At 37.2% G+C, this 144,179-nt stretch overlaps 1 protein-coding gene across 2 annotated transcripts; it reads left to right on the top strand.

Annotated features, from left to right (window-relative positions):
• The first annotated feature begins 32,538 nt into the window (after window positions 1-32,538).
• LOC114293546 (uncharacterized) lies at window positions 32,539-130,517 on the top strand. 2 transcript variants are annotated; one of them, XM_082908937.1, is made up of 2 exons: window positions 32,539-32,674; window positions 128,959-130,517. In XM_082908937.1, exon 2 carries the CDS (start codon window positions 128,983-128,985, stop codon window positions 130,246-130,248), a length of 1,266 nt encoding a protein of 421 aa, XP_082765063.1. In that variant the 5' UTR covers window positions 32,539-32,674; window positions 128,959-128,982; the 3' UTR covers window positions 130,249-130,517. The 2 variants fall into 2 exon arrangements, with proteins under 2 accessions (XP_082765063.1, XP_082765062.1); XM_082908936.1 differs by lacking the exon at window positions 32,539-32,674 and adding an exon at window positions 128,066-128,252.
• The last annotated feature ends 13,662 nt before the right edge of the window (window positions 130,518-144,179 follow it).

Genomic DNA, 144,179 nt, shown 5'->3' with positions numbered 1-144,179 from the left:
CTCGGGCCTGAAATTGTACAAGACACCTCTGAAAAGATCAAAACTATTCGGCAAAGGCTCAAAACAGCTCAAGACCGACAGAAGAGTTATGCAGATGTCCGGAGAAGACCTCTTGAGTATGAGGTCGGCGACCATGTGTTCATCCGTGTTTCTCCAATGAAAGGCCAAGTCAGGTTTGGGAAAAAGGGCAAGTTGACGCCCCGTTATATTGGGCCGTTTCAAATTTTGGAGAAACTTGGTCCAGTTGCTTATAGAGTTGCTTTGCCACCGGGATTTGAGCAAATCCACAATGTGTTTCATGTGTCAATGTTGAGGGGTTACCTCCGAGACCCGTTGCATGTGATTGATTATCACCGGATTGCTATTGACGAAAATATGGAATATGCTGAATGGCCGGAAAGAATTGTTGACCGACAAGTGAAAGAATTGAGAAACAAATCCATTCCAATGGTGAAAGTGGAATGGAAGGAACACTATGGGACAGATGCTACATGGGAAAAAGAGGAGGAAATGCGTCTACGCTATCCACATTTGTTTCCCGACGAAGGTAAGTTAAGTTTGGAGGACCAAACTTCCTAAAGGGGGGAAGACTGTGACACCCCTGTTCCGTAGTATGTTAATCAGTCCTTAACATGATGTGATTATGTATTTTGATATGATTTTGTGTTCCACTATGTGAAAATATGTGGTTTGAAATTTTATCTGTTCATCGTAGGAATATCTGTTTGAGTAGTCTGTTTTGGAAATTTAATTGAGGGCCTTATCGGCCACGGAACCCGAAATTGATTACGCCATTGTGGTTGGCATAATTTTTAGGGCCTACGGTGAAATTTAATTGAAATTTGATTCTGGTCAATTTAAACTGATTAAATTGAGAAATTAAGTACCCCATTATTTTATATTAAAATATTTGTTAGTGGGGCTTGTTGTATATTTGTATTGCACTCTCCTTTAGCTCTCTTAAAACTCAAAATCTGAGTTAGACAATTGAGAGTGAGAGAGAGGCCGGCCATGGAGAGAAAAAGGGAGAGATTTGTGTAATTTGGGCTCAAGACTTGGGAATTTGAAGATCTAGCTCAAGATTTGGCTAGGGCTTGAGTGTTGAAGCTCTTAGGTAAGTGATTTCATGAAATCTTACTTGTAATTTGTAAGTTCAAGGGTTGTTTGTGATCAAGAACATGTAATGAGTTGATTTTTGTTGAGATTGAAGTCTTAGAACTCATGCATGTAAGAAATTACTTTGAATTTGCATGTTTGAGCTTGAAACACATGATTCATGTGGAGTTTTGGGTAAAGCTCATATTGTAGTCACCATTTGTACCATCTAAGTTGAGAATGATGAGCATCTCCCACATGCATGTACAAATCATGGGAGTATAAGTCTTGAATGTTGAATTTGAGCATGTTGATGATGGGTTTGAGACAATTTGGGACATGCATGTAGATAATTCATGTAATTGAGCTTCCTAATGTTGTAATCTGCATTAGTAGCATGTTAGCATGTGTAAATGTGTAATTTGAACCATTGCATGCAAGAAATGTAGATGGAAAACTGATTTGGAGCTCAAGAACACGATCTGGGAAACCCAGATTTTTGAGGTCCGCTCGAGCGGGGTAATGGCCGCTCGAGCGGGAAAATCGTGCTCCCAGCATTTTTGCAGAGTTGGATGCCCGCTCGAGCGGGACATTTCACGCTCGAGCGTGGATTTTTGTAGACGGACCTTCAGCTCGAGCGCATCTTTTGTGCAACCAGTACCTTGCAGGCCTTAAGGGTCCGCTCGAGCGGAGAATCTTACGCTCGAGCGGGGACCCTGTTTCCTGGAATTTTGTTCATGCATTTTGTGATTCGTTTTCCGTTCTCTTTCACTTGTAAGCACTCCTAGGCATGTGTTAAGCATTGTAAATGAGTTAATGAGATAAGAACAAAGCCTAAAGAGGAATATGTGAATTAAAGAACGGATTGAACTGTTAGTGACCCTTTTGTATTCATGAAATGTGTAGGGTCAAGCTCCAGGGCGCATCCACAAGCCGATCACTGTGAGTAACATCAATATTTGAAAACTTGTCAATGTCCAATTGTTATTCCCCTATAAATATTATGAGTTGTTAATTGGGATTGTGGACAAAAGTTTGACATGAATGAATGGGCCAAAGGCCGTTTGACATGAATGAATGGGCCAAAGGCCGTTTGACATAAATGAATGGGCCAAAGGCCGTTTGACATGAATGAATGGGCCAAAGGCCGTTTGACATGAATGAATGGGCCAAAGGCCATTTGACATAAATGAATGGGCCAAAGGCCGTTTGACATGAATGAATGGGCCAAAGGCCGTTTGACATGAATGAATGGGCCAAAGGCCGTTTGACATAAATGAATGGGCCAAAGGCCGTTTGACATGAATGAATGGGCCAAAGGCCGTTTGACATAAATGAATGGGCCAAAGGCCGTTTGACATGAATGAATGGGCCAAAGGCCGTTTGACATAAATGAATGGGCCAAAGGCCGTTTGACATGAATGAATGGGCCAAAGGCCGTTTGACATGAATGAATGGGCCAAAGGCCGTTTGACATGAATGAATGGGCCAAAGGCCGTTTGACATGAATGAATGGGCCGAAGGCCGTTTTGCCATGAATGGAAACCCGGATGGGCCAAAGGCCAGAATGTTTGGAACTACAGTTACTTGACTTGCATTTCGTATAGTTATATATATATTTTGCTGTTAAACAGAAGTATGAATTGGGCCCAAGGCCGTTTGGAGCATGTTGATCTACATATTGTTATGTAACTGTTATATTTGATATTATTCACTGGGCTATCGCTCACGCTCATTCATGTATTTGTAGGTGAGCCAAGGGAAGTCCAAACCCAGCCCCAGTGAAGTCTGCTAGGAACAACAGGAGTTTTGGAAGAGTCAGCCTTGTGCCTCGCGCATGAGACCATCCTTGCCCTTGTACTATGTACCTATGTTTTGTCTTGTTGGCAAGGACCCAGTGCATGTCTGTACATAGTCTGTTATAGGTTGACTCGTTTTGGACGATCCTGTCTGTAATGAATTTTGTGAAGCTGTACTTTTGATGTGAGTTATTAACGTATCTGAGTATGGTTTGTTTGATGTGCATATAAGCACGGCTCTATGGACAAAGTTTTTAATTTTGCTTCCGTTTGGCCCCCATTAACTCTGTTAAAATACGTTTAGAACAGTTTGAGGCCGTAGGTAATCTCATGATTACTGGCCGGTTACGTCCTTAACCCACGGGGGCGGGTTTGGGTCGTGACATTTTGTGTCCACACATTTTCTAGGAAAGACGTAGTTCGGTCTGCGCCTTATTCACTACATCCATTGCATTGTACTTTGTCTTGTTGCATTCAACATTTAGGATCACCATCTTTCTCAAGAAGATCATTCCTTACTTATATCTCCCCACCCAATTACTTGCACTTTTTCTCTTTCTACAAAACATATTGTTTTGCATGTGCTCGCATCCTTTCACGTTGAAACATGGTTCTGTTATGTGTAAGCGTCTATGCTGCGCTGAGGCTAGTATTGAGGATGTAGGCACTTAGCCTGTGTCAGGCGTCGTTTGGCTGTGCCCACTTTTTTTCTGTGTTAAACGTAGTTTGTTTTGCATCTCCATCTCTTTATGGTATTCGTGTGTTTTGCACTGGTTGTGGTTTGATGATTTCATTACATTATACATCATTTTCATGATTTCGTTACATTGTATATCATTTGCATGATTTCATTGCATTGTTTATCATTTCGCATCCTACCCCTGAACTACTCTGGTTTGATTCCTCGCAATAGGATACGTAGGCAACCCTCGGGTTCAACCAACTGTATCTGCATTTTGTTTGTTTGCCCAAGTCTTACGGCCTTGTCAAAATGGGTCGTCTTCAGGCTTTGACATTCACTCACGTCATTTCATGACTTTGAACCCTATCAAAGAGGGGCAACTGTAGACATCCTATTTTTGACCGCCCTTAAGCCTTGGGCGCCACTAATTGATCACTTAATGATGAAAGTTATGCTATGCAAATGTTCGATTTCTTTAGCAAGAAGTGCTCTAAATCCCAACGTTACACCCCATTTTTGGACCAAAATTATTTTAGACCTTAAAACCCTCTCTTTCAAAAGATTTTTGAAAATGTTTCTATGATGTTCCGAGGCTCGCATTTCGTTAAATGTTGCACTTTTCGGTAAATCGAGAAAGGGAAAAGTGGAAATAAATGGAAGAGAGGTGAATCCTTTTAAAAATATTTAAATATCTTATTTAGAGGTTTGGAGTTGAAGAAAATAGGAGGAGAGGGAAGAAAACTAGTTGGGGAAGAAGTTGGGCATGAAATCGTTAAGAGAGAACTAGGCAGCCTTCACTAAATCAAGCCTATCTTTTGGTACACTGAGGCCACCACCATCGGAAAGTGGACTTCCAGGGCTTCAATTTACACTCAAGAATCTCCTAAAGCCGAGTCCGGATGAGGGAGATATGGTCGTTTGAAGTTAGGCATCAATCTAATTAAGATAAAACTGAGCAACCTTTACTAAAATAAGCATATCTCTTTGTACACCTATAATTTAGATTTGAGGATGCCACCATTGAAAACTAAACTTCCAGAGATTCAATTTAGACTCAAAAATGACTTGAAAAGGAGTCCGGATGAAAGAGATATGCCCATTTGAAATTGGGCCTTGAAGCAGATTTTTGATGGCCGGCATGTGGCCGGCAGGTAGCCGGCGAATGGCCAGCCGAACACCATTAATGGCCAACAATGCACACTTTTGGCCGGCCGACCACCTGCTGGCCACCAATGTAAAACCCAGATATTTTCTCCAGCGGTTTCCACAAAGTTCCAGCTGTCTCTTTTTAGATATTTTCAACCTAAGGCTCATGTTTTCTATATATAGAGGACCTCTCTTATTTTTTTCAAGGTTAGAAACATTTAGGAATGAGGAAATAATTTTGGAAAATATCCTCTCTCTCTACAATTCTCTCTCTCTTTTGCAACTTGCATAGCTTTTGCTCAAACACTCTAGACCAAACCTAGAGAGCTTCTTGCTGAGGTGATTTGAGCTTGAATTTGAGCTCTTGAAACACTTGAGAGTGTGAAATTGTTTGGTTTATGGCTTAAGGGTTCATTCCTCTTCAAGAGGTATACCTTCTCTTGCTTTTGTACCATCTTTGCACTACTTATTTTATATCTTTTCTTGCTGACTTTGAAGTGTTTTTCAACTGTTTTCATGGGCTAAAACTTGTAATTTAAGGCTATTTAAGATAGAGAGGTTAATCACCCTTCTTTAAACCTTGTTCTCTAAACCTTTCCACTTGTGTTTCCCATTTCTTCATTAACTTTTTTTGAGCTTTTTACCATGGATTTTCATCAGAGGCTAAAACATAGTTTTGAAGTCCCAAAAATGAAGTGGTTAGCCACTTCTCGTTTGGTTTGTTTACTTACTTAAATTGCTCTATGTTTTAGCTTATTATTTTAGCTACTTTTGTCTTCATTCCAGCACATTTTTGTATTGTTTTTAGGCTATAAAAACTCTATATTTTTGGGCTGAAACTTGGGTTCTAAGGCCATTAAAGGTTGAGGGGTGTTCCACTCTTCTTTATATCTTGTTTTGGAGGCCTTTGCTTTTTTGTTTCCCACCTTTTTACTATCTTTTTCCAAGCTTTTAAACACTAATTTTCAGAGCATTTTTAGGGGCCAAAATCATGTTTTGAAGCCCAAATTTGGAGGGGTTAGCCTCCCCTCCTTGTGTCTTGCTTACTAGCCTAGTTTGTGCCATGTTTTAGCATGTTAATCTGGCCCTTTTTAGCTCAATTCCAATATGTTTTAGGACTATATTAGACACGTTTTAGCACTGTTTTGGGCTTTTAGTTGCATTTTAACTTTGTTTTGCATGCTTATAGTGTAATTGTCCTCATGAGCTTGGTGTTTTAGGTCATAGACACCATTTCATTTGAGTTGATAGTATTTATTTATGCTTTTCTCACTTATTTTTAGCATTAATAATCTATGCAACCTCCCTCCTTTCTTGACTTTTGTTTTACATTGAGAATTGTTTCAAGCCTCTTGTTCTTTTAAGCATGAGATTGAGGTTGTCATGCTTTGTGGTTTAATCCCTTTTAGGGGTTCATTATCAACGGCATGACATCTCTTTCATCTCTTAAGTTAACTCTTGGTTTGGTACTTCACTCCATTAGAGGACTCAAATTCATTATTGGACTTAATGAATTAAAGGATGGTTGGTAATCTAAAATTGAGTAAATAAAATTGAGGCTAAAAAATGGTGCAAGATAATAATTGATTTTGTGTTCAATTAGACGTTAATTACACTAATGGAAGCTTGAGACATTTCATACTCATTGGTGATGAAATGATTCAAGTTTTCAAGGTCACTACTTCCCTTGATCTTCCATGATATGGAGGTGGTTTTGAGAGTCTCATTTCATTGCATTATTGAACTTGCAGACTTTGGTTCATGAGCCATCCTGCAATGAAATTGCTTAAGTTGATGGTTTGTGAACCAAGTTCACTACTCCTTTGCTTTGTTCATGAAAATGAGGGGTGAGTTGTGCAAACAACCCTTGAAAATATCATGTGCATGCTCTGTTTGTCCTCTGTTACAGCAAGGTGAACTGGGTAGCAGTCGCTGGCAAACCACTTTCCATGGCCGGCAGATCACCATTGATTATCGACCGGCCATCACTGGCCGGCCGGCCGTCCACTGGTGCAAGATTCAACATTAAGTTTGTAAGGCAAAGTAGAGTGAGCAGCAGTGTTGGTGTTCTATTGTGCAACAGAGGCATTCAAAAGCAAAACAGTGGCTTTTAGGGTGGAAACCGAGCATGCGCATGAACATCCTTTGTTTCCTGAGGCGAGTAGTTAGATTACTAATTACTTGTTTAGCTTACTTACTTTTTTTTAATTGCACTCGTGTTGTAAGTATTTAATTAGTTAAAGTAGTTAGCTAGTTGTGATGTTATAATAATTAATTAGCTAGAATAGTTAGTTAATTCATTTGTTGTAATACTTAGTTAAGTAATTTAGCTAATTTAATTTGTTTTGTAATAATTGTGTAATTAGCTTAGCTTAGTTAGTTAGTTAATTTATTCATTCGGACTCTCCTTCGTGAGAGCACAATGTAATAATGTTTATGTCTTCCAACCCTACATTTTTTTCCCTTTTATTTACTAGCTTATGATGGTCAGTTTAGGAACATCATGTTTTATTTCACATACTTCATGTTTGCATTCATTTGTATTGCACGCACCGAGGCTCGGTTCATCATTCTAATTGCATTTTCGTTTCATACTTCTTTGAATACGTGCTTAGACCGCATGTTATCAAATTGATCCATATGCCATATTAGTAGCTGAGCCTATTTAGATTACATATTGCATGTGCTGCATTAGTCATATTGCATAGTTAGGAATCATGTATCTTTTGGCTTGGAGTACTAGGTGAGCCTTTACTCGCTTTAGCATATTGCATGTTGATGTTGCCATGTCTAGCATGCTTGCCATGAGGCTAATTGCTTAAATGCAAAAATTGCTTGAATGCCTATGGATGAAGGCTTATTGCTTATTGCCTAAATTTTAATAATTTGAGTAATGTTCATATGCAATCACTTTTTCAAGTGGTGCATATTTGAAACAAGTTTCAAAACAAAAATGACTCGAAGTTTTCCAATTCTTGCAAGTTAGTCTATACTTGTGTGTGTGCGCATCACGTAATAATGCTAGCCTAATAAATTGGAACAAGAGCATATAATGTTGATAAGATTCATATCATGATTATTAGAAGTCGATCTTTGATCAAGCGCGCATGGGTGCTCAATTCATGACCTTCTCCTCTGTACCTAAGTTCCCGAGCCGAGACAATCTTGGTGATGACAGACATGTGGCCTTTGGCATGTGTCATGGGTTTCCTAAATTTTTTCAAAACAAAATATTTAGGTGGTGACTCTGTATCTAGCAAAGCAGTCCATTTTTAGTATTTTGATTCAAAATCAATTTTCCAAAAGATTTGTCAGATTTGGACTCTTTGGTGTTTATCAATTTCACATTGCACTTGTGAGATTATATTCAGAATCACAAGAGTCCGAGCTATAAGGCTTATTCGACTTCCGAAAGGGGGCATGAAAAAGTGGAGCTTCACATAGCTTATTGGACAAATTTTTAAGTCTGCTTTCGCATCTAGCCCCATATTATTCATTTTTAATTTATTTTTGTTTGAGGCCGTAGGTAATCTCATGATTACTGGCCGATTATGACCTTAATCTATAGGGGCGGGTTCGGGTCATAACATACATCTCGACCTCTTTGTGGATCATGTCATGTAGAATAGTGGTTGTAGCCCTTTGATAGGTAGTCCCAGCATTCTTCAGCCCAAACGACATAGCCCGATAGCAGCAGGTACCCCACGGTGTAATAAATACAATTTTCTTTCTGTCCTCGGGTGCTATCAGAATCTAGTTATACCTGAAAAACCCGTTCATGAAGGATAGCAATGCATGACAAGTCCACTAATTCATCAATGTGTGGCAGGGGAAAGTCATCCGTCGGACTGACTCTGTTCAAATCCTGGAAGTCCACACACACCCGGAATCTACCATCCTTTTTCAGCACTAGAACAATGTTGGCCAACCATGTCGAATATTCAGATACTAACAAGAAACCTGCCTCAATCTGCTTGGTGACCTCTTCTTTGATCTTCAACGCCCAATCCGGGTGGATTCTGCACATCTTCTGCTTGACAGGCTGAGCCTCGGGGTCAAGAGAGATCCGATGTTGTACAATCTCAGGATCGATTCCAGGCATGTCTTCGTAGGACCACGTCAAAACGTCTTTGAAATCTTTTCATAAAGTGACTAGGCGCTTGCGCTCCTCCGAAGACAACGTGGACTCGATCTGGACCAGACACGGATCAATTTCAATACCTACATTAATAGCAATGATCTCATCGGCACAGGGTTTTGCAAACCTCTCCTCCTCTCAATTAATCAAGTTTTTCAAACCAGAGGAATTCTTTCCTCTTCATTTTCATTAAAATTCTGAAAATCTTGGTCAATGCAATAAACAAGCGGCATAGAGAAATACTCAGAATCAGCAGCGCTCTCATTCATAAGATCCAGCTCTTCGGTTACAATCGACTGTAGACACCTCATTTTTGACCGACCTTAAGACTCAGACGTCATCGATTGAGTGCTCAGTGATTGCACATGTTGTGCTCGTTCTGAGGTTATGGAGTCTCGGCTGAGAGCCTTGTCTCCGAACTTCGGGACTCTTTTACGCTTTACGTCGATTTACGAACCAGGTTTTGTTTTCTCTTCCTGAAGGGAGGGAGAGGTCTCGTAGATCATCTCTCAGTGGCCGTAGGCTACTTTTCGTGGTCGTAGACCACTGTTCCCATTTGGAGACCAGTTTCTGATTTTCAGAGCCGTCGGTCGTGCGCCTCAATTCCGGACTGCTTAACTTTCTCCGTTTGCTCCAATTTTTGGCACACACCTTGTTTCCTCTCTCTAGAGGGACACTGTGGCTCGGGAGACCACCTTCGTGGTCGCACGCCACTTTCGATGCTTAACAGCCTATTTTCGGGACACCCGGCTGTGCGTTTTGGCCCCCGAACCCTCGTTTCACATCCGTCTTGGTTCATTTTTAGCATGGACCCTATTTTCATTGTTTGGAAGGTGGTACAAGGGTGTGAGACCACCTTTTCTCCTTAGAGACCACTTTTCCCCCGCCGGCCGGTTTCCTTGACAAGTAGTTGGTCTCCCTCACGTTTGGGCCATAATTGCTGGTCTCCCACCATACCACTAGCTTGCATTGAGTGAGGAGACCACCCTAGGAGTCTGCCGACCAAATTTTGAGACTTAACCCTTTTGAACCTGGTCGGCCGACCAGGGTAAGTGTTCAGCTGACCACTTGAACTGGTCGGCCTACTCCCCCATATCTTGTCTCTGTGAGTTGTTGCCAGCTGGAAGGCACAGAATTGATCCTCCATACACGTGTATGGAGGATCTTTAAACTTATTTTTTAGATTCTTGGAGAAGCTTTGAACACCTTTGGCTATAAGAGGGACTCTCTCCCTCATTAGCAAAGGTTCAGAAAATTGGTTAAGGCATACATATATCTATCTCTCTATTTTGTGTTAAAAAATCCCTTGTTCTTGGCCCACTGCATACCACCTCCTAGCCTAACCCCTCCACCATCACTCTAAACATCTTCGAGGCCATTTTCAGAGGTTGAAGGTTTGCTGTTTTGGTCCAGAAGCTGCTGGAGTTCTTGGCTACAAAGGTAACACACATTTTTCCCCTTTTTAGCTTTATTTTGCTTCATATCTTAGCTATATTTTCAAGCATATTTGGGATTTTTCATAAACTAAAAAAAGTCTTATTTTGAGGTCCTTAACATGTTTGTTTAAGATCATTTTTCTGTTGGGCGTCATCTACCCCCTTGCATGCTCCATTTTACTTTGTTTTGAGCCATGCCTTTGAGCCTTTGCATTAATCTTTGTTTGGCCTTCTGGCCACTAAAATCCAGTGGATTTTCAGTGGCTAGCATGCTGTTCTGAGTGTCAAAATCAGAGAGGGGTGACCCTCTCACCCCTTGTCTTGTTTACTAGCATATTTGGCCTAACAAAGGAGCCCTTATTTGCATGCTTCCAAGCCATGTTTTAGGCCATTTTTGGTGGGTTTTAGGACCTGCATAGGCTCTATCCAAAGCCCATTTTTCCATTTTGGGTGTCCATCTTGCATGTGTAGAACAACCCTTTTTATAGCCTATCAAAGGAGCCTATCATTCTTGCATGCATAGACCATGTTTCAGTGGATTTTTGGGCTTTATTTGGCATGTCATACCTCTAAATTTTGCTGGTTTGATGGCCTCTTGATTGCCTCACATGCTTGTAGTGCAAATCCTCTTTACTAGCTTACATTGCATGCTATTTTGGCCTTTGATTCTAGCACTTTTTGGCCATTTTTTAAACTGATTTTGTGCATATTTTAGACTGCCTTAGCTCTATTTTTATGCCTCATGGTCGAATGATGCTTGCTATGCATGGTTGTAGTTCAATACCCTTGCCTAGTTTTGAGTTTTGGAGCCTATTGCATGCTTATGTTGAAGTGTTTCCATGTTTTGGGGCCATTGAGCATGTCATTTCAGAGCTTACATGTATGCTATATTTCCATGTTTTCCACTCTTTAAATGCGTTTGAGAGTCGTGCTTGTATACCTCATTTATGGACCATTGCATGAGCTTCATTTCTATGCATTTCGAGCCATCATTTTAGACCATTTTCCCACTGTCTTGGACCTGCATAGGGACTATTTGGGGCTGGTTGGGTCATTTGAGTATTGCTTTGTGTACCTCTAGTGTAATGCACTTCACTAGTTTCGGTATCTGGGCCATCTAGCATGCATTGTGTGAGGTGTTCACATGATTCGGGACCATCTTGCATGTCATTTCAGAGCTAAAAAATGTGTGATTGTATGCCATATTTCATCCCTTGCCATGCTTTGGTAGAGTTGCATTTGGTGCCTTAGGTTTGGTCCCTTGCATTTGTGCATATCTGCATGTGTTTTTGTTGCCTAATTTCATCATGTTTGACCACTGATTTGAGTGTGGCTGAGGCCCATTCATTTTAGTTCAAGTCCATCTTGCATTGTGTGTGCCATGTCCATGTTGTCGCATGCTTGATCGTCGCATTGTGTATGCCTTGATTATGCCTTTGTGTATGTCCATCGTCATATGTGCGTTGTGTGTGCCATATAGCGTCATGTGCATTGAGTACGCCATTCGTAGTTCATAGCATTGCGTATGCTAGTTGCACCTTTGCATGTCATTCCTTGCATGTTTGCATGTCGTAGTTGCATTTCGTTTAGGATTCCATACTAGTTGTTGCATTGTGTTTGCATACCATGTCATTCTAGTTGTTACATAGTGTTTGGAGTAGGGTTTAGTCCAAACACGGGAAATGAGGAACGTTTCGTACTCAAAGTGACGAAACGTGCTTCGATTTCCGGTCGCCGACACTCTTGATTACCTATGATGGAGTTTAGGCCTTATTGTGTTCATTTGTGCATCTATTTCACATTGAGTCATGCAATTTGACTCCTTGGCCATCATGCATCGAGATACGTGATTGGTGTCATGAGGATCGAGGACTACACTCCCTAGAGCTTACGTAATGACGGAGAGAGTGGTCGTGCATACATATATTGAAAATACTTTGCCATGCCCCTTTCTTGCTCTCTGTTGCAGCAAACCGGAAACCAGCAGCAAAAACTGGTCGGTAGTATCCCTATAGCATGGTGGAGTTTCAGCCTTCTGGAGTTTTGTACTGTAATGCCCTCAAAATAATAACATTAAACCCATTAATAGAGACATGCATTGATATATATAAGAGTTCCACTTTCTTCTATTCATCAGAGTTCCATTACCAAAAGTATCACATGTTAACAATAAAAGCAAATGTCCTAAAGGCTTACAGCTTTCCAAGTTAACACTTGGTTACAACAAAAGAGTGCTAACTCATTTACACATTAAGCCCTTGGCTTGAATATACATGTAATACATCAAAGAAATAAAACAACAAAAGTCCGCCTGCCTTTAGTCTCCCAAGCTACGTCCTTGGAGGTGGCATGCTACCTATACCTGAAAATGATATTCCCATATAGGGTGAGCCACAACCCAGTAGAAATACACTAAGCCAAATATGAACAATGACTAAAAGATTAGCAGTTGATAGATGGCCAACACTGATACTCTCCCTTATCACACTTTACGATTTCATGACATACAAGTTCATGTTACAACCCATTTTCTAATTCCTTTCAATTCTCAATTTATAACCATGGCTCAGAACCTGGCCAAACGATTCATATGAGACAATAACTCATATTAAACACTTTCCCATTTCATAATAGATAAGCATACTAGCTATATCACACACCAACAGATAAGCATACAAGCTATATCATCATTTCCATAGATATGCATAAGAGCACTATCACACTTCCAATGACAAGCATATGAGCTCTGTCAACACATTAATAGATAAGCATATGAGCTCTATCTATGGAGTCCATCCCCTATCTCCTCCCAACAACATCCGGTTTAGAGGTCCATCCCCTATCTTCCCCTAAACCGTGGAGTACATCCCCTATCTCCTCCAACACAACACAATGCATATAAACAATAATTATACACATCATCACACAACACATAAATTTAATGTATTCTTTCAATCGTCATACTCAATGACACATTCCAGAGATTAGTTTCAGTTTGCCTAATCCTCATACGTTGTCTACAACAATCAAGACTATCCTCCACCGATAGCCCAAAGCAGTTATTTCTAGACAGAAAATAAATGCAACCATGGATATATAATCAACATTCCAACTAGGTGAGTGATAAATAATCCAACTACACCCTTTAATCCCACATCTTTCCAAATCAATTCCTCATTTCTCATAATTAATTATGCAAATTAATTAACCAATGTAATTAGGGCATTTTCCATAATTAACATTACAACCCTTAGGTTCCATTCTCATTAATGTTTCAACATTAGTCTCACATTTTCATGCCAAACATGTATCTAGGTTTTATATAGTTAAAACCCCAACTTTTTGTAAATTTACACAAAAGCCCCAAACTTTCACAAAATTACCAAACCAACCCCAACATCTCAGAACACTAAAATTTAAAGACAAAGCTCATAAGAAGGAGTAAGTTATCCCTACCTCAAAGTTAGAGCTCGGATGGAGAAGAGACCAAAACCAAAGTGCTCCAAAGACCAAGATTCTCGGATCAAAATGAGGCCCTCGACGATCAACACAACTATTACAAAGGTCGAAGAGAAGGAGGACACTCTAACTAGATCAAACCCTAGAGAGAAGGGAGTTTCTAGAGAGAGAGGCTCTCAAAAATGGTTTTTAGAAAAAGTAGGAGAGAGAAAGAAAAGCAAAACGTGATTTAAAATCACCCAGCGGATAACTCATATACGTATGACCCGCTCGAGCGGAGAACACAACGCTCGAGCGCCAAGAACAAAAATCTGAAAACGCTCGAGCACAATAAGGCCCGCTCGAGCGCCAAGACACAAGAATAAAGCACTTCCGCTCGAGCGCGAAAACCAGTCCGCTCGAGTGTAGATTTCCCCCTCCCAGAACTTATATCCAGAAGGCACTGCCTGCTCGAGCGCCACCAAACCCGCTCGAGCGTCATCGCTCGAGCATAAACAAACCCGCTCGAGCGTAAAAATCACATCTGTAGAAGTTTTACAGGAACACGAAATACTGGAGGAGTGCAATCTCCACTCGAGCGCAAGGAGACCCGCTCGAGCGGATCGCCTAAAAACTGAACAACAAGAAATTGAAACCAAGGCCTAACCAACCTGTAACAACCCTGCTCAAAACATCCTAAAACTCAATCAAGTGGAATTAAAGGACGACAACAAGATAGATACCACTATCAACTTCACGGAACCAAGTCCGGAATATAACAGAACAGTAAAGGGACAACCGGGATCGCTATATGTACAGTGTTCTGGGACAAGTTGCAAACAGAGGCAAATCAGGGCATTGCGATGGATTTTCCGACAAGGCAACTCGAGCATGCATGCATCCCTATCATTCAAGACCGAGCCGAGGCAGTCCATTTCATATGTTTTGCATGCTAGCTTATTTATTTTAGTTAATTTGTTAATTAATTAGAGTTGTGTAATAATTAGCTGTAATTCGTTATTCATTCAGTTTTGTATTATTTATTCGGACCCTCCGAGAAGGGCAATGTTGTAATAAGTGTGCGTGTGTGTGATGTATGTCTTCCAACCCCACGTCTTTCTCCCTTTTATTTACCAGCTTATGATGGTTAGTTTTAGTGCACGTTTCAATTAGCATCCTTATGCTCGTATTTTTACATCCATTTATCTGTTTTGAATGCACCGGGCTCGGCGCATCATGCTACCTACATTGTATTTCAATTCCAATTTGAATACATGTATCGATTGTTGCATATCATATGCCATCTTAGAATAGCCGAGCCTATTGTAGTTACATTTTCGCATGTGTTACATTAGGCATTCTTAGCATAGTTAGGATTCATGCATGTTTTCTATTTAGCTTCTTTCTTTGGCTCAGAGTACTCGATAAGTGTTTATGCTTTAGCATCCTTGCATGCGTGTGAGTGACTGCCATGATAGCATGCTTACCATGAGGCTATGTGCTTATCTGATATAACTGTCTGAATGCCTATGGGTGAAGGTTGGGTTGCTTGAATTGGAATAATTCGTCGAAACCCGTGTTTTAGCCTACTTGCGAGTAGCAAACTTCAATCCATTTTCAAAACAAACGGATATGCGATGCTTTGTTCTAACTTAGGCAATCTAGTCTATACTTGTATGCTGTGCGCATCACATAGTAATTCTAGGTTAATAACCGGAATAAGAGCACATGCGTTTTCAAAAACAAGATATCATGCTTAGTAGTAGCCAATCTTTGATCCGGTGGGCGGGGGTGCTCATGAAATGACCTTCCCCAATCGTACCTAAGTTCCCGAGCCGAGGCAACTTTGGTGCTGACGGACACGTGGCCTTAGGCACGAGTTAGGGTTTCCTAAATTCTCCCAAAATAAAATATTTAGGTGGTGACTCTATATCTGGCAAAGTAGTCCATGTTTGACACTTCTTTCTAAAAATCAATTTTTCAAATGGTTTGCCGGATTTGGACTCTTTGGTGATTTATCGATCTTGCATTGCACTTTGCGAGATTAGATTCAGAACCGTGACATCGAGTCCGAACTATAGTGAGCCTAATGAACAAAACGGGATTTCTCCCAAGACGTTCGGGGACGTCTACACCGACTCAAAAGCAAAAGAAAAAGAGGACCTGGACAAGACTTTGGCATCTGGGTCATCACCCCTAGGAATACCAGACTCGAACTCAGAAGAACCTAATTCTGATTCCGATTCCACTAACTCTTTGGAATCAGATTCTAGCTCATCACCCAACTCAGAACTAGATAGGTAGCCCTCCTCCTGCTGCCATACAAGATATGGTGCTTCAAATGCATCCAAAATGCCGCTGGATGGGTTCACACCCGGTTAGCCCCCGATCATGGAGATGGTAAGGTTATCTCCCAAGTTCTCTGAGTCAGCCAAAGGATTTATAAGGAGACATGCCAGTGCTGCTCCTACTCCAAGCTCGCTGTTGTCCGAGTCACTTTCCATGCTCCTTTCAGCTTCAGCACTTAGTTCAGCCTTTTCCTTGGCATCACTATCTTGCAACTGTAGATCGAAGAAGATCTCAAAGCAAGAAACATACTGCTTCGCAGAATTCATCCAGGGCTCAAGAAAGCCGCAAAAGAGGAAGTCTTCACCCTTCCGAACAAAGTGGCCATTCAGCGTTCCCTGGATTGGCCTGTGAACGAGCTCATAATGCTTCCCGGCCTTCTTTGCTCTAGCTCTACTTGTCATCTCTTCTCTTTTCCTAACCCAATCCTTTTTGGTGGGTGCATATTCCAGACCAAAGGTATACAGATTATGTGGCACATCGGCCAATGCCGTGACACCTTTCTGGCCATTTCTTCCAAGCCCCATTCCTGGCACATGTTATAGTTTATTCATGACATAGATTCATTGGACGCAAACATACATGCCCTCATCAACGGCCAAGATGGTTTGCACTACCCGAGCATCATCCAGTGTAAACCCTGAGAGGAATACATCCTCCTCGCCATGAATGATCTCCAGCACTAGTGTAGTTACCTTTGGCGGGGGATTGATAGATAAATTCCCGAAAACAATCGTCACTCCTTTTCCATAAGGGTATTTCAGCATTTGGTGGAGAGTAGAAGATACTGCTTTCACCAGATGTAACCAAGGTCTCCCTAGCAGTAAGTTGAAAGTGGTCGGGACATCCAGGACATGGAATTCGACATCCTGCTGAGCTGGGCCTACCTGAACTCTAATTTGTATTGTGTCCATAAGCTCTCTGCTAGTATTATCATATGCTCGAATCACTTCGGCTGTAGGCACAAAGTCTGTCGGTCTAAGGCAGATGGCATAAGCTGTGCGAGAAGAACAGATATTGATAGCTGAACCGGTGTCTATCAGTACAATCAGTATCCACTTTTCTCTACACTCAACAGATATGTATAGGGGTTTGTTGTGAGCTGAGCCTTCCGGCGGTAGTTCTTTATCAGAAAAGGTTAGTGTTGGCTCGGCACCACCTGTGAAAACCAATCCCACAAACTGTTCAGGGGTAGTGTCAATGGACAACTTAGCTTTGTCCATTGCTGATAATACAGCCTGTTAATGCACCCGAGAGGCTATAAGAAGACCCCAGATTGAGATGTCGGCTTGGATTTTCTTCAGTTGCTTCAAAACTGCTTCTTTCTCCAGCTGCTTCTCTTTCTGTTTCTCAACCTCTCTATCTTTTCTAGAGGCCTCAGCTTGGTCTAAGTGCGGTGGCTTGAAATATCGCCCACTTCTTGTCATGTGGTCAATCTCCTCAGCGTACCACGTGTTGTCTAGAGGCACTCACCCCAGTCTTCGTTGGTGTGAGCTAGAAGTAGATCATCGTCCTCCCACCATACACCTCCGGCAGCCGACAAACAGTTATCCGGCTCTATTTGGATCACTCTCACATCACAAGCATCCCCCGCAGGGTGTTGGGCCATTACAACTTCCTGGTTTTCTTTAATCCTCTCTTGTGCAAACTGCTTTAGCGCAGCTTCCTATTCTGTATCCACAGTACTCATAGTGCCCAGTTTCTGAGCTGAATTATTCACGCTGGTGTTCTCTGGCAGTTTCCCCTTTTTATCCGCCATTCTGGCCATTGCGGCAATTCTTACTTTCTTTTCCTCCAATTTTGTTTCAATTCCTTCTTCTTTGTTGGTTCATCACTCTTCTACCCAGAGCTGTCCATTGATCCATTTAAATTGAACCAGTTAATCTACACACCCCCTTGATCTTGTTTGTTGAAGAACTACAAATTGTCTAAGTCCTCCTCAAGTTCCGCCAAATCATCTAACCTTTGACTCGGGCCATCCTCCCTAACCACATTGACCTCCACTATAGTTAGCAATACCACTTCTAGCTTGACTTGATCAATCGGCACAATGTAGCAGCTTGAATCATATTCCTCTTTAGATAAGTCCTTAGAGCACTCAAGTAACGAACTCGTACTCTCTTCTAAGGCCAGCCTCCCTTCTTCTGCCACTGTCACCACCACAGGTTTTGGTTAAAGTGTAGGCATATCCATCATGCACAAATCTATGCTTTCAAAAATGAACATTGTCGGTCTGGGTAAGTGGGAAGAGGTAATATATACGCTGGGGTCGTAGAGGATGGCCAGTGTATGGATTAGGTTTAGATTGTGAGGTGGGGGAACTTGATTGTGGGCCGGGAGAGGAATTATAGTAACATTTATTTTCTAGGGTGGTACAATCACCTTATTGTCACTGAGGTCTTGAATTTCATGACGCAGCCTGAAGCATTGGTCAGTGTCGTGACCGTGCTGCTGGCAAAACGCACAGTACTTGGCTGGGTTGTGTTTCGATAGGAGAGGATCAGGTAGTGGGCGTGGCTCTAATGGTTTAAGGTGCCCTTTCTTGATCAATACCTTCATGGCTTGAGACAAAGGCATATAGAGTTGGGTAAAGGTCCTTTGGGATCAGGCCAGGTTGTTTGAAGTTTGTGATGCTATATTGGCAAAGGGATTGACGGTCTTGGTTATGGTGGTGACAACACTCACATGTGACAGTCGCGCAGCTGTGCTCCCGTTGGTGGTTGCATTGGAACTGCACACAAAAGGCCTCTTGGCCTGCTCTTTCTCATCAGTAATCAACCTCTGTTTCATGGTGTCTTCAATCTGAACACCCATCTCATGGTGCTCAGTGAATGTGAATAAAGGTAAGACGATCATCTTCTGCAACAACTTCTCGTGCAGATTGCGGACTACCATCCTTATCTGATCTTTCTCGAAAGGCCATGTGGTTGTCATTGAAGCTTTGGCCCTCCACCTTGTCATGAATTCTAAGAAGCCCTCCTTTGGCTTCTGGCACGTTGCCTCGAGATCACGAGTTATGACCTCAATTTGTGTGTTATATGAGTACTGTGCAACGAAGGCCTCAGTCATTTCCTCCCAACTCTGTTTCACAAAATCCTCCAACTTTGCATACCATATGGCGGCTATACCAGACATGGTACAGCCAAAGAGTGAGAGCTTCTACAACCTGGTCAGGCCCATCGGCCGTAGGATGTCTAAAAACAACCAAAGATGAACCATGGGGTCTCTAGAGTCGTCGAATCTATCGATGTGCGGCATTTTGAACTGATCTAGCAATGTCATTGCAGAGTCGATATACCCATCTTCTATGTCAGGAATAAAGTTGACCCCATGTGCTCTCTTGAAGAGCTTCTCCAGTTTGTTGACCTTAAGCACAGTTGGGTCAACCTCAAACTCAAATGGAGCCTTGGTTTGATACACAGGTGCTTTGGAGGCTTGTGGTGGGATCGACTCTACCGGATTGCCCTGATTCTCAATACGGGCAGTGGCTCCGGGTGCTGGGATACCTGTAGGAAGTGCATGTGATGCAAAAGCCGCTGCCAGCTGTGGTTGTTGTTGTTGCAACATGTTTATTACCTCTGCCTGACGTGCTGTGACCTCGGCTTGACGAGCAGCATCTTGCTACATGGTTTCAACTATTTGCTAAAGGTGATGGATTAGGTCCTCCATGCTGACAGGGGGATATTGTGCCATCGGAATGGGTGAATGATCTCCTATTAGACTAGATGTAGAAGGCTGTCCCTGAGCCTGACTAGATGCAGGTGAAGTGAGAGGTGACTACTGTAGAAATTGAACCGGTGAATTCCGCCTTACTCTCTTTCGTCTAGTAACCGGCTGAAGCGAAGTAAACAGGGACTGTCCCCTAACAAGATCTCTGTCCTTGCAAAGCCTTCTAACATGGGTCCAGAGCACTTGGGGGATATCCGAACTGTCCGAAGCTATGGTGTTATACTACCTAGAAAAAATAAATAAAGCAAAAAGAAAACAATAATCAGAAACCGCACAGCACCTCAGCTCAGATGTTAACAACACACAAATGTAATCAAAGTTGTAGGACTGCACTCAATACTGAATTCTGCCCCCAAAACGGATACCAAACTTGCAAACTGATACGCACGTTCCAATACAGTTTCACTGTAAAGCACGTACTAGTTAAGTGAGAGCCAAAACACCCCTATAAGAGGGTAGGGTTACCCTGTCCTAGTTTTATCAGGAACTAGGGTTCACTATTCAAGCAAAGCGGCTTCACGCAATCCTGTTTTTGGGTAAGCATCATGTCCCCAACAGAGTCGCCAGAAACTATAGCTCGGTTTTTTTCTCGCCCCCTTTTGAAAGGCGAAATAAGCCTTACAGTTCGGACTCCCGCGGTTCTGAATCTAATATCGTAAGTGTAATGTGAAATTGATAAACACCAAAGAGTCCAAATTCGGCAAACCTTTTGGAAAATCAATTTTGAATCAAATTGCCAAAAATGGACTGCTTTGCTAGATACACAATCGCCACCTAAATATTTTTGGAAAATCTAGGAAACCCATGACTCATGCCGAAGGTCACATGTCCGTCATCACCAAGATTATCTTGGCTTAGGAACTTAGGTACGAGAAGGGAATGTCATGAATGAATTGAGGACCCCCGCTCGCCCGATCAAAGATCGGCCTCTACTAATCATGATATGAATCTTATTTACATTAAATGCTCTTGTTCCGGTTTATTAGGCTAGCATTACGATGTGATGCGCACACACACAAGTATAGACTAATTTGCAAGAATTGGAACATTTCGGGTCATGTTTGTTTTGAAAATTGTTTCGAAATATCTACCACTTGAAAAAGTGATCGTATATGAACATTACTCAAATTATTTCAATTTAAGTAATAAGCCTTCATCCACAGGCATTCAAACAGTTTATCAATTAAGCATTTAGCCTCATGGCAAGCATGCTAGATATGGCAACATTCACATACATGCGACATGCTAAAGTGAGTAAAGGCACACCTAGTACTCCAAGCCAAAAAGATAATAAAGTTAGAAAGATACATGATCCTAACTTATGCGATATGACTAATGCAATGCATGCGATATGTAATTAATAAGCTCGGCTACTAATATGGCATATGAGGCAATTTGATAACATACGGTCTAAGTACGTATTCAAAGAAGTATTTAAACGATAATGTAAGTTAAAATGATGAACCGAGCCCAATGTATACAAGACAAGTAGATGCAAACATGGAGTATGCTAAACAAAATGTGATATCCCTAAACTAACCATCATAAGCTAGTAAATAAAAGGAAGAAAGATGTGGGATTAGAAGACATGCACATTATTACATTGCGCTCTCATGAAGGAGAGTCCGAATGAACTAACTAGCTAACTAACTAAGCTAAGCTAATTATTACAAAACCAAATGAAATTAGCCAAACTACTTAACTAATTGTTACAAACCGAATCAATTAGCTCACTATTCTAGCTAATCAAATTACAACACTTTACAAAATTAACTAGCTACAACTAATTAATTACAACAAATATTTAATCTAAATATTTAAACTTAAACAAGCTTGGAATGCAAGGAATGCTCATGCACATACTCGATTTCTACTCGAAAAAGGCATTATTTTGCTTCCAGAGAGCCTCTATTGCATAATAAAACACTAACACCGCTACCCACTTCCAGAATAACTCTGTTTTGCCTCAAAAACACACTACTAAATTTTGCATCAGTGGCTGGCCGACCAATGATGAGGCCTGCGGGCCATAGAAAGTGGCTTGCCGGCCACTGCTGCCCAGTTCACCTTGCTGCAATAGAGAACAAACAGAGTATGCACAGGGTATTTTCAATGATTTGTTTGCGCAACTCACCCCTTCTTTTCATGATCAAAAAATCAAAGGAGTAGAAAACTTGGTCCACAAACCATTAACTCAAGCAATTTCATTGCATGATGGCTCATGAACCAAAGTGTGCAAGTTTAATAAATGCAATGAAATGAGACTCTCAAAGCCACCTCCCTATCATGGAAGATCAAGGGAAGTAGTGACGTTGGAAAGTTGAATCATTTCATCACTAGTAAGTATGAAATGGCCCAAGTTCCATGTGTTCAATTAACGTCCGATTGAACACAACACTTTTTATTATCTTGCACCTTTTTAGCCTCAATTTTATTACATCATTTTAGATTACCAACCATTCTTTAATGAATTGAGTCCAAAGGGTGAGTTTAAGTCCTCTAATGGAAAGAGGGCTCAAACCAAGAATTGTCTTTGGCATGAAAGATACATCATATCGTTGACAATGAACCCCCTAAAGGATTAAACCATTAAGCATGACACCCCAATCTCATGCTTTAAACAAAAAAAGTTGTTTGAACCACTTTCAAAGAAAAACAAAAGTCAAGAAAGGAGGGAGGTTGCAGAGATGATTAAATGTGATTACAAGTATGGAAAACCATAAATAAATGCAATCAACTCAAAGAATATGGTGTCTAAGGCCTAGAACACCAAACTCACGAGGGCTATTACACTATAAGCATGAAAAACAAAGCTCAAATTCAATTATCAACCAAAAACAGTGCTAAAACACGTCTAATACAGTCCTAAAATATGCTGGAATTGAGCTAAAAAAGGCTAGATTAATAAGCTAAAACATAGCACAAACTAGGCTAGCAAGCAAGACACAAGGAAGGGAGGCTAACCCCTCCAAATTTGGACTTCAAAACATGATTTTGGCCACTGAAAAAGCTCTAAAAATCAGTGTTTAAAATCTTAGAAAAATATAGTAAAATGATGGGAAACACAAGGGAAAAAGCCTTCGATGCAAGGTACAAAGAATGGTGAACCACCCCTCAACCTTCAATGGCCTTAAAACCCAAGTTTCAGGCCAAAAATATAGAAGTTTTACAGCCCAAAAATAGTTGGAAAATTACAAGAAAAAGAGTAGTTAAAGCAAGCAAATAGGCAAAGCCTTATACATTTTGAATGAGAAATCAATTCCAAGCAACAAAACCAAGCAAACAACACCCTCGAGCTCAAGAAAGCCTCAAAGACACCTCAGCTCAAAGATGAGAAGGTTTGGTTGAGGGTGTATAAGCAAATGTTAAGAGTGTATAGGCTAAAGTGTATGAATTTGCTAGAGAGACAGAGAATTGTAGAGAGAGAGGAAAAATTTTGCTCTAAAATTTTTCCAACCTTCAAACATGAGAGAGAGGTCTCCTATATATAGAAAACATGAATTCCCCTCAAGAATATCCTGCCCCATACATGGGGGCAGATGCATGCATCTATGCAAACAGTTGGCACAACTATCACAAAATATCTGCAAAAGAAATTGGTGTCTGGCCGGCCATCACTGGTGGCCTGCAGGCCACATCAGTGGCCGACAACCAAGAGTGATGGTCGGCAGCCCAAAAAGGTGATCCACAGGCCACCAAGGGTTGCAGGCTTGAACAACCAAGATCTGGTTCAAGAATGAAGCAAGTGGGGTGTAGGGTTTAAAAGGCTCAAAGCTGTGGCACCCTGCTGAGGACTTTGAGCACTTGACAAGCATATAAACTCATCATCAGGTGTGCATACAATGGTGTCCAAGTCGTAAGAGCAGCCAAAAATGGGATATCTACACCTGTTTGTTTTCAAAATTAGATTGGGTGTGATTGGTAATGTGGGAACTATTACTGAGGGGTGTAAGAAAAATTGTTTGTTTATAATATATTTTAGTGAGAGGAATAACTATATAAAATACCATAATATGCTTTGATGTTTTTAATATATTTTAATATTCAAAATTATATTTTAGTACTATATTATTTTATTTTCATAAATATTTTTGGTATAAATATATTATTATACTATTTTATTCCTCATGCCAAAAGAGTAAAATTGAATTTTTGTCGGTGAAAGGTCTAGGTGTTTGTTTTTATTGTCTATAAGGATAAGCTTGTGCAAAATGACGATACTGCCCCAAGTATATATATATGATATACACGTGAATTACGCTACAAATCCCACATTGATCGCCTCTCTCTGTCTTCTCTATTGTCGCCGACTGACCATCACCACCTCCGTCGTCGTCGATTAACCACCTCTCTCTCTCTCTCTATCTCCTTCTCTCTCTATGTCATATCTTTCCTCTTCTCTTCACCTTCATCGCAAAACCCTCAATCTGGCCGATGTACAATTTTGATCACCGGCATCAATTCCAGTCCAATTAAAGCCCTAATCACCATCTCAATCTCTCAAGCTTCGTCTGATACAACTATTGCTTATACATAGATGAAAACGCCATGGCTAGGGTTTCAAAGGAGATCTAGTCGGAGTGACCAGATCTGGTAGTAGAACCGACGCCAGTGACTTCATAGGCCTCTTCGTGCCGTGGCTGTGGCCTCGCACTCGTCGTTTTCAACCAACGCTTCCCTCGATTCACTTCTCTCCTTTGGAAGCATGATACTCATTCTCTCTCTCTCTCTCTCTCTCTCTCTCTCTCCCTCCCTTTAGGATTTTTTATGTATTGTTCTTTGTTGGCTCCTCTGTTTTGATTGTTTGATGGTGATTGTTTTGTAAGGAAACACAATTTTGTATTTGCATATATGGTGGGTTTGAGATTGTATCTAAAGCTCTTATTGATTTTTAGATTTGTATGTTGCACTGGTGATGGAAATTGCATTTGTCTAGTAATACTCAGATTCACTGTCGTCGTCTCCAAATCCATTCCAAAATTTTACTACCTATTCAATTTTTTTTTTTTTTTTTTTTTTTGGATTTGGCTTGTTGATGATCTGATTATTTTTTATTCTTTGTTGTTGTTGATGCTCATTACAACAGATAAAAAAAAAAGTCAAACAAATAAAAATTGCGAAGTATATTCATTTCATACCTATATAATTTTTTTCTTCTTCTTCTTGTTGATGTTGAATAACATATGTTTATATATCTGTGAGTGTGTGTATGAGAGCTTCATACAGATAGACAGCATTTTGAACAGATATAATTATAAGACCTCTCTCTCTGTCTATATATGTATGAGAATTTGAACAGATAAATTTTTTGAATAGAGAAAAAATTAAACAGATAGAGAGAGAAACCCACAGATAGATAGAATTTAAGGGGGGAAATTGAACAAATAAATAGAATTAAGGGGACAAAATTGAACAAATAGTCAAAAAATTGAACAGATACTCAATGAAAATTCATACAGATAAAAAAAAAGTCAAAGGTAAAATTGGAAACAAAATATCTTGTAGGACTTCTCACAAACTATTTTCCAAATTGTATACTTCTTACCAACAAAAAATATCCAATAGATCTAATGCTTTACACCCTTCTTAAATTGGATTTATCACCAATTTTCTATATTAAAAATTATTTTGATACTCTATGTGTCCCAAAATATTAGTCTCTTTTGGGGAATCTAACTTTTTTTGTTAGTACAATTATTACACTTCAAAAATATTAACTTTCCAAAAATATCATTTGGTAGTACATTTTTTTTTAGTATATCAATTGTCATAATTGTACTTTTTGTATTGTTAATGAATTTAAAAGAAGAGCAAAATAGGAAAATCATGTTATTTTAGTCCTTAATTTTTAAAAATAGACTAATATTTTGGGAAAATAAAAAATAGAATAAGAGAATAATATTTTAGGGCGGATGGAATATTAAATTAATATTATAAAATAAGGAATAATATAGCATTTTTGCCTCCAATCCCATGGGATTAGATATTAATACCACCTCTTCCATAAGAATGCTAGTCCCTTCCATGGACGCCTTTTGTAGTCTCATAGGACTCTTAACACTATGTTTAGGAACCCAGGAGAGAAAAGAAAAGAAAAATGATTACTTAAGTTATAAGAAAAAAGAAAAGAAAATAAATGATTGTGATTTTTCTCCTTCTTGTTTGGTTATATTTCATAAGAGAGAGAGAAAAAAAAAAACTGTTTTATGTTATATTACCAAAATAACATATTTATATTTTGTTTGGTTAGATTTCTTTTATTTTTACAGGAACAAAATTGGTATTATGAAAATATAAGAATCTATTGGTTTCTTTTCTCTCCTAATCTCTCTACTTTTGGGAAGATTGAAAATGAGGGTCATAAGATAAATAAGTTTTTCTTCGTTTCTCTCCACTTAAGTTATCCAAACAAATAAAAGAAATACATATACTTCCATTTTTTTTTCTTTTCTCTCCAAATCATTCAATCCAAACATAGTGTCCCATAGTCACTTTCCAAAACAAACATGATTTTTTGAATCTCACATCATTACTAATCCCAATCCCATCTTCCAACTCTATAAACAAACAAAGCCATTGAGTTTTGTAATCATTAAACTCATTGTAGGTATATATAAAATGTTTAAGATACTCTTTATATATATATATATATATTAATTTTAATGACTAAAATACTTTCTTTTCTTTTTTTCTTTTTTTTTTTTGTCGATTTTACTTAATGAAAATAGACAAAAAGTTTAGATTAAAAACAAATCGAAAGTTTAGGGTTTAACTTGACAAAATTAAAAAATTAGAATTTAATTTGTTATAAGGGTCAAACTCTGGAATTTATTTTTATTTTTATTTTTATTTTTTTTTGTAATTTTTTCAAATTAGATTTATATATTAAAAATTATATGCATTTATTAAAATAATTTATATATATATATATATATATATTAAGGAAAATGGGGTTATGAGAAGCATTGTGAAGCTCTAAGACCTCCAACAAATTTTGTTGATTTTTTAATTTAAAAGATATATGAAAAAAAGAACTATTGGCTATCTAATCATTAAAAAATTAATAATTATTCATTGATTTATGATTTTCAAAAAGCATAATTTTTGGCTTTTAAAAGGAAATAAATATTCATACTTAAATATCATCTTACTAACATATTATCTCCACAATCTAAAAAACCCTAGCCATAGCCATAACACGTCCCATGAAGAGCATGAAAAGTAAATGTTCATCCATTGTTGGAGTCATTTTGCTGCCTCTGACGTTTACTAAACATGTCAGGTACTTAGGTTCATAATACATTTAAACATATGTGTGTGCATATATAAATTAGACTAATATTTTATGTATGTATATTTTATTTTAAATAGACACTCTCAAGTTTTGTTTGTTGAATATAAAATACGTATTAATGTTTATTGATTTTATAAGTGGATTTTTAACAAACGATTATGTGTTTGTAGGAAGGTAAGAAAGGAACGTTAAACTTTGTAACTGTGAAATTGATATTAAAAAAATTTATTTTATAACATCAGAATCTAACATTAGTCAGGTAATTCTAAATATATATTTTTTTTAATTTTTAATTGTTGGTCTCTAATTATAGGTATATATTTGATGGATTCCACTAATTTTATTTTATTTTATTTTTTATAAAAGTTATGGTAAGGTTGGAATATATTGATCATGAACATAGTTTTGATTGTATTCTATTACATCCTAATTCGTATATGTAATATATTTCATGGATTCACTTAATCGTATAAAACCTAGTGTATTAAAAAAAATATTAAATTTCATATATATATATTGAGAATGATGTATTTGTAATAACCCGACCCTCTTAGATGCGTTACATATTTAGTTACTTGAATATTTATTTATTTAAGGTGAAATTCCATGTAGTTATGCTTACATGTGTGAATTATTTAGTTGTGGTAGTATATCTGTTGAATATTGGAAAACATCTATCAAAAATTAAGATGTCTAACTTGAGAATTTAAGCCGTAGAGGCGCGATAAACTGAAATTGAATATATGAGCATGCTAGTGGGAATTTTTAGGGCCATTTGTGGAGTTTAATTAAAAAAAAATTTCGTCTGATTCGCTAAGGCTCGTTTGGCAAGCCTGGAAGATAAGACCTATGTATGTGTTATATAAGCCCCTTTTAACTCATCTTTTTATATATATTGAGTGGAAAATTCTGGAGAACTCCAAGAAAGAGGGAAAGAAGAAGGAAGAAGAGAGGCTCATCAAGAGTGAAGCTTGAAAGAATTAAAAAAAGGTTTTGAGACTAGAGTTCAAGGTATATACAATCTAACTAGAACATCTCTCACTATTTGATTTGAAAAGAAAATCTTTACATTCATAAAAGTTAGGGTTACAACAAGAGCCTTGCTTATAGTAATTGGTTGCTTTGATAGATGATCCTTGGGTTTGGGGTTGTTTTAAGCTACGTTTCCTTAATTCTACATATTTTGAACTCACTCATGCATCTTGATGTTTATAGAGATGTATTGTAATAAACCAAGTATGGATGAAAAATAAATAATTTGGGATGAAGATACGAATGTAAGAGGAATATGGGTTCATTATGCTTATAATTCATGTTCATTGTGATGATATGCCATGATATTGAGTTAATTTTCCCTATCTTATACCTTGCAATGAGGATAGTCAATTGAATTTTTGTCAAAGTTTCGGACTGTCAAAACAGGGTACACGACCACACGTGCGGGGATCACAGCCGCACGTGTGGAAAACAGGGGAGAAGGATCGGCCTACACTGAAATAAAGGCACGTGCGACCCATACGTTCGGTGGGGACTTCCGCACATACAACTCAAACTGTAAAATTCTGAAACTTTCTTTCGCTCTTCTCGACCCTCTGAATGCGTCGTTATGTCCATTCGGTGTATGTGCTGTGTGTAGGGCATCCACAAGAGGGGACTAGCGTTCACCCGCATCACAGTGAGTGATAGTAGCGTAATATTATTCTCTATTCACGTTTTGTGTTTATATATGTTATTCGAGATCTTATTCACTTTTGTGAGTACCTTATGTTATATGCGATATATCTTATGTATGCTTGAACTTTGACACGTGGTATATGGACCCGAGGTCGTTTTATTGCTAATTTGGTGGGCCCAAGGCGGTTTTGTTAATATGATGGGCCTAAGGCCATTCTGTGTTTGTTGGGCCTATGGCCGTTTTGCTAATATAATGGGCCTAAGGCCGTTCTGTACTACGATGGGCCTAAGGCCATTCTGTATTCTATTGGGCCTAAGGCCGTTCTGTCTTATGTGGGCCCAAGGCCATTCAGAAAGGGGAAACGAGTGAGATTATGATTTGTGAATATGCACTATTAACCCATGTTCATATTTCTAATTTGTTGGTACTACTATTATTCACTGAGGCTTACTCACTCTACTTTCCTGAATGTTTTGTAGGTAACCAGCTTGCGGGTCAACCCTAGGTCAGCCCAGAAGCCTGTAACTGAACCCGTTTCGCTGAGTCACCTGAAGTGACTCTTTTGTTTTATTTGGGAAAGCCCTTTGATGGCATGTTTTGTTATAACTGGGGAAAATAGATATGTATGTAAATATTGTCAACACTAAACATTTTGGGTTGGTTCCCTTTTACATTCAGTAATATGAATGGTACATGGAATGCTATGCATGTATTGTATTGGAACATGATCTTGGTATTTAGGCACAGCTCAATGAATGCTTATTCTTCTATTGTTTTGCTTCTGTTCAGGCCCCAAAATTGAGTAACATTTAAAATAACTAAGTCAAGGCCTCGAGTCAGGCCGATCATGTCCAAACTTTTAGGGGCAAGTTTGGGTTGTGACAGTATTTGCTTTTGATTTATTTTTAAAACAAAAAATGCTCCATCTTTGTAATTTTTCTACCCTAAACTCCCACCTAATTATCTAAAAATTTTGGTGTTGGAATACATAGAAATTATCTCAAAATTATACATTTAAATTCTTTTGGATGACTTTGTACTGGACTAACTCTCAGAGGATCAATTCCACTGTCCACTAGACGGGGGGCCAATTAAATTTGAGGCAAAACACCGTATGAACTGACCCTAAGAAATAGTGTTATATATGAATATTTTTAAATAATGTTATTCATGACAAATAATCAGTAGTGTTAATTTTAAAGGTAAATTACACTTTTTATCTTTTATGTTTTACCATTTTTTCAATTTGGCCTTTAAAAATTTTGTTTTCACTTTGTTCCTTCAAGTTTTAATTTTTTTTCTCAATTTACTCATGAAATTAACTTTTGTTCAAAACTAATTAGAAAATGTCACATTAATAGTCACATACCATGAAAAATATTATTATATTTAACACACATCTCTAACTCAAACTTAAATTCAAATATAATAATATTTTTTATGTCTAATGACAACCTTCAAATGTGGTATATTCTATCTAATTTTAGACAAAAATTAACTTTAAGAGTAAATAGAGAAAAACTTGAAATGTGAATAATTAGAGTGAAAAAAAAAAGAACCCTTTAGGGATTAAAGTGAAAAAAATTATAAAACATAAATGAGATAAAATGTAATTTAGCCTAATATTAATCCTTAAGTTTTTTTTTTTTTTTTTGGTTCAGTTTACATAAATATGGTGAAGAGTACGTTTATAAAAAAAATTAAATTAAATTAAATGTTACCATATTAACGGAAGAGGCTACGGACAACATTTTTTTATTTTTATGTTTTAAATTTGATACCTGACAATATTTTCTAACAATATATATATAATAGATGCAATGACATTTTAAAACAGTAATGGTTATAAAAGTTCTTCAAATTAATTTAACAAATTAAAGGTTAAATTAGTGTATCTTAAATTTAAAATGTTTAATGAATTTTGAAATGTGATTTAATTTTCTTAAATGTATGTAATTTAAAAAATTAAAATAACCAATGTCTATATGTCATGTGTGTTTTAGATTTTAAAAATTCAAAAAACTTAAAAAAAGAGAGTTAGATAGATGAAATTTATAAAATAAAAAATTAAACCAACCAATAATATATTGACATATGTATTTTCATATATTAATAATTCAAAAAATTGAGTAAATTGTGTTGAGAGTTCTTTTAAACTTCAAACACTATTACAACGTTAAAACCGTATGATGAGATAGAAAATGCGGTATATCCTCAAACCTTAAACCCTATAAATGTGCCTACATCAGCTCCTCCTCTCAATCTCTATATCTGAACCACACACAAACCCTAACCCTAACCCTAACCCTAACCCTAAGTCAGTCTAAGCAGCAGCTGGAGACATTACCACGCATCTTCAAGTTCAAGTATTTATTTTTCTGATATCGTCTTTCTTTCTTTCTGATATGATGAATAATTTTTTCAAATTTTATTCAAAGTACTTGAGATTAGATGTTTGATATTGCTTGAAATATGTTTGAAATTACGTGATTATTGTTTATAGTTATTGTTGTTGTTTTTATTTTTATTTTTGGCTGAATTGTTAGTAAAAAAATTATTGTCTATTTGGGGGAGTTTTTGGCAGATTTGGAATTTCATTTTATTTTTCGTTTGGTTGTAGTGGCGTCCTAATTTCCTAAACAGAATGCTGAAAGATGAAAGTGTTCCTCATAGATTTTTTGATTGGTCCGAGAACCGCATTTTCATGGTTCGGTTTGGTTTATTTTCAAAATTTTCATGGTTTGGAATTTTATGAAACCGTAAGTAATGATTTGGTCTTGATTTATTTAAAAATGAATCAAACCAAACCATGCTCACCTTAATTCAAAAAAAAAAAAAAAAAAAAAATTATGCTCGCCTCTAAAAATTATGAGCATTTTATATTTTTTTTTTTGTCATAGTTTTTAATTTAAAAAAATAGTTCAGAAAAAATATTAAATCATTATTTTAAATATTTTTAATTTATATGGCATTTTAATATTAGTTTCATTTCGAAGATATCATCAGTATGTTTTTGTAATGGTACTAATTTTATAAAAATAAATTTATAACATTTTAATTATTTAACTATTTATTATAAATTATTAATTTTTTTAAAAAAATATTGTTGATATTTTTTGAATGGTTTGAAATTTAAAAAATTAAATGGGACAATTACACACACAAAAAAAAAAAAAAAAAGAAGAAGAAGAAGAAGAAAGTGGGTTCGAGTTATATAACAAAATAAATACAAAATTTTTAATTTTATCACTTTAAACCTTAAATTTTTAATTTATTTTCGATCTAAATTACTTGTCGATTTTTGTTAAGTAAAATTGATAGAAAAGGAATAGTTTAACTCATTGCAGATATATATAAAATATCTAAAGTATTATATTTTTTTGGTCGATTATATTAAATGAAAATAAGCAAAATATTTAAATAGAAAACAAATTAAAAGTTTAGAATTTAACTTGACTAAATTAAAAATTCAGATTTAGCTTGTTGAAAGGGTCATACTCTAAGTTTTTTTTTTTTTTATTTTATAGTTTTTTTCAAATTCGATTTACATATTAAAAATTATATGCATTTTATTAAATTAAATAAAATAAAAGTAAAAAGAAAAAAGAAAATGGAAAGAGAAGAGAACAAGAGAGAGTTAGAGGGAAAGTGAATGAACGCGTGAAAGGGGTTTTGCACTCTTCTCCATCTCTAACTCTTCTATATTCTATCTCCACCCGATCATCACTGCCTATATATATATATATCGACTGATCTCTCTTCTATCTGTTTATCTCTTTCTAAACCCTAAACCTTTTGCAGCCGAAATCCCTAAACCACGCAGCAACCAGATAAAAGACGAAGCAAGCAAGCTTGAGACATTACTGAAATCATACATTACGCATCTTCAAGTTCAGGTATTTATTTTTCTGAAATCGTCTTTCTTTCTTTATGATATGATGGAGAATTGTTTCCAATTTTATTCAAATTTGCTTCAGATTAGTTGTTTGATATTGCTTGAAATCTGTTTGAAATTGCGTGATTATTGTTGTTGTTGTTTTTAGTCTGTTTTTTTTTTTTTTTAAATATTCACCTTGTTCGGTTCTAATTTTTGAACTCAATTCAAAAAAAAATTTAAAAAAAAAATCCAAAATTCCAATTTCGCGAACCATTTGGGAAAAAGAAAGGTAGACCCAAAATGAACATTGTAAATTGCAGAAACTCCAATAACCAAACAATTATCACTTTCTCAAGAACAATCTTGAAAAACAAATTCTGAAAGTTAACTTAAAAAATTGGAACCAAACAAGGTGGTTATTTTCAGTTTGGGGGAGTTTTTGCTGGGAAAGGAAGAGGAAGGGAGGAAGTTGGGGATGCTGATGATCTGGCAGATTTGGCAATGCCAAAGCTTGTGCTAAATTTGGCACAAGCCTTTGGCATTGCTATAATTTGGCAGCCAATATAGGATATGCTACTAGAGACCTGTTTTTGCCAACTCTTGCCTAAATTTGGCAATGGCAGCTCCTTTGGCAGCCCACCTTGGATGCTCTTAATTCTACACGCTCCATGCGAGCAACTGTTTTTTGGTGTATTCGCTAATTTTATCTCATTTCATTTTATTTTCCATTTGGTTGCTGCGGCGTCCTAATTTCCAGAACAGAATGCCGAAAGGTAAAAGTGCTCCTCACAGATTTTTTGATCGTTCCAGAGCATCTCCATATGCTCGCAGCCCTATAAACACTGAGCAGTACGGACCCAAAAGTAGTTTGCAATCAGTTGGGGGAGATGAGAAGGAATGGGAAGAAGTTAGATGCCCCATTTGCATGGAGCATCCTCACAATGCTGTCCTCTTACTCTGTTCTTCCCACGAGAAGGGATGTCGCCCTTACATGTGCGACACCAGCCAGCGCCACTCAAACTGTTTCGACCAGTTCTGCAAATCATCAGCCACTACTCCATCATCAACAGATCTTACTGAACAAGTTCCTCTTTACACTGCAGCCTATCACGGAGGAATTGAGGAACAGCAACAAAACATCATCCCAAGAAGGATTCATGGGAGACAATTCCAACCAAAGCTTTCGTGCCCACTCTGTCGGGGCCAAATTAACGGGAGTATTGTTATAAAACCCGCTCGCATTTTTATGAATTCTAAACACAGGAGTTGTTCTCTTGAGACCTGTGAATTTAGTGGGACTTATTCAGAGTTAAGGAAGCATGCAAGGCTTGAACATCCTTTTGTGCGACCATCAGAGGCTGACTCGAGACGCCAGAGTGATTGGATGAGCTTGGAGCATGAACGGGATGTGCAGGACATCATTGGTGCATCTGGGTTGGTGTCTGCCGAGGAATGGAATCCTTGGATGTCTTTGGATGGGGCCATTGAGGAAGTAATCCTTGGTTCATCTCAGTTGGAGTCTGCAGACGAATGGAATGTTTGGATGTCTTTGGATGAGGCCATTGAGGACTTATTGAATGCATTGCAGCCAGAGGTTGAGGATCAACAGTACAACACACTGCAAATGGAAGTTGAGTTTAACCCCTCTTTCTCTTTCTCTGAGATGTTTTTCTTATGTTATGCTTTGAATGAAGCAAGTGTTTCCGGTAGTTCTGAAGCCAGCGGCCAATCACTTAACTGGAGAACCACTACAATGTTGAGAACTGGTAATCCTCCAAGTCCAAGTGTTAATTCTTTGAACGAGACAAGTGTGTCTGGTAGTTCTGAAGCCAGAGACCAATCATGTAACTGGACAACCACAGCGAGGCTGAGGGTTGGTAATCCTCCAATTCCAAGGGTTGATTCTTTGAATGCGACAAGTGTGTCCGGTAGTTCTGAAGCCAGTGCTCAACCACATAACGAGAGAACCACAGCAAGGATGGGGGTTCGTGCTCTTCCAAGGGGCCCGCTTGCTAGTAGGAATGGGTAGCGGTTTTGCACAGGAGAGCAGGTCAAACCTGAGGAAATTAGTTCTGCAGTTGTTCTGTTCTGTGCTTTTGTTGTAAGTCAGAAACTCGAAAGAGCAAAAGTGTGTAGGTTTTCACCAAGTATTTTATGCTATGTCATTTATTGAAATTTATTCTTTAATTATTCTTTTTTTTTTTCTCAAATTAATGTACCAAGTGCTGTTCTGTGCAAGTTCTGAAATAGGTGCTTAATGGCACCTTAGATTGATTGAAATATACTTCTTGTTGTCTGGATTTGCTTTCTCACTCTCACTCTCACTCTAACCTGGATTTATCATGTTAGGGGAAAGGCTTTGATATAGCCCTTTGAACTGTGGATGTAATGGGAAGGTTTTTTTTTTTTTGTGTGTGTGTGTGTGTGTGTGTGTGTGTGTGTACTCTTCTTGAAGTTGGCTTGGCTATGAGTCATCTAGAAATTGTAATGGCTTTGGCATCTTCTTTTCTGCATTGAATTTTTCGTCTTGAACCAATTAATTTGAAGTTTTGGAGATGAGAAATAGGTCAAGTGCTGATCGATATGTCTATTTAACACAATGGTCTGATCCGAGAAACATTTACTTCTCAAAGCTGAGAAACATTTACTTCTCAAAGCTGTGTCGATCCTCCCCCATTGCCCCTCTAGTCTTGGTACGCCTTGTTAATGTCTTGGCTCTTTGTGAATGCGGTAATTTAGTTTTTCATTTTTGTAGCAGAGTTTGGATTCATGAGATTATTGTGAAATTGTGTTGTGTCTTCTGTTAAATGTTAACATGCATGACTTATAGCATATTGTAGTTAACTGCTTTGCAAGATTTTTGAAAATTGAGAATGTTGGTTTTAAGAGCCGGGCTTCAAGTATTAACAAAAATGAAAAACTCTTAAATTTGAAAAATCTGTTAAGTGGCCAAAGAGGGCTTTCATTTCATGGTATGCATCAATTATATCTAGAAAATTGGTAGAAAATCTTTTTTATTTTTCTATATATAGAGGCTTGTCTTGACTAATTAGGATATCTAATTTATCCAAAAATAAAAAAGTGTCTTCTCTTGGCCAATAGTCGTAACTGTTAACATCAAAAGGTAAAGCTTTGGTAGTATCTCTAAATCATCAAACTTTAGCAAGTTCCAATTGCTATCCTACTACTGAAAAATTATTCCTCTTGATGCATACGCCTGAAATAAATCCAGAATAGAATGATACAGGAACACATGATTTTTTAGCCAAAACCTATTATATCAAGTTTTTATTTTATTTAGTCGAATTGTTCAAAAATTATTACACTAGCCATGACTTAGTGATTAGATAAAGACAAATACATTTTCATATCCTTATTTGACTGTTCACGTATCATAAAACAATCAAGGATTGTAGTCTTGAATCAAAACTAGTTAGAGGAGTCGAAGATGAATAATGCCCGGAAAGTATCTCCTTTGTATACTTTTAATCTTATGCTTTTCCTAATTTTTCTTCTTCTTATTAACTCATTTATAAGCTTTGTTTTCGTTCTTTTATATATAATGCTATGTTTGAAAATAGTGGAAGAAAACTAGGATTTTAAACAAGTCTAAAGTAGAGATGGTTTGGGAAGCATATAATGAGGTCCATGGAACTCCAGACCCCAAACACTACTTTGTAATGCCACCCTCTTCAAATGTAGACGTAAATGTGGAGGACTATGGCCAGGGCAGCAAGAGAAAAATACATATATATATATATATATATATATATATCTTTGAAACTTTTGCTGCAAATAAAACTGAAAAACGTGTTACTGTTACTCGTAAATTCAACAAGTGGGAAGCAATGGAAATATTTTATGATGGTGCTTTAGATCTTATGGTTCACTTCAAAAAATATGAGCCGCATGTAAGTCTTTTCATCCAAATCTAATTTTTATTTTTATTTTTATTTTTTTAAAAATAAAACTTTATGGTTAATACTTTCTTTGGGCTAACAGTTTCATAGTAGCTTTTGTGGAGAAAGAGGATGGAGGAGACTAATAAACTCATTGGGCCGGTTGGGTGTGATTGTTAATGTGGGAATTATCACTGAGAGATTAAGAAAAATTTTGTTTATTTGTGATATATTTTAGTGGGAGGATTACCTATATAAAATAACATAATACGCTTTGATATTTTTAATATATTTTAATATTCAAAATTATATTTTGATATTATATTATTTTATGTTGATAAATATTTTTTCGTATAAATATATTATTATACTATTTTATTTCTCGGGCCAAAAATCCAAAATTAAATTTTCGTTGGTCAGAGGTCTAGGCATTTATTTTCATTGTCCATAAGGACAAGCTGCTGCAAAATGACGTACTACCCCAAGTATATATAAATATATATGATATACACGTGAATTATGCTCCAAATCCCACGATGATCGCCTCTCTCCCTCCCTCTCTCTCTCTCTCTCTCTCTTTCTCATCCTTATCTCTCTGTCTATTCTCTAATTTTTCTATTGCCACCAACTGACCATCACCATCCCCGTCGCCGTCGACTAACCGCCCATCTCTCTCCTTCTGTCTCTGTCTCTTCTCTCTCCTCGTTTCTCTGTCTCTACTCTCTCCTCTTCTCTTCACCTTCGTCGCAAAACCCTCAATCCAACTGATGTACAATTTTGATCACTGGCATCAATTCCTGTCCAATTAAAGCCCTAATCACTATCTCAATTTCTCAAGCTTCGTTTGATACAACTATTGCTTATACATAAATGAAGACGCCATGGCTAAGGTTTCAAAGGAGATCTTGTAACAACCCCAATCGCTGATTTACGTTAATTCGTGGTTAAATAAGCTTACTCAGTAATTAAGAGAAATTCCAAATTAAATTGCATGTGTGTGTTACCCTATTTGTGTTTATATCTGTTTAACGTAAAAAGACATGTTCATGTTTTCATTACAGATTGCGAATTGAAGATCTTATTGGCATCTGATTCAGAAATTGACTTGATTTATATGATAATTAAAATTTTAGAATTTTATGGTAGGTTTAATTAAAATTTAGTTCGGAACGATTAAATTAGAATAATTAATGCCTGTATGAATAGCTTAAACCAAGGTTAATTAATCACCACTAAACAAGCCTATATAAGGCTTAAAATGATTAAAGAACATGACTCATACTCTCATTTTATCATCTTTGAGGCAACAAAATGTAGAGAGAGAGAGAGAGAAGAAGAGATTGAGCTCAACTAGGAGAATTCTTGGAGAATCAAGCTTGAACCCTTTGAATTCACACCTTAGATATGAACATTTCCCTTAAATCTTGGAAATAAGGTACATAGGAAGTGAATTCATGAGTCACGTAGGGATATTTACATAAAATTGAAGAGAATAAGGTAGAATTATGTCAATCATAGAAGAAATGAGCTAATTGTATAGTTGTATGCATAATTCATGGATTTTGAGTTTTGATTTCAACAAATTCTTACATGCAAGAGCCTATTTTTGTTAAATTATGGGAGCTCATTGTGGTTTTGCACCTTAACACTTCATTTGTGCATGTTTGGGAAGATTTGAGTTCATGATAACACATGCATGTTATGTTCACATCATGTTCTTACATTTCAAGTTGAATTTTGCACAATTGACATACTTTTGGGCTTTGATTTCATGAAATGATCTTTAATTCTTAATATTTTTCAAGTTTAGACAAGTTTTCTTGAGTTTTGGCCCAAAAGAACATGACTTGTGGTTTTGAATTTGAGTTTTGAAGCTTAAAGGCAGTTCTGGAAATTTCAGAATTCGCGTTGTCCACTCAAGCGAGGAAAGTGACGCTCGAGTGTGAAAATCGAGCTCCTAGAAGTTTTACAAAATCTTACAGGTCACTCGAGCGACCAAAGTGGCACTCGAGCAAGGACCCTTTTACTCAGTCTTCCGCTCGAGCGACCGTTGAACGGGAATTTCACGCAACCAGTACTTTTTCCAAGTTTGCAGACTGCTCGATCAACGGAAGCTATGCTCGAGCAAACTTATTTTTGAACCCCTGCTCAAGCGAAGGAAGTTGCGCTCGAGCGAAGACCCTGTTTTCAGTAACTTTTGACTAACTCTTCTAAGTGCATATTTACATCCTCATGCCACCCCAAGTGTTCTTAGGCACCATTTGGACTCACATAGTCATGAAATAAGCTAGAAACACATAAAGAGAAAATTGAACTAAAATGAAATGGTGTTTCAGTTGTGCTTTTGTTATGTGTTTTGTTTAGGTGGACGTCTGAGGCTTAGTGACAACACAAACCACTGTGAGTAATAACTCTGTAAAGTTATGTTTGACTTTAATTGTTTTCAAATGATATAAATGATCAGTTTTCTGAAATACTACATTTTATATGAATGAATGATTGCCCAAGTTTCTGAAATTTGTTCGTGGCATCCTTAGCATCATATGATATGCGTCTCTTTATGGATCATCGGTATGCCTTTATGGTTGTCCCTTTATGGGTCATCAAAAATGGGTCATCAGAAACGTCTCTATGCACATGAGTCATTGGAATGCCTTTGTGGTCGTCACTTTATGGGCCATCAGAAACGTCTCTGTACACGTGAGTTATTGGAACGTCTTATGGCTGTCCCTTTATGGGTCATCGAAATGCCTTCACGAGCGTCCCCCCGTGGGTCATCAGATTTGCTAATGCTAATGGATGTGCCAGGCATTATAATGTGTATTGTATGAACTTTGATTACGAATACGAACATGTATAAGAATCTGTTTCTGATTTGAAATCTGAATATGCATTAGACTCTGTTTCTTTATAGGCATCATTCATTAAAATCTTTACTCTATTATTATGCACTGGGCTCCAGCTCACTATTTATATTATGTATATAGGTGATCTGGCGCGTGACTAGGCCCAGAGTTGATGGTCTAAAATTCCGTTTTGTCAGCCAGCCTTTGTGCCTCCCGAGGTGGTTCCGGATTAAGTCAAGTTTAGTGGCTGTGATTTTATGAATGTATAAGACTTTGTTCTTTTGACTTACGGACAAGTTTTCTGTTTATATGTACATGGAGTGACATACAAATACTGTATCTTTTGATGTCATTCGTATGTTTATAAAAGCTTAAAATTATCTGTCCTATGTATGTTCTCACAGTTCGATTCACTATGTATATTTTATGTATTTGCTTCTGTAGCCCCTAATTATATTTTATTCTGTTAAGAGACCTTTGGTAATTGTCACGACCCAAACCCGCCCCTATGGGTTTAGCACCGTAACCGACCAGTAATCCGTGATTACCGAAGGCCTGCTTAACAGTAATGACAGTAATACTGAGTAGAGGGGCTGGCAGAAACCAAAACAGTAAATAAAAGATGTCCAATGAGCTGTGACAGTCTAAATGCAAAAAGACTATTTATAAACATGCCACATTGACAACCAAAACATATATATATATGCAACATATACACAAATATCCATGTCAGGGATCAAATCCCTAACTATAACTATACAGTCAAGTCTTGTTCAACTATTACAAAACAGAAATAAAAGGGTGAATCTGAACACCCCAAAATAGCCGTGGCGGACTTGGAACCTCGAGGTAAGGCACATAGGTTGGCTTGACAAAACAAGAGCTAACCCGACGCCCTAGCTCCGGTCTGGTGCCTGGACACCTACATATATATATATATATATATATAAACAGTGAGTTAAAGCCCAGTGAATAACAGATATGTAAAGAGGTTAAGAATGAATGTCCTTTCAGTAATTAAACAGTCATATCAGTCACTTAGAAACCAGAGCAGTCATATGTGGTGCATCCCATAGCAAAACAGTATAGTAGGTCTTAACAAACCGAACAATCAGTCGATGGCCATCATAACAGTAATAGTAGTGGTTCCAAACATGGGAACCGACAGAGATCTCTGTGTCAGTAGCAATAACAGTACAGTAACAATAAATTGCTATGGATGCCACGAATACAATTTACAAATAGGACAAACATTTATTCATTGAACAATAGCATTTCAGTAAGCAGTACAGTTGATCATTCAGAAAATAATCATAATTGAACATATCTTTACAACATTGTTACTCATAGAGCACTGGGCTATAAGCAGCTAGTGGGCGTCCTCGGGTGCCAACTCTACACAGTTACAGAACGAACACACACTAAGTTACACACTCGGGAATCAACAACTTAGTCTCTATCTTGACTCGGTGTGGTTCTACATCAATATCCTCATTAAGATGCCTTGAACACGGCCTAGGAATGCCTAGGATGGAAAGAAGATACAAGGATGCACTTTAAAACATTTTTCAAAATTTGCTGAAATAGGGGTCCACGCTCAAGCGTGGCTTTCTACGCTCGAGCGGACATGCAGACAAAGGAGCTCCGCTCGAGCGTGACTTCCTACGCTCGAGCGAACTGCAAACTTCAAGAAAAATACTGGATGCATACAATTCATGCTTGACGGACGCTCGACCCCCGCTCGAGCGTAAGACTCAAGTCCTCGCTCGAGCGTGAACTTTCTCGCTCGAGCAGACTGTAAAATACAAGAACTTCTGGGCATATGCATTTCACGCTCGAGCATGACTTCCTACGCTCGAGCGGAAGTGCATGTACTCAAAGTGCACGCTCGAGCGTGAAGTCCTACGCTCGAGCGTGGATCCAAAATCTGGAATTTCCAGATTGAACCTTAAGCATGAAATTCAACTTTTAAAGCTTCAAATTCGATCCCCTTGGGCTAATTTTCTGAAAAACTCTTGGAAACTCATAGTAAAACATGTTTTAAAGATCAATTTATAAAATCAAAGCCCAAAGGTAAGCCAATTGAATACAAAAATTAAGTGTAAGCACGAAGAACATTGCAATATCATACATGTATGAGTTCTCATGAACTCTAGTGTTTCAAAACAAGATCAAATGCAATGTTGAGCTCAAAACCATGATGAACTCATGAACTACAACTAGAAAATGGACATGCATATGGGGCTTTTTATGAAAACAACCTCAAATCCCAAGAACATGTACATGCATGCATGAATTAGCTACTCAAATCAACTCTTTCAAATTAATTCTTGACTCTATACTTCAAATTTCCATGAACCATGCAAGGAGTAGCTCAAATTCGCAATTAAGAAAGTGATTTTCTTACCTTAGGTCTTGAATTCTAGGTGTGATAGCTCAACTATGCAATTCTCTTTCAAATCTTCTAAGTTTCAAGCCAATCTAGATGAATTCAACCTCTTTCTCTTACTCTCCTCTCTCATACGGTTTGGTCTAGAAAATGGCTGAAGAGGTGATAAGCTAAGTGTATAAATTGAGCCTCAAAGATGCTAATGAAAGTGGCCCACTAAATGGCAAGCATGCAAATAACTCCAACTAATGTAATTTATCATTATTTAATCTAATTTAATCATACCAAATCGCATTTCAATTAAATCTACCATAAAATCACATAAATTCTAATTAGCATAAAATACCAATCAATTTCAGATTCGGCCGCCGATAAGGCCTTCAATTTACAGTTTGAAACTTAAAACATGAACAGATCGATCAAATGACAAACAGATAGAAATGCAAGTAAACCAATATACTCTTGCAATCAATTTAGAATTTCAGTCAAATCAGTTACTTATCATTCTCAGTTACAGTTTAGCATTAATCAGAGGTGAGGGTTATCACAGTCTTCCCTCCTTAAAAGAGTTTGGTCCTCCAAACTCGAATTACCTTCATTTTGGAAGAATATCGGGTTCAATGGGAACAATTTAGGATATCTCTTCATCATATCGTCTTCCCTTTCCCAAGTGGCATAGACGTCACCATGGTTTTGCCAGTCCATTTTCACTAACGGAATTTGTTTTTTCCTCAACTTCTTGATTCGTCGGTTTATAACCTGAATAGGCCGTTCTTCAAAAGTGTAGTCATCACTTGGCACTACACGGGTAGGCTCGATCATATGGAAGAGATCTCGAAGATAATCCCTCAACATTGAAATATGGAAGACATTATGCATATGCTCCATTTCAGGAGGAAGCGCTACTCGATACGCCACCGGATTAATCTTTTTAATGATTTCATACAGCCCAACATATCTCAGTGCCAGCTTGTCCTTAACCCCAAAACAGGTCTGGCCTTTCATCGATGTCACTTTAACAAAACCATGATCACCCACTTCATATTCCCTGTCTCGCCTTCGGACATCCGCATAACTTTTCTGTCGGCTCTGTGCGGTTTTTAATCTTTGCTGAATCAGTTTCACCTTTTCTGTAGTGTCCTGTACGATCTCGGGCCCAAGCAAAGGCCCATTTCTTACTTCTTCCCAGCAGATAGGAGATCAATATTTTCTACCATATAAAGCCTCGAAATGCGCCATACCAATGCTCGAGTGAAAGCTGTTGTTGTAGGCAAATTCAGCCAAAGGTAAATGGCTTTCCCAATTTCCTTGGAAATCAAGAACACACATACGCAGTAGATCCTCCAGAGTCTAGATGGTCCTTTCTGACTGGCCATCTGTTTGAGGATGGTATGCACTACTCAGTCTCAGTTTAGTACCCAATGCAGTTTGCAGACTTTGCCAAAATCTCGATGTGAACTTCGAATCCCTGTCAAAAACAATAGATACAGGCACTCCATGCAATCTAACAATCTCGTCAATATAAATTATAGCCAATTTGTCCGCATTATAGATTGTTTTGACAAGTAACAAGTGAGTAGATTTAGTCAATCTATCAACAATAACCCAAATTGAGTCCATACCTTTACTGGAGCTAGGCAGTCTAACAATAAAGTCCATAGTAATATGTTCTCATTTCCACTCTGGTATTGGTAAGGGTTGCAGTAAGCATGTGGGTCGTTGATGTTCAGCTTTAACTTGTTGACAATGTAGGCATTTTGATACAAACTCAGCAATCTATTTCTTCATTCCCGACCACCAGAAATTAAGTTTCAAGTCTTGGTACATTTTTGTGTTTCCCGAATGGATGGAAAGTTTTGAATTGTGGCCTTCCTGCAAAATTCGTCTTTTCAGTTCAGGATCATTCGGTACACACAACCTTCCCTGGAATTTCAACACATTGTTCTCAAATTTAAAGTCCGGCCTCGGTTTGGACTCCCATTCATCAATGACCTTTTTTAAAAAGTCATCATGTTGCTGCTTCTCTTTAATCTCCCCAATCAGTGCCGGTTGAGCAGAAATAGCGGCTAAGGTTCCACCTTGTTCACGCAAAACAATCTCAACTTCAAAATTTTCAAGATCACATAGTAATCTTTTCTGCCCGGTGAGTAAACAGGCTAAATTTCTAACTGATTTCCGACTCAGTGCATCAGCAATGGTGTTAGCTTTCCCCGGGTGGTACAGAATTTGCAAGTCATAGTCTTTTATCAGTTCTAACCATCTCCGCTACCTCATGTTCAACTCTTTCTGTGTAAAGAAATATTTTAAGCTCTTGTGATCGGTGTACACTTCACATGTAGCCCCATATAGGTAGTGGCGCCAAATTTTCAATGCAAATACCACGGCAGCAAGTTCTAGGTCATGAGTAAGGTAATTCTTTTCATGTGGTCTTAGTTATCAGGAAGCATACGTGATAACGTTTCCATTCTGCATTAATATACATCCCAAACCCTTATAAGAAGCATCACTAAAAATAGTAAATCCATCCGTACTTGAGGGTAGGGTGAGAACCGGTGCAGTCACAAGTCGATTCTTTAACTCTTGGAAAGCTGATTCTCTCTAATCGGTCCAGTCAAATGATATCCCCTTTTGAGTCAACTGAGTCAATGGTAACGCAATTTTGGAGAAGTCTTTCACAAACCTTCTGTAGTATCTGGCTAAGCCTAAGAAACTTCGAACTTCAGTGACGTTCGTCGGTCTAGGCCAATTTACTACTGCTTCAATTTTCTGTGGGTCAACCGAAATGCCATCCTTATTAATCACATGTCCCAAAAACATAACATTATCAAGCCAAAACTCGCATTTGGTAAGTTTTGCATACAGTTTCTATTCTCTTAGAGTCTGTAAGGCAATTCTCAAATGATGTTTATGTTCTTCCGTACTCTTGGAATAAATCAAAATGTCATCTATAAAAACAACTACAAATTCATCGAGGAATGGTTTGAAAACTCTGTTCATGAGGTCCATAAATGCAGCAGGTGCATTAGTAACTCCGAAAGGCATAACAAGGAATTCATAATGTCCATACCTCGTTCGAAAGGCAGTCTTTTCAATGTCCCCTGTCTTGACTTTCAATTGGTGGTATCCAGATCTAAGGTCAATTTTAGAGAACACTTGAGCACCCTGTAACTGATCAAATAAGTCATCAATGCGAGGCAATGAATATTTGTTTTTCACGGTTACCTTGTTCAGTTCGCGGTAGTCAATGCAGAGTCTTAGTGAGCCGTTTTTCTTTTTCACAAATAAGACTGGTGTGCCCCACGATGAAGTACTGGGCCTGATGAACTTCTTATCCAACAATTCTTGCAGTTGAACTTTCAATTCCTTCAATTCAGTAGGTGCCATTCCGTAAGGAGCTTTAGAAACTGGTTATGTACCCGGTAATACTTCAATGGTGAACTCAATCTCCCTATCAATTAAATCCCCTGGCAAATCATCTGGAAAACATCTGGGAATTCTCTGACTATAAGAACACTGTCCACATCAGTTTTAGTATCAATAGGTACAGTCAATATGCAACATAGATACCCTTTATACCCCTTTTTAATCAGTTTAAATGCTTTCATAAATGAAATCAGATATGGGGGAGGTACTACTCCAACTCGGCTAAACACAAATTCAGGTAATCCAGGTGGACGGAAAACAACTTGTTTTGTTACACAGTCTATGGTAGGATGATATTTTGTTAACCAGTCCATTCCCAAAATTACATCAAAATGGTCAATGTTCAATGGCAGTAAGTCAATATATAAATGTACATCCCCAACAATAATCTCACATGCAAGATACATATAAGCACAAGTCATGGATCCCCCAACGGGTGAAGATACAGCTAACAAATAGTTCATGGGTTCCAGTGGTCTATTTAATTTCCGTGAAAAAGCATGCAAGACATGTGAATGTGTAGACCCCGAATCAATCAGTATATAAGCATTTTGGGCAAAATTGAGAGTGTACCTCACACAAGTGTCTTGGTATTCTGCACGTCTCCTGGTACAAATACAAATACCCGGCCTTACCTTAAAGGCTCCTTTCCGGTAGCTTTGGGATTGGGTTTCGGTGGGACAGTTGATGCTGCGGCACTAGCTGCAACTTTACTATTGCCTTGAGGAGTGGAAGGGCAATCTTTGACCATGTGGCCCACCTTGCCACACCTATAACAAGCACCAGAAATTTTATAGCAAACCCCTTTGTGCCTTTTCCCACATTCAGAGTAGGGTGGTATGGAACCATTTCCCTGACTAGAACTATTCGTTGACCCAGTATTCTGCTTTTCGTTCGATGAGTTATTTCGGCCTTTCTTAAACTTGAAGCCCCATCTCTTACCGCGCCACTCAGACGCTAGTGTTTCAGTCTATTTCAATGCCTCAATATTCAACTCAGTTATTATTGCTCGGTCGAGAACATCTACATGTTTAAGCAATTTCAGGACATTAATTCGATCAAGTATCTCAACATTGAGTCTGCCTTCAAACTTCCTGGCCTTTTTGTAATCAGTATCCACTATGTATGGTGCATATCTGGCGAGTTTAGTGAATTTAGATTCATACTCTGCTACCAACATCGTGCCCTATTTCAACTGTTCAAACTCAGTCACTTTACGGTCTCGGACACATTGGGGAAAGTATTTTTCAAAAAAGGACTCATTAAACTAAGCCCAAGTCATGACAGTATTTGCATCACGGACAAGCATCCACCACCGTCTAGCTTCTTCTTGTAAAGTGAAGGTGGCCAATAACACTTTGTGTGCATCCGAACACGGAAACACTTCAAATAATTTTTCGGTTTCCATAACCCATGCTTCGACCTTTAATGGTTCGAGGCCTCCTTGGAAGGATGGTGGTTTCAATTTACTGAACTTCTATGTCAAGGCAATTATATCCTCATTAACATTTTGCTCCGGTTGAACTGGAGAAGGTGGGGGTTGTTGATTCTGTTGTAGCCTCAAGGCCTCAGTCAACAGTTCAACCGTTCTTTCTAATCTTGCCATCCTTGCCTCAGATGATTTGGATTCATCAGCATTTCGTGCATTGTCCATTTCACTATAGACAATATGGTAATAATAAACATAGGCAGTTACATACTTAAACACATTAGCACATTAGCACATATATTCATGTCATGGCCATACACACTTTCTCATGCTCATGCAATGCCCTAATTACTTTTCTAGGACATCCTATAGCTCATTTGGAAACGTGTGTGCGGTATAACTCGTGGTTTGATATCGTTCTGATACCACTCTGTCACGACCCAAACCCGCTCCTATGGGTTTAACACCGTAACCGGCCAGTAATCCGTGACTACCGAAGGCCTGCTTAACAGTAATGACACTAATACGGAGTAAAGGGGTTGGCGGAAACCAAAACAGTAAATAAAAGATGTCCAATGAGCTGTGACAGTCTAAATGCAAAAAGACTTTTTATAAACATGCCACATTGACAACCAAACCATATATATATATATATATATATGCAACATATACACAAACATCCATGTTAGGGATCAAATCCCTAACTATAACTGTGCAGTCAAGTCTTGTTCAACTATTACAAAACAGAAATAAAAGGGTGAATCTGAACACCCCAAAACAACCGTGGCTTGGACGGACTTGGAACCTCGAGGCGAGGCACATAGGTTGGCTTGACAAAACAAGAGCTAACCCGACGCCCTAGCTCCGGTCTGGTGCCTGGACACCTACATATATATATATAAACAGTGAGCTAAAGCCCAGTGAATAACAGTTATGTAAAGAGGTTAAGAATAAATGCCCTTTCAGTAATTAAACAGTCATATCAGTCACTTACAAACCATAGCAGTCATATGTGGTGCATCCTATAGCAAAACAGTACAGTAGGTCTTAACAGACCGAACAGTCAGTCGATGGCCATCATAACAGTAACAGTAGTGGTTCCAAACATGAGAATCGATAGAGATCTCTATGTCAGTAGCAGTAATAGTACAGTAACAGTAAATTGTTATGGATACCATGAATACAGTTTACAAATAGGACAAACATTCATTCATTGAACAATAATATTTCAATAAGCAATACAGTTGATCATTCAGAAAATAATCATAATTGAACATATCTTTACAACATTGTTACTCACAGAGCACTGGGCTATAAGCAGCTAGTGGGCGTCCTTGGGTGCCAACCCTACACAGTTACAAAACAAACACACACTAAGTTACACACTTGGGAATCAACAACTTAGTCCTTATCTTGACTCGGTGTGGTTCTACATCAATATCCTTATTAAGATGCCTTAAGCATGGCCTAGGAATGCCTAGGATGGAAAGAGGATACAAGGATGCACTATAAAACACTTTTCAAAATTTGTTGAAACAGGGGTCCACGCTCGGGCATGGCTTTCTACGGTCGAGCGGACATGCAGACAAAGGAGCTCCGCTCGAGCGGACTGCAAACTTCATGAAAAGTACTGGATGCATGCAATTTACGCTCGACGGACGCTCGACCCCCGCTCGACCCCCGCTTGAGCATGAAACTCAAGTCCTCGCTCGAGCGTGAACTTCCTCGCTCGAGCGGACTATAAAACACAAGAACTTCTGGGCATATGCATTTCACGCTCGAGCGTGACTTCCTACGCTCGAGTGAAAGTGCATGTACTCAGAGTGCACGCTCGAGCGTGAAGTCCTACGCTCGAGCGTGGGTCCAAAATCTGAAATTTTCAGATTGAACCTCAAGCATGAAATTCAACTTTTAAAGCTTCAAATTCGATCCCCTTGGGCTAATTTTCTGGAAAACTCTTGGAAACTCATAGTATAACATGTTTTAAAGATCAATTTATAAAATCAAAGCCCAAAGGTAAGCCAATTGAACACAAAAATTAAGTGTAAGCACGAAGAACATTGCAATATCATACATGCATGAGTTCTCATGAACTCTAGTGTTTCAAAACAAGATCAAATGCAATGTTGAGCTCAAAATCATGATAAATTCATGAACTACAACTAGAAAATGGACATGCATGTGGGGCTTTTTATGAAAACAACCTCAAATCCCAAGAACATGTACATGCATGCATGAATTAGCTACTCAAATCAACTCTTTCAAATTAATTCTTGACTCTATACTTCAAATTTCCATGAACCATGCAAGGAGTAGCTCAAATTCGCAATTAAGAAAGTGATTTTCTTACCTTAGGTCTTGAATTCTAGGTGTGATGGCTCAAATATGCAATTCTCTTTCAAATCTTCTAAGTTTCAAGCCAATCTAGATGAATTCAACCTCTTTCTCTTACTTTCCTCTCTCATACGGTTTGGTCTAGAAAATGGTTGAAGAGGTGATAAGCTAAGTGTATAAATTGAGCCTCAAAGATGCTAATGAAAGTGGCCCACTAAATGGCAAGCATGCAAATAACTCCAACTTATGTAATTTATCATTATTTAATCTAATTTAATCATACCAAATTGCATTTCAATTAAATCTACCATAAAATCACATAAATTCTAATTAGCATAAAATACCAATCAATTTCAGATTCGGCCACCGATAAGGCCTTCGATTTACAGTTTGAAACTTAAAACATGAACAGATCGATCAAATGACGAACAGATAGAAATGCAAGTAAAGCAATATACTCTTGCAATCAATTTAGAATTTCAGTCAAATCAGTTACTTATCATTCTCAGTTACAGTTTAGCATTAATCAGAGGTGAGGGTTATCACAGTAATCCAAGGATTATTGGCCGGTTTTGACGCTAAACCTATAGGGATAGGTTTGGGTCGTGACAGATCTAGTCAGAGTAACTAAATCTAGTAGTAGAACCGCCGCCGATGACCTTATAGGCCTCTCTACGCCGTGGCCTCGCACTCGTCGTTCTCAACCAATGCCTCTCTCGATTCATTTCTATCCTTTGGAAGTAAGATACTCATTATCTCTCTCTCTCTTTCTTTCTCTCTCTCTCTCTAGGGTTTTTTATGCTACTATTGTTGGCTCCTCTGTTTTGTTGTTTGATGGTGATTGTTCCGTAGGGCACCATAATTTCGTATTTGTACAGATGGTGGATTTGAGATTGTATCTAAAACTCTTATTGAATTTTAGATTTGGATGTTTGACTGATGATGAGAGTTGCATTTGTCCAGTAATACTCAGATCAACTGCCGTCGTCTCCGGATTTGTTCCAAAATTTTACTAGCTGTTCAAATTCTTTTCTTTCTTTTTTTTCCCCCTGATCTGGCTTGTTGTTGATGATCTGACAATTTTTTATTCTTTGTTGTTGTTGATGCTCATTGCAACAGATAAAAATTGCAAAGTATATTCATTTCATACCTATACAGCTTTTTTCTTCTTCTTGTTATTGATGTTGAATAACATATGTTTATATATTTGTAAATGTATGTATGTGAGCTTCACATAGATAGACAACATTTTGAACAGATAAAATTATAGGACCCTCCTCTCTCTCTATATATGTATGAGGATTTGAACAGATAAACATAGGAAATTGAACAGATAGGAAAAATAAAACAAATAAATTTTTTGAATAGAGAAAAAATTGAACAGACAGAGAGAGAAACCCACAGATAGATTTAATTTAAGGAAAAAATTGAATAGATAAATAGAATTAAAGGAAAAAATGGAACAGATAGATACAATATAGGAGAAAAATTGAACAGATAGGGGAAAAATTGAACAGATAGTCAAAAAATTTGAATAGGTAGACAAAACATTTGAACAGATAGATATAAATTTGAATAGATACTCAATGCAAAGTCATACAGATTAAAAAAAAAGTCAAAAGATAAAATTGGAAACAAAATATTTTCTAGGATTTCTTACCAAACTATTTCACAAAATTTGGATTTCTCACCAACAAAAAAATATCCACTGGACCTAATGTTTTACACCATCCTTAAATTGGATTTATCACCAATTTTCTGTATTAAATTTTTTATTGATATTAAATTAATTTTATAAAATAAGGAACAAAATAGTATTTTTACCTCCAATCCCATAGGATTAGATATTAATACCATCTCTCCCATGAGATTGCTAGGCCCCTCTTATGAGGCCTTTCATACTTTTAATCCCATTGGTCACTTTTCAAAACAAACATGATTTTTTAAATCTCATCTCATTACTAATCTCAATCCCATCCTCCAACTCTAGAAACAAACAGGGCCATTGGGTATTATAATCATTAAACTCATTGTAGCTATATAAAAAGAGTTATGCAACGGAGACCAAATAAATTATCAAATGTTTTACCAAACCTCTCACATGGGTGTGGGACCCATACACATGTGATTTGTGTAAGTCCCACATCCATGTGAGATGTTTGGTAGAAAATTTGTTAATTTATTTGGGATCTATAGCATTTTTCATAATCTTTTAATCATTGAACTCATTGTAAGTATATATAAAATGTTTAAGATAATATTTTTATATTAATTTTAATGACTAAAATACTATTTTTATTATTATTATTTTTTTGTCGATTTTACTTAATGAAAATATGCAAAAAGTTTAGATTAAAAACAAATCAAAAATTTAGGGTTTAACTTGATAAAATTAAAAAGTTAGAATTTAATTTGCTATAAGGATCAAACTTTGGATTTTTTTTTTTTTTTTTTTTGTAATCTTTTCAAATTAGATTTATATATTAAAAATTGTATACATTTATTAAAATAAAATCTATATATATATATATATATATATATGTTTATATTAAGGAAAATGGGGTTATGAGAAGCATTGTGGAGCTCTAAGACCTCTAACAAATTTTTTTGATTTTTTAATTTAAAAGATATATGAAAAAAAGAACTATTGACTAATCTATTTAATTAATCATTTAAAAAATAATAATTATACCTTGATTTATGATTGTCAAAAAGCATAATTTGTAGCTTTTAAAAGGAAATAAATATTCGTACTTAAATATCATCTTACTAACATATTCTCTCCACAATCAAAAAAACCTTAGCCATAGCCATAACACATCCCATGAAGAGCATGAAAAGTAAATGAGGCATGTTCATCCATGGTTGGAGTGATTTTGCTGCCTCTGACGTTTACTAAACATGTCAAATACTTAAATTCATAATACATTAACATATGTGTGTGCATATATAAATTTGTGCTTGTAAGACTGCCAGAAAGGAGTGTGAAATTTTGTGACTGTGAAATTGATATTAAAAAATATTATTTTATAACATCAGGATCTAGCATTAATCAGATAATTTTAAATATTTTTAAAATTTTTAATTGTTGGTCTCTAATTATAGGTATATATTTGGTGGATTCCATTAATTTTATTTTTTATAAAAATTATCGTAAAGTTGGAATATATTGGTCATGAACATAGTTTTTATTGTATTCTATTTGTAGGTGTTGATTTTCGACTACACAACCAAATGGGGAACTCAGCTAGAGAGTACCGGCAGAATAGATTAAACCCAAACACCTGCCAACAAGAATATGAGAATACCGCGGTGGTTCGTCCACCCGAGGACACTCCGACGATCAAGTCAATAATCTTATCTCTCACAGATATCAATATAAGTACTTAAACTTCAACAATGAAAGCATAAAAGCATCTCAAATCAAGCATACCTCAGACCCACGAGAGTGCCTTACTTTTATAATGATCAATATCCAACTTCCCCTAGAAGTCTTACTTCATGGGACTCTATCCTTTACAAGGATAATATTTATCGCAACTCACACTATTCAAATTAAAATGAACTCCCTCAAGAGTCCCATCTCTACCTAAATAGGTAGCTTGATGTCTTCTAGGACTCTAGTCCTCTATCCAAATATCTCGAATTCCGGTATTATCATACCATATCTCGGCACCATGGTCCGCTCACGTGGCATCTTGGCTAATAACCTCGGCCACATGGACTACCTAAAAATATTTCCCCATAACTGCCCCATAGGTTCTATTACCTCGGCAAACTAAGGTGATGGAACCTATACATGTACTTCCCTGACCGTGATCATGACTCGTTGGCACCAAGAAACAATGACTCAAATGTCCATTCGTCAAGAATCAAGAATCAAGAACCATCATGTTTCATTTCATCTAGGTCTAACATCTTGACAGAGATCGCACTACTAGATGAGATCATGACTTGCTAGTTCAAGAACATCAAGATCTTAGTATCAACTCATCAAAAACCAAGAAAAAACAAGTTTTGCCCCCATTCAAATTCAACATCTCAACCAAGATTAACATCTCAACTGAAATCATCATGTTAACCAAGATCACCATCTGAATCGAGATCGTCATCTCAACCGAGATCAATATCTCAACTGAGGTCATCATGTCGACCAAGATCACCATCTCAACTAAGATCGCCATCTCAGCCGAGATCGTCATCTCAACCGAGATCAATATCTCAACTAAGATTGCACTTCTCAATCAAGATCATCATGAGATTGGAGAGTACCAATCACGTCCCCATCATGTCGCATCAGTTCTGCCCCCCGCCGTCTAACATTAGCACGAGCACGTCAGGACTCGAAATCATAACTTTTTGCCATATTTTTCTAATTCCAACAAAACCATTTCATTTTCCTATTTCGTCTCTATTTGTGTCCCTAGACTCTCTTTCTCTTAACCTTTACAAACCATCATCGTTGTTCTTGAAGCATTCATTACTATGAAGACTCCCTTTGTGCCCAAGGTTCAAACTCTACCAGTTGAACCAGACTAGTAGCCAAGCAATTCATCAGCTGCTCCACACATTAACCCACCATCTCAATGGCAATGAAAATAGCGACAATCTTGCAGCTAGAACTAGGAATAGGAAACACCGAGGTCCTAAGCTCCCAGCCTTAGACCTTGATAATTTTCCAATCGCCTTATCTATGAGTAACCATTGTCGTAGCCAATAACGACATGTCTCACTGAACTTTTGTCGTAGAAGACCTTCTTGTTGGCATCCCTGATGTCATAACTGTGCAATCTACTCCATCTCCTTAGAGTCAATCCAGCATGCTCATGCCTCCAGCAACTCAATATCTCAAAAGAGAAGCACATGAAGCAAGTGGACCAAGTTACTACTACCAAAGCCGAGGCCATTGCTAAGGCCGAAAAAACAAGTCAACATGGCCTGCAACAAAGGCTACTATCTTGACTGGATGACAGCCCTCAAAAAGATGTCTGTCCCCGAGGACTCACCCCTTCGTGATATGGGTTAGCTCAATGTCCCTTTCCCTTCCTTTCTCAATCAATCTAAGGATGACGAGAAAGTAGAAGAGGTTGACGACGAGCAGGCCGGAGACAAAGAAGAGGCTGAAGGTGAGGTTGCCGAGAAAAAAGCTGCTACTGGGGCCAAGTCCCCAACTCTGATTGAGCAAGTCCTTGACTCGACTCAGGATGAGGAGGATGAGATTCAAAAGACCACTTTTGAGGCCGAGGTCAAGACTGCCAACAAGAGCCTAAATGATACACTGCGTGAGATCGATGCCGAGATCCCAGTTGAAAAATCTTCCCAACTATCTGCCGAGGCTAACACAACACCAATTGCCAAGGCAGGGCAGACTGTGGAAAATGCATGAACTTTGGTTTTTCCTTCTTTTTGTACTTTTCCTTCTTACTTTTGAACAGTTGTAATCTTTTGTTTAAAAAATGTTAGATTTATATTTGGCTGATGTGCCCCTTTTGTCTTTGTAGATGAACAAGTAATTTGCTATGCCAGGCCAAAGTGTCTTTTTGTATCTGAACAAGTTTCTTTTCTGAATGCAAGTCTTATATTTTCTTCCAAGTGTTGAATATATGCTTTCTTTTCTTCTATGCATGTTTGCTGCTTTCTTTCATGCTTTTCATGCTTCTAAACTTAGAATATTTTTGCATTTCTTCAAAGTGTACCTTAACTGTATAATAACTCTGGGATACAATACCTTGGATAAACCTTGAATGTTTGCCTCGGCTAACCATTTTCATACCTCGGCTAACACTTTAAAAATATTTTTACAAGTGTTATTGCTTTTTTACCTCCATACTTTATCTTCTATTAAGACTTCACCCTTTCCAAGTTTTGATAACTTGGTTGGTCACCTTGGATAACATATACCTCGGATACTTTATTCATCATTGCATCGGCTAACTCCATCTTGTAAATTTCTCCGAAATTTCAACAAGTGTTAAGCCCAATTCTGAAAATTTCAGCAAGTGTCAAACTCTTACGTTTGTTCATCACTCCAGCTCCCTACCCCCTAATGTGAACCTAAGTTCCACTTAAGTTCACATTAAGCATGTAACTATGGTCTTTTGCCGAAGTCATATTCAAACAAAGGCTTCCCGAGGTGTTTCAACCTTGGTTTCTCTATTAATGAACTTAGTTCCATTCTGAGTTTGACTCTGCTGATATGGCAAGTCCAGGTTAATTCAACTTAGTTCAACTCCATTATATGCAAGTATAATTCAACTCTGCTATATAATGAGTCTAAGTTATTCGTCATGTTTCATTAAAAAACATCGCCAACTTAGTTCAACTCTATTATATGCAAGTATAATTCGACTCTACCATATAATAAGTCTAAGTTATTCGTCATGTTTTATTCAGAAACATCGCCAACTTAGTTCAACTCTATTATATGCAAGTATAATTTAACTCTGTCATATAATAAGTCTAAGTTATTCATCATGCTTCATTCAGAAACATCACCAACTTAGTTCAACTCTATTAAATGCAAGTATAATTCAACTCTATTATATAATAAGTCTAAGTTATTCAGTATGTTTCATTCAAAAACATCGTCAACTTAGTTCAACTCTATTATATGCAAGTATAATTCAACTCTACCATATAATAAGTCTAAGTTATTCGTCATGTTTCATTCAGAAACATCGCCAACTTAGTTCAACTCTATTATATGCAAGTATAATTCAACTCTGCCATATAATAAGTCTAAGTTATTCGTCATGTTTTATTCAGAAACATCACCAACTTAGTTCAACTCTATCATATACAAGTATAATTCGACTCCGCCATATAATAAGTCTAAGTTATTCGTTGTGTTTCATTCAGAAACATCACCAACTTAGTTCAACACTATCATATGCAAGTATAATTAGACTCTACCACATAATAAGTCTAAGTTATCCGTCATGTTTCATTCAGAAACATCACCAACTTAGTTCAACTCTGTCATATGCAAGTATAATTCAACTTTACCATATGATAAGTCTAAGTTACTTGTCATGTTCACCATGGGAACGTCGCCATAAGACATTTCGGTCTTATCGCACAATCATGGATTCCAACAACATTTTCACGCTTTTTTACATAGGCTTCGGCATCTTTTTGAATGTGTGATCACCAGAATCCCTACGATATAACTCTGTGGGCAAGGGATTTGCCCCCTGCATGGATCTCGTGTAAAAAGTCTTCAACCTGGGAAGGATGTAGACATCGCAATAGAGGTCCAGTAAAAGTCCTTCTGTATAGATGGCCTTCTGCCGATAGGCAAAACCTGGCTGACTTTAGTCTGATCTTGTGTGCTTCTTTTTTGTCTTCTGGTATCTGGGATCTGCTCATTTAGGCCGAGCTCTTGTCTTCTCAGACCTACTCATCTAGGCGGAGATCTTGTCTCCTGGGATCTGGGATCTGAGATCTGGAATCCGGGATCTGCTCATTTAGGCTGAGCTCTTGTCTTCTCGAACCTAATCATCTAGGCTAAGATCTTGTCTTCTAGGATCTGGGATCCAGGATCTGAAATCCAGGACCTGCTCACTTAGGCTGAGCTCTTGTCTTCTCGGACCTAATTATCTAGGCCGAGATCTTTTCTTCTGGGATCTGGGATCTGGAATTTGGAATCTGGGATCTGCTCACTTAGGTTGAGCTCTTGTCTTTTCGGACCTACTCATCTAGGCCGAGATCTTGCCTTCTAAGATTTGGGATCCGAGATCCGGAATTTGGGATCTGCTCACTTAGACTGAGCTCTTGTCTTCTCGGACCTAATCATCTAGGACTAGATCTTGTCTTCTAAGATCTGGGATCTGGGATCTGGGATCTCGAATCCGGGATTTGCTCGCTTAGGCTGAGCTCTTATCTTCTCGGACCTAATCATCTAAGAATAGATCTTGTCTTCTAGGATCAGGGATCCGAGATTTGGAATCCGGGATCTGCTTGCTTAGGCTGAGCTCTTGTCTTCTCGAACCTAATCATCTAGGCCGAGATCTTGTCTTCTAGGATCTGGGATCCGAGATTCGGGATCTGGAATTCGAGATCTGCTCACTTAGACTGAGCTCTTTTCTTCTCAGACTTAATCATCTAGGTCGAGATCTTGTCTTCTAAGATCTAAGATCCGGGATCTGGAATCCGGGATCTGCTCACTTAGGCTGAACTCTTGTCTTCTCGGACCTACTCATCTAGGCGAGATCTTGTCTTCTAGGATCTGGGATCCGGGATCTGGAATCTGGGATCTGCTCACTTAGGCTGAGCTCTTGTCTTCTCGGACCTATTCATCTAGGTCAAGATCTTGTCTTCTAGGATTTGGGATTCGAGATCTGGAGTCTGGGATCTGCTCACTTAGGCTGAGCTCTTGTCTATTTGAAGGTCATCTTCATCTCATCGGGAGCGCTCATGCGCCCTTATATTTGCATTCATCCCTTCTGGAAGGGGTTTCATTCTGTCAATGTTGACGCATTCTCCATCTTTGCTAAACTCGTCGTTGTCGAAACGTTGATCTTGCACGATGATGGCCATCTATTCTAACTAAGTTCCCACAGACAGCGCAAATTGTGGGTGTTGATTTCCAACCACACAACCAAATGGGGAACTCAACTGGAGAGCACCGGCAGAATAGATTAAGCCCAAACACCTGCCAACAAGAATATAAGAATACCGCGGTAGTTCGTCCACCCGAGGGCACTCCGACGATCAAGTCAATAATCTTATCTCTCACAGATATCAATATAAGTACTTAAACTTCAACACTGAAAGCATAAAAGCATCTCAAATCAAGCATACCTTAGACCCACGAGGGTGCCTTACTTTTATAATGATCAGTGTCCAACTTCCTCTAGAAGTCTTACTTCATGGGACTCTATCATTTACAAGGATAATATTTATCACAACTCACACTATTCAGATTAAGATGAACTCCCTCAAGGGTCTCATCTCTATCTAAATAGGTATCTTGATATCATCTAGGACTCTAGTTCTCTATCCAAATAGCTCGAATTCTGGTATTATCGTACCATATCTCGGCACCATAGTCTGCTCACGTGGCATCTCGGTTAACAACCTCGACCACATGGACTACCTAAAAATATTTCCCCACACTATTACATCCTAATTCGTATATGTAATATATTTGATGGATTCCACTTATACATATAAAACGTAGTGTATTGAAAAAGCATATTAAATTATATATATATATATATATATTGGGAAGGATGCATTTGTTTTTGATTTATTTTTAAAACAAAAAATGCTCCATCTCTGTAATTCTTCTTCCCTAAACTCCCACCTGATTATCTCAAAAATTTAGAGGTTGAATACATAGAAATTATCTCAAAATTATACATTTAAATTCTTTTTGATGACTCAGTACTACACTAACTCAAAGGATCAATTCCACTGTCAACTAGATAGGGGTCCAATTAAAATTGAGGCAAAATACCGTACGATCTGACCCTAAGAAATAGAGTTATATATAAATATTTTCAAATAATATTATATATGACAAATAATCAGTAGTATTAATTTTAAAGATAAATTACACTTTGTATCTTTTTATGTTTTACCATTTTTTTCAATTTGGCCATTAAAAATTTTGTTGTCACTTGTTCCTTCAAGTTTTAATCACATAACATTAAAAATATTATTATATTTAACACACATCTCCAACTCAAACTTAAATTCAAATATAATAATATTTTTTATGTCCTGTGACAACCTGCAAATGTGGTATATTCTATCTCATTTTAGACAAAAATTAACTTTAAGAGTAAATAGAGAAAAACTTGAACGTGAATAACTAAAGTCGAATCGAAAAAAAAAAAAAAAAAAAAAAAAAAAAAAAAAAAAAAAAAAAAAAAAAAACAGTTTACATAAATATGGTGAAGAGTACGGTTATAAAAAAAATTAAATTAGATTAAATGTTACCATATTAACGGTAGAGGCTATGGACAACAATTTTTTTTTTTTTTTTTTTAAATTTGATACCTGACAATATTTTGCGATAATATATGTATAATAGATGCAATGACATTTTAAAAAAGTAATGATTATAAAAGTTCTTCAAATTAATTTAACAAATTAAAGGTTAAATTATTGTATCTTAAATTTAAAATGTTTAATGAATTTAGAAATGTGATTTAATTTTCTTAAATGTATGTAATTTAAAAAATTAAAATAACCAATGGTTATCGGACATGTGTGTTTTAGATTTTAAAAATTCAAAAACTTAAAAAAATAGAGTTTGATAGATGAAATTTATAAAATAAAAAATTAAACCAACCAATAATATATTGACATATGTATTTTTGTATTTTAATAATTCAAAAAATTGAGTAAATTGTGTTGAGAGTTTTGTTAAACTTCAAACACTATTACAACGTTAAAATCGCATCATGGTATGCATCAATTATATCTACAAAATTAGTAGAAAATCTTTTTTATATTTCTATATATAGAGGCTTATCTTGACTAATTAGGATATGTAATTTACCCAAAAATAAAAAAGTGTCTTCTCTTGGCCAAGAGTCCTAACTGTTAACATCCAAAGGTAAAACTTTGGTAGTATCTCTAAATCATCAAACTCATCAAAATTTCTAAGGGTAAATTACATAAATAGTCCCTACAGTTTGAGACTTGTGTCACTTTGATTCCTGACTTTTCAATTGTGACACATTTGACCATGAATTTTGAATCTTATTCCAAATAAGGACAATTGAATATATAATTAGATTTTTCAAGGCTAAAATTGTCAATTTGATAAAATATAAACTAATTTGACAAAAATAAATGTCAAACAAATATTTTTGAATTTTACAAAATTATCTCTACCTACTAAAAATAAAATTATGTAAAATTGATAAATCTTTTAGACATTTATTTTTTTTTACCAAATTAATTTTTATTATGTATTTGGATGATGATCATGTAAAATTAATTTTAAAAAAATAATCATGTAATTTTTATTAATTTTACATAATTTTATCATTGGTGGATAAAAATAATTTTTAAAAAATTAAAAATATTTTTTTGACATTTACTTTTGTCAAATTAGTTTATATTTTATCAAATTGACGATTTTACTCTTGAAAAATCTAATTATATTTTCAATTGTCCTTATTTGGAACAAAATTCAAAATTCATGGTCAAATGTGTCACAATTGAAAAGTCAGGGACCAAAGTGACACAAGTTGTAAACTATAGGGACTATTAGTATAATTAACCCAATTTCTAATTTTAGCAAGTTCCAATTGCTATCCTACTGAAAAATTATTCCTCTTGATGCATATACATGAAATAAATCCGGAGTAGAACGATACAGAAACACAAAAAATTTTTAGCTAAAACCCATTATATCAAGTTCTTATTTTATTCAGTCGAACTATTCAAAAATTGTTGCACTAGCCATGATTTAGTGATTAGATAAAGACAAATACATTTTCGTACCCTTATTTGACTGTTCACGTATCATAAAACAATCAAGAATTCCAGTCTTGAATCGAGACTAGTTAGAGGAGGTAAAAATGAATAATGCCTAGAAAGTATCTCCTTTGTATACTTTTAATCTTATACTTTTTCTAATTTTTCTTCTTCTTATTAACTGATTTATAAGATTTGTTTTTGTTGTTTTATATATTATGTTATGTTTGAAAATAGAGGAAGAAGACTAAGATTTTAAACAAGTCTAAAGCAGAGATGGTTTGGGAAGTATATAATGAGGTCCATGGAACCCCTGAACCCAAACACTACTTTGTAATGCCACCCCCTTCAAATGTAGACATGAATGTGGAGGACAACGACCAGGGCAGCAAGAGAAAAATACATAGTATATACAGTGGCATAGTAAGAAATTTAATGGAAATGGAGTATAAATTAATGATAATATCAGTGTGTTTAGTTTGAGTTTTTTGAATTAAATTTTTTGAAAATTGAGTTTTTTTTTTTTTGTTTCGTATTTTTTTATTTTTAGTGAATATTTTTAAAATTTTAAATAATTTTTTTTTTTACTTTTTTAGATGCACTTTACTTAAATGTATTTAAAAAGTAAAAAATTTGTGAAAAAATATTTTAAAAAATTAATAAATACATAAAAATACAAATAATGTACAGAATTCTCTTTTTTTTTTTTGTATTTTTTGGTATTTAGTGAATTTTTAAAAGGTTTTTTTCAAAAGTTTTTTACTTTTTAAGTATATTTATGTTAGGTATTTCTAAAAATTAAAAAAAAAATTGCTTAAAATATTAAAAAAATTCAGTAAAAATACAAAAAAAGAATGGAAAACAAAAAAGTAGAATTTTCCGAAAAGTGTTTTTAGAAAACTCTAACCAAGAAATTTTATTTTATTTTTATTTTTTATAATAAACAACAATGAGATATTACTAAACTTAAATATTAAGAGTCCATTTGGATAAATGTGAATTTTAACGTAAAGGATTTGAGATTAAATTTTATATAAATATTGGGGAGTAACTATTTACAGGTAGATTGGAAAATTAAAAAGAAGATAAGTTGAGATAGAAATAATATATTTTAGTAGAGAAATTCTATAAAACACACCATAAAAAAAAAAGTGTCTATCATATGTAGCAATTATGATCTTCGTAGTCTTTAGTTATGACACATTATAGTGTTAGATATAATTTAGTTGTAATTTCTTGTGATTGTTATTTTAGTTATGACTATATATTAAGTAATAGTTAGTTATGACTCATTTTGATATTAGTTATGACCTATTGTAATTTTTTATTTTTATTTTTATAATTGAAGATGTGTTGCTTGATTATAATTTATATAGTGGTCATTTTAGTTATAAATAGAAAGAAACATATGGAGGAAAAACTTTACATGTCAAATGTACCTAACAATCCAATAAATTTCATATATTTTCATTGAGGTTAATTATGTTTGCATGCCAATAATGATAGACATCACTATTATATTGAAATTTTCATAAATAATAATATAACTTATCATAGTCTCTTTACTTTCAATCAAAATAACCATTATTATTCTCATAATTTTAAAAATGTCATTGACATTTCACTTTAAATAATATTTTTATAAATTTTTTCATTTAAAATATTTTCTTTATGTTTGAAAAAATAGATAAATAAAATAAAATAAAATTTCCAAAATCCTAGGGCACGTGGCCCCGCAGGCCCTTATGTGCCTCCGCCTCTGCATATATATCTTTGAAATTTGGGCAAATTACATATACTCCCTCGATGTTTGGTTAAATTACAAATGCCTCCCTGAGGTTTGAGAAATTACAAATTTCCCCCTAAATGCTATATTTGCATAACAAATTAGGGGGTAATTTGTTATGAAATTTAAACCTCAGGGGGCAATTTGTTATGAAAATACAAACCTTAGGGGGCGGGATGTAATTTTCGAAACCTCAGAGGGGTATCTGTAATTTAGCCAAACCTCAAGGGAGGTATATGTAATTTGCCCTTGAAATTTTTGCTACAGATGAAACTAAAAAACGTGTTACTGTTACTCCTCAATTCAACAAGTGGGAAGCAATGGAAATATTTTATGATGGTGATTTAGATCTTATGGTTCACTTCAAAAAACATGAGCCACATGTAACTCTTTTCATCCAAATCTAGGTTTTTTTTTGTTTTTTTTTTTTAAATAAAACTTTAGGGTTAATACTTTCTTTGGGTTAACAGTTTCATAGTAGCTTTCGTGGAGAAAGAGGATTGGGGAGACTAATAACCTCATTGGGCCTGCTTGTTTTCAAAGTTAGATTAGGTGTAATTGTTAATGTGGAATTGTTAATAAAGGGATTTAAAAAAATTATATTTGTTTGTGATATATTTTAGTGAGAGGATTACCTATATGAAATACCATAATACACTTTGATATTTTTAATATATTTTAATATTCAAAATTATATTTTGGTACTATATTTTTTTATGTTGATAAATATTTTTTGAGATAAATATATTATTATACTATTTTATTTCTCGGGCCAAAAATTCAAAATTAAATTTCGTTGGTGAGAGGCCTAGGCATTTATTTTCTTTGGCCATATGGACAAGCTTATGCAAAATGATGATACTACTCCAAGTATATATATATGATATACACTTAAATTGCGCTCCAAATCCCGGGCTGATCGCCTTTCTTTCTCTCTCTCTCTCTTTGTGTCTATTATCTCTTTTCTCCATCGTCGCCAACTGACCATTACCACCTCCGTTGTCGTCTCTCTCTCTCTCTCTCTCTCTCTCTCACATCCCTTCTCTGTCGGTCGATGTACAATTTTGATCACTGGCATTAATTCTAGTCCAATTAAAGCCCTAATCACCATCTCAATATCTCAAGCTTCGTCTGATAAAATTATTGCTTATACATAGATGAAGACGCCATGGCTAAGGTTTCAAAGGAGATCTGGTCAAAATGACCAAATCTGGTAGTAGAACCGATGCCGGTGACCTCGCAGGCCTCTCTGCACCTTGGTTGTGGCCTCGCACTCGCCGTCCTCAACCAACGCCTCCTTCAATTCACTTATCTCCTTTGGAAGCACGATACTCAGTCTCTCTCTCTCTCTCTCTCTCTCTCTCCCCCTTTTTCTAAGATTTTTCATGCTATTGTTCTTTGTTGGCTTCTCTGTTTTGATTATTTGATGGTGATTGTTCTGTAGGGCAGCACAATTTCGTATTTGCATAGATTGTGGATATGATTGATTTTTAGATTTGGATGTTGAACCGGTGATGAAAGTTGTATTTGTGTAGTAATACTAAGATCCACTGCCGTCGTCTCTAGAGTCGTTCCAAAATTTTAATATCTATTCAATTTTTTATTTTATTTTTTTTGTTGATCTGGCTTGTTGTTGATGATCTGATTCTTTTTTTAATCTTTGTTGTTGTTCATGCTTATTATAATAGATGAAAAAAGGTCTAACAGATAAAAATTGCAAAGTATATTCATTTCATACCTATATAGATTTTTTCTTCTTCTTGTTGTGTATGTTGAATAACATATGTTCATATATCTATGCGTCTGTGTATTAGAGCTTCATACAGATAGACAGCATTTTGAGCAAACAAATTTATAGGACATATCTCTCTCTCTCTCTCTCTCTCTCTCTCTATATATATATACATATATATGTAGATATGAGAATTTGAATAGATAAACATAGAAAATTAAACAGACAGGAAAAATTGAACAGATAAATTTTTTGAATAGAGAAAAAATTGAACAGATGAAGAGAGAAATCCACAGATAGATATAATTTAAAGAAAAAAGTGAACAGATAAATAGAAGTAAGGGAAAAAATTGAATAGATAGATACAATTTAGGAGAAAAATTGAACATATATAGGGAAAAATTGAACAGATAGTCAAAAAATTTGAACAGATAGATATAAATTTAAATAGGTAAACAAAAAATTTGAACAGATAGATATAAATTTAAATAGGTAAACAAAAAATTTAATTTGAACAGATACTCAATGAAAAGTCATACAGATTAAAAAAAATGGTCAAGAGATAAAATTGGAAACAAAATATTTTCTAGGACTTCTTACCAAACTATTTCACAAAACCTGGACTTCTCACCAATAAAAACTATCCATTGGACTTAATGCCTTACACCATCCTTAAATTGGATTTATCGCTAATTTTCTATATTAAAAATTATTTTGATATTAAATTAATTTTATAAAATAAGGGACAAAATAGTATTTTTATCTCTAATCCCATAGGATTAGATATTAATATCACATCTCCTATGAGATTGCTAGTCTGGTGATGTTACATGTATCGATTCCACATATTATACAAATTACAAATACCAAAACCTCTTAAATTATGCCACATCATCAATTGGTACACTAGTTAGTATATTAATTGGTGCATATAGTATTATTGTTGCTAGTCCCCTTCTTGAAGGCCTTTCATAGTCTTCTAGGACTCTTAATCCTGTGGTCACTTTTCCAAAACAATCATCATTTTTGAATCTAACCTCATTACTAGTTCCAATCTCATCCTCCAACTCTAGAAACAAACAGGGCCATTAGGCATTGTGATAATTAAACTCATTGTAGGTATACAAAAATTATAGCGATCCCGATTTTTCCTCCATTGAGTATTGTATTTCGGACTTGGTTCCGTAGATGTGGGTTGTTGTATTTAGCTTGTTTCCGTCCTTCAATACTTTGTATTTGAGTTATAGGATGTTTTGGGCAGGTTCGTTTCAGGTTGGTTGTGATTGGAAGCATATGGTTGCTGTCCAGTTTTTAGCCTCTTCGCTCAAGCCAGGACTTTGTCGCTCGAGTGAGCCTTGTGTTGTTGCTTCTTCGCTTGAGCGAGGGTTTGTACGCTCGAGCGGGCTTTTCGTGTCTTTAGGTTTTGTTCAGACGCAGCCTTGGCTCGAGCGAGTTGTTCTTCGCTCGAGCGAGCGAGCTGTATGTTTTGGGCTTCTTCGCTCGAGCAAGCATTTCTTCGCTCGGGCGTGCTTCTAGGTTGCAGACCTGAAGCTTTGTGTTGTTCGCTCGAGCGAGGCTTTGTGCGCTCGAGCGAGGTTTCTTTGTGTCTAGTCACTCGAGCGACTACTCCTTCGCTCGAGCGAGGAACGTATATATCAGTTCGCAGTAGCAGCTTCTTCTTCACTTTTTGATTTCCTTTTTGTCTCAAAACCCTAGATTCGACTCTCTCTCTCTCTCTCTCTCTCTCTACACTCACCTTCTCTCTAGGGATTGATCTAGTTCTTGGGTGTTCCTACCCTAATCTCTTTGTAAGAAAGATAGAGGGTTGTGTGGGCTTCGTTTTGATCTGAAAGACTTTGGGATTAGAGCACTTCCGAGTTTGGCTCTTCTTCCCCTTGGGTTCTCCATTTGAGGTAGGGATTCTCCTTGTTCTTTTTCAATACTCTGTCTATAGATAGACATGTGGTAGTTTTGTATTGCATGAAAATCATATCATGTTGAATTTCTTTGAAAAACATGGGAGGGAACCTAGGGTTGGTTGTTTGAGAATGATTATTTTATCATTGACAGTTCTTTGAGCTAATTAGAGTGTAAATTAGCATGTTATTGTGGAAATAAGAAAAAGCCCTAAATTATGTTTTGATTTGGTAAATTGAAATGAAGGGTAGTTGATCAATGTTTGTAAGTCTCTATTGTTAATATGAGTTGGGTGAAGGTGTTAATGCCTGAGGGATTAACTATGGCTTTGGGGTTGTTTTGAAATGAATGTATTGTATTGAGTCAGGTTATGGCTTTATAATGAATGGAATTGGTTTTGTGAAATGAAAAAGGGGTTTTGGAATTGGAAAATCCTGGAAGTTGATCTTGGAAATGGCAAATGAAATGTTAACTCTATGTGGGTCTCGGAAAATGAATCTGGAAATTGAACTATTGTATCATGGGTGATGAATACACACATTTGGGGGTTTTACCCTTACCTATCGTACTAGTGTTGTTGTTGGGTTTAAGATCTCATGAGAATTGAGTCTTTATAATAGGTGTATTAAAATTATGCATCTAGAGGTTTTGTCATTGGTCATCGGTAGAGGATGGCATGGTTGTGTTGAATTGTCGTGTATGCATTACACATGTGTTGATTGAACATTGTATGTAATGAAGTGCTATGATACATTATATATGCATAATTGTTAGGGAGAAGATAGGTGATGTACTCCAGTGTGTGGGAGGAGATAGGGGATGTACTCCACACACCTATGTGTTCATATACTTTAACACATTGCTTATGTATCTTGAATAGTTTATGTATATGTATTACACTTGTTGGTTATGTTCTGTTGTATTATGAGTATTGGTGTTGTACACCGCGCTTATAATCAGAGGTACCGTTACCTTCCAGCTAGCGTCTGGAGAACTGACTGCGCTAAGAATCTAAGGTACCACACCCTTCCAGCTAGCGCCTGGTAAAATGGTATACCGTTGTGAGAGTTGTATCCTTGGCTTACTATGCATATAGCCGGTAGAGCAGAGTTTTATTGTTTTTGTCTCAGTGTATCTGAGTATATCATGGATTGCGATGGTTACAGCTTTGGAGGGCCGAGTTGCCTCATTTGTTGATTATATAGATATTGATGATTTGTTATCTCCCTTTTATTAAAAGCATGCATGTATAGATATGAATGTATTGGGAACAAACCAAAATGCCATTGTGAGATTTTGGGAAAGTGTGAAGGAAAATTGGGTATTTGAAAGTATGTTTTGAAAAAGGAAAAATCTGTTGTAAGTATGGAAAATGGGAGAAAGGTAGTGGGCTTAGTGAAATTGTTTTCTAAGATGTTGTTATTGTTATAAAAGTTTGGGAACCAGGGATAATGAACAAATACATTTTCATACCCTTATTTGACTGTTCACGTATCATAAAATAATCGAGGATTTCAGTTTTGAATTGAGACTAGTTAAAGGAGGCGAAGATGAATAATGCCCAGAAAGTATCTCCTTCATATACTTTTAATCTTATACTTTTCCTAACTTTTCTTCTTATTATTAACTCATTTGTAAGTTTTGTTTTTGTTGTTTTATATATAATGCTATGTTTGAAAATAGAGGAAGAAGACTAGGATTTTAAACAAGTGTAAAGTAGTGATGGTTTGGGAAGTATATAATGAGGTCAATGGAACCCCTGAAGCCAAACACTACTTTGTAATGCCACCCTCTTCAAATGTAGACATAAATGGGAGGACTATGGCTAGGGCAATAAGAGAAAAATACATATCTTTGAAATTTTTGTTACAGATGAAACTGAAAAACGTGTTACTGTTACTCCTAAATTCAACAAGTGGGAAGCAATGGAAATATTTTATGATGGTGCTTTAGATCTTATGGTTCACTCCAAAAAACATGAGCCGCATGTAACTTTTTTCATCCAAATCTAGTTTTTATTTATTTATTTTTTAAAATAAACTTTATGGTTAATACTTTCTTTGGGCTAACAGTTTCATAGTAGCTTTTGTGGAGAAAGGGATGGGGAGACTAATAAACTCATTGGGCCTGTTTATTTTCAAAATTAGATTGGGTATGATTGGTAATGTGGGAATTATTATTGAGGAGAGTAAGAAAAATTGTTTGTTAAGCTTTGATGTTTTTAAAATATTTTAATATTCAAAATTATATTTTAGTACTATATTTTTTTATGTTCATAAATATTTTTTGGTATAAATAAATTATTATACTATTTTATTCCTTGTGCCAAAAGTCAAAAATTGAATTCTCGTTGATGAGAGGTCTAGGCATTTGTTTTCATTGTCCATAAGGACAAGCTTGTGCAAAATAACGATACTGCCCCAAGTATATATATATATGATATTCACGTGAATTACGCTCCAAATCCCACGCTGATCCTCTTTCTCTCTCTCTCTCTCTCTCTCTCTCTCTCTCTCTCTCTCTCTATTCTCTGTCTTCTCTATTACCGCCAACTGACCATCACCATCTCCATCGCCATCGACTAACCGCCTCCCTCTCTCTCTCTCTCCTCCTCCTCTCTTTGTCTCTTCTCTCCTCTCTTCTCTTCACCTTCGTCGCAAAACCCTCAATCTAGCCGATGTACAATTTTGATCACCGACATCAATTCCAGTCCAATTATAGCCCTAATCACCATCTCAATCTCTCAAGCTTTGTCTGATACAACTATTGATTATACATAGTTGAAGATGCCATGGCTAGGGTTTCAAGGGAGACCTGGTCGGAGTGACCAAATCTGGTAATTGAATCGACGCCGGTAACCTCGTCAGCCTCTCTGTGCTGTGGTTGTAGCCTCGCACTCGTCGTCCTCAACCAACGTCTCCCTCGATTCACTTCTCTCCTTTGGAAGCACAATACTCATTCTCTCTCTCTCTCTCTCTCTCTCTCTCTCTCTCTCTCCCCCTTAGGATTTTTTATGTTATTGGTCTTTGTTGGCTCCTCTGTTTTGATTGTTTGATGGTGATTGTTCTATAGGGCAACACAATTTTGTATTTACACATATGGTGGGTTTGAGATTGTATCTAAAGCACTTATTGATTTTTAGATTTGGATATTAGATTGGTGATGAGAGTTGCAGTTGTCTAGTAATATTCTGATCCACTGCCATCGTCTCCAGATCTGTTCCAAAATTTTACTATCTGTTCAAATTCTTTTTTTTTTTTTTGTTGATCTGGCTTGTTGTTGATGATCTGATTATTTTTTATTCTTTGTTGTTGTTGATGCTCATTGCTACAGATAAAAAAAAATTGTAACAGATAAAAATTGCAAAGTATATTCATTTCATACCTATACAGATTTTTCTTCTTCTTATTGTTGATGTTGAATAACATGTGTTTATATATGTGTGAGTGTGTGTATGAGAGCTTCATATAGATAGACAACATTTTGAACAGATAAAATTATAGGACCTCTCTCTCTGTCTATATATGTATGAGGATTTGAATAGTTAAATATAAAAAATTGAACATATAGGAAAAATTGAACAGATAAATTTTTTGAATAGAGAAAAAAATTGAACAGATAGAGAGAGAAACCCACAGTTAGATAGAATTTAAGGGAAAAATTAAACAAATAAATAGAATTAAGGGGAAAAATTAAACAGATAGATACAATTTAGGAGAAAAATTGAACAGATAGAGGAAAAAAATTGAACCGATAGTCAAAAAATTTGAATAGATAGATATAAATTTGAAGAGATACTTATAAATTTGAACATATAATCAATGAAAATTCATATAGATAAAAAAAAAAAGTCAAGAGGTAAAATTGGAAACAAAATATCTTCTAGGATTTCTCACAAACTATTTCCTCTCACTAACAAAAAATATAGAGTAGATCTAATGCCTTACACCCTTTTTAAATTAGATTTATCACCAGAAACAAAATGTCTTCTAGGATTTCTCACAAACTATTTCCTTTCACCAACAAAAAAATATCCAGTAGATCTAATGCCTTATGTGACACCCGAATTTTCTTTTTTAAAATTTAATAGTGCTATAAATAGAATTCAAAAAATAAAATAAAATAAATTAGTAAATAACAATAATAATAATAATAATAATAATAATAATAATAATAATAATAAATAAATAAATAAATGCATAGTTATAAGGTTGGGGATTAATCGATTAAATTGATAAGGAAATAGATTAAGAGACACCGCATGTTTAAAATATTAAATATTTCAGTGAGTAGTAAGTGATGTTTTTGTGTTGGGTTGTGAGGTTTTTAGACGTGAACCTAACGTATAATCATAGATAATTTTAAGAATCATGACTTTTAGAATTGAAATAATATAATAAATAAATAAATAAATAAAAATGAAGCCAAGACTTCGGTGGGGGGGGGGGGGAGGGCCAACATGGCCCTTGGTGAATTCATGGAGATAAAAGCAAGGGCCAAACATATGGCATAAATGGGAGACATTTACGTGTAAACTTGACAGATGGCACAAGATGGGATATCAACGTGTGTAATTGTTGGCTTGGGGCTCACACATGAGGAAGTATAAATAGGGGAGCATTGTCATAAAGTGAAGCACCAAGCTAAGTTAAATGAATATAGGAAAAGTGTAACAAGAGAGCTTTCGGGAGTATGGTGATAATAGGAGTAAATTTATATCAGATGTGAGTTATATTATATTATACTTTGAGTTACCATAATATGTTTTCTACATATCTTGAGTTACCATAATATATTTTACATATGTTTTGAGTTACCATAATTTATTTTACGCAATTGTGTTTTAATTATTTTAATTATATTATTTATTTTATTAACCCTATTTTATATAATAAAGAAAACCAATGAATATAACTGTTTATTAAAATGTATTTTGAGTAATTATTTTATAGGTATCACCACGGGTGTCCCATGCCTTGGGAGACTTAAATAACCATTGGCCCCTGTTTGGCCACTTTGTGGTCCTCTGTTTGTCATGCATCCATTGACTCTTGTTCTGATTGTCACTCCAGTGACCCTTATTCTGTTCCGTACTGTGGCTATAATTGTTTTTTCCTTTATTATATGTCAAATGATTTCCATATTACATATTCTGTATTTTAATATCAAACTCTGTTTAGTCCCATAATTATCCACGGTGAATTTTATGCCCTTATGCTCTTAGTATAATATTTCTCACTGTGCCATGTGCATATAATTGTTTACCACTTTCAGGTGACATGTTAGGGCCAGCGCATAGGGTAGGCACAAAACACTTTGTAGACATAGTTCAGCTCTGACAATTTAATTAAATAGAAGTTCAATGATGACTACCGGGCCGTCCGAGAAGGATCAGATCAGAATGGTGGTCCGCAATTTACAAGGGAAATTACTATAGAAGATGATTGTCTTACCATTGTTCACATTCACAGAGGCCCATGAAATAGGAGTTCAGATTAAAGATGCAATGAAACAGGGGTTGATAACCAATGAAAAGGAATAGGTCAAGAGGCCTTTCACATGCAGTTCCAATGCAACCATGACTGGAAGCACAATTGCGCGACCATCTGATGTGAATGTCGTCACCACTACAGCCAAGACAGCCAACCCTTTCGCCAGCACAACTCCACAAACCTCAAATCACCAGGCCCAATCTTAGAGGACCTTCACCATGCTTTATATGCCTTTGTCCCAAGCCCTGAAGGTACTGATTGAAAAGGGGCATCTCAAGCTGTTAGAGCCTCGCCCACTACCCGATCCTCTCTTGCCTAAACACAACCCGGTCAAATATTATGTTTTTCACTAGCAGCACGGTCATGACACCGACCAATGCTACAGGCTGCGTCATGAGATTCAAGATCTCATCAATAACAAGGTGATAGCACCACCCCAAAAGCCAAATGTGACCACCAACCCTCTTCTGGCCCACAACCAAGTTCCCCCACCCTGGAACCTAAACCTAATACACACACTGGCATATACATCACCCCAGCCCATTTACCCAAGCCTGAAGTGTTCATTCCAGAAAGCACAAACTTGTACATGATGGACATGTCCACACTCCGACCTAAACCCATGGTGGTGACAATGGCAGAAGGAGAGAAGTTGGCCTTGGAGGAGAATGCCAGTCCATTGTCTGAGGGCTCTACGGACTTATCTGAGGGGGGTATGAACCGTGCTATTACATTGTGTCAGTTGATCAAGCTAAACCAGAAGTGGTATTGCCGACAGCGACGGAGGTCAATGTGGTAAAAAAGGATGGCCCAAGTCAGGGTTTGGACGATCTAGTGGAGTTGGAAGAAGACTTAGACAATCCGTAGTTTTATGACAAGCAAGATTAGGGGGACATGCAGATTGATTAGTTTGATTTGAATGGGTCGACAGACAACTTTAGGTGGTTGAGCGATGAACCCGACGTGGAAGAGGGAATTGAACCAAAACCTGCAGTGGCCGGAATGGCCGAAGAAAAAGGGAAATTACTGGAGAGCACCGACATCAAGAATTTAGTTTAGGAACTGGGCGCCGTGAGTACCGCAGATACAGAACAGGAATCCGCGTTGACACGGTTTTTGCAAGAAAGGGATCAAGACAAATAGGAAGCTGGAAAAACCTAACTCCCTGCGGGGAATACTTGTGATGAGAGAATGGTCAGACCGAAGCCGAACAATTGTTTTTCAGTGACCGGAGGAATATGGAGGGAGGACGACGATTTACTCCTGGCTGACATCGATGAGGACTAGGGTGAGTCCCCGCTAGACAATACCTGGTATACTGAGGAAATTGACCACATGACGAGGAACGGGCGGTATTTTAAGCCCCCGCACTTGGACCAAGCTGAAGCTTCCGCGAAGGATAGAGAGGTTGAGAAGCAGAAGGAAAAAAAGTTGGAAAAAGAGGCAGTGCTAAAACATCCGAAGAAGATTCAAGTCGATATTTCAACTTGGGGTCCGCTCCTGGCTTCTCGGGTGCATCGACAGGCTGTATTATCAGCAATGGACAATGCCAAATTGTCCATTGACACCATTCCTGAACAGGTTGTGGGACTAGTTTTCCCAGCTAGTGCTAGTCCAACCCTAACTTTTTTCGAGAAAGAACTGCCGCCAGAAGGCTCAGCACATAACAAACCTCTGTACATATCAGTGGAGTGTAGAGAAAAGTTGGTACCAGTGGTATTGGGCAACACCGGGTTAGCAATCAGTGTCTGTCTATTGCACACAGCCTATGCCATCGGCCAGAAACCAGCAGATTTCGTGCCTACAGCCTAGGTGATTCGGGCGTACGACAATATAAGCAGAGATATGATGGGCATAGTACAGATCAGAGTTCAAGTGGGCCCAGCGCCACAAGATATTGAGTTCTATGTCCTGGATGTGCCGGCCACTTTCAGTCTATTGCTAGGAAGGCCGTGGCTACACCAAGTAAAAGTTGTCTCCTATTCCCTTCACCAAATGCTGAAATATCCCCGTAGAAAGGGGGTGGCTATTGTGTTCGGGAATTCATCTATCCATCCTCCGCCAGAGGTAACTACACCTGTGTTGGAAATTTTTTATGGTGAGGAGGATGTTTTCCTTTCTAGATTGTGATGCCCCAAATTTTTTGAAATATCAAGGGAAATTAAATAAACAAAATGACTTAATAAACCAAAAAGTTGACATCTTAATAGGGTAATCCAACTCTCGTACATAACCAAATGTCCAAATAACAATAGATAAAAACTTAAAATTATCCAAATACAACATCAAATGAAATTATAAAGTCCTTAATAGCTATTATATAAAATAATATAATTTACTCGGCTCTACTCGGGGTCTCAGGTCAGACAAGGCTCTACGTTAGCGTCGACTCCATTTCAGCTTCAATTATTTTCTCGTCAAGACCTGGCATAAAACGCCAGGGCAACAAAAATATATGCCTTGAGTTTTGCAACACAGTAAGAAAACATAACCAACCTACCATTCTTTTTAAGAGAAAAATAATGAGATTATAAACACGAGATAATAATATAATTGTAAACATGAATTACAACCATTAAAATAATTTCAATAATTTTAATAAATTAGGTGACACTCGAAATCTCACCAAAGAGATTGAACTTACCAACCACTAAGCATGGAAACGGTTAATTTGAAACCCTTCCTTGGTCAAATATTTAAGTGTTACCAATCGTAACTACCAGGGATGCCCACGTCCGGAGTTATATACCCAAGTAGTAGCATCCGTGGTCTGCTCCAAGAAAACGGTCTGCCAGGGGTACGTAACCTCCCTGTGTGCCACCGGCACATCCACCCTTATTCCAAAACCAAATACCGAAAAGGGTTCAAATAAGTCCCGTGCCATCTTAGAGTTTCGCAACACAATTTATGTGAGAATTCTCAAAACCAGGGCTCACCCTGAACAATCGGTATTAACCGTCAATCCCTTGGTTTCATACACTCTTTAAAACCAAGACTCGTAGGACATGGCACACCAAGAAGAATTGGTTTGGTTCGAGCCCCAGGGGGCGCATCTGGTCCCTAACTGATTGGAGGGATGTGAGGACTCAGAGAGCACTATCGGACAGACCCACCATAACCTTAACCAACTCATAGAGAGGGCAGTATATTTGCAGGCTGACCCTGACGAGGACCACCTGTTTTGGAGACTTAGTCGGGCTAGCACCCGAGAGAGATACATTGGGCCGACGCACGTCGTCGGATCGGTACATCCATGTTTCTTGGTTGTTCCCTTACCCCCAGGCTTTGTTGAGAGGAGAGGGAATATATACCCTAGCAGCCACATTCACACTACTACACCTCTTCTGCAGCACATTGTCTAGACCCCAGCTGTGGACTACACTGACAACACCACTTACTTAGAGATGCCTGTGCAGCTCACTGGGCGGCAATTTTTTGGGATATGACTACAGTGTACCGATCTACATGGTCCAGGTAGTTTGGCGCTGTTTTGGGATTGAGCTCAATGGATGAGAGTTTGAGTCCCTTGTGCAGCAGGAGTTCCCATGGCTGTTCTACGACCCAGTCTTCCAGAGCCAGTTTTCGTAGGGGCTTAGTGACCTATTCTAGGAGCATGATCGAGAGATGTTGTTGATCTTTTTTTTGTTTGGAGCTGACAATGATTAGTCTAATCTTTCTTTTTTTGTATTAATAGGATTAGACACTAACTCTTGACGGTATTTTAAGTACGTTGTACTAATATGTTTTCTTTTGCATAAGTAAAAATGATATATGTACTGTTATAGTATCTTGTGAATCATATATAATTAAATGTATACTAAGTGGTTCAAAAAAAAAAAAGGGAGTCCACTAATCGTTTTCACCTTGTAGTAGTAATGGCCAATGATAGAAATGGAACCGGATCGTCAATCAGCGGTACCGACCCAATGGAGCAAATCATGGAAAGAGCAGTTACTAGTTTTCTGCGAGGCCGACAAACTAACATGAATATCGGATTGCCTGAACGACGAGAAGAATCAACTACAATAAAAAAAATTCCAGGACTTGAAACCTACCATATTCACTAGCAGTACAAATTCACTAGTGGCAGAAGCTTGGGTCTGAGATATGGAGAAAATTTTCCACGCACTACCTTGCATGGAAAGACAGAAGGTGACTTTCGTTACATTCACCTTCAAAGACGATGCACAAGAATGGTGGCTACTTACCTTGGAGAAAGAAAATATTGTGACTTGGGCCAGATTCTTGGAGGTATTCTATGAAAAATACTTTCCAGATTCGCTGCAGGAGCAAAAGGTGGCAGAATTCATACATCTAAAGTAAAGAACTATGACGGTAGCCGAATACGAGAGCAAGTTCATACAACTGGCTCGATTTGCGACATACGTCATCCCCACCAAAGCTCGAAAAGCCAGGAAATTCGAAGCAGAATTGGATACTGAAATCAAGGACAGGCTGGAGGTTTTGAAACTGCCCACCTATTCGGAAGTGGTGGATCGAGCATACATTGCAAAAAAAGGGATTAAAGCCTTGCGCTCCAGGAAACCAAGCCAGAGGAACCGATTTTGGAAAAGAGATAACAAAAGACCAGGTGTCAAGAGGGTAAATACGGGCACAACCAATTCAACTAGTTCAAGCAATCAAGGTCCTACAAATCCCAGAGGTGGCACCACTCCAACTTGCTCTACCTGTGGAAGGACTCATTAGGGACAATGCCGGAGACACGGGGGCATGCTTTAGATGCGGCCAAGTTGGCCACTTGCTGAGAGATTGTCCTAAGCTTTCCAGTCCTACAGCCAACCCCTTTGAACCAGTCTAAAAACCCGCGGTACTTGGAGGAGTGAGGAAGGACCAAAAACGCCAAGGAAGAGCCTTTGCCTTGGTGATTGGAAACCCGGAAGTTACTGAGAATGTTGAGTCAAGTACACTTTCTGTTTGTGATCACTTAGCCTATGTTCTCTTTGACTCTGGTTCAACTCATTCTTTTGTTACACCACACTTTGCTACCAAGTTGGCATCAACACCCGAACCCTTAGGATACATACTATCTGTGCCTTTTCTTTCTAGAAACTTCGCCCTTAGTGTTGATGTGTACAAATCTTGTACTGTATCCTTAAAATAAGAAGCTTTATACGTAGACTTGATTCCCCTCTGTATTAGTACCTTTGATGTGATCTTAGGAATGGATTAGTTAGCTACCAATCACGCCTCTATTGATTGTGATGCCAAAAAGGTCTTCCTCTGGTCACCAAACCAACTCAAGCTTGTCTTCGAAGGAACTGGAGTCTCTTCTCCTCCATGTGTTATATCCTTCATGACAGCCCAACAACTTCTAAAAAAGGTTGTTGTAGTTATATTTTTTATATGATCAATACTCAATAAGTGGCCTCCACACTTGATGCAATCCCTGTGGTTCGAGAATTCCCAGATGTATTTCTTGAAGACCTGACTGGTACCCCAGTTGACCGAGAAATTGAATTCACTATTGAAACCCAACCTGGTACACAACCAATCTCAAAAGCTTCTTACCGTTTGTCCATGACAGAATTAAAAGAGCTAAAGACTCAACTCTAGAAACTACTAGACAAAGGTTTTGTAATAACTCTCATCACTGCTTACCGATAAACATTGATTACCGTCAAACTAAACTGATTATGACTGATAATTGAACTGATTAAAGTACTGAACTGACTAACTGAAAAATGGAACTGAATTGACTGAGTATGTGTGTTAATCTGTATTCTATCTGTTTGATTGTTTACTTGATCTGTTCACGTTTTACGTTTAAACTGCTAATTGAAGGCCTTATCGGCGGCCAAACCGGGAATTGATTGATGTTTTATGATCCTCATAATTGATGTGATCTTATGGTGTATTTATCTGAAAACTGATTAGGTATGATTGAATTAGATTAAATATTGATAGATTGCATAATTTGACTTAATTACCTTAATTCCACTTAAGTGGCCCACTACTTGAATCATCTTCGAACCTCATTACACTCATACATACACCTTTCATCAGCTCATTCCTTAGACTCAACCGACCAAGATAGAGAGTGAGAGAGAATTGAGTGGATCTTGAGTTCATTGGTAGAATTGCTTGAAGAATTGAAGTATAGCTTGCTAATTTGAGCTTCTAGTCTTGCATTGAAGGCCTAAGGTAGAGTAACTGCCCTTTTGTTCTTGAGTTTAAGTGATTCTTGCATGATTTATAGCAAATTGTAGCCTTGAGCCAAGTTATGGCTCTTACATGGTGAATTGAAGCTCTTTCCTTGCATGCATGTTTGTATTGTAGATGTTGAGTTGTGTTCATGGCAAAATGTTACATGCATGCTCACAATTATGTTTAAGTCCATGATTTCATCATGTTTTGGAAACAATTGGCTCCTTAGAGCATCAAATTGAAGCTTTGAATTGATTTGAATTCATGCATGTTTACATGTTCATCCTGTTCTTGAAAATGGTTTGAAATTGGGTTTGAATTAAACACCCTTGGGCTTTGATTTCTCAAATTGAGCTTTGAACCATGTTATTCCATGTGTATATAAATGTTTTCCAGAAAATTGGCCCAAGAGGATTGGTTTTGATGCATTTGAATGTGAGTTGAGCTTGGTGGTGCAATCTGGGTTTTTCCAGATTTTGCACTCCCACTCGAGCGTGGAAAGTGGCGCTCGAGCGTGGAATCCGAGCATCCAGTATTTTCTCTGCACTGTTTTACAGTCCACTCGAGTGGAGGATTGGGCGCTCGAGCGGAGGCATGTGTCTCACGATTGAGCGGGCGTCGAGCGTCCGACGAGCGGAGATTTTACCTATCCAGTACTTTTACAGTACGCTCGAGCGGGAAAGTTGACGCTCGAGTGTGTACCTTTGTTTCATGACCGCTCGAGCGGGGAAACCGCGCTCGAGCGGGACTCTGTTTTTCTGAAAAATCTGAAAATGCTTTTAACCGTGCATCTTTGCATCCTCATCCCATTCTAGGCACTCTTAGGCCTAGTTTAAGACATCTTCATGAGGGCGTAGATGTAGAACACACCGAGGCAAATTAGGGATTAAGTTATTATCTTTCCCAGCTGTGTAGCTTAGTGTGTTCAATCTGTTAACTGTGTAGGGTTGGCGACTGGGGAGACACGCTCTAGCATACTGTAGCCCAGAACTCTGTGAGTAACAATTGTGTAAAGACATATTCACAAATGATTATCTTCTGAACAACTGAACTGTACTATTTTCTGAACTGATTTACTGTTAACTGAATGAATGTATGTCCTATATTCTGAACTGTATTGTGGCATCCTTAGCACCTACTGTTTACTGTTACTGTGGCAAAATTCTCTGTCGGTTCCCTTGTTGGAACCACCACTGTTTACTGACTGATGGCCATCACTACTGTTCGATCTTTTGAGACCTACTGTTTACTGTACTGATATGCTAATAGATGTACCACATATGACTGTACTGACTGAATGACTGAAATATTGTTTAAATGAACTATTTTCATTACTGTAAGGACATTCATTCTTAACCCCTTTACGCATTATGTTATTCACTGGGCTTTAGCTCACTGCTCTTATATATATGTAGGTGTTCAGGCACCAGACCGCGGCTAGGAGCGTCAGGGTTACTCCAGTTTTGTCAAGCCAGCCTATGTGCCTCACTGCGAGGTTCCGACCCTATCGTGTTAAGGCTTAGGGGTGTTTTACAATTCCCCCTTCTGTACTGTCTTACTGTTTTGTATAGACCGAATGCTTACTGTACTGTTATATAGGGGGTTGAGTCCCTAGTCTGAATGATTGTGCATTTTGCACATACTGTTCTGTAATGATTATGTATATATGTATGAAAGTCTTTTTGCATACAGACTGTCACAGCTCATTGGACATTGTTTATTTACTGTTTTGGCTTCCGCCAGGCCCTGTACTCTGTTTTACTGTTCTTCTGTTCTGCAGGCCTTCGGTAATCTCGGATTACTGGCCGGTTACAGTGCTAAACCCATAGGGCCGGGTTTGGGTCGTGACAGAGTGGTATCAGAGCGATACTTACCACGAGTTATACCGCACACACGTGTCCAAATGAGCTATAGGGTGTCCTAGAAAAGTAATTAGGGCATCTCATGAGCATGATAAGTGTGTGATATGACTGACTGAATACATGCTAATGTGTTAAACTGTTAAACAAATGACTGCTTATGTTTAAAACGGTTATAACTGCTTATAGTGAAATGGATAACGCAAACACTGCAAATGAAACTGAATCCTCATCCTCTGAGGCCAGAATGGCCAGACTGGAACAAATGATGGAACTGATAACTGCAAGACTGGACCAACAACTGAACCAACAGCCCCTACCTCCTCCTCCTCCGGTCGTACCGGAACAGAATGTGAATGTAAATGATGGGGACATAATTGCTTTCACCCAGAAGTTCAGTAAAATGAAACCGTCATCCTTTCAGGGAGGCTTTGAACCGTTAAAAGCTGAAGCTTGGGTTCTGGAGACTGAAAAATTGTTTGAAGTTTTCCCGTGCTCTGAAGCACACAAAGTACTGTTAGCCACCTTTACATTGCAAGAAGAAGCTAGAAGGTGGTGGATGCTCATCCGTGCTGAAAATACCGTCCTGACTTGGGCTCAATTCAAAGGAGCCTTCTTTGAAAAGTACTTCCCTCAGTGTGTAAGGGTTGCCCCTCTTTGACAAAACTCGAAAGTCATAACAATGACGGGAGTGAATGTCAAAGCCCAAAGACGACCCATTTTTGACAAGGCCGAAGACTCAGACAAACATGCAAAACAGACAAGATATACGCCCGAAGGCAGGGGCAAAATGCAAGGCAATGCACAGAGCTGAGCATAACTTATGATCATGCAAAGAAAGCTGTAATGAAGCAAACATGCGACAGTTTTAAGTTGGCATACACCAAACTACACTACAATACAGAAAGGATGTAAGAGAATTATGCAATTCTCAATACGTCTCACTCGGAGGATATAATACCTGTGCGGCTCGTCTGGTTGCACCAGCCTCAAATGAACCGTACATACAACATCGTGCCTGAAAAGAAAACAAACTTAACAGGTACAATATTGTTAGCAACATGCATAATAATGCAAGAATGGATGCAAAATGATATGCAATATATACAAAACAATGTATAAATAATGCAAATGAAGATGCAATGTAATTGAAACAATGCAAACTATATGCAAAGCAATTGAATCACGATCCAATCACGAGTGGTTCGAAACCACACCTATGTCAAATAGATTGATGGAGGTAACAAGTCTGTCTACCATAGAACGGTCAACTGAACTATGAGCATTGTAGACAGACACAAGAACAAGTATTGGGGGGGGGGGGGTTGACATAAGTGGGGAAACAACCCGCCGGAGAAAGGACAATGATCCTAATGCCGGATGCGAAAATTACACTACAATGTATAATATATAAATGAAAATGCTGGGGAGGTGGCAATGGATATGGCACGCGGGTCAAACCAAATCTTGCCTAGGAGGGGCATGTACGCATACACGCCACGTCTAACATAGAACGGTCTACTGAACTATGCTTCGACACGAGGAGTATGGGCACATACCAGACCAAGCTCAACATGGAAAGGCGCGAGCCATAGATGGAAGGTGATGCTATGAATGCATGCGATCTACGATGCAATGGAAATGGCACGCGGGCCAAACCAAATCTTGCCTAGGTAAGGCATGTACGCATACCAGCCATGTCTAACACAGAAAAGGTGCCGCAACCCTCAAACCAACATACCAGCGTGGAATAGGCGCGTACACATGCAGAACTGTGCTTTAACGTGAAAAGTAAGGGTACATACCAGACCAAGCTCAACATGGAAAGGCGCAAGCCATAAAGCTACAATGCAAGGAATACATGTAATCTAAAATGCAATGGATATGGATACAATGGATACAATGGATACAATGGATATGGCCTGCGGGCCAAACCAAATCTTGCCTAGGAAAGGCATGTACGCATACGAGCCATGTCTAACACAGAAAAGGTGCCGCAACCCTCAAACCAACATACCAGCGTGAAATAGGCGCGTACACATGCAGACTGTGCTTTAACGTGAAAAGTAAGGGCACATACCAGACCAAGCTCAACATGGAAAGGTGCGAGCCATAGATGGAAGGTGATGTAATCGATGCATGCAAACTACAATGCAATATTTACAAATATGCAATGGACTTGGATATTTACAAAATGCATGACAATGCAGTATGATGCGATCTATTGGGGAAAATGCAATGAATGCATGCAAGCTACAATGGAAATGCATGACAATGCACTATGATTGCAACGGCTATGATTGCAACTTTCCCTATCTTACCAACAGGGCGATATACTAGGTTGGTTCAGTATCCAGAACTGAGGCGCCGACATGCTGCCTCAATCTATGGGGCTTCCATACAGATTTCAAGCCGAGGATACACCCCTGGGTATTTAAACCAGACTTTAGTCTCGGAACTCCCGAACCTTTGCGTTCTAGGCATAAGCCGTTCGAACTCTAGTTTCCACCGTCCTAGTTGGTCTTCTAGGAACTCACCGCAAACATAGGCAGGTGGCTTTACTAGACCACCGAAAGTCGTTCGGGCACGACAAACACCAAAGGAATTGCACCTTCAGAGGATTTAGGGTCTCCCAGACCGGGATGCAAAATGTATGCATAACAATGCATGTGTTTTTGAAATGCGCAACACGTGCGACTTGAGACATGCATGGCAATGCAAGTGAACTATGCACACCAATGCGCCGAAGGTTTCGCACCTTCCAAGGATTTAAGGTCTCCTAGACCGGGATGCAAAATGTATACATGACAATGCAGCGAAGGTTTGGCACCTCCAAAGGATTTAAGGTCTCCTAGACCGTGCGTGTTTAAGGTCTCGCCAGACCAACGTAGCAACATGCATGACAATGCAAGAATGAGGCACGCATGCTAATGCTAATGACGACACACATACCAGCGAAAATGTGACACGCATGCCGATGCAAATGAAGCATGATGCAAGATGATACAAATGAGACACGCGTGCCTCATAAGATGCAAAATGATACAAGTGTGACACGCATGCCACACGGAATGAAAAATGAAACAAATGAGACACGCATGCCTCATAAGATGCAAAAATGATACAAGTGTGACACGCATGCCACATGGAATGCAAAATGAAACAACTGAGACACGCATGCCTCATAAGATGCAAAAATGATACGAGTGTGACATGCATGCCACACAGAATGCAAAATTTTGAAAATTGGACTTATACGCTACGCGAAGCCGGTTTATATTCAAAACAATGCAATGTACTAACAAGTACAAGTAAGGTGCGCAAGATAGTGCGAGAAGATGCATGCAAGATGCAAGTAAGGTGTACAAAACAGTGCGATGGGGTGCGTAAAATAGCGCGAGTGATTTTGAAATGCACAAAACAGTGCGATTGATTTGCAATGCACAAAACAGTGCGATGCGCTAAACAACGCGATTGATTTTGAAATGCACAAGACAGTGCGATTGATTTGAAATGCACAAAACAGTGCGATTGGTTTGAAATGCACAAAACAGTGCGATTGATTTGAAATGCACAAAACAGTGCGATGCGGGTGCGCAAAACAGTGCGAATGTAAACTGCACAAAACAGTGCGATGCGGGTGCGCAAAAAGCGCGAATGAAAACTGCACAAAACAGTGCGATTGAGGGTGCGCAAAACAGCGCGAATGTAAACTGCACAAAACAGTACGATGCGGGTGCACAAAATAGCGCGAATGAAAACTGCACAAAACAGTGCGATTGAGGTGCGCAAAATAGCGCGAATGCAATGCCATGCACAAAATAGTGCGATTGAGGTGCGCAAAATAGCGCGAATGTAAACTACACAAAACAGTGCAATGCGCAAAATAGCGCGAATGATAAACTGCACAAAACAGTGCGATTGAGGTGCGCAAAATAGCGCAAGTGATTAACTGCACAAAACAGTGCAATGCGCAAGATAGCGCGAATGATAAACTGCACAAAACAGTGCGATTGAGGTGCGCAAAATAGCGCGAGTGATTAACTGCACAAAACAGTGCAATGCGCAAGATAGCGCGAATGATAAACTGCACAAAACAGTGCGATTGAAATGCAATGCACAAAACAGTGCGATGCGCTAAACAGCGCGAGTGAAATGCAATGCACAAAACAGTGCGATGCGCTAAACAGCGCGAGTGGTTTGAAATGCACAAAACAGTGCGATGCGCTAAACAGCGCGGGTGATTTGAAATGCACAAGACAGTGCGATACGCTAAACAGCGCGATTGATATGCAATGCACAAAATAGTGCGATACGCTAAACAGCGCGATTGATTTTGAAATGCACAAGACAGTGAGATACGCTAAACAGCGCGATTGATATGCAATGCACAAAATAGTGCGATACGCTAAACAGCGCGATTGATTTTGAAATGCACAAGACAGTGCGATTGAGGTGCGCAAAATAGCGCGAATGTAAACTGCACAAAACAGTGCGATACGCAAAATAGCACGAATGATATGCAATGCACAAAATAGTGCAATACGCTAAACAGCGCAATTGATTTTGAAATGCACAAGACTGTGCGACACGCTAAACAGCGCGATTGATATGCAATGCACAAAATAGTGCGATACGCTAAACAGCGCGATTGATTTGAAATGCACTAAACAGTGCGATACGCTAAACAGCGCGATTGAAATGCACTAAACAATGCGATACGCTAAACAGCGCGATTGATTTGAAATGCACTAAATAGTGCAATATGCTAAACAGCGCGATTAAAATGCACTAAACAATGCGATACGCTAAACAGTGCAATTGATTTGAAATGCACTAAACAGTGCAATACGCTAAACAGCGCGATTGAAATGCACTAAACAGTGCGATACGCTAAACAACGGGATTGATTTGAAATGCACTAAACAGTGCGATATGCTAAACAGCGCGATTGAAATGCAATGCACAAAATAGTACGAGTGAGATACAACCACAAGATGCACAAGACAGTGCTAGTGAGATACAAAGTGTAAGTGCACAAGATAATGCGAGTGAATGCATGTTCTATGCAAATGAGGTGCATTTTCTATGCAAGTATGGAAGAGTGCATTTTCTATGCAAAAGATACGAGCATTTTCTATGCAAGAAACAGGAGCATATTCTATGCAATATTGAAAGCATATTCTATGCAGAATCGAAAGAAAACATATTCTATGCAATGGAAGGGCATCAAACATGTACTCTAGTGCCTCCGATTTACCTTTCGGAGGACTTGGCAATACGCTCAGCTCAAAAGGGGACACCCTGTTTATATTGGCGAGAGATAACATCTGCTGCTACTTTAATTGCCCTTCTGACTTGAAGCAGGCTTACACTTGGGGTCGAGATACACTCATACTCCAGAGAAATGGCGAGGTCTGGGAAGGTGCACTTGAAATGCAGTCTTGGATCTTGCCAAAGCTGGAACACCCTAAGATGCTCCAAATTTTCTTTTTTTCTTTTGCTTTGCAGTCTGGAACCTACATAGCTTCAGATAGGCCCTTGTTCTACTGTTCACACTTATCGGGGGTGGACCCTGCAGTTTTATGAAAGAACAAATACTGTTTTGCACAAATGTGGAGAATGGCACAGCACTCTGAGCACAAAATGATTTTTTGAAAATTGAGAAATGAGTTCTTAACCGGGTATTGAGCCGACGACTGGCCACAACGAAAACGACTCGACAAGGGAAAAACAAAGGTAAACAACCTAAACACATCAAGTAACACTCGAAGCGACTCAAAACAAGAATCGAGACAGACAAAATAAAACACAAGACTCAAATGTGCACATGGAGCCTGTTTCCCCGGGTATTATTCCCCACCCTTTCTCATTTGTGATTCTCACATCGCTCGGCCCTCAGGCTCTGTTTTTCTGAAAAAGCCCTTTTTCTCACTTTTTCTCTCAACGCACATCTCTCTATTCTTTAATCTCTCATTTTTCATCCCTCCCCAGGGTGGTTGATGAATAAACAGGAAGTTGCGGGTTTTTGCCCCAAGCATTCTGCTAGATTCTCTTCTTCTGCTCACAACAGTGAACTTTCTCCCACAGAGGGGTTGCGATGCGGCTGGTTGTGCAGCAGATTTGCAATTGACATCGGTTGACGATGCTTTGCTGGGGAGTTTGGATGTGATCAGATCTGTCTAGATAAAGGAGTGGAATATCTTGATCCGTTCCCGTTCGTGCTTCGCACTTTGCTTGATACCTCGTTGCGTGGAGGATGTGAGAGCTTTCTGCCGTTTTGCGGTCAGCTTCAGTGGTGCCCTTTTCTAGCAGGTAGAGTGCCCTTTCTAGCAGATGCATTGACAATAGGGGAAAGACAGGAAGCCTGACTCAACTGTGCCCCTAGTTCATTATTTTGACCATTTTTGTTTTTGCTTTCTACCAAAACAGTTTTGACCAATACGAGAGTTAGATTAACATACTTGTTCGATTTTTGATTTGAAAATCATGCAAGTTAGGTTATGAGCACTGAAAATTTTCCCTTTTTGGGTCCAAGAAATGGTCCAATTTTGGAAAAGATGGAATAATTTTCGAGAGAATAGTCAACCTCAGTAAAAATTCTCAAAAATTGTTTTTGCAAACGGCCACTGTTCAACGAGGACAGAACCTACTCTTGAGACGCACAACCTCGGATTTGGAGGAAAATTGCCCTCTTGCTCGAAGAGAGCTACATGGCAACGGAAAGTTGCCCCTTGTTTGAATGGCACCGCAGCGCATTGAATGGCAACGGAAAGTTGCCCCTTGTTTGGATAGTGCCACAGCACACTGCAATCAGTCCTCAGAGTGACGATCACAACCGAACTCTCGGATACAGAGAAGGCAAAGACGATCAAAAACCATTACATGGACATAATCAATTTGGAAGTGTTTGTGGCTGGACTTCAGGATGAAGTTGCCTACGTATCCCAAACATGGGAATCAAGCCTTACGTAGTTCCGGGATACGGTACACTCGGGTATTATCCTCTCCTTTTTAGGCTCTAACTTTTGCCAAGGCGCCCGTTGCGGGTTTTCGACCTTGCGAGCTTTGTTCTTCTTTTCTTTTCAATTTTTTTCATTTCTTTTTCTCTTCCCCCTTTTTTTTTTGCATTGTTTTTTCTTTTTCTTTTTTTGCATTTTCTTCATTATTATTTTTTTTGTATTTTTCTCTTTTGTTCTTTTCTTCTCTTTTTTCTCGCTCTAACTTTTGCCTGGGCCGCCCTTCCGGGTTTTCGGCCCAGCGAGCCTCTCAAAGGGTAAAAGTGTAGCTTTGTCTATGTCAAATGGTTCTGAGATCTCGAATCCGTCTGAATCCAGGAGAGTGACTTTTGTTCGCTGACAATGCAGGAGTCCATCCCATGAGGGCTGGATTTGCCCCTAGTGTTGTGGATAGGAACTCTGTAGTTCTTCAGCAATACTTTCTTCTTTCTTCTTTTCTGGGGTTTGGCATTCTTGCCAGTCTTCATTGATTTGCAGGACGACCAATCTTCGGCTCTTCGAGCACATCTGGAATTTTGGCCCCTAGTTTGAGGGGGGGCTTATGATCTAGCTTTACAAGCTTCCTTTGATCTGATCTTCTTGATCTGACTTTGGTGCCTCTTGTTCGAGGGCTGCTTCAAAATGGCCACACAGACCTCACGTTGTGGTTGACTGTTGAACGTTCTGAACTCAGGTTCAAGGTTTGAAAGTGAGGGGTCGAATCTCGAGGCTGAGAGCGATCCTAAACTGCATAATCTCAAGAGCGATCCCACACAAGTCTTCGCAGGACCGCGCAAAATATTTTTTGAATTTTTTTTTTTAAGAAAGCGACAAATCGCTCACGCCGAAGACAGTGTAGAACCAATCTGGATCAAGCTAGGATCCTTCTCAGTACTCACATTAACAAGCATGATCTCAATCATTAAGGGCTTAGCATGCCTCTCTTTCTCTCAATTGATCAAGTTTTGCAAAACCTGAGAAATTCCTTCCTCTTCATTTTTATCACAATGTTTCGAAAAAAGTTTTGGAAAGCTTAGGTCGATGCAATGAATTCAAGGCACAGAAAAGACACAGCTTCTAGTCAAATACTGCCATCTCATTTAGAATTTTTGGCACAACTAGCACACGGCAGAAGCGAACACAAGAGTGTGAAAATCACTGCTGTTCTATTCAGGTCTATTGGCGTAACTGGCTCCAAGGCAGAAACAGACTCAAAAGAAAGCAAAAAGACAAACACAAAACAAGATAGTGATGTCCGAGGTAACACCCCCGGAATCACCCGACTCTTAACAAAACAGGATTGACTCGATACAACAAGACAGGCCCGACTGACTCAATATGAAAAGACTGACTCAATACAAAACGACAAGACTGACCCAATACCCAAGTCAGAAAGTACAAAATTAGCATTCGCAAATGCTCAAAACAATTCGTGCCAAATGCCGCATCTGGAGTAAACCGAGTGCCGCCCGCAGGTGGTTCATCCCCTGATCACATAGTCACATTATCCCCTACAAGTTCACTGATCAAGTGTCGATAGACTTTGCAGAGCTTGGTGCGACGATGACCTCATTGTCAATCAAATTTTGTATCTCATGGCGGAGACGGACGCAACTGTCGGTGTCATGACCGGTTTGTTGATGAAAAGCACAGTACTTAGTCGGGTCATGCTTTGGAGGGAGAGGATCGGGTAGAGGCCGTTGTTCTAACGGGTTCAGATGTCCTTTCTTGAGTAGGACCCCTAGAGCTTTAGACAAAGGCATAAAGAGTGGGGTGAAGACCCTCTTGCCTCGGGGTAGATAGTCCGAAGTTCGGGGGTTTGAAGTGGATGCACCAACAAAGGGGGTAGCTGGTATAGGCTTGGCTTGTTGATTTTTCCTGGGTGCAGGGTTAGGGTTGGAGGAAACGGTTCTGGTATGACGGTTCCTATCCCGATTTTCTGCCTGGCTTGAACTACCCTCGGTCGGAGTGGGGAAAGTGTCATCCACAGTTTTAGTCACGACTGCGAATACTTGCTGCTTGTTCAACCCCCCGGCCTTCAAAGCCTCGACTGCCCACAGCAGTTGTTCATAGGGATCAGTGTCCACCTTGTTCTTTCCACTAGCCTCAGCTTGGTGGACGGTTTGGGTTGCTACTTTAGTGCGAAGCCCGGTTGTCGTCGACATGTCATTGCCGGAGCTTGAGACAGCTTCAGGTTGGCTGAGCTCAATTACAATTCGCCCCAGTAGTGGGGCCTCCTGCGACATGAAGTTCCCGGCATACGGTGTAGCTAGTGGTGAAGCTGACATCCCATAGGCGAGATCGGGCACAGACCTCTGGAGACCACCTATCATCCCCATTAGCTCAAATGTAGTAGGCTCGCGAGCCTGGTATAGTTGGGGGGCCCAAACCGGGTGCGCAACAGGCGACCTGGGTAGATGTGGCATATTAGTGTTGGCCTCATTTTGCAGAGTGATCCCCTGCTCCAATGCAGCTGTCATAACCACGATCTCTTCTGAATTCTGCGTCATCATAAGCCCAGCCTCGGCGAGAGGGAACACTAGCTATTCTGTATCAATTCTCTGGACACTCTGAACTGAAAGGAGAAACAAACAGCATTTCAGCTCAAACAGCTCGAACACGGGCGTAGCCGAATAACTGCACTCTACTACTGATCACTGTTCCCAGAAATCACTGTCCCAAAAACTGAACCCGATACCCGCAGATAACTGATTCTCATAAACTGATACTGATGCCCTCAAGCCTAATACTTAATCTTGCAAACTGATATATACTTTCCCTGTAGAAATACATTCTAAAAGCACATAGCAAGTAAAGAGAGCCAAAACACCCCTATGTTAGGGTAGGGTTTCCCTGTCCTATTTTGTCAGGAGCTAGGGTTTCACTATGCACGCAGCAGTTTCAAACAACCTATAATCAGGTAGGCAACCTGTCCTAACTTGGAATGGTCACTATGGATCCGAATATGCACTAGGTCGAATGGTGGAAAAAGGTGCCCCGGTAAAACCGGGGTTTGTGTTCCCATACTGTCAGAGCCCATAGCCGGTCAGCCTTATGGTCATGCCTTGACAAGACAAGCCTCCAGCAAACCGTTCAGAAATGGCAGATGGCAAACACCGTGTTCCTAGGCGCATCAATGCACATGCAATGCAAAGAAACGCATAAGCGAAATCAAAACGGGATATCACGAGTTCGAGTCAAGCTCTCTAAAATTCCCCAGCAGAGTCGCCAGAAACTGTAGACGCGCCCGCGGAGGGGCCCTCGCCACAGTTCAGACTCGATTTGGCAAATCGTTTTGAGAAAACGGATTTTAGGAAAGAAGTGCCAAACATGGACTGCTTTGCCAGATACAGAGTCGCCACCTAAATATTTTTTTATGGGGGAATTTAGGAAACCCTGACTCAGTGCCGAAGGCCACATGTCCGTCATCACCGGAGTTGTCTCGGCTTGGGAGCTAGGGTACGATTAGGGAAGGTCAGCTATGAGCACCCCCTCTCGCCCGGTCCGAAGACCGGCCTCTACTAATCATGATATCCGTTTTTAAAAACTTTATGTGTTCTTAATCCATTTGTTAGCCTAGAATTACTATGTTATACGCGCAGCAAACAAGTATAGACTAGATTGCCTAATTTGGAAAGAAACATTGCATATCCGTTTATTTTGAAAAGATGTTTTGGACTTTGCTACTCGCAAGTAGGCTAAAACACGGATTTCAACGAGTTTTTCCAACTCAAACAATCCAACCTTCACCCACAGGCATTCAAACAGTTTATCTCATATAAGCACTTAGCCACATGGTAAGCATACTATCATGGCAACATTCGCACGCATGCGATATGCTAAAGCATAAATACTTACATCGTACTCCATGCCAAAACAACAAACTAGTTAGCAAAAATGCGTGTCCTAGCCCATGTCAAGTTGACTAATGCAACACATGCAAGATGCAATTTAGAGTAGGCTCGGCTAACCTAAATATGGCATGTGAAATGCAACCAATTGATTCACGTATTCAATTTGGAATTTGAAATACAAATGCAGTTAGCATGATGTACCGAGCCTAATGCATGCAATACAAATGCATAAATGCACGCATGCATAGCATAAGGTATGCTAAATTAAACGTGCCCTAATACTAACCACCAAAGCAGGTAAGTAAAAGGGAAGAAAGAAGTGGGGATTGGAAGACATACACACCACTCACACACACTTATTACAGATTTGCCCTCGCTCGGAGGGACCAAATAAATAATACAAATTAATTAACTACGCAAGCTAATTAAATATTACAGACAATTAACTAGTTAAGCAAATTAACTAAGCTAATTAAGCAGTAAACCGCCTCGGGAGGAGAGCCTGATGCAATGCATGCTCGGTCCTGCTCGGAAATGCACCGCCATGCATAAGCTGCCTCTGTTTTCCTTCCTTCACTCCTCTGGAGGTTGTCAAAACCTCAGGACTGCTTCCTTGGACATCGGGGAACACCACGGCTGAATGGAATTGCCACCGGCAGTAGGATGTGGCCACCGGCCGTTGGCGAAGCTATTGGCAGAGAAGGGATTGCTGGTCGGCACTGAAAACTGCCGGTCGGCAAAGTGTTCCTGCAGAATCTGCAATTGACAGCAACAGAGGGCAAGGCAAAACATGGCAGCACAATTCAAGGCATATATGCACCGATCATGTCCCCTATCATGTTTGTGACTCAAAAGGACATGTGTCTCGATTCTCGGACCACCAATCACGCATTTCCATACATGATGGCCCAAGGAGTCAAGTGTGCAACTTTCATGTCAAATGAAATGCAAACCATACAAACAAACCAAGGCCCAATTCCCATCACCAATTCAAGGAACAAGGCATGTATGCAAGATGCAATGCAACCTAGACATACAAGGTAAGGATACAACATGGCATGGCAAGACATTTATGCAAGCATACAAGCAAACATGAGGCAATACCAACCAATGAAAAGGTGGTCTAAAACATGATTTGGGCAACTCTAAATAGGCCCAAAACAGTAGCCAAAGTGACCAAAACAAGGGACCAAAATACACATACACGCATGCACATGATTAAAGGCCAACACTTAGGCACAAATTGGACAACTCTCAAACACATTTGAAAGGGGTATAACATGGACTAATGGCATGCAACATAAGCATTGAAAATCATGTTAAAACATGGAGCCAAATCAAGCAACAAATCAAGCTAAACATGCAACAAATGGCCTAAGTGCTTGAAGCAAGTCAAAGGGGCTTGAACCATGGCCAAGCCCACCAAGCCTCATAAGGAAAAGGGGGCTTAAAATAGGTTCAAAGCAGACCTAGACCATGCAAAATGGACTCTTAGATGGCATCTAAGTGGCTCAAATTCAAAGGCATGTATAGTCACCAAAACATGGAACATGTTACACAAACCTTCAAAGCATCAAAGAGGTAACTAAAGCAAGCATACAAGCATACTATAAGGTCTGAAATGACATGGTGGATGATTCCAAATCATCAAATTAATGCAAAAATGTCATGCTATACGCTCATACACTTAAGGCCAACAAGCCGAAATGCAAAGGAGCTATACTAAGCATGCCAAATTCGACCCAAACAACCTAGGACAGACCTTAAACATGGCAAAATAAGCACAAAACCTTCATAAGGCTAAGCCTAAAACATGCTAGAACTAAGGCTAACAACCTAAGGCATATTAAGGCAATATCATGGCATTACATGGTAGGTATGCTAAGCATGCATGGTGTACCAAAACCAACAATAAACAGAGGCATATTATGATATAATAGGCATAAAAAACAGCCAAGGCATGGTCAACATGAAGCTTAGCTAGATGCTCTCTCAAGAGGCCAAAAATGGTCCATTTCAAGGACAACAAGGAGCGGGGGTGACCCTCCCCTTTTGGAGACTTCAAGGCACCACCTTCACCACTGAAATCCCTCAAGATTTCAGTGGTGAAGAGGCCCAAACACCAAAGTCTCGAAACTAGCACAAAATAGCATAAAATGAGGCCTTTCAAGGCCTAAGAGGGGTCAAACACCCTCAAACCACAAAACACTCTTAATAAACAATCAAGAGGGCTAAAAAGCAGAACTTTTTTGTATTATACACTAAGCACAAAAACAGTTCAAAGATAGGCAAAAACAAGATGCAAAAATGGGGAATAAAAGGGAAGTTTCTCACCCTTGTAGACCACCTTCACAAATGATGCTCCAATGGCCCTCCTTGGCTTGAATCCAACACCAAAACACCAAAGTCAGCCCCTTAAAATCTCAGGAGCCAAAGGAAGGTGAAACACTAGGTGTTTGCGTGCAATAGTATGGACTAAAACACCTAGAGCACAAAGAGAGAAAAAGAGAGATAGGAGATATGTATGAACCCTAACCCTAAAACCAGAGCTTCTCTCTGTCTTTTCTATCTCTAAAATGTCTCAAGTGTCTAACCTTTGCAACAAGAGAGAGCCCCTCTCTTTATAGAACTTCTTGTCTTGTAAAGCTTACAAGACAAGCTTCATAAGAGGGAGATCCCTCCATACACGTGTATGGAGGGGAGCAAAAAGCAAGACAGCTGTCTTAAAATATCTGCAAAAGCAGATACACAGTAGTCGGCCGGCCAAAAAGGCCATCTTGGCAAAAAAGAGTGCCGACCGGCAACAAATAGTACTGACCGGCAACAAATAGTGCCGGCCGGCAATGGTGGCAGCAAAAACCAGCCGGTGGCCTCTAGCCACTGCCGGTGGTGTATGGGGATGCCTCACAAGGCATTCCCTACCCCTCCAAGGCAAAACACAAGTGTTTGGTGTGAAACCAGACACTAAACGGTTGAGTTCGGAGATCTTGAGGCAAGGCGCGCGAGCCGAGACCTCCGGGAACTCCAAACGAACACAAACATGGATAATCACCGAGTGTTCAAACGGTGACGTCCAAGTCTTGAGGACGGTCAAAAATGGGGTGTCTACAGTAAGGGACAGAAAAGTAACTGAGTTTGAACAGCTGAGACAAGGGGCAATGTCTGTGGCTGAATATGAAACGAAGTTCACCGAGCTTGCTAGATATGCACCGCATATGGTGGATACTGATTATAAGAAGGCCAGAAAATTTGAAGGCGGCCTGAATGTTGCAATTCTTGACAGAATAAATGTACTGAAGTTACCGAACTACGTGAATGTCCTTGACCGAGCCTTGATGGCTGAATCGAACATTGAAGCACTAAAGACTGAAACGCCAGCACCTGAATGGCGGGGTAAAAGGCAGGGTTTCAAGTTCAAGAAAGGCAAGCATAGTCCATTGAACAAGAAACAGAATACGGGGTCAACGACTACGTCTAGTCAAGGAAACCGTACAATACCGCCCTGTTCTGAATGTGGCAAAAATCACAAGGGAGTCTGTTACAAGATATCAGGAGCCTGTTACAGGTGTGGCAAGGTGGGCCACATGGTTAAAGACTGTCCCTCTGCTCCACAAGCTAGTAGTAAAGCTACACCATGCGTAGCGGCATCAGCTATTATACCAAAACCGAATCCCAAAGCTACCGAGAAAGAGCCTATGAGGCAAGGCCGAGTGTTCGCCCTAGTACCGGGAGACGTCCAGAATACCGAGACCGTTGTGTCAGGTATTCTCTCTATTTGTACTCAGAATGCTTATGTACTGATTGATTCGGGGTCTACGCATTCTTATGTATCGCATGCTTTTTCTCGAAAATTGAATAGACCCTTAGAACCCATGAACTATCTGTTAGCTGTATCATCACCCGTTTGGGGATCTATGACTTGTGCATATACGTATCCTGCTTGTGAAATCATTGTTGGAGATGCACATCTGTTTATTGATTTACTGCCATTAAACATTGATCATTTTGATGTGATATTGGGGATGGATTGGTTAACGAAATATCATGCCACCATAGACTGTGTAACGAAACAAGTAGTTTTTCGTCCACCTGGTTTGCCTAAATTTGTGTTTAATGGGGATGGAGTAGTACCTCCCCCATATCTGATTTCATCTGTGAAAGCTGTTAAATTGATTAGGAAGGGATGTAAAGGGTATCTGTGTTCTGTACTGGCTGTATCTACTGATGATAATGCTAATGTGAACTGTATTCCTATAGTCAGAGAATTCCCAGATGTTTTTCCAAACAATTTGCCAGGGGATTTGATTGACAGGGAGATTGAGTTTACTGTTGATGTGGTTCCCGGAACACAGCCAGTTTCTAAAGCTCCTTACCGAATGGCTCCAACTGAATTGAAAGAACTGAAAGTGCAACTGCAAGAACTATTAGACAAAAAGTTCATCAGACCCAGTACCTCACCATGGGGTGCGCCTGTTTTGTTTGTAAAGAAGAAAGACGGCTCACTGAGACTGTGCATTGACTACCGTGGACTGAATAAGGTAACTGTAAAGAATAAATACCCATTACCGCGTATTGATGACCTGTTTGATCAGTTACAGGGTGCTAAAGTATTTTCGAAGATCGATCTCAGATCCGGATACCATCAGTTGAAAGTTAAATCAGATGACATTGATAAAACTGCTTTTAGAACGAGGTATGGACAATACGAATTTTTAGTTATGCCTTTCGGAGTTACCAATGCACCTGCTGCATTCATGGACCTCATGAACAGAATTTTTAAACCGTACCTTGACAATTTTATTGTTGTATTTATTGATGACATATTGATTTACTCCAAGAGTATAGAAGAACATGAACATCATCTGAGACTTGCCCTACAAACCCTAAGAGAACAGAAACTGTATGCTAAACTGTCTAAATGTGAATTTTGGCTTGACCATGTTATGTTTTTGGGGCATGTTGTTAGCAAAGATGGAATTTTCGTTGATCCGCAGAAAATCGAAGCTGTAGTGAACTGGCCTAGACCAACCAACGTGACTGAAGTCCGAAGCTTTTTGGGTTTGGCTGGATATTACAGAAGATTTGTCAGAGATTTCTCCAAAATTGCTTTACCATTGACTCAACTAACTCAGAAGGGGATATCATTTGACTGGACTGACCAAAGAGAATCTGCTTTTCAGGAGTTGAAAACTCGATTAGTGACTGCACCTGTTCTGACCTTACCTTCAGGTACGGATGGTTATACTGTGTTTAGTGATGCTTCTCATAAGGGTTTGGGATGTGTTTTAATGCAGAATGGGAGAGTAATCGCCTATGCTTCCCGACAACTGAGACCGCACGAAAAGAACTACCCGACCCATGATCTGGAACTTGCTGCAGTGGTATTTGCCTTGAAAATTTGACGTCACTATCTGTATGGGTTGACATGTGAAGCATATACCGACCACAAGAGTTTAAAATATTTCTTCACACAGAAAGAACTGAACATGAGACAGCGGAGATGGCTAGAACTGATTAAAGACTATGACCTACAGATTTTGTACCACCCGGGAAAAGCCAATACCATTGCCGATGCATTGAGTCGGAAATCAATTGGAAACTTAACCTGTTTACTCACTAGACAGAAAGAGCTGCTTTGTGACCTTGAAAAATCTGAAATTGAAATTGTTTTACGAGAACAAGGTGGAACCTTAGCTGCTATTTCTGCTCAACCGGCACTGATTGAAGAGATTAAAGAGAAACAGCAACTGGATGACTTCTTGAAAAAGATCATTGAGGAAAGAGAATCTAAACCGAGACCGGGATTCAAATTTGAGCATGATGTACTGAAATTTCAAGAAAGACTGTGTGTACCGAATGATACTGAACTGAGAAGAAGAGTTCTGCAAGAGGGCCACAATTCAAAACTGTCTATCCATCCAGGGAATACGAAAATGTACCAAGACCTGAAACTGAATTTCTGGTGGCCGGGAATGAAGAAAGAAATCGCAGAATTTGTATCGAAATGTCTTCATTGCCAACAAGTTAAAGCCGAACATCAACGACCCGCAGGCTTATTGCAGCCCTTACCGGTACCGGAGGGGAAATGGGAGCATATCACCATGGATTTTATAGTGGGATTGCCTCGCTCCAGTAAAAGTATGGACTCGATTTGGGTTATTGTTGATAGACTGACTAAATCTGCTCACTTCTTACCTATTAAGACAATTTATAATACGGACAAATTGGCTATACTCTATATTGATGAAATTGTTAGACTGCATGGAGTGCCTGTGTCCATTGTTTCTGACAGGGATTCGAAGTTTACATCGAGATTTTGGCAAAGCCTACAGACTGCACTGGGTACTGAACTGAGACTGAGTAGTGCCTATCATCCTTAGACAGATGGCCAGTCAGAAAGGACCATCCAGACTCTAGAGGATTTACTGAGAATGTGTGTCCTTGATTTCCAGGGAAACTGGGAAAGCCATTTACCATTGGCTGAATTCGCCTACAACAACAGCTACCATTCGAGTATTGGTATGGCGCCTTTCGAGGCATTGTATGGCAGAAAATGTACATCTCCGATTTGCTGGGCAGAAGTTAGAGACGGGCCTTTGCTTGGGCCCGAGATTGTTTATGAAACAACTGAGAAAGTGAAACTGATACAACAGAGATTGAAAACTGCACAGAGCAGACAGAAGAGTTATGCTGATGTTAGAAGACGAGACAGAGAGTATGAAGTGGGTGATCACGTATTTGTGAAAGTGACACCGATGAAAGGTGTAGACGCGCCCGCGTGGGACCTCGCTACAGTTCGGACTCAATTTATGTATCACGGTTCTTAATCTGAACCAAAGAGTCCAAATCCGGCAAATCGTTTTGAGAAACAGATTTTTAAAAAGAAGTGCCAAACATGGACTGCTTTGCTAGATACAGAGTCGCCACCTAAATATTTTTTATGGGGGAATTTAGGAAACCCTGACTCAGTGCCAAAGGCCACGTGTCCGTCATCACTAAAGTTGCCTCGGCTCGGGAGCTTGGGTACGATTGGGGAAGGTCAGCTATGAGCACCCCCTCTCGCCCGATCCGAAGATCGGCCTCTACTAACCGTGATATCCATTTTTGAAAATGTTATGCGTTCTTATTCCGGTTATTAGCCTAGATTTACTATGTTATGCGCACAGCAAACAAGTATAGACCAAATCGCCTGAATTGGAACAAAACATTGCATGTTTGTTTTGAAGATGGTTTGCTACTCGCAAGTAAGCTAAAATGCAGGTTTTGCCACCCTCGAGTGGGCTTTTAGAAAAGATGGTTTTTGCCACTATCTAGTGGGCTTAAAACTCACAGTTTTAATGCATTATTCCAATTTAGGTAATTCAACCTCCATCCACAGGCATTCAAGCAGTTATATCACATAAGCAGCTAGCCTCATGGTAATCATGCTGTCATGGCAACACTCACACGCATGCAAGGATGCTAAAGCATAGAACTTACAGAGTACTCCAAGCCAAAACAGAAACTAGTTAGTAATCACATGCATGATCCTAGTTCATGTTGAAAATGGCTAGTGCAACACATGCAATGATGCAATCTAGACAGGCTCGGCTATTCTAAGATGGCATATGATGATGATACAACTAACACGTATTCAATTTGGAATTGAAATACAAATGCAGTTAGAATGATGCGCCGAGCCCGGTGCATGCAAGACAAATGTATGAATGCACGCATGCATAGCATAAGGTATGCTAATTTAAATATGCCCTAACACTAACCATCGAAAGCAGGTAAGTAAAAGGGAGAAAGAAGTGGGGATTGGAAGACATGCACACACGCACCCACACTTATTACAAATACGCCCTCACTCAGAGGGACCAAAAGAATAATACAAATTAATTAACCTACAAGCTAATTAATTATTACAGACCAATTAATTAATTAACAAATTAACTAATCTAATGAAAGCCGTAAACGGCCTCGGGAAGAGGGCCCGATGCAATGTGCGCTCGGCTCCGCTCGGAAAGTCACTGCCATGCACAAGTTTGCCTCTGTTTTGACTGTTCTGCTTCTCTGAAAATTGCACAACTTCCAAGGTTGCTTCTCTGAGTGTTGTGGGACACTACCGACTGGGTGAGATCATCACCGGCCATTTAGAATGGTCATCGGCTAAAGATTGTGCTCTCGGCCAAACCTGTTTTGCCGGTCGGCAGAAAGTTCCTGCAGAAACCTGTTTGACAGCAGCAGAGGGCAGACAAGGCATGGCAATGCATTTTCGAAGCAATGTGTGCACCACCACATCCCGTATCATGTTTGTGACTCAAAGGGGTATGGTGCTCGATTCTCGGACCACCAATCGCGCATTTCAATGCGTGATGGCCCAAAAGCCAAGTGTGCAACTTCAATATGGAATGAAATGCACAAAACAAACAATGGGCCCCAACCTCCATCATAATCAATTCAAGAGGCAAGAGATGCATGCTAATGTAATGCAACCTAGGCATGTGAGCTAAGTGTGCAACATGAGCATGTTAACAAACAATGTAAACATGCAAGCATGCAAGTTATGCAAACTAACAAGCATGCAAGATGGATGAGCATGCAACGACATGTGGGAATGGTCTTAAACCAAAATGGGCAGCTCTCAAATAGGCCTAAATCAGTGGCCAAATGCCATTGAAATGAGGGCCCCAAAACACATACAAGCATGCATGCACACAAGGTTCAACACTTAGGCACCAAAGAGCAACTTTTAAGCACACTTAAAAGAGAATAAACATGGATACATGGCATGCATAGAAAGCTCTGAAATCATGTTATAGAAGGTGCAAAACCAAGTAAACAAGACAAGCCAAGCATGCAACAATGGTCTAAAACTCAAGGCAAGCCAAGGGGGGTTACATGGTAGCTATACAAAGCAAAGCATGGATGACCCGAATGACCCAAAACAGATCTCAAGCACACTAAAACATGCACAAAAGCTTCACAAAGCTAAGCCAAAACAAGTGAGTATGGTAGTCTAAATGCTAGGCACATGTTAAGGCAATTCATGGCATTACAAGACAAGTATGCAAAGCAAGCATGGTGTGTCTAAACCAATTAAAAAAAGTGCTATATCAGGGCAAAATAAGCACAAATAACACTTAAGACATGGCCAACATGAACTTAAAAATGGTGCTCACACATGAGGCTAAAATGGCATTTTTTGAAGACAACAAGGAAAGGGGATGGCCCTCTCCTTCTTAGGACCTTAAACCACCATCCTCACCACTGAAATCTTGTTTCTAACTGCTTTGCTATTTCTGGTCAATCTTCTCTATTGTTTATTTGATTAATCTTGTTTTCAGTTCATCTTAATCACCCACAAGATCCGTCTGTTATATCCACCTAGTTTAAGTCACCCACTTTCGTCCCTGTCCTGAGTACGTCCTTCAATGCACATTTTTAACCCTTCTTTTTGAATAGTGCTAATTATATCACCATAGGTTAAATTTTCATATTCAATGACACCAGTGGGTTGACTAAGGACATCTCTAATTTTGTGAGCAAATAGGCTAGGTAATCCGTTAATAAATTTTTCTTTCCAAAATGATTTAGTACAGTCTTCTCGTAACATAACTCGAGAGGTAAATACATCTTTATACCATCTAAAATCACTTAAGGTTGGACAATTAAGATTACTAAGTTGATCATGGATGCGAGAGTATATATTTGTAGGAGTGCCAAGAATGATAGCGAACAATTTGTTCAGAGGACTGAGGAGTAACTTTCTGAAGAAGAATGCCACCATAACCAATATCGGAAGCATCAGTTTGAATAATTTTGAATGAATTTTCAGTAGGAATACCAAGACAAGGAAGAGACTTGACATATTGTTTGACTTGTTTAACAATAGAAGTATGATCAGAAGACCAAGGAGGAGGATTATCCTTTAACCTATCAAATAGAGGTTGACAAGTTTTCCTAAGGTCTTTGTAGAATTCAGCAATGTAATTGAGAGATCCTAAGAACCTTTGTAATTGGGTTTTATCCAGAATTTCATCAGGGAATTTGGATGCAAACTCAATGGATCGACTAATGGGTAGAATAGTATTATGATGAATATCATATCCTAAGAATCGTACTTTAGTTTGAAATAATTTAATTTTAGGAGCAGAAATGACAAGACCATGACTCTTGATTGTGTAAAAGAATGCAGTTAAATATTTCCAATGTTGACTAATTGAGTTTGAAAAAATTAATATGTCATCAATGTAGACAATGGAAAAATGACTAAAAGGGTTGAATATGTCATTCATGATATTTTGAAATTCACTAGGAGCATTTTTTAAACCAAATGGCATGACATTCCATTCGTATTGACCAAATGGTGTATTAAAAGCAGTCTTATATCGATCTTTAGGATGAATTTGTATTTGCCAAAAACCACTTTTTAAATCAAATTTGCTGAAAATAACAGCTTGACTAAGTCTTTTAATCAAAACTTTTTTATTGGAAATAGGATATCGGATCCATTCTAGAACAGCATTTAAGGGTTTATAATTAATAACTAAGCGAGGGACACCTCTTTCTAATTCAGCATTTTTGTTAACATAAAAAGCAGGGCAAGACCATGGGGATTTACTTGGACGAATAATGCCATTGTTTAATAATTCATTAATTTCTTTTTTACATATTTCAAGTAATTCATGATTCATTTGAATGGGTCTAGATTTAGTAGGAATTTGCCTTTCATCAAAATTTTTAATATAAGGTAGAGTGACTACATGTTTTTTCCTATGCCAAAATGCAGTAGGCAAAGTAGAACAAACAGTTGATTCAAGTTTTAATTTGAAATTAGTGATTTGAGAAATAAGAACTGGATCAGTTAATTGTTGGTCAATTCGTTTATGATTTATTTCTTCTTTAAGAAAATTCAAATGCCGAGTTAGGCGGTTAATTTGATAGGAAATAGAACAGTCTTGTAATTGATTAAGTTTTAATAATTCAGGAGGAGATAAAAATTTAAAGGTAACAGGTTGTCCTAAAACATGTGTAGTTATTCCGGTACTAGATGTGGTAAATGGATATAATAAATATATAAATGGGGAACCCAAAATAATTTTATCAGTCATATTTGTGACTAAAACAAAAGAGGTTTTAAAACAGACATTATCTTGACAAACATGAACTTTAGGTAATTTATATTTGATATGCATTCTAGTACCATTAGCAGAAGTTAATTTCTCTTGGCATTTTTCATAATATGTAGTAGGAAGTAAACCTTCTTGTATACAATTTAAATCAGCACCAGTATCAATTAAAGCAATTAATTCTAATTCAAAATCATTGACAATTATTTTAATTTTAGAATACCATTTTTGAATGTAAAGTTTATTAATTAGACTTAACCGTTTTTCTTCAGGATTGTTGGATTGAGAGTGGTGTGATCGATTGTCAAATATTAAATTATCAGGATTAGTAGGATCAGATTCATGTTCAGATTCATGTGGGGATTCGTGCTTATTAGTTTGGAAATTATCTAAACTTTTATCAAGTTTTAAAGTAATAATTTCATCTTCAAGTTTTTTATCTTTATGTTGTAATTCTTTGATTGTTAGTTTAATCTGATTGATCTCGTGTTGTAAATCTTGTAACGTAACTTCCTTTTGTTTATTTTTAAATCATTCTAAAGTTTTGGTTAAACTGATTATGGGTTTAGCAAACTTTGGTTTAGTATCGGAATGGATTAATAAGGATTTTAATTTATCAGTATATTTTTGTTTTAATGTTGGATCGTCTAATTTACTAATAAGGTCAATAAGGGCAGATTCTTCTTGAGTGTTTTTGGTAAGAACAGTAACTTGTTTAATGGGTTTACAACAAACATCATTACAGCCGATATTAATGTTGTCATTAGAATCATCACTTGGGGATTGGTAATCAGATGAAGTATCAGGATGGTCAGAAGAAGAGGAACTAGTAATAGATTGGTTTAATTGGAAAATTTCGTATAATTGATTTTTGGAGTTATCATCAATTTGAAGTTGATTAACTTTATCTTTTAACTTTTGTTTTTCTTTACATTTATTTGAGTAATGACCTTTTTTACCACAGTTATAACAAGTAACGTCTTTGGTAGATTTAGATTTTGGATGGGATTTGGATTTGTAGTATTTCTTTTTAGGTTTAGTGTAGAATTTATCATGTGATTTGGAAGGAGAATAATTCTTTTTATATTTATTAGAATATTTATATGATGATTTGTGTTTATGTTTGGAATATTTATGTGACTTCCTACGAGAGGGTGCAACAGGAGGTAAACCATATTGTTCACAAAAATTGCCTAATTCATATTTAGCTTTATGTTTATCTTTATTGGCTTTCTGAGTAAGTTTAAGATCAATGCACATTTTTAACCCTTCTTTTTGAATAGTGCTAATTATATCACCATAGGTTAAATTTTCATATTCAATGACACCAGTGGGTTGACTAAGGACATCTCTAATTTTGTGAGCAAATAGGCTAGGTAATCCGTTAATAAATTTTTCTTTCCAAAATGATTTAGTACAGTCTTCTCGTAACATAACTCGAGAGGTAAATACATCTTTATACCATCTAAAATCACTTAAGGTTGGACAATTAAGATTACTAAGTTGATCATGGATGCGAGAGTATATATTTGTAGGAGTGCCAATAAAATGTCGGACGATAGTATAGATTAATTGGTTGATTCCATCAGGGTGACAACATCCTATAGTTTCGTCAAAAATAGGTAGACCATTTTCATCAGTTTGATTAGCATAAATGATTGTGTCACGTTGTTCTTCAGTAAGGTATTTTTCCCACCAAGATTTGAGCATACCAGTAAAACCAGAGGTAAGTAAGGAAACAATTTCAGATTGAGAATATTGGGGATAATTACTGAGATAACTATTTGCGACCATAGATAAATGATTTAATTTTTGAAGGATCTGATCTTCACTGAGACCATCAATATTCCATTCGTATAATTTTTTAGCCGAAACAGAAAATTGATTATTAAGATTAGTTTCTTCAAATTGGAGATCTGGTGGAGTAGGTCTAGAATACCAGTTTTTGGTAGTTTGAGGATTAACTTTTGGATAATGAATTTTATTAAGATTAGAAGATTGGAATTGTTGGGCTAATTGATCAATTTCATTATCAGTGACATCAGTTGCAGATGGATCAGTGGTGTTGGTATGAGGTTGTTGATTTAAAACAGTAACACCTTTATCTTTGGAGGTAGAAGTATCATTGGGAGTTAATTTAGTAAATAAGTGTTCAATGGCTTGAACAGTTGATTGATCATTAGTAACCAGGCTAGTTCGTTTGGAGCGATGACTAGGAAGATTCAGTAAAGGTTGATCTAAAGGTTTAATAGGTTTTGTAGATTGGCCATCTAAATTAGTTTCTAGTTTATCTAATTGTTTACCAATTGTTTTTAAACATTGATTTGTATAATTGTTTTGTTCAATAACCTTTTTGATTTCAGGGTCAGTGCCAGGTAATTTAAAAGGAGAGGCTGGGACTTCAGAACCTTGGTGATCAATAATTATATTTTCTAATGGAGGATGATTAGAACTAACAGAGGTAGTAGGAGAAGTTTTCTATTTATGTTTTGTAATTGTGTTGATCTTTTTGTAATATTGATCCATATAATCAAAGAAAGATAATTCAAAACCATATTGAACCATAAAATCATACCATTTTCGGGTTATTCTGGATTGTTGGGCAGAATCATATTTAGCACGATAAGCATGTCTTTTAATTCTATTTTCTTTGGATCTAAAGTCAATAAGTAATTTATCTAAATCAGGAGTAAAATCTTTTTTGATTGTCATGAGTTGAGGATTGACTGGTGTTATAAATTCTTCGAAATCAGTTTGAGTAGGAGAAGTGTTTGAAGCTATTTCTTCTTCTGGTAAATGTGTGGTAGTAGTATAAACAGGCTTACTTATTTGGGAAGTTGTAGAATTATCAATCCCTTTTAGTTTATTTTGGGAAGTTTGGTTGGTTGGACCAAGATGTATTTGACTATTTTTGCGAAATAAAGGGGTGTTAAATATTTCGTCATCAGCTGAAATTTCTGTAGGAATACTAGAGGTACTATGTCGAGAAGATTGACTTCGATTAAATTTAATTCCAACAGAACCATCATTAAACTGTTGAATATTTTGAATATCTTGGATAGAGGATTGTTGTTGAGTATGTTTGTAATTTTCATTGACAGTAATCCATTGTTCGGGTAAATCGATATTTTGCCATTCAATCATTTGGGGAATATTAATATTGGATTCGCCACTACTACTACTTTGGATTAATAAAGTTTTATCTTTAGGGCTTTTATGTAAAGCATGAACATTTAAATTAGTTTGCATACATTTATAATGAACACGATAAATTAAAGCAATATTATGAGCTTTTTCTAACATTTCAGTGTATGAACCATGTAATTGAATATTTAATGTTAAAGCCTTGAGTATATGTGGATCACGTAAACTGAGTGTAAAATCAGGAAAACAGTTGAAATGTACGGGTCCTTTGTGAAGACCGGTTTCCATCATACCCATTAAACTATCATTATAATTAAGAAAACGAGCATCGCGTAAACATAATAAAACAGAAGTATTTTTGCCAACTATAGTTAATGGATTGACACCAACTTGAATTAAACCAATATGCATAAAATTATAACCATTATCTAAATGTCGTTTAATTAATTTTGAATCAAATAATTGACAGGTTTGTAGTGGTTTTTCTAAAGCATGGACTTGTTCAATAGTTTTAACATGGAGAGTGACCTTGAAAACATTTTGTAAAAATGTTGTTTTATATATTTCTTTAATTGGCATTTTAGGTATATTCCATCCAGCATTAAATTTATCATTTTGTATTTCAACATCTTCTTCATTAATTACTAATCCTTGATTAGGTATAGAGGGCAAAGTTGTTGACCTAGAACTTACTGATGAGTTACTTCTAAATAATCGACTCATTGCTTTGTTTAATTAATCAGTTTTACAGATATCTTAATACATACCCTATTCTTGTCAGTTTTACCTCATACCTAGTAGACATACATACCCTATTCGGAATACCCCTAAGTCCAACACAGCCTAATTTGAAGGACGTACTCAGGACAGGGACGAAAGTGGGTGACTTAAACTAGGTGGATATAACAGACGGATCTTGTGGGTGATAAGATGAACTAAAAACAAGATTAATCAAATAAACAATAGAGAAGATTGACCAGAAGTAGCAAAGCAGTTAGAAACAGGATACAACATCACTTGGCTCTGATACCAATAAGGCGGAAGCAGCAAGTGATTTCAGTGGTGAGGAGGCCCAAACAAGGTGGTCCCAAAACTCACCAAAAATAGCACAAAATGGGGCCAAACAAGGCCTAAGAGGGGGTAAACGACCCCAAACACAAAAGTGAGCTTAATGAAGTATCTTAAACACAAAAAAACAAAACTTTTTTATGTTATACACGAAGCTCAAAACAGCAAGCAAGATAGGCTAAAAGTGTGTGCAAAAACGGGGAATAAAGAGGGAAAAGGGGTTACCTTTGTAGCCAAAAGGGGACAGCAGCCCCTTGGTCCCAAAAAACAGTCCCTTAGCCTCTGAAAATGGCCTCCAAGCTCCTTAGGTTGATGATGGAGGTGTTAGGCCAAGAGTTGTAGTTCAAATGGCCAAAAACTAGACCCTTTTGGACCCTCTAACCCACCCAAATGTAGAGAGAGAGGGAGATATAGAGAGGGAGTGATATATATATATATATCATATATCTGATTTTTCTAACCCCTAAAATGGAAGGAGAGGCTCTCCTTATATAGAGAAATCAACGGGGCAAAGCTTCTCTTAGAAGCTTTGACCAAAAAGGCCAAGCTTCTCTTAGAAGCTTGGAGCAAAAGGGCCAAGCTTCTTGGAGAAGCTAGGCAAAGGGGTCAAGAGGTTCAAGCTTCTTCAAGAAGCTAAAAAAAAGGGGTCAAGCTTCTTGGAGAAGCTAAAAAGGGTCAAGCTTCTTGAAGAAGCTAGACAAAGGGTCAAAAGGTTCAAGCTTCTTGGAGAAGCTAAAAAGAGGATCAAGCTTCTTGGAGAAGCTAAAAAAAGGGTCAAGCTTCTTGGAGAAGCTAAGAAAAGGGTCAAAAGGTTCAAGCTTCTTGGAGAAGCTAAAAAAAGGATCAAGCTTCTTGGAGAAGCTAAAAAAAGGTCAAGCTTCTTGGAGAAGCTAAAAAGGTTCAAGCTTCCTCAAGAAGCTAAAAAAAAGTTTAAAAGGGTCAAGCTCCCTCAAGAAAAGGTCTCGGTCAGGACAAGTGGCCGATTGATCAGAAACAGTGGCCAGCCGACCAAACACAATGCCGACCGACCATCAATAGTGCCGACCGGCCATCACCAATGGCCGGTGGCAAGGAAACAAGGCCGGTGCCCTCAAGCCATGGCCGGTGAGGTGTAGGGATGGCCTACAAGCTACTTCCCACCCTCAGAAGCAAAACAACAAGTGTTTGATGCAAAACCAAACACAAAAAAAACAAGTCGAGAGGTCTTGAGGTCAGGCGCGTAGCCGAGACCTCCGGGAACTCAAGACGAACACGAACAAGGATGATCATCGAGTGTTCAAACGATGACGTCCAAGTCTTGAGGACGGTCAAAAATGGGGTATCTACAAAAGGCCAAACTCGTTTTGGAGTCAAAGGCAAATTAGCACCGAGATACGTCGGACCATATGAGATTATTGAGAAAATCAATCCGGTGGCGTATCAAGTTGCGCTTCCTCCTAAAATGGAGCATATGCATAACGCCTTCCACATTTCTATGTTGAGAGACTACCTCCGGGATCCTTTCCATGTAATAGAGCCTACCCGTGTAGTGCTGAGTGACGACTACACTTATGAGGAACGGCCTATACAGATTGTAAACAGACGGATCAAGAAACTGAGAAACAAAGAAATCCCGCTGGTAAAAGTTGACTGGCAAAACCATGGTGGTGTGTATGCCACTTGGGAAAGGGAAGAGGACATGGCTAAAAGATATCCTGAACTGTTTCACTGAATCCTGTTTTCTTCCAGAATGAAGGTAACTCGAGTTTAGAGGACTAAACTCTTTATAAGGAGGAGAGACTGTAATAACCCTCATCACTTCTTACCGATAAACATTGATTACCGTCAAACTAAACTGATTATGACTGATAATTGAACTGATTAAAGTACTGAACTGACTAACTGAAAACTGGAACTGAATTGACTGAGTATGTGTGTTAATCTGTGTTCTATCTTTTTGATTGTTTACTTGATCTGTTCACGTTTTACGTTTAAACTGCTAATTGAAGGCCTTATCGGCGGCCAAACCGGGAATTGATTGATGTTTTATGATCCTCATAATTGATGTGATCTTATGGTGTATTTATCTGAAAACTGATTAGGTATGATTGAATTAGATTAAATATTGATAGATTGCATAATTTGACTTAATTACCTTAATGCCACTTAAGTGGCCCACTACTTGAATCATCTTCGAGCCTCATTACACTCATACATACACCTTTCATCAGCTCATTCCTTAGACTCAACCGACCAAGATAGAGAGTGAGAGAGAATTGAGTGGATCTTGAGTTCATTGGTAGAATTGCTTGAAGAATTGAAGTATAGCTTGCTAATTTGAGCTTCTAGTCTTGCATTGAAGGCCTAAGGTAGAGTAACTGCCCTTTTGTTCTTGAGTTTAAGTGATTCTTGCATGATTTATAGCAAATTGTAGCCTTGAGCCAAGTTATGGTTCTTACATGGTGAATTGAAGCTCTTTCCTTGCATGCATGTTTGTATTGTAGATGTTGAGTTGTTTTCATGGCAAAATGTTACATGCATGCTCACAATTTTGTTTAAGTCCATGATTTCATCATGTTTTGGAAACAATTGGCTCCTTAGAGCATGTTCATCCTGTTCTTGAAAATGGTTTGAAATTGGGTTTGAATTAAACACCCTTGGGCTTTGATTTCTCCAATTGAGCTTTGAACCATGTTATTCCATGTGTATATAAATGTTTTCCAGAAAATGGGCCCAAGAGGATTGGTTTTGATGCATTTGAATGTGAGTTGAGCTTGGTGGTGCAATCTGGGTATTTCCAGATTTTGCACTCCCGCTCGAGCGTGGAAAGTGGCGCTCGAGCGTGGAATCCGAGCATCCAGTATTTTCTCTGCACTGTTTTACAGTCCGCTCGAGCGGAGGATTGGGCGCTCGAACGGAGGCATGTGTCTCACGATCGAGCGGGCGTCGAGCGTCCGTCGAGCGGAGATTTCACCCATCTAGTACTTTTACAGTACGCTCGAGCGGGAAAGTTGACGCTCGAGCGTGTACCTTTGTTTCATGACCGCTCGAGTGGGGAAACCGCGCTCGAGCGGGACTTTGTTTTTCTGAAAAATCTGAAAATGCTTTTAACCGTTCATCTTTGCATCCTCATCCCATTCTAGGCACTCTTAGGCCTAGTTTAAGACATCTTCATGAGGGCGTAGATGTAGAACACACCGAGGCAAATTAGGGATTAAGTTATTATCTTTCCCAGCTGTGTAGCTTAGTGTGTTCAATCTATTAACTGTGTAGGGTTGGCGACTGGGGAGACACGCTCTAGCATATTGTAGCCCAGAACTCTGTGAGTAACGATTGTGCAAAGATATGTTCACAAATGATTATCTTCTGAACAACTGAACTGTACTGTTTTCTGAACTGATTTACTGTTAACTGAATGAATGTATGTCCTATATTCTGAACTGTATTGTGGCATCCTTAGCACCTACTGTTTACTGTTACTGTGACAGAATTCTCTGTCGGTTCCCTTATTGGAACCACCACTGTTTACTGACTGATGGCCATCACTACTGTTCGGTCTTTTGAGACCTACTGTTTACTGTACTGATATGCTAATGGATGTACCACGTATGACTGTACTAATTGAATGACTGAAATACTGTTTAAATGAACTGTTTTCATTACTGTAAGGACATTCATTCTTAACCCCTTTACGCATTATGTTATTCACTGGGCTTTAGCTCACTGCTCTTATATATATGTAGGTGTTCAGGCACCAGACCGCGGCTAGGAGCGTCAGGGTTACTCCAGTTTTGTCAAGCCAGCCTATGTGCCTCACTGGGAGGTTCCGAGCCTATCGTGTTAAGGCTTAGGGGTGTTTTACAATTCCCTCTTCTGTACTGTCTTACTGTTTTGTATAGACCGAATGCTTACTGTACTGTTATATAGGGGGTTGAGTCCCTAGTCTGAATGATTGTGCATTTTGCGCATACTGTTCTGTAAAGATTATGTATATATGTATGAAAGTCTTTTTGCATACAGACTGTCACAATTCATTAGACATTGTTTATTTACTGTTTTGGCTTCCGCCAGGCCCTGTACTCTGTTTTACTGTTCTTCTGTTCTACAGGCCTTCGGTAATTTCGGATTATTGGCCGGTTACGGTGCTAAACCCATAGGACCGGGTTTGGGTCGTGACAGGTTTCATTTGACCTAGTACCTCACCTTGGGGAGCTCCAGTACTATTCGTAAAGAAAAAGAATAGCACGATGAGGTTATGTATCGATTATCGAGAGCTAAACAAAGTCACCATAAAAAATCGGTACCATTTGCCATGAATTGACGACTTGTTCGATCAACTGCAAGGCGCCTAAGTGTTTTCAAAAATTGACTTGCATTGTGGCTACCATCAACTAAAAGTCAAAATAGAAAACATCGAGAAGATTGCCTTCAGAACTCGTTACGGGCACTACGAGTTTCTCATCATGCCATTTGGCATCACCAATGCTCCAGCGACCTTTATGGATCTCATGAATAAAGTGTTCAAACCCTATCTTGACGAATTCGTCATTGTCTTCATTGACGACATTCTCATATACTCCAAATCGCCAGAAGATCATGAGCCTCACTTGCAAAGAGTTCTACAGACACTATGTGACCACAAGCTTTATACCAAGTTAAAGAAATGTGAATTTTGGATCACTAGTGTGCACTTTCTCGGTTACGTCATTAACAAAGATGGCATCTCAGTCGACCTCCAAAAAGGTTGCAACAATCGTGGATTGGCCACGACTCACTAACGTGTGTGAGATTCAAAGCTTCTTAGGTCTAGCCGGCTATTATCGACGCTTTTTGCAAGATTTCTTGAAGATAGCCTCACCCTTAACCTATCTAACTCAGAAGAACACACCATTTGAATAAACAGACAAGCAGGAACATTGCTTCCAAGAATTAAATAACAGACTCGTGACAACTCTTATACTAGCACTCCCTGCGGAAATAAAAGGGTTCGTAATCTATAACGATGCCTCATACAATGGTTTGGGTTGCATTCTTATGCAAAATGGGAAGGTCTTTGCATATGCCTTATGTCAACTAAAGACCCACGATAAGAACTACCCAACCCACAATCTGGAATTAGCCGCAATAATCTTTGCCCTCAAAATCTGGCGTCATTATCTCTACAGAGTAACCTGCGAAATTTACATAGATCACAAGAGTCTCAAATATCTGTTTACACAAAAGGAATTGAATATGAGGCAATGACATTGGCTAGAATTTATGAAGGACTACGATATAGAGATCCATCACCATCTAGGCAAAGCTAACGTGGTAGCAGACGCATTAAGTCGAAAGACGACCAAAAGTTTGGCATGTACCCTTGTTTCCTGCAAGATTAATGGACTGTTCGCCAACATAATCGTGGAACCCAAGTTGATTGAAGAAATTAAAGTCCACCAATGTGAAGATAAACTTTTAAAGAAAAAGTACGAGGAGCAAGGAAACACGCCCGATCCTAACTTCACGATAAGCAATGGAATACTAAAATTTCGAAATCAAATTTGCATACTCTACCTTCCAGAACTCAAGAAAAAGATATTGGTAGAAGCCCATAGCTCGAGGTTTGCGATCCACCCTGGCAATACGAAGATGTATCACGATATGAAGGAACGCTTCTGGTGGATAGAAATAAGGAAAGACATAGCATGCCACGTCTCCAAATGGCTGCATTGTCAATGGGTTAAAGCAGAACACCAAAGACCTGCAAGAATGTTGCAACCACTTCATATTCCTGAATGAAAATGAGAGCACATTACTATGGATTTCGTGGTAGGGCTACCGTAATTAGTCTCGAAGAATGATGCAATATGGGTTATGGTAGATCGATTGACAAAGTCGGTGCATTTTCTACCAATCAGAATCATGTACTCCCTCTCTAAGTTCGCCACTCTATACATTAAGGAAATCATTCGTTTGCATGGCACCCCAGTTTTAATTTTATCCGATAGAGACCGCCGCGTCGTGTCTCACTTCTGGAACAAGTTACAAGAAGCTTTGGGAACCACTTTGAAGTTTAGTATGGCTTATCACCTGCAAACTAATGGGCAATCCGAAAGAACAATCTAGACTTTGGAAGATATGTTACGTGTGTGTGTGCTAGACCTCAACGGTAATTCGGATGATCACCTACCTTTGGTGGAGTTCGCCTATAATAACAGCTACCATGCAAGCATTGAAATGGCACCGTACGAGGCACTGTATGGAAGGAGATCTGTGTTGGACGGAAATCAGAGACAGAAAAATATTAAGCCCCGAAATCGTGCAAATTACAAGTGATAAAATTTAACTCATCCAACAGCGAATTCGCATTACCCAAAGCCGCCAGAAAAGCTATGCAGATATAAGAAGACAGGACTTAGAATTTCAAATAGGCGATCATGTGTTCCTAAAAATCTCACCAACAAGAGGGGTTATCCGATTTGGAAGCAAGGAAAGTTAAACCCACGTTACATCGGCCCATTTGAGATACTTGAAAGCATTGGTTCTATGGCATATAGCCTTGCGCTTCCACTCGAACTGTCCAATGTCCACAATGTGTTTCATGTTTCGATGCTTCATCAATATCTTCAAGATCCAAAGCATGTTGCCGATCATGAGAACCTGGAAGTTCAAGAAGACCTCTCTTATGAAAAGTAACCTGTACAGATTCTCGATCGTCATGATCAAATCCTTCGAAATAAGACTATGCCTCTCGTAAAAGTCTTATGGAGAAACCATTGTGTCGAAGAAGCAACATGGGAAACTGAAAGCCAAATGCGAACCAAATATCTACACCTCTTCGAAAACCAAGGTACGTCAAGTTTAGGAACAAACTTCTTTTAAGGAGAGGAGAAATATGGCACCCGAATTTTCTTTTTTAAAATTTAATACTGCAATAAATAGAATTCAAAAAAAATCAATAAATAATAATAATAAATAAATAAATAAATGCATAGTTAGAAAGTTGGGGATTAATCGATTAAATTGCTAAGGAAATAGATTGAGAGACACCGTATGTTTAGAATATTAAATATTTCAGTGAGTAGTAAGTGATGTTTTTGTGTTGGGTGGTGAGATTTTTAGACATGAACCTAACGTATAATCATAGGTAATTTTAGAAATCATGACTTTTAGAATTGGAATAACATAATAAATAAATAAATAAAAATGAAGCCAAGACTTCGGTGGGGCCAAGGGTCAACATGGCCCTTGGTGAATTCATGGAGATAAAAGCAAAGGCCAAACAAATGGCATAAATGGAAGACATCTACGTGTAAACTTGACAGATGGCGCAAGATGGGACATCAACGTGTGTAATTGTTGGCTTGGGGCTCACACTTGAGGAAGTATAAATAGGGGGCACTGTTATAAAGTGAAGCACCAAGCTAAGTTGAATAAATATAGGAAGAGTGCAACAACAGAGTTTTTGGGAGCACACTGATAATAGGAGTAAATTTATATCATAGGTGAGTTATATTATATTATACCTTGAGTTACCATAATATATTTTACGTATGTTTTGAGTTACCATAATTTATTTTACGTAATTATGTTTTAATTATTTTAATTATATTATTTATTTTATGAGCCTTATTTTATATAATAAGGAAAACTCATGGATATAACTGTTTATTAAAATGTATTTTGAATAATTATTTTATAAGTACCACCACAGGAGTCCCATACCTTAGGGGACTTAAATAACCTTTGGCCCCTGTTTGGCCACTTTGTGGTCCTCTGTTTGTCATAGATCCATTGACCCCTATTCTGATTGTCACTCCAGTGACCCCTGTTCTGTTTCGTACTGTGGTTATAGTTGTTTTTTCTGTATTATATGTCAAATGATTTCCGTATTATATATTCTGTATTTTAATATCAAACTCTGTTTAGCCCCATAATTATCCATGATGACTTTTATGCACTTATGCTCTTAATATAATATTTTTCACTCTGCCATGTGCTTATAGTTGTTTACCACTTTCAGGTGACATGGGGTAGGCACAAAGCACTTTTAGACATAGTTCAGCTCTGACAATTTAATTAAATAAAAGCTCCAATGATTATTTTGATACCCTCACTTAAATATTATTTTTCCACTCGTGTTTAGTAATTTATTTAAAAATTGGCAGTAGATAACTTCAGTTACTGGCCATCACGATATTTAACCCTTGGGTACGGGAAGCGGGTCGTGACACCTTACACCCATCTTAAATTAGATTTATCACCAATTTTCTATATTAAAAATTATTTTGATACTCCATCTGTCCCAAAATATTAGTCACTTTTGGGGAATCTAATTTTTTTTGGTAGTACAATTTTTACACTTCAAAAATATTAACTTTCCAAAACTACCCTTTGGTAGTTCATTTTTTTGAGAATATCAATTGTCATAATTGTACTTATTGTATTGTTAATGAATTTAAAAGAGGAGCAAAATAGGAAAATCATGTTATTTTAGTCCTTGATTTTTAAAAAGAGACTAATATTTTGGGACAATAAAAAATAGAATAAGGGACTAATATTTTAAGACGGATAAAATATTAAATTAATATTATAAAATAAGGAATAAAATAGTATTTTTACCTCCAATCCCATGGGATTAGATATTAATACCACCTCTTCCATGAGATTGCTAGTCCCCTCCATAGAGGATTAAGGGTCACTGTTGTTCCTTTAACACATCAGTGACTGTTGTGCTTCAATTTGAGGTATATTATGAACTTATATTTATGATCTGAACCGTCATTTTGTAAGGTTATTTGAATATTTCGTACTTATTAAAAATCATATTAATCGAATGTCAATAACTATATGATCTATAATCAAAAAAATAAACAATAAATTTTTCTTTTGAGAGATAGCATAAAAAATATGCAATTCAATCATATAGTTATTAATATCTGATTAATATGATTTTTGGTAGATATGAAGTACTCAATAAACCCTACAAAATGAATGGTTTGGATTATAAAAATAAGCTCATAATACACCTCAAATTGAGGCACGACAGCCACTATTGTGCTAAAGGCACATTAGTAACCTTTAATTCCTCCATGGAGGCCTTTCGTAGTCTCACAGGACTCTTATGTTTGGGAACTTAGAAGAGAAAATAAAAGAAAAATGATTACTTAAGTTATAAGAGAAAAAAAAAAGAAAAGAAAAGAAAAGATTGTGATTTATCTCCTTCTTGTTTAGATAAGTAAGAAATAAAAAAAATAAAAAGAAATGATTGTGATTTCTCTCATTCTTGTTTAGTTAGATTTTGTAATAGAAAAGTAAGAAATTGTTTTATACTATATTACCAAAATAACCTTTTAATATTTTTTTTGGTTAGATTACTTTTATTTTTATAGGGACAAAATTAGTATTATGAAAATATAAGAATCTATTGGTTTCTTTTCTCTCTCAATCTCTCTACTTGTGGAAAGATTAAAAATGATAGTTATAAGAGAAATGAGTTTCTTTTCATTTCTCTCTACTTAAGTTATCCAAAAAAGTAAAAAAAATACATATGTCTCTGTAGACACCCCATTTTTGACCGTCCTCAAGACTTGGACGTCACCGCTTGAACACTCGATGATCATCCATGTTTGTGTTCGTCTTGAGTTCCCGGAGGTCTCGGCTACGCACCTTGCCTCAGGATCTCTCGACTCAACTGTTTTGTGTCTGGTTTTGCACCAAACACTTGTGCTTTGCCTTGGAGGGGCAGGGAATGGCTTGTGGGCCATCCCCACACTCCACCGGCCATGGCTTGAGGCCACCGGCTGTGTTTTGTTGCCACCGGCCAAATTCTTGGCCGGCCGGCACTATATATGGCCGGCCGGCTATCTTTTTTTGGTCAATTGCATTTTTGGCCGGCCGACTACTATGCCTCTGCTTTTGCAGATATTTTCATGCAGATGGCATGCACTTGGCTCCCCTCCATACACATGTATGAAGGGATTTTCCTCTTAGCTAGCTTGTCTTGTAAGCTTACAAGATTTAAGCTCTATAAGAGGAGGCCTCCTCTCCCTCTTTTAGAGGTGAGACAACTTAGAGAACATTGTTAGAGAGCTCTGGTTTTAGGTTAGGATTTGTATCTATCCTATATCTACATCTCTCTTCCTTTTGTGTTTTATGTGTGTATTTAGCCTTAGTTTTACACACAAACACCCACCATCACACCTTCTCTTGGAGCTGAGGCCCTTGAGGGTTGTTTTGAAGTCTTGGAGCTAGTTTTGAGCTTAAAGAACCAACTGATCCACCATTTTTGAAGGAGGTCTACAAGGGTAAGACTTTTGTCCCTTTTTTCCCCATTTTTGCATAGCTTATTTACCTATATTGCATCTATTTTTGAGCTTAGTGTATAACATATAAAAGTTGTGTTTTTTTCTGCTCTAAATAGTTTGTTAAAGGTGTTTTAAGCTTTGAGGTCATTTGACCCCTCTTAAGGCTTGTTTGGCCTTTGTTTTGTGCCATTTTGGTTGAGCTCCAGGACCATTGTGTGTGGGCCTCCTCACCACTGAAATCTTGAGGGATTTCAGAGGTGAAGATGGTGCCTTGAGGTCCTAGGAAGGAGAGGGCCACCCCCCCTCCTTGTTGTCCTTGAAAAGGGCCCCTTTTTTCCTCTTGAGGGAGCATCTAGTCTAAGTGTGTGTTGGCCATGCCTTAGCTGATTTTCATACTTATTATGTCATAATATGCCTCTGTTTTTAGTTGGTTTGGACACACCTTGCTTGTTTAGCATACATGTCTTGTAATGCCATATTGTAGCCTTAACATGCATCTAGGTTTTAACCCTTGTTCAAGCATGCTTTTGGCCTAGTTTTGTGAAGCTTTATACTTGTTTTAGCATGCTTAAGTTCTGTTTTTGATTTCTTTGGTCGACAATGAAATGCTTGGTATAGCCACCTTGCATTTTGGCTTGTTAGCCTTGGGTGTGTGAGTGTGGAGCATGCTTTACTTGCTTTAATTTAGTGAGTTGGAACCAATTTCCATGTCATTTCAATCCACTTGGCATGCTTGTATGCTTGCATTTCATGGCCCCTTTGATGCTCCAAGAGGTTGTGTCATATGCTCCATGTCTGGTCATTGTGTATGTTTCCATGTGTAAGTCATTTAGATGCCATCTAAGCGGTCTTTTGGCTTTGTTTTAGCATGCTAAAACTCTGGTTTTGGTCATTTAATTCATGCCATGTGTGGTTGCATTAAGTGTAGTTCAATCCCCCTTGGGCTTGCCTTGAATCTTGGACCATTGTTGCATGTCGTGCTTACCTTGTTTGCTTGTTTTGGCACCATCATTAACATGATTTTCAGAGCTTACATTGCATGCCATATGCCCATGTTGTTCCTCTTTTAAGTGTGCTTAAAATTTGTCTCTATGTGCCTAAGTGTTGGACCTTACATGCATGCCTATTTGTATGTGTTTTGGCTTCTATTCTTGAGCATGTTAGCCATTGTTTTGGGCCTAGTTGAGAGCTGCCTAATTCAGTTTAAGTCCATCTTTTGCATGCTATTCAAATGTTGTTGCATTAATCCACGTTTGCATGTTTTGGTTGCATGTGTTGCATGCTTGAAATCACTTGCATTTGGCATGCATTCCCTTGGTCAAGTTGCTAGCATGTTTGCATGTCTTGCACACTTGCATGATTAGATCACATCTCGCATGCTTCATTAGCTTGCATAGTTGTGACATGCTTGTTTGCTTTGTTTGCTTAGGTTGCGTACCTAGTGTACATTGCATGTTTGCATGCTCCCCTCCATACCATATAGCATACTAGTTTGCATGCCTAGGTTGCATTCCATCTAGCATGCATGCCTTGTCCCTTGATCTAGTGATAGGGATTGGGCCTTTGTTTGTGTGTGTGCATTGCATTTGAAATCAAAATGCATACTTGGTCTTTTGGGCCATCATGCATGGAAATGCGTGATTGGTGGCCCGAGAATCAAGGGCCATCCTCCTTTGAGTCATAAATATGATAAGGAGTGTGGTTGGTGCATACATTGCTTGAAACGCATTGCCATGCCTTGCCTACCCTCTGCTGCTGTCAAACAGGTTTCTGCAAGAAGTTTTGGCCGGCCGGCCATATATACTGCCGACCGACCAAATATATTTGGCCGAGAGCTCAATGGATGGTCGATGACCACTTCAAAATGGCCGGTGATGATCCCACTCAGGCGGTGGTGTTCCACAACACTCAGAGAAGCAACCTTGGGAGTTATGCAATTTTTAGAGAAGCAGAATAGTCAAAGTAGAGGCAACTTGTGCATGGCAGTGACTTTCTGAGCGGAGCCGAGCGCGCATTGCATTGGGCCCTCTTCCCGAGGCTGTTTACTACTTTCATTAGATTAGTCAATTTGTTAATTAATCAATTGATTTGTAATATTTAATTAGCTTGTAGGTTAATTAACTTGTATTATTCTTTCGGTCTCTCCGAGCGAGGGCAAATCTGTAATAAGTGTAGGTGCGTGTGTGAATGTCTTCCAACCCCCACTTCTTTCTCCTTTTTACTTACCTGCTTTTGATGGTTAGCATTAGGACATGTTTACTTTAGCATACCTTATGCTATGCATACGTGCATCATTCATTAGTCTTGCATGCACCAGGTTCGGCGCATCATACTAACTGCATAAGTATTTCAAATCTAACTTGAATACATGCTACTTGTGCATTTTCACATGTCATTTATAGACTAGCCGAGCCTACTCTAGTGACATTCCGTATGCGTTGCATTAGGCATTTAAACATGGACTTGGATCATGCATGATTGCTAACATGTTCTTGTTTTGGCACGGAGTACTAGGTGAGCTCTTTATGCTTTAGCATCTCACATGAGTGTGAACGTTAACATGATAGCATGATTACCATGAGGCTAAATACTTATTTGATGAACTGCTTGAATGCCTGTGGGTGAATGTTGGATTGTTTGAGTTGGGATAACTCATTGAAATCCGTATTTTAGCCTACTTGTGAGTAGCAAATTCCAAAGCGTTTTCCAAACAAACGGATATGCAATGTTTTGTTCCAAATTAGGCGATCTAGTCTATACTTGTTTGTTGTGCGCATAATGTAGTAAATCTAGGCTAATAATCGGAATAAGAACACATAACGTTTTCAAAAACGGATATCACGGTTAGTAAAGGCCGATCTTCGGATCGGGCGAGAGAGGGTGCTCATTGCTGACCTTCCCCAATCGTACCCAAGCTCCCGAGCCGAGGCAACTTTGGTTATGACGGACACATGGCCTTTGGCACCGAGTCAGGGTTTCCTAAATTTCCCAAAATAAAATATTTAGGTGGCGACTCTGTATCTGGCAAAGCAGTCCATGTTTGGCACTTCTTTTCTAAAAATCTGTTTTCTCAAAACGATTTGCCGGATTTGGACTCTTTGGTTCAGATTAAGAACCGTGACACAAATTGAGAGTCCGAACTGTAGCGAGCCCAAAACAAACAGAACGGGACTCGTCCTCCCGGGACGTTCGGGGACGTCTACAGTCTCCATTTCTTTTCTTTTCTCTCCAAATCACTCAATCCAAGCATAGTGTCCCATGGTCACTTTTCAAAACAAACATGATTTTTTGAATCTCACATCATTACTAGTCTCAATCCTATCTTCCAACTCTAGAAACAAACAAGGTCATAGGGCATTCTAATCATTAAACTCATTATATAAAAATCCTAATCTTTTAATCATTGAACTCATTGTAGGTATATATAAAATGTTTAAGATACTTTATATATATATATATATATATATATATATATATATTAATTTTAATGACTAAAATACTTTCTTTCTTTTTTCTTTTTTTTTTGTTGATTTTACTTAATGAAACTATGCAAAAAGTTTAGATTAAAAAAAAATCAAAAGTTTATGGTTTAACTTGACAAAATTAAAAAGTTATAATTTAATTTGTTATAAGGTTCAAACTCTGGAATTTATTTTATTTTATTTTATTTTATTTGTAATTTTTTCAAATTAGATTTATTTATTAAAAATTATATGCATTTATTAAAATAAAATCTCTCTCTCTCTCTCTCTATATATATATATATATAACAAGGAAAATGGGGTTATGAGAAGCATTGTGGAGCTCTAAGAGCTCCAACAAATTTTGTTGATATTTTAATTTAAAAGATATATGAAAAAAAGAACTATTGGCTATCTAATCATTAAAAAAATGGATTTTTATTGATAAGTCCAATTTAGAAGTGTTTTAACCCAAGAAGTCCATGAAGAAAATTTTTAACCCATTTAGTCTCATGTATGTATAGTTTTATTCCATAAAGTCCATTTTCTTGATTTACACTATTTTCTTGGACACTTATGCCCTTATATTCAATTTTGATACCTTCATAAATATTTTTTAAACGATTAGCAATTTAATGACGTGAACATTCATATTTTAAAATTCACGTTTGTAGGAATGTAAAATTGGCGCGTGGGCGGCCCGAAACCCGCCCGCGAGCCGAGGCGGGCCCGACCCGTTCACAATGTGAATATTCACATTGACATATTAACATTCACATTAATAGGAGTGTAAAATTGGCCCGCGTCCCGTGGCGGCGCGAAACCCGCTCGCGGCCCATGAGCGGCTCGGGGCGGGCCCGATCTAGCCCACTGACAATGTGAATATTCACATTGACATGTTAACATTCACATTGATAAGAGTATAAAATTGGCCCGCAGCCCATGGGCGGCCAAAAGACCGCCCGCGGCCCGTGGAGGGTCCGACCCGGCCCGTTGACAATGTGAATATTCACATTGACATGTTAACATTTACATTGATAGGAGTGTAAAATTAACCCGCACCTCGTAGCTGCCCAAAACCCGCCCACGGCCCGTGGACGGCCCGGCCCGGCCTGTTGACAATGTGAATATTCACATTGACATGTTAACATTCACATTGATAAGAGTATAAAATTGGCCAGCAACCCAGGGCGAGCCCCACCCGGCCTGGCCCGTTGACAATGTTTATATTCACAGTGACATGTTAACATTCACATTAATAGGAGTGTAAAATTGGCCCCCGTTTCGTGGCAGCGCGAAACCCGCCAGCGACCCATGGGCGGCCCGGGGCGGGCCCGGTCCGGCCCGTTGGCAATGTGAATATTCACATTGACATGTTAACATTCACATTGATAAGAGTATAAAATTGGCCTGCGGCCCATAGGCGGCCAAAAGCCCACTCGCGGCCCGAGACAGGCCAGGCCCGGCCCGGCCTGTTGACAATATGAATATTCACATTGATAAGAGTGTAAAATTAGCCCGTAGCCCGTGGGCGGCCCGAAGCCCGACCGAAGCCCGAGGCGGGCTTGGCCCGACCCGTGACAATGTGAATATTCACATTGACATGTTAACATTTACATTGATAGGAGTGTAAAATTAGCCGTGCACCCCATGGCTGCCCGAAACCCGCCCACGGCCTGTTGGAGGCCCGGGGCGGGCTCGGCCCGGCCTATTGACAATATGAATATTCACATTGACATGTTAACATTCACATTGATAAGAGTGTAAAATTAGCCCGTGACCCGTGGGCAGCTCGAAGCCCGACCACGAGCCGGGGCGGGCCTGACCCGTTGGCAATGTGAATATTCACATTGACATGTTAACATTCACATTGATAAGAATGTAAAATTGGCCCGCAGCCCGTGGGCGGCCCGAAGCCAGATCGCAGCCCGAGGCGAGCTTGGCCCGACCCGTGACAATGTAAATATTCACATTGACATGTTAACATTAACATCGATAGGAGTGTAAAATTTGTCCGCTGCCCGAAGCTCGCCCGCGGCCCGGGGTAGGCCGGGACCCAAACCCGGGCCGCCCCGGGCCGCCCATGGGACGCGAGTCAATTTTACACTCTTATCAATGTGAATGTTAACATGTCAATGTGAATATTTACACTGTCAACAGGCCAGGCCGGGCCCGCCTCGGGCCGCCCGCGGGCCGTGGGCGGGTTTCGGGCAGCAACGGGGCACGGGTTAATGTTACACTCTTATCAATGTGAATGTTAACATGTCAATGTGAATATTCACGTTGTCAACGGGCCGGGCCTGCCCCGGCCCGAGGCCGGGCTTCAGGCTGCTCACGGGTCACGGGCCAATTTTACACTATTATCAATGTTAATATTAATATGTCAATGTGAATATTCACATTGTCAACAGGTCGGGCCGGGCCCACCCTGGGCAGCGGGCAGGCTTCGGGTCACCCACGGGCCACGGGCCAATTTTACACTCCTATCAATGTGAATGTTAATATATCAATGTAAATATTCACATTGTCAACGGGTCGGGCCGAGCCAGGCTCGCCCCGGGCCGCCCATGGGACGCGAGTCAATTTTACACTCTTATCAATGTGAATGTTAACATGTCAATGTGAATATTCACATTGTCAACAGGCCGGGCCGGGTCCGCCACGGGCCGCTCACGGGCCGTGGGCTAGTTTCGGGCAGTCACGGGGCGCGGGTTAATTTTATACTCTTATCAATATGAATGTTAACATGTCAATGTGAATATTCACATTATCAACGGGTCGGGCCGGGCCCGCATAGGGTAGCCCACGAGCCGCGGGCGGGTTTCGGGCCAGCCACAGGCCGCGGGCTAATTTTACACTCCTATCAATGTGAATGTTAACATGTCAATGTGAATATTCACATTGTCAACGGGCTGGGCCCGGTTCGGCCCGGGCCCAGGCTTCGGGCTGCCCACGGGTCACGAGCTAATTTTACACTCTTATCAATGTTAATGTTAATATGTCAATGTGAATATTTACATTATGAACGGGTCGGCCCGGGCCCGTCCCGAACGGCGGGCTGGCATCGGGCCGCCCACAGGCCACAAGCCAATTTTACACTCCTATCAATGTGAATGTTAACTTGTCAATGTGAATATTCACATTATCAATGGGCCGGGTCGGACCTATTTTTTTGGCCTATGGGCCGGCCCAGCCCGACTCGAATTTTTCCCGGCACCCACGAGGATCGACATGGGCCGGGCCCCTACACATTGCTGATCTAAACATTCACATTGATAGTGTGAACATTCACATTAGGGATATTTTGGTAATTATGTCACCCATAGGACTTATTGAAATATAAGAAAATAATGTGAACTAAATAGAACATAAGTAGATGAAAAGGGTATTTTGGTCTTCTTATCTCAAATTGGACCTAATGAAATAGTCAAAAAGAATATGAGTTGGATGGAATAAAACTCTTAGAAAATGAATTTATCAAAAAAGTTCCCTTAAAAAAATAATAATTACTCCTGGATTTATGATTTTCAAAAGCATAATTTGTGGCTTTTAAAAGGAAATAAATATTCATACTTAAATATCAACTTACTACTCCCTCCGTCCCAAAATATTAGTCCCTTATTCCATTTTTCATTGTCCCAAAATATTAGTCCCTCTTCAAAAATCAAGTACAAAAATAATATAAATTTCCTATTTTACCCTTCTTTTAAATTAATAAACAACATAAAAAGTACAATTATGCATTGATATTCTCAAAAAATGTACTATCAAAAGGATAATTTTGGAAAATCAACTTTTTTCAAATGCAATAATTGTACTACCAAAAAAAGTTAGATTCCCCAAAAGGGACTATTATTTTGGGACGGAGGGAGTAACATATTCTCTCCACAATTTAAAAAACCGTAGCCGTAGCCGTAGCGATAACACATTCCATGAAGAGCGTGAAAAGTAAATGAGGCATGTTCATCCATTGCTGGAGTCATTTTGCTGCCTCTGACGTTTACTAAACATGTCAAGTACTTAAGTTCATAATACATTTAAACATATGTGTGCGCATATATAAATTTGACTAATATTTTATGTATGTATATTTCATTTTAAATAGTCACTCTTAAGTTTTGTTTGTTAAATGTAAAATATGTATCAATGTATATTGATTTTATAAGTGGATTTTTAACAAACGATTATGTGTTTGCAGGAAGGTAAGAAACGAGTGTGAAACTTTGTGATTGTGCAATTGATATTAAAAAAATTTATTTTATAACATCAGAATCTAACATTAGTCAGGTAATTCTAAATATTTTTTTAATTTTTAATTGTTGGTCTCTAATTATAGGTATATATTTGATGAATTCCACTAATTTTATTTTATTTTTTTTAATAAAAATTATCGTAAGGTTGGAATATTTTGATCATGAACATAGTTTTGATTGTATTCTATTACATCCTAATTCGTATATGTAATATATTTGATGGATTCCACTTGTTCATATAAAACCTAGTGTAATAAAAAAACATAATAAATTATAGGGGGATGCACCAATAAATCCCAAATTAATAACTTATGCACTGTTTAGTCCTAAAAGTTTTCTTATAGACTGAAAGGTCCCATTACAATGTTAATAACATCAGATACAATGTTAATAACATCAGAGTCATGTTACAAACATTGGATTTCAAACATGTAATGTTCATCAAATTTCAATAATGTTTGAAAATATAGGATGAAAAACATCTAACGTTCATCAGATTTCAATAAATTTTGAAATTATAGAATGAAACATCAGATCATTTACATCATTCACATCATGTTGATGTAAAAATGGGACTAAATGGAGCATAAGAAAACTTTTAGGACTAAATGGTTCAACGTTTCAAAAACTAGGACTTATGGGTAAATTTATATATACATTTGAGAAGAATGTATTTGATTTTGATTTATTTTTAAAACAAAAAATGCTCCATCTCTGTAAATTTTTTGCCCTAAACTCCCACCTGATTATCTCAAAAATTTGGAGTTTGAATACATAGAAATTATCTCAAAATTATACATTTAAATTCTTTTTGATGACTTAGTACTGGACTGAAGGATCAATTCCACTGTCTACTAAATGGAGGCCCAATTAAAGTTGAGGCAAAACACCGTATGAACTGACCCTAAGAAATAGAGTTATATATAAATATTTTCAAATAATGTTATATATGATAAATAATCTGTAGTGTTAATTTTAAAGGTAAATTACACTTTGTGTCTTTTATGTTTTTCCATTTTTTCAATTTGGCCTTTAAAATTTTTTTGTTCCTTCAAGTTTTAATTTTTTCTCAATTTACTCAAGAAATTAACTTTTGTTCAAAATTAGTTAGAAAATGTCACATTAATAGTCACATAGCATGAAAAATATTATTATATTTAACACACATCTCTAACTCAAACTTAAATTCAAATATAATAATATTTTTTATGCCCTGTGACAACCTTCAAATGTGGTATATTCTATCTAATTTTAGACAAAAATTAACTTTAAGAGTAAATATAGAAAAACTTGAAACGTGAATAATTAGAGTGAAAAAAAAAAAAAAAAAAACCTTTAGGGATTAAAGTGAAAAAATTGTAAAACATAAATGAGATAAAATGTAATTTAGCCTAATATTAATCCTTAAGTTTTTTTTATATGGTGAACGTACTGTTTATAAAAAAAATTAAATTAAATTAAATGTTACCATATTAACGGAAGAGGCTATGGACAACATTTTTTTATTTTTATTTTTTAAATTTGATACCTGACAATATTTTGTAATTATATATATATATATATATATATATAATAGATGCAATGACATTTTAAAACGGGCAAATTACTCAAATAGTTTCTATAGTTTGGGGTTTGTGTCATTTTGATCCTTAACTTTTCAATTATGACACATTTGATCTAGAATTTTGAATCTTGTTTCAAATAAGGACAATTGAAGATATCATTAGATTTTTCAAGGGTAAAATTTTTAATTTGATAAAATATAAACTAATTTAACAAAAATAAATGTCAAACAAATATTTTTTGAATTTTTAAAAATTATTTCTATCCACTAAAAATAAAATTATGTAAAATTGATAAATCTTTTAGACATTTATTTTTTTTTTTACCAAATTAATTTTTATTATGTGTTTGGATGATGATCATGTAAAATTAATTTTAAAAAATTAATCAAGTAATTTTTATTAATTTTACATAATTTTATCATTTGTGGATAAAAATAATTTTTAAAAAATTAAAAATATTTTTTGACATTTATTTTTGTCAAATTAATCTATATTTTATCAAATTGTCGATTTTACCCTTGAAAAATCTAATGATTTTTTCAATTGTCCTTATTTGAAACAAGATTCAAAATTCAGGGTCAAATGTGTCACAATTGAAAAGGCAGGGACCAAAGTGACACAAGCCCCAAACTATAGGGACTATTAGTGTAATTAACCCTTTTAAAACAGTAATGGTTATAAAAGTTCTTCAAATTAATTTAACAAATTAAAGGTTAAATTTGTGTATCTTAAATTTAAAATGTTTAATGAATTTAGAAACGTGATTTAATTTTCTTAAATGTATGTAATTTAAAAAATTAAAATAACCAATGGTTATATGACATTTGTGTTTTAGATTTTAAAAATTCAAAAACTTAAAAAAATAGAGTTAGATAGATGGAATTTATAAAATAAAAAATTAAACCAACCAATAATATATTGCCATATTTATTTGTGTATTTTAATAATTCAAAAAATTGAGTAAATTGTGTTGAGAGTTTTTTTGAACTTCAAACACTATTACAACGTCAAAACCATATGATGAGATATAGAACGCGGTATATCCTCAAACCTTAAATCCTATGAATGAGCCTATATCAACTCCTTCTCCTCTCAATCTCTATATCTAAACCACACACAAACCCTAACCCTAACCCTAAATCAGTCTAAGCAGCAGATTGAGACAATGTCACGCATCTTCAAGTTCAGGTATTTATTTTTCTAGAATTATTTTTCTTTCTTTCTGATATGATGAATAATTGTTTCAAATTTTATTCAAAGTTCTTGAGATTAGTTGTTTGATATTACTTGAAATTTGTTTGAAATTGCGTGATTATTGTTATGGTTATTGTTGTTGTTTTTGGATTTTTATTTTTTATTTTTGGCTGAATTGTTAGTAAAAAAAATTATTGTCTGTTTGGGGGAGTTTTTGGCAGATTTGGAATTTCATTTTATTTTTCGTTTGGTTGCAGTGGCGTCCTAATTTCCTAAACATAATGCCGAAAGATGAAAGTGCTCGTCAGAGATTTTTTGATCGATTTGAGAACCGCATTTTCATGGTTTGGTTTGGTTTGTTTTGGTTTAATTTCAAAATTTTCATCGTTCGGTTTTATTTTTAGTTTTAAGAAACCGTAAATAATGATTTGGTCTTGGTTTATTTAAAAATGAATCAAACCGAATGATGCTCACCTCAAGTTAAAAAAATAAAATAAAATAAAATAAAATAAACTATGCTCGCCTCTAAAAATTATGAGCATTTTATATTTTTTTGGTCAAACTAGTTTTTAATTAAAAAATAAGTTTCGAAAGAATATTAAATCATTATTCTCAATATTTTTAATTTATACGGCATTTTAATATTAGTTTCATTTGGAAGATATCATCAGTATGTTTTTTAATGGTACTAATTTTATAAAAATAAAATTATAACATTTTAATTATGTAACTATTTATTATAAGTTATTAATTTTGTTTTAAAAATATTGTTGACATTTTTTAAATAGTTTTAACTTAAAAAAAATTAAATAGGACAATTACAAAAAAAAAAAAGAAAAAAAGAAGAGGGTTTGAGTTGTATTACAAAATAAACCCAAAATTTTTAATTTTATCAATTTAAACCTTAAACTTTTAATTTATTTTTTATCTAAATTATTTGTTTATTTTTTTTAAGTAAAATTGACAGAAAAAGAATAGTTTAACTCATTGTAGATATATATAAAATATCTAAAGTGTTATATTTTTTTGGTCGATTATATTAAATGAAAATAGGCAAAAAATTTAAATAGAAAACAAATTAAAAATTTAGAATTTAACTTGACTAAATTAAAAATTCAGATTTAGCTTGTTATAAGGTCAAACTCAGTTTTTAGTTTTATTTTTTATTTTATAGTTTTTTCAAATTAGATTTATATATTAAAAATTATATGCATTTTATTAAATAAAATAAAATAAAAGAGTTTGAGGGAAGGTGAATGAACGCGTGAAAGGGGTTTTGCTCTCTTCTCCATCTCTAACACTGTGTTTGGATTGAGTGATTTGGAGAGAAAAGAAAAGAAATAGAGAGAAATGTATTTCTCTTCCATGTTTGGTTATCTTAAGTGGAGAGAAATGGGGAGAAATAGAGAGAAATGGAGAGAAACTCATTTCTCTCATAACCCTTATTTTCAATCTTCCCAAAAGTGGAGAGATTGGGAGAGAAAAGAAATCCACAAATGTTTATATTTTCATAATACCAATTTTACCCCTATAAAAATAAAAGAAATAAAATGATTGAAAATATAAAAAGGTTATTTTGGTAATATAACATAAAATAATTTCTTTTCTTTTCTCTTAATGAAATCTAACCAAACAAGAAGGAGAGAAATCAAAATCATTTCTTTTCTTTTATTTCTTACTTATCCAAACAAAAAGGAGAGAAATTACAATCATTTCTTTTCTTTTCTTTTCTCTTATTACTTAAGTAATCATTTCTTTTCTTTTCTCTCCTAAGTTACCAAACATAGCGTAACTCTTCTATCTTCTATCTCCACCCGATCATCACTGCCTATATATAGCTGGACTGATCTCTCTTCCATCTGTTTTATCTCTATCTAAACCCTAAACCCTAAACCACACAGCAACCAGATAAAAGACGAACCAAGCAAGCTTGAGACATTACTGAAATCACACACCACGCATCTTCAAGTTCAGGTATTTATTTTTCTGAAATCGTCTTTCTTTCTTTATGATATGATGAAGAATTGTTTCAAATTTTATTCAAATTTGCTTCAGATTACTTGTTTCATATTGCTTGAAATCTGTTTGAAATTGCGTGATTATTGTTGTTGTTGTTTTTAGTCTGTTTATTTTTTTATTTTTAAATATTCACCTTGTTCGGTTCTAATTTTTGAACTCAGTTAAAAGAAAAAAAAAAAAGAAAAAAAAAATCCAAAATTCCGAAATGTGGACCCAAAGTGAACATTGTAAATTTCAAAAACTCCAATAACCAAACAATTATCACTTTCTCAAGAACAATCTTGAAAACAAATTCTGAAAGTTAACTTAAAAAATTGGAACCAAACAAGGTGATTATTTTCAGTTTGGGGGAGTTTTTGCTGGGAAAGGAAGAGGAAGGGAAGGGAGGAAGTTGGGGATGCTGATGATCCGGCAGATTTGGCATTGCCAAAGCTTGTGCTAAATTCGGCACAAGCCTTTGGCATTGCTATTAATTGGCAGCCAATATAGCATATGCTACTAGAGACCTGTTTTTGCCAACTCTTGCCTAAATTTGGCAATGGCAGCTCCTTTGGCAGCCCACCTTGGATGCTCTTAATTCTACACGTTCCATGCGAGCAACTGTTTTTTGGTTTATTTGCTAATTTTATCTCATTTCATTTTATTTTCCATTTGGTTGCAGCGGCGTCCTAATTTCCAGAACAGAATGCCGAAAGATAAAAGTGCTCCTCGCAGATTTCTTGATCGGTCCAGAGCATCTCCATATGCTCGCAGCCCTATAAACACTGAGCAGTACGGACCCAAAAGTAGTTTGCAATCAGTTGGGGGAGATGAGAAGGAATGGGAAGAAGTTAGATGCCCCATTTGCATGGAGCATCCTCACAATGCTGTCCTCTTACTCTGTTCTTCCCATGAGAAGGGATGTCGCCCTTACATGTGCGATACCAGCCAGCGCCACTCAAACTGTTTCGACCAGTTCTGCAAATCATCAGCCACTACTCCATCATCAACAGATCTTACTGAACAAGTTCCTCTTTTCACTGCAGCCTATCACGGAGGAATTGAAGAGCAGCAACAAAACATCATCCCAAGATGGATTCATGGGAGACAATTCCAACCAAAGCTTTTGTGCCCACTCTGTCGGGGCCAAATTAACGGGAGTATTGTTATAAAACCCGCTCGCATTTTTATGAATTCTAAACGCAGGAGTTGTTCTCTTGAGACGTGTGACTTTAGTGGGACTTATTCAGAGTTAAGGAAGCATGCAAGGCTTGAACATCCTTTTGTGCGACCATCAGAGGCTGACTCGAGACGCCAGAGTGATTGGATGAGCTTGGAGCTTGAACGGGGTGTGCAGGACATCATTGGTGCATCTGGGTTGGTGTCTGCTGAGGAATGGAATCCTTGGATGTCTTTGGATGGGGCCATTGAGGAATTAATCCTTGGTTCATCTCAGTTGGAGTCTGCAGACGAATGGAATGATTGGATGTCTTTGGATGAGGCCATTGAGGACTTATCGAATGCATTGCAGCCAGAGGTTGAGGATCAACAGTACAACACTCTGCACGTGGAAGTTGAGTTTAACCCCTCTTTCTCTTCCTCTGAGATGTTTCTCTTACGTTATGCTTTGAATGAAGCAAGTGTTTCCGGTAGTTCTGAAGCCAGCGACCAATCACTTAACTGGAGAACCACTACAATGTTGACAACTGGTAATCCTCCAAGTCCAAGTGTTAATTCTTTGAACGAGACAAGTGTGTCTGGTAGTCCTGAAGCCAGAGACCAATCACGTAACTGGACAACCACAGCGAGGCTGAGGGCTGGTAATCCTCCAATTTCAAGGGTTGATTCTTTGAATGCGACAAGTGTGCCCCGTAGTTCTGAAGCCAGTGCTCAACCGCATAACGAGAGAACCACAGCAAGGATGAGGGTCGGTGCTCTTCCAAGGGGCCCGCTTGCTAGTAGGAATGGGTAGCCGTTTGGCACGGGGGAGCAGGTCAAACCCCGAGGAAATTAGTTCTGCAGTTGTTCTGTTCTGTGCTTTTTTTGTATGTCAGAAACTCGAAAGAGCAGAAGTGTGTAGGTTTTCACCAAGTATTTTATGCTGTGTCATTTATCGAAATTTATTCTTTAATTGTTCTTTTTTTCTCAAATTGGATGTACCAAGTGCTGTTCTGTGCAAGTTCTGAAATAGGTGCTTAATGGCACCTTATATTGATTGAAATATACTTCTTGTTGTCTGGATTTGCTCTCTCACTCTCGCTAACATGGATTTATCATGTTAGAGGAAAGGCTTTGATATAGCCCTTTGAACTGTGGATGTAATGCGAAGTTTTTTTTTTTCTTTTTTTTTTGTGTGTGTGTGTGTACTCTTCTTGAAGTTGACTCGGCTAAGAGTCATCTTGAAATTGTAATGGCTTTGGCATCTTCTTTTCTGCATTGAATTTTTCATCTTCAACCAATCAATTTGAAGTTGTGGATGAGAAATAGGTCGCTGATCGGCTTGTCATGTTTAACACATTGGTCTGAGTAGGCAAGGCAACGGGTAGGGGATGGGTTGGAACCCCGCCCTCACCCCAATTCCCACCGCTTGCAACCACCCCGGCCCAGCCCTCAAGAAATTCTACCCCACCCCCACCCAAACCTGCAAATGTAACCCTAATCCTGATCCGTAACATAGTCAAAAATTTAATAATATTATTAAAACGCAATAATTAAAACTAAAAAATAAAATTTATAATTAAAAAAATATATTATATATTGTACATATATTAAAATTATATTATATATATATATATATTATATAACATAATAGAAACTCAATACTTTGTATAGATATATTATATATATTTTACAAAAAATTCAACAATATATTATACACATATTACATAAATATGTAATATTATTATTTATTTATTATTGTATTTGCGGGTGTATGATTCGGGCAAAAAAATACTTTCCCCTGCCCCCGACCAGAACCCAATCGGGTTGTTCAAAGTGTTCTCCAAATCCGACCTTTCCCTGTTCAACAGCCTCCAATCCCATCGCATTAGGGTCGGGGGGGAGCCGGGACCCAATGGATTGGAATATTTTACCATCCCTAGGTCCGAGAAACATTTACTTCTCAAAGCTGTGTTGATCCTCCCTCGTTGCCCCTGGTCTTGGTACGTCTTGTTCATGTCGTGGCTCATTGTGAATGTGGTATTTTAGTTTTTTATTTTTGTAGCAGAGTTTGGATTCATGAGATTATTATCAAATTGTGTTGTCTTCTGTAAAATGTTAACATGCATGACTTATGGCATATGGTAGTTAACCGCTTTGTAAGATTTTTGAAAATTGAGAATGTTGGTTTTAAGAGCCGGGCTTCAAGTATTAACAAAAATGAAAAACCCTTAAATTAGAAAAAATCTGTTAGTGGCCAAAGAGGGCCTTCATTTCATGGTATGCATCAATTATATTTCGAAAATTAGTAGAAAATCTTTTTTATTTTTTTATATATAGAGGCTAGTCTTGACTAATTAGGATATCTAATTTATCCAAAAATAAAAAAGTGTCTTCTCTTGGCCAAGAGTCCTAAAAACATCAAAAGGTAAAGCTTTGGTTAGGGATGACAATGGATAACCTACCCTGTGGGTATCCATGGAGACCCAACCCAAATACATGGGTTTTCCCCTTTTTTTTTTATCCATTGGGTAGGGTAAGTGATATTCTTTAAATATCCACAGGGGATGGGTTAGGGATGAGTACCCACTAATTTCCCCATATGTTTTTTTTTTTTTTTTTTTTTTTTTTTAAGATTCACAACCAAAACTAAATATACATTCAATATTTTTTCTTTTTTTTATTTATTTATTTTTTCAGGTTCACAACCAAATTTTTATTTTTATTTATTATTATTATTATTTTTAAGATCCACAACCAAAGCTAAATATACCTCCAATCTTTTTTTATTTTTATTTTTAAGGTTCACAACCATTTTTTTTTTAATTTTTAAGATTCACAACCAAAGCTAAATATACATTTAATCTTTTTTTTTAAAAATTTTTTTTAAGGTTCACAACCAATTTTTTTTTTTTTTTTTTAAGATTCACAACCAAAGCTAAATATATATTTAATTTAATTTTTTTTAAAATTTTTTTTTTAAGGTTCACAACCGATTTTTTTTTTTTTTTTTTTTTTTTTTTTTTTTAAGATTCACAACCAAAGCTATACATTCAATCTTATTTTATTTTATTTGGCTCAACAATAAAATCAAATACACATTAATTAACATTGTCACATTATTCTTATCAAATTTTATGCATATCTAAAATTTTTTAAATTTATTTTAAAAAAATTAAGGACACTGTCTAGTGTAGGTTTCGGTTTGCTTTTCTATGTTATTTTATTTTGTTGTGTATTGTAATTTTCAGAATGGTTTGCTTGTTCTGAAATTTCAATTAACGAGTATGAATCTATTTGTTTTATGTTATCACACAATTTATACAATATTTGAAAATAAGGAAATTGTAGAGAATCAAAACAAGCATGAGTTGTGATTGGTTAGAAATGATGGGTACAAAGATTTATTTGCTAGAAAAACAAAAAGGGGATACAAAGTCATACTAAATAATTTTTTTTAAATTAAAAGAATTTTTTTTAGTTATGAACAGATTTAACTGAAATCAACTTGTTTCCCAATGTTATGCTTCATTTATTTAGATAGAAAATATTTTTTAATGAAAAATATTTTTTATAAAAAAAATTCAAAATATATTTTTTTATATTTGGTGGTGGTGGTGATGGAACGAAGGTGAAAGTAGAAATTGTTACATTGTGGTGGGGTGATGGCGGCAGTGATGATGGTAGTGGCTATGGTGATGGTAGTGTGATAGTGAAAGTGAGAATAGTGGTGACGGTGTTGTGAAATTAGTAAAAATTTAATTGAAAAAATATTTTTTGTTTTTTAAAAGTAACAAACAACAAAATTCGTGGGGGACTAAAGGAAGAAGATGGAGGATGGATTGGGTGTGGTAATGCATAGATATCTTAAAATGAGTGGTTCAGATTTGTTAAAGGTATAATTAGATTTTGGATAAATTAAACTGAATGGTTCAAATTTGCTAAGAGAAAGATGATTTAATGTCTAAATTGTCCGTGGCTAACAATTCCTTTTTTATACCCTGATGCAATTTAATATGAGTCTTATAACACTTTCTTCAAACAAACTTTTTGATTGTCTCAAAATTATATATTTGATTATTATAAAACAAACTTTTTAATTAATTAATTAATGTGTATTTGATTTTGTTGTTGAACCAAATAAAATAAAATAAGATTGAATGTATATTTAGCTTTTGTTGTGAATCTTAAAAGAATAAAAAAATAAATAAAAAAATAAGTTGTTAACATTAAATATATTAAAAAAGAAAGAAAAAAGATTGAAGGTATATTTAGCTAAAACCTTTATAAAAAAAAGACAAAAGAAAAACAAGAAGGTTGTTAACATGAAATATATTAAAAAAAAAGAAAAAAGATTGAAGGTATATTTAACTTTTGTTGTGAACCTTAAAAAAAAAAATTGTTAACATTAAATATATTAAAAAAGAAAGAAAGAAGATTGAAGGTAATTTAACTTTTGTTGTGAACCTTAAAAAAAAATAAAAATAAATAAATAAATAAATAAATAAAATTGTTAACATTAAATATATTAAAAAAAGAAAGAAAAAAGATTGAAGGTATATTTAACTTTTGTTGTGAACCTTAAAAAAAATAAATAAATAATAAAAAAATAAATAAAAATAAATTGTTAACATTAAATATATTAAAAAAGAAAGAAAAAAGATTGAAGGTATATTTAGCCTCCGTTTGGGAAGTGGGTTGGCTTTTTGGCTTTTTGGCTTTTTTGGCTCTTTTAGCCTGGGCTAAAAAGTTTGGTTTGTGAAGGGCTTTTTGGCTTTTTAGCTTTTTTGATTTTTTTTGTGAGAGAAGAGTGTAATGATTATGGGTTGGATGTGATGTTTTGTTTGTTGTGGCTAAAATAGTCTGTTTTGTCTTTTGTGGCTATTTTAGCCCCAACCCAACTTGCCAAACACCACCTTAGTTTTTGTTGTGAACTTTTAAAAAAAAAAAAAGAAAGAAAAAAAAAGTGGTTGTTAACATTAAATATAAAAAATAAAAAAAAGGGGATTAAAGTGGGTTGGGAAAAATTCATACCCATTAAAAAATGGGGAGGGTGGTACCCATGGGGAATGGGGAATGGGGAATGGGGAATGGGGAATGGGAAAAATTTATTATAGGAAAATGGGGATGGAAAATTAATATCCACCCCATTGCCCCCATTGCCATTCCTAGCTTTGGTAGTATCTCTAAATCATCAAACTCATCAAAATTTCTAATTTTAGCAAGTTCCAATTGCTATCCTACTGTTGAAAAATTATTCCTCTTGATGCATATGCTTGAAATAAATCCAGAGTAGAACGATACAGAAACTGGCCTTGTTTGGTTTGTATTTGAGAAACATGTTTTGAGATAAAAAATATAAAAATTTGTTTGGTTTAGTTTTTTTTCAAAAGATGTTTTGAAAAATTATTTTGAAAGAGTTTTGAAAAAAGTGATTGATTTGATGTGTATGAGAGAGAGATTTGTTTGGAAAATTTGTAAACCAAATAAGTTTTGAAAAAAAAAATTAGGGAAAATTTGTTTGGTTTGATTACTTTTGAAAACTTATTTGTAGAAAATTTTTTTCAAAATTTTTTGAGAAACACAAACACAAACCAGAAACACAACCCATCAAATCAAGTTTTTATTTTATTTAGTCGAACTATTAAAAAATTATTACACTAGCCATGACTTAGTGATTAGATAAAGACAAATACATTTTCATACCCTTATTTGACTATTCACGTATTATAAAACAATCAAGGATTTCAGTCTTGAATTGAGACTAGTTAAAGGAGGCGAAGATGAATAATGCCCAAAAAGTATCTCCTTTGTATACTTTTAATCTTATACTTTTCCTAATTTTTCTTCTTCTTATTAACTCATTTATGAGTTTTGTTTTTGTTGTTTTATATATAATGTTATGTTTGAAAATAGAGGAAGAAGACTAGGGGGTTGTTTGGGGTGTTCTAAATAAGTGCATTTTTTGTCTTTTTGGACTAAAAAGTTGGGGAAAAAAATATGAATGTTTGGGTTAACTTTTTGACTTTTTATGAAAAAATGTGTATTAAAAAATTGCATAAATAAGTGTGTAGGAGAAGATAGGGTAGGAGCCGTACGGAATGGCAATGGTGGCTGGCTGGGTGAGTAGATGAAAAAATATTGTCTACTTCTCGGGCTTTGATTGGATGGTATTGTTTGGCCGGTGGGGACCCACCACGGGTCCCTTTTTTCTAATCGGAACCATTCAATGTGTAGAACTCATCAAGTACTACATACTTGTAAAAAATCACGTTGATTGGATATCGATAACTATCTGATCGTGTTAGTTTTCTTTGTCAACTGTTAACTATAATACCATCCAATTTTTATATAAAACTGATTTGATCATGTAGTTAGCGATATCTATAGATGTGATTTTTTACAGACATATAGTACTATACGAGTTCTACGTATTGAACGGTTCGGATTATCAAAACAAGACCCATGGTGGGCCCCCACAGGCCCAACTTTACCATGCAAATAAGTGAATGTACACATGTTATTATTTTTTGTTTTTCCTTTCATTGCAAGTGGCTGACGTGTCCGTACGTTGATGGGTTGGTCAGGTTAAACTTTTATATTAATTTACCATTTAAATTAATATTTGTATATTATTTTTTTAATATTTTTTTTGGTGAATAGTGATAACTTTTTAACTTTTTTGGTAACTTTTTGACTTTTTCAAGAGTTGCCAAACCAGCCCAAGGATTTTAAACAAGTCTAAAGTAGGGATGGTTTGGGAAGTATATAATGAGGTCCATGGAACCCTTGACGCCAAACACTGCATTGTAATCCCACCCTCTTCAAATGTAGACATAAATGTGGACGACTATGGCCAGGGCAGCAAGAGAAAAATACATATATATCTTTGAAATTTTTGCTGCAGATGAAACTGAAAAACGTGTTACTTTTACTCCTAAATTCAACAAGTGGGAAGCAATGGAAATATTTTATGATGGTGCTTTAGATCTTATGGTTCACTTCAAAAAACATGAGCCGCATGTAACTCTTTTCATCCAAATCTAGTTTTCATTTATTCTTTGGAGCATTTTTTTATAAATTATTTTTCACCTACTTATGTTCCATTTAGTCTATATTATTTTCTTATATTCCAATAAGTCCTATGGATGACATAGTTACCAAAATACCCCTAATAATATTCACATTTACAGTGTGAATGCTCTATGATGTGAATATTCATACCATCAATATAAATGTTCACATCATCAATGTGAATGTTCACACACTCAATGTAAATGTTAACATGTCAATGTAAATATTTATATTGTCAATGTGAATATTCACATTATAAATATGAATGTTCACATCACCAAATCGCTAACCATTCAAAAAATATTTGTAAGAGTAGAAATGTCTATGAAATACCTTAAATATGACAATTATAACTTGGTAGATCAAATGTTCAAATAATTGGACTTATTGGAATAAGAAAATATCGTATGGACTAATTAGGATACAAACACTTGAAAAAGGATTTTCTAATAAATCTCCCTAATACTTTCTTTGGGCTAACAGTTTTGTAGTAGCTTTTGTGGAGAAAGGGGATGGGTGAGACTAATAAACTCATTGGGCCTATTTGTTTTCAGAGTTAGATTGAGTGAGATTGTTAGTGTGAGAATTGTTAGTGATGGGATTAACGAAAATTGTGTTTGTTTGTGATATATTTTAATGAGGGGATTAACTATATGAAATGCCATAAATACCCTTTGATATTTTTAATATATTTTAATAATCAAAATTATATTTTGGTACTATATTATTTTGTGTTGATAAATATTTTTTGGTATAAATATATTATTATACTATTTTATTTCTTGGTCTAAAAATCCAAAATTGAATTTTCATTGGTGAGAGGTGCAGGCATTTATTTTGGGTGATTCTATTTATACACTACCAATACTCTCAGTGCATACCATTTTCTTAATACACATCATACAAATTTTCAATATTTGATTTCTTCTCACTTTACACCATCAATTTTCTAAAAATCCTAAATTACCCTAATCTTCTCCAACTCTTCAACTCTATATCCCAAACCCTAACCCTAATCCTAATCTCTGCCCACCGCTGGAGCTACCCTTCTCCCCTCCTCATCTTCTCATCACAACTCTCTCTATACCTAGATTTCGACCCACCACTGTTGTCATCATCTCTGGTCATCCACTGCCACTGCCATCATCAACCACCCATCGCTGTTGCATTGTCGTTCCCTTCTCTCCTCCTCTTCTTTGTCTTCTCTCAAAATCCTAACCCTAGATCGAGATCTACCATTGCCGCAAACCCTAACCTTTCTATTCTTTCATCTTCTTCTTCTTCTTGTTTCTCCATCTCTCTCTCTCTTCTTCTTCATGGCTCTCTGTTTCTCTGTTTCTTAATCTACAACTCGCACCAGATTGCGATCGATTTCTAGATTGCGATGGATTGCGATGGCAGGGTTCGGCAACTGGGTTGGTGGCTGTTGGTTGATCGTGATGGCAATGGAGTGATGATGGGGGAGAAAGAGTGAGGGCTGAAGGGTGAGGAGTCAGTTGGTTGTGATAGTGGCTGTTGGTGGCGATGGAGGCAAAGGTTGGCAGTGGTGAGGGATGAGGTGACGACGATGGGCTACGAGCGGCGAGCGGCAATTAGGGCTAGGGTTGGGGTTGGTGGTGTGGTGTGGATTGAGAAATTAGTGTGAAGGTCAAAAATGTAATTGATTGAAAGGATAAAAATGTAATAAAAAAACTTTAGAAAAATGGTGTGTACTAAGAGCATTGGTGGCATGTAAATAGAATTACCCGTTTATTTTCATTGTTCATAAAGACAAGCTTGTGCAAAAAGACGATACTACCACAAGTATATATATATATATGATATACACGTGAATTACGCTCTAAATCTCTCTATTTCTCTCACATCCTCCTCTCTCTGTTTATTATCTCTCTTTTCTATCGCCGCCGACTGGCCATCACCACCTCCGTCGCCGTCAACTAATTGCCTCTATTTTTTTCCTCCTCCTCCTCCTCCTCTCTCTGTCTCTTCTCTCTCCTCTTCTCTTCACCTTTGTTGCAAAACTATCAATCCAGTTGACATACAATTTCGGTCACCGACATCAATTCCAGTCCAATTAAAGCCCTAATCACCATCTCAATCTCTTAAGCTTTGTATGATACAACTATTGCTTATACAAAGACGCCATGGCTAGGGTTTAAAAGGAGATTTGGTTGGAGTGACTAGATCTGGTAGCAAAACCGACGCTAGTGACCTCACAAGCCTCTCTACTTCATGGCCATAGCCTCGCACTTGTCGTCCTCAACCCACGCCTCCTTTGATTCACTTCTCTCCTTTGGAAACACGATACTCATTATTTCTCTCTTTTTCTCCCTAGGGTTTTTTATGTTATTGTTCTTTGTTAGCTCCTCTATTTTGATTATTTGATGGTAATTGTTCTGTATGGCAGCGTATTTGCACAAATGATGGATTTGAGATTATATCTAAAACTCTTATTGATTTTTAGATTTGGATATTGGACTAGTGATGAGAGTTGCATGTATCTAGTAATACTCAGATCCGCTGTTGTCATCTCCAGATCTATTCCAAAATTTACTATCTGTTCAAATTCTTTTCTTTTTTTTTTTGATCTGGCTTTTTTTTGATGATCTGATTATTTTTTATTCTTTGTTGTTGTTGATGCTCATTACAACAGATAAAAATTGCCAAGTATATTTATTTTATACCTATATAGATTTTTTTTTTCTTCTTGTTATTGATGTTGAATAACATATGTTTATATATCTGTGAGTGTATATGAGAGCTTCATACATATATGCAACATTTTGAACAGATAAAATTGTAGAACCTCTTTCTCTCTCTCTCTCTCTCTCTCTCTCTCTCTCTCTCTATGCATGTATGAGAATTTGAACAGATAAACATAGAAAATTGGACCAAAAAAAATTGAACAGATTGAGAGGAAAACCCACAGATAGATAGAATTTAAGGGAAAAAATTGAACAGATAGTCAAAAAAATTTGAACAGATAGATATAACTTTAAACAAGTAGACAAAAAATTTGAACAGATAGATATAAATTTGAAGATAATCAATGAAAAGTCAAACAGATAAAAAAAGTCAAGAGATAAAATGGGAAACAAAATATCTTCTAGGACTTCTCATTAAACTATTTCACAAAACACTGACTTTTCACCAACAAAAAATATCCATTAGACCTAATGTCTTACACCCTCCTTAAATTGGATTTATCACCAATTTTCTCTATTAAAAATTATTTTGATATTAAATTAATTTTATAAAATAAGGGACAAAATAGTATTTTTACCTCAAATCTTATGGGATTAGATATCAATACTACATATCCCACAGGATTGCTAGTCCCTTCCTTGGAGGCCTTTCATAGTCTCATAGAACTCTTAATCCCATGGTCACTTTCCAAAACAAATATTATTTTTTTAATCTCACCATATTACTAGTCCCAATCTCATCCTCCAACTCTAGAAACAAATACGGCCATTGGTCATTGTGCCCGTTTGGTGCAGCTTAAAAGCTGCTTATTTCAGCTTTCAGCTTAATTTAAGCTATTTTGATGTGTTTGGTTTAGCTTAACAATGCAGGTTATAGCTTTTTGTAAGTCAGAAATCAGTTTATTCTTTGAGTGGGGCAGGAGATGCTTAATTTATAAGTCAGAAATCAGCTTATGTTCATAATTATAAGCTATAAGCTGTTAAGGCATAAGCTATAAGCACTTTCCCACAGTTCTACCAAATAGGGCCATTGTAATCATTAAACTTATTGTAGGTATATAAAAATCCTAATATTTTAATCATTGAACTCATTGTAGGTATATATAAAATGTTTAAGATACTCTCTTATTTATATATATATATATATATATATATATATATATATTAATTTTAATGATTGAAACACTATTTTTTTCATCGATTTTACTTAATAAAAATAGGCAAAAGGTTTAGATTAAAAACAAATAAAAAAGTTTAGGGTTTAACTTGACAAAATTAAAAAGTTAGAATTTAATTTGTTATAAAGGTCAAACTCTAGGATTTTTTTTTTTTTTTGGTAGTTTTAAATAATTACTTTTATTTGATAATTCCATATCAGGAAAAGAAGGGGAAAAAATGAGTTGTTTTACTCATATAAAGAGAATCTTACTCCCATCCTATTTTGCGAGAAGCCTTGTGAGAGTTTCAATATCTCATATTAATTTTCTTAATTTTAAACAATTAAGAAAATCTCCATTGGCTAACTTTTATTTGAAAATCCCATATCGAAAAAAGAAAGAAAAAAGTGAATTGTTTAGGTTGAAAAATCTCCATTGGCTAACTTTTATTTGAAAATCCCACATCGAAAAAAGAAAAAAAAAATTGAATTGTTTAGGTTGGGATAGAGTGAATTGTTTAGGTTGGGATAGTTTAAGTTTGAAGGTTTTATCATAGTTTACGTTGATGGTTTACCAAACTGTACGGTGAAAATATACCTCTCTAATAGGAGGTCAACTTCTATAATTTAAAGGCTTTTTTTAATAATTATTATTATTATAAAAGGGTTTCGAAATTTGGAGGTCGTCACCCATCTCCCCCAATTGGGTCCATCTTGCTTGCATGACTACAATTAATTATATTTTTAAGTCAATATTTTGCTCCAAATGCAATGATGCAAGTTAATTCCGCGATTATGACCACATAGATAACAATGTAACAAGACACATGTCAGAGGGGAGAAGAGGTTAATTGATTGACTTTGATTAATTTTCTGTTTTTATTAGCAACATTCTGAACAAATTAAAGTTCGATTTAGTTTGAGCAAGACTATCATTTATAATCGTGTAATTTTATTATATTTAATTTTTAAAAATAAATAATATATATAATTTAATAAATAGATCATATATTTTTATTAAAGATAAATACATTGAAATCACATGAACATTACTTTAGAATGAATTTGATTTTTTTTTTTTAATATGCATATGAGTTTACAAAATGATTGAGTATGATAAATTCATTAACCTAAACTATGCCTCTCTAATTCCCGTTGACTAGCTTTCATTTACTTTTTATTTTACAATCCCACATCAGAAAAAGAAAGAAAAAGTGAATTGTTTCACTTACATAAAGTGAATCTTATGTTCCCATTTATATAAGCAAAAATAGATTTTTCGTAAGAAGCCCTATGATCAATATCTCATACTCTTTTTTTTTTTCTTAATTTTAAACAATTAAGAAAATCTCAATTGGTTAGCTTCCATTTAACTTTTATTTTGTTTCTATTTTATAATCGTACATAGTTTTGATTTTAAAAATAATTTTGTATGAGATTTGGAAACTCTTATAATATTTAACTTTGAAATAATTACAATCCCGCATCGAGAAAAAAAAAAGTGAATTGTTTCACTTATATAAAGTGTTACAATCCCACATCGGGAAAAGAACGAAAAAGTGAGTTGTTTCACTTATATAAAATGAATCTTATAAAGAGAGTTTTAAGAGAGAAGCCTTTTAGAACGTCCAAACCCTCATTCTAAAATTATTGAATTTTCTTAATTTTAAATAATTTAGAAAATTCCTATTGGTTAGCTTCCATTTACTTTTTATTGTACAATCCCAAATCGAAAACAAAAAAAGAAAAAAAAAAGTGAATTGTTTCATTTACATAAAGTGAATCTTATGCTTCAATTTATATAAATTATTGAAATTTATTAATTTTAAACAATTAAGAAAATCCCTATTGGTTAGTTTTTATTTAACTTTTATTTTACAATCCCACATCGAAAAAAGAAGGAAAAAACGAATTATTTCACTTATATAAGGTGAATATTATGTTCCCATTTATATAATCAAAAGAAAATTTTTAGTGAGAAATCCTATAATTAATACAATTTTTTTTTATTTTTTTATTTGTGTGTTTAAGAATACATGTACAATACTCCTAGCATATCACCCGTGCTATTGAAGGTGCTTTTGTAAACATAGTTTTAATCTGCAATCCAATGTGCATATCTATTTAATTTTTATTTTGCAATCCCGCATAGAAAAAATTAGAAAAAAGGGAATTGTTTCACTTATATAAAGTGAATCTTATACTCTCATTTATATAAGCAAAAGAAGATTTTTAGTAAGAAGCCCTATAATTAATACCATTTTTTTTTTCTGATTTTCTTAATTTTAAATAATTAAGAAAATTTCTATTAATTAGCTTCCATTTAACTTTTGTTGTAAAATTCCACATAGGCGTTTTGATTTTAAAAATAATTTTGTATGGGATTTTGAAACTCTCATAATATTTAACTTCAAAATAATTACAATTTCACGTCGAGAGAAGAAATAAAAAGTGAGTTGTTTCACTTATATAAAGTGGGTGTTTGGCAAGTTGTAGGTTTTTTTAGTTATAGGATATTATTGGAGAATTTTTTTTTTTGTGTTTGGGAAGATAGTTGGGTTTTTTTGTAGTTGGATGTAATGGTTGTGAAAGAAAAAGTGAAATAATTATAGGGTTTGATGTGATATTTTGTTTGGATTTATTTTTTTGATTTTTTAACCAATTTGTCTTTTTGTGAAAAAAAAAAAAAAAAAAAACCCAAAAAATTTGTTCCCAAACACCGCCAAAGTGAATCTTCTCTCATTTAATATTAGAGCAATGCTACGTACCTCGAATTCACCTTGGCTCGAACGACTCTAATTTTTGTTCACCAGTTGTCCGGCCGGTCGTTCGGCAAAAAGACTGACAGCCGCGGTCGACAAGGTGACAACCGCGGCTGTCAGCCTTTTTGCCGAATGACTGGTGAACAGAAATTCGAGCCATTCAAGCCAAGGTGAATTCGAGGCACCAAGGATTACTGTTAATATTATAATATTGTGCATGTTTTAATTCAAGATGGATTAAATTTTAAAATAAAATTTAAAGGTATTAATTAATTAATTTTGTTATAAATTGGTTGGTCTTTTGACTTAGCCGATTAAGCTGAATCGTTTTCAGTTTAACTGATTCACTAGTTTAACCACGGTTTTAATTGTTTTATCAAAATATATTACTTAGATTTGTTTGATTTGAAATAAACTAAAATTGACCTTATTAAAAATTGAACGACTGAGATTGCTTGATTAGAAATGAACTTCATATCCAAACAACTATTAACTTTTATTTTACAATCTCACATCAGGAAAAGGAGGGAAAAAATGAGTTGTTTCACTGTATAAATCTTATACTCCCATTTAATATTATAGTATTGTGTATGTTTCAGTTTAAGACAGTTTAAATTTTAAAATTAAAATAAAATTTAAAAGTTTTAATTAATTAATTTTTGTATAAGTTGGTTGGTCCTTTAACTTAGCTGATAGGGTGAACTGTATTTGGTTTGACTGATTCGCTGGTTTAACTGCGATTTTAGCGGTTTTATCAAAATATATTAGTTAAATTTGTTTAATTCAAAATAAATTAAAGATTGACTTAATTAAAGATTAAACGGCTAAGATTACCTGATTCGAAATGAACTTCCCGCCCAAACAATTGTTAACTTTTAAACAATTAAGAAAATCCCCATTGGTTATCTTTTATTTAACTTTTATTTTATAATTCTATATTCAGAAAAGAAGGAAAAATGAATTGTTTCACTTACATAAAGTGAATCTCATACTCCTACTTATATATGCAAAATGAGATTTTTAGTGAGAATCCTTATGATCAATATCT

Source organism: Camellia sinensis, chromosome 15 (genome assembly GCF_055761805.1).
Source record: "Camellia sinensis isolate YWXY chromosome 15, ASM5576180v1, whole genome shotgun sequence".
Taxonomy (NCBI): Eukaryota; Viridiplantae; Streptophyta; class Magnoliopsida; order Ericales; family Theaceae; genus Camellia; species Camellia sinensis.
Note: the sequence above shows the minus strand (reverse complement) of the source record. Positions and strands in the feature narration are given on the sequence as shown.

Coding starts and splice junctions, on each gene's coding strand:
- LOC114293546 (XM_082908937.1), top strand. CDS start 128,983: ATGCCGAAAGATAAAAGTGCTCCTCGCAGATTTCTTGATCGGTCCAGA.